Source organism: Salmo salar, chromosome ssa03 (assembly GCF_905237065.1).
Source record: "Salmo salar chromosome ssa03, Ssal_v3.1, whole genome shotgun sequence".
Taxonomy (NCBI): domain Eukaryota; kingdom Metazoa; phylum Chordata; class Actinopteri; order Salmoniformes; family Salmonidae; genus Salmo; species Salmo salar.
The window spans coordinates 65,839,969-65,979,010 of NC_059444.1; the positions used below are offsets into that span (position 1 = coordinate 65,839,969).

At 46.9% G+C, this 139,042-nt stretch overlaps 1 protein-coding gene across 2 annotated transcripts; it reads right to left on the minus strand.

Annotated features, from left to right (window-relative positions):
• Window positions 1–2,033: 2,033 nt before the first annotated feature.
• Window positions 2,034–117,932, minus strand: LOC106601248 (protein shisa-8). Of its 2 annotated transcripts, none has more exons than XM_014193306.2 (5): window positions 114,948–117,932; window positions 84,439–84,554; window positions 44,268–44,384; window positions 8,796–8,873; window positions 2,034–8,629 (listed from the first exon to the last, which is right to left on the minus strand). In XM_014193306.2, exons 1-5 carry the CDS (start codon window positions 115,487–115,489, stop codon window positions 8,088–8,090), a joined length of 1,395 nt encoding a protein of 464 aa, XP_014048781.2. In that variant the 5' UTR covers window positions 115,490–117,932; the 3' UTR covers window positions 2,034–8,087. The 2 variants fall into 2 exon arrangements, with proteins under 2 accessions (XP_014048781.2, XP_014048780.2); XM_014193305.2 differs by having other exon boundaries at window positions 2,034–8,632.
• Window positions 117,933–139,042: the final 21,110 nt, after the last annotated feature.

A 139,042-nucleotide genomic window follows, 5' to 3' on the forward strand; every position in this document is an offset into this window, starting at 1 on the left:
GCCCAGTTGAGGTAGTATGTACATGAATGTATAGTTAAAGTGACTATGCATATAAGATAAACAGAGAGTAGCAGCAGCGTAAAAGAGGGGTTGGGGGGGGGCACACAATGCAGATAGTCCGGGTAGCCATTTGATTACCTGTTCAGGAGTCTTATGGCTTGGGGGTAAAAACTGTTGAGAAGCCTTTTTGTCCTAGACTTGGCACTCCGGTACTGCTTGCCATGCGGTAGTAGAGAGAACAGTCTATGACTGGGGTGGCTGGGGTCTTTGACAATTTTTAGGGCCTTCCTCTGAAACCGCCTGGTGTAGAGGTCCTGGATGGCAGGCGGTTTAGCCCCAGTGATGTACTGGGCCCTACGCACTACCCTCTGTAGTGCCTTGCGGTCAGAGGCCGAGCAATTGCAGTGATGCAACCAGTCAGGATGCTCTCGATGTTGCAGCTGTAGAACCTTTTGAGGATCTCAGGACCCATGCCAAATCTTTTTCGTTTCCTGAGGGGGAATAGGCTTTGTCGTGCCCTCTTCACGACTGTCTTGGTGTGTTTGGACCATTCTAGTTTGTTGTTGATGTGGACACCAAGGAACTTGAAGCTCTCAACCTGCTCCACTACAGCCCCGTCGATGAGAATGGGGGCGTGCTCGGTCCTCCTTTTCCTGTAGTCCACAATCATCTCCTTTGTCTTGGTTACGTTGAGGGATAGGTTGTTATTCTGGCACCACCCGGCCAGGTCTCTGACCTCCTCCCTATAGGCTGTCTGGTCGTTGTCGGTGATCAGGCCTACCACTGTTGTGTCGTATTTAAACTTAATGATGGTGTTGGAGTCGTACCTGGCCATGCAATTGTGGGTGAACAGGGAGTACAGGAGGGGACTGAGCACACACCCCTGGGGAGCTCCAGTGTTGAGGATCAGTGTGGCAGATGTGTTGCTACCTATCCTCACCACCTGGGGGCGGCCCGTCAGGAAGTCCAGGATCCAGTTGCAGAGAGAGGTGTTTAGTCCCAGGGTCCTTAGCTTAGTGATGAGCTTTGAGGGGACTATGGTGTTGAACGCTGAGCTGTAGTCAGTGAATAGCATTCTCACATAAGTGTTCCTTTTGTCCAGGTGGAAAAGGGCAGTGTGGAGTGCAATAGAGATTGCATCATCTGTGGATATGTTTGGGCGGTATGCAAATTGGAGTGGGTCTAGGGTTTCTGGGATAATGGTGTTGATGTGAGCCATTACCAACCTTTCAAAGCACTTCATGGCTACGGACGTGTGTGCTACGGGTCTGTAGTCATTTAGGCAGGTTGCCTTTGTGTTCTTGGGCACAGGGACTATGGTGGTCTGCTTCAAACATGTTGGTATTACAGACTCAATCAGGGACATGTTGAAAATGTCAGTGAAGACACCTGCCAGTTGGTCAGTAACATATCATACATTTTTCAAATTTGTAACATATTGTACATTTTTCAAATTCGTAATATATTTTATATTTTTCAAATTCGGAACATATTGTAATTTGTAACATATCATACAGATTGTAATTCATAACATTTCATATGAAATGGATGATGGACATCCACAAATGAATACGGTGTGTCTCGGGTTAACGCACAGAATAATATGAAATGCTCCGAGACCAGGTTGGTCTACACCATGTCAGCTGCTAGTAAAACTTTTTGAGAGCATTAAGCTACTATGTGTAACAGTATAGCTTCCGTCCCTCTCCTCGCCCCTACCTGGGCTCGAACCAGGGACCCTCTGCACACATCGACAACAGCCACCCTCGAAGCATCATTACCCATCGCTCCACAAAAGCTGCGGCCCTTGCAGAGCAAGGGGAACAACTACTTCAAGGTCTCAGAGCGAGTGACGTCACCGATTGAAACGCTATAAGCGCGCACCCCACTAACTAGCTAGCCATTTCACATCGGTTACATATGTACCGTTTGGACTATACCACAATATTGGTTTAGGAATAGCTATAAGAAGGCCTCTTTCTCTCTTTTTTTACTCCCTGTCTGACAGACACACTCACACAAACATGCCCAGACACAAGGTTTCTCTGACCATTTTAATTTTTTATCAAGTTCATACAAAGAACACTTAGTAAGGTTTCCTCTAAAAAGAGATGGTTAAAAAGCCAGACAATAAGTTTGACCTTAACTCTTCCTCAAAAATGATTGTAATTAGTGCTGTAAAAACGGAAACAATCTTCATCATAATCGTCGTCATCATCAATGATAACCTCTTTTAAAATGTAAGTAAACAGCTAGGGAATGAAAGGACCCTATTGATGCTATGACGGTGTCTTTGAGACCGGTTGAATCTGCATAGAACTGAAGCGTTAAGGTTGGGTGGGAGGGGTTTTTAATTTCCCTCATATCAATGTCTTCTGTCTTTGGAAGGAGCTCATTGGAACAATCCTATCAACTGATCTGCTTCCCAAATGCAACATCCTGTAAACCTTTAGTGTAGTTATATTAATGCTCTATAACAGGAGTATGCTGCTATGTATTTCAGTCTTTTAACCTGAACATTTAACATTCCTAATTCAGGACATTGCTTCAGGTTGTCCACTACTGCAGTGGGAGGTTGCGAGAGAGGGATGTGGTTTGTGGCGTTTGGCTCTTTGCTCTCTCAGATGGAGTCAGTCCAGACCCTGGAGACATATAAATGAAGTCAAACATCAGTGACAGCTGGCCTGGGTCTCTGTGGCGATGTGGTGGCAGAACAAAACAAATGCAGGGCACTAGGAGAGAGGGATGCCCAGATAAATGCTGAACTCATGGAGTACATGCCCAGACCAAAGGGTTGGACTTCAATTTTTTTTCTTCTGTTGACAGTGCCTGTCTTCCTTATCCAATGTGAATGATAGCCACCAAATTAACATAAAATATGCTTTTCATTTGTCTTGCCTGTTCTTCTGGAATTGTATTTACTGTGTCAGTGTGTACTGTACTGAATGCATGTGTGTTCGTGTGTACACATTTATTCACATCAGGTAGGCCTACATGTTTTTCTAAACATTAAATATACATTTTTAGCTCCATTTCTCGTGGCCTTAAACTATGAATAAAGAACTGCATAATCAAAACCACATGTAAACAGAGAACATAAGAACACCTGCAACAACAAGGATTATTTTTAGATGTCAGGGCAGTATAATTAGTACAGGCCCGTCAGCTAAATTAATATCATTTCTGGTCAAAACATGCAATGTTCCAGCACCTTAATTACCTTGTATCTCCATTCTATCTAGACAGCATGGGCATATTAAGAGGTGTCCAAACCAATTTTTGGATTCATTTAAAAGCCATGGACCTTGAATATAAATCAAATTAGATGACAATTTCATTTATAATTGGGCTATTTTATTGACCAAGTCTACAGGCATCGCAACGGTACTTGATAGATGCTTGGTTAAGGACGTCAATTAAAATCCTCCCTATGTTTTCTTCCTTGTCGAAAGAGTTTACGCACCCACTGATACTGTTTCATGATGCTGAGGAAGAGGTTGGTATGGCGGCTTAATGGTAATGAAATCTTGCTGATACTGGGCCCCCTCGTAAGGTTAAGATTAAAAAGAGTACCAGTATTTGCCCTGCTTTACGGAGTGGAGTAGGGGGAAGGGGGGACTTTTAGCTGATACAACAAGGAGTAGGCCTTCGCTCCTTAGCCTCGCATATTTTCAGATTACTTCACATAATCCAGGGGTCTGAAACGCTACTGCCAGCTAACAACCCAGAGAAAAAGACTCAGCCAAATCAGAGATGTCAGAAAAAATGAATTTGGACACCGCAATCTGGGTGACCCAAACACTGGTAGCTCTCCACTCAACGCAAAACAAGAGAAAGATGTGTTTTTCTTGTTTAAGTCTATAAAAAGCCCTTATATGAACCAAGTATTTAACCATTTTTAAAGCAGACAAGTGGTACAATATATATACACAAGTACAGAGCAATCAAAGGTAGTCTACTACCAAAAGTATGGAACAACACATGATTTGCAGATATAAGCTGCACAGGAATCAAAATCTTCAATCGTCATTGTTAACTAATGTGTTGCCAAAGCACATGAATACATGAGTGCATGTACCATACATAGTATCTGAAAAAGCACAAGCTTCAAACACAGGACGTTTTCTGTTGGGAAGAAGTGCGTGGCCAGTTCTGAATCTGAAAGCACTTCATCTCTCATCAGTCAAACGCTACTTTTTTGATAGAACTTCCAATCCGAATACAGTACCAAAAAAATCATACACAATATATTGCTAAGGATGAAACCCAAGTATGTCTACCAGGTTGCATTCAGATAACCTGTTGTAGAATAGTTGCGTTTAAGGAAGTTTTACAAAGAACAGTCATTCAGCTCTTTTAGGGTGCCGTATATACAGTGTAATCAGTAGAGATTGAGTATGCACACTAAGCTGATGGTCCACAGTCTGACATTCCCACTGTGTGCTATCAGTTACGTGTACTCAATTTCTCCTGATAACAATTGTTTTGGTCCAGCACCTACAACCACAGAATGGGCGACTGTGAGATATACATGGCTCCTCTGTCCTGCTGTGGTGTATTATTTACATCGTCCAGTGTTGAGAAACTGAGGCAAAACTTTGGGCCAGTAAGCCTTCGACAGCTTTAATTCACTTTTGACTGTCCAACACAGACTGAGGCAATCCAAAACCAGTGGGCTTACTGTGACAGTATTGGTGTAGGATTCACTGTACGGAGGCCTGCGGCAAAAAGACTCTGGCATACCTGTGGGCCAAAAAGGCCCTTCACCGGGTAAATGATACTCACGGAGGGTGTCACTATTTAGAACAGTCAGCAGTGTTTGTCTCCCATGAGTCAGATATACCTGCTTGTCAACATTTGCTCAGCACTAGGATGGGAAGAAGAGGGATATTAAGGTGGAATCTCAGCCAATTACAGTGCTTCATTCCACTATAGGAGGCAAGCCAAGGCGCTAGCCTGGCGACATCCTGGTGCCTCGCTAGCTGTCAGCTTGGCCCCAGGCTGTGTTTGTCCTTGAAGCCTCAGAGAGGCTCACCCTCCTCATGGAGATTCCCTGGAGCCTGAAGGATCCATGTGTTACAACGTCAGCATCGTTCAGCTAGCATTAGCAACACTATCCTAGTGCCTGCAGCCTGTAGAGCTCAGATGGGGTTTCAGAGGTGTCCACTCTTGCAGGCCAGCCCTGATAACTGCTTGTAGGTTTGTGTTTTCTTTAGTATGGCCTTGCTGGAATTGTGTCTGTAAAATAACATTTGAATCCGTCCAATAGTAAAAGGTCATGGAGAGCTAATCAAGCTTTTTTTTCTGAGTGGATAGGGTTCTCAAGAGTTCTGATTCGCTAATGCAACTTCCTCTGCCGGAGAAGCGCAGGAGGAGAGAGAAGAGAGAATTTAAAAAAAGCTCTGTGAAAAGCTCAGTGGTCTGGTTTCTGAGAAAATAGTCCTAAATATCTTTCAGAAGAGCCTGAGATTGCAACAACAACAAAAAATCTGGGTCTATGCAGCTCTGCTTCCACCTCAGCTCCCCACATTTAAAGGACTCATGGATAGCGGATAGATGGGTACTTATTGCTTTGCAGACAGAACATATTGCTTGTTACTTGCACACATCCATTGCTTGTTCACAACCACTAATGCATCCTGAATGATAAAGGAGAGAGTCCATAGAATACTTTATATGGCTGGGCTGTTAAGCTAAGAATCATTGTGTTTAACCCCCCCCCTCGTTTACGAACTGAAGTTGGAGAAAGCTAAATGGTGACCGTGCATGCTGCATATGGTAGCTATGAGTGCAGATGGGCATGATGCATATTTATACATGTACTGTGCATATCCCAACACTTCTCTATTTCTGATTTACTTTTATTCAACCATATCATAAAAACAACAACAACTCCAAGTGGGTCTTATGTAGATTACATAACAGCTTTAAAGTATGAACCGTGGACAGATAAATCAAATCCCCAATGAAATGTAACATAAGCATAAACCCATAAATGTAATTGTCTCCAACAGCCAATTCCAACATGAATGACTCCACCGGCTGCACGTAGTTTAAATCAATTCAAATGTATTATATTCCATATCGTGCTGCTACAAAGGCTACAGTGAAACCACTTGGTGTCTGTCCGTAACACAGAATGGCTTGACAATAGCAGCCGAATGAATCTCCAAATCATTTAACACTGTGAAAGCCCTGCTCCATTCCATGCATGCCTAGTGTGTGAGAGTGTGTGAGGGCTGCCATGCTGGGGATTGGGTATCATTAGTTATGGCTGCACCCCCTGTGAGGAGGCAGGGTGTCCCCTGGCTGGGAACAGCTTGGAAGACCATGCAGGGGTTGGATGCTGGAGGCTCCCACCATAAGTCAACCCCACTGGGGAAAGGGAGAGCAGAGGAAAGGGGGTCTGGTGGAGCTCAGGAACAGGCTGGAAGCTGGTTGGTGGGGAGGAGCTAGCAGCAAATGGTGAATGACTCTAGTAAACACGACTGACTGGCTGCCATTCGTTGATACGGTTCCACCTGTCTGGAATACGCTGGGCGTAGGTATGCACTGCGGCGTAACCTGTTTACTTAAGATAATACATTAAGCTTGAGGCTTGGGCTAAATTGCAGGAGAGTCCACTGAAAATGTACGGTGAAGGACGGTGCTTATGTGAACTTAGACATATCAGATTTCCATGCAAATATTGTACCTTGCGGTCAAGTGTAAAATGATAACGAGCCAAGAGGAGTTGCTTGCTCTCCTGTAGCTTGACTATTGGAAATAATCCTTGTGGTTGGGAAAGACTTACTGTAATGTCTATGTTTAGCCACTAGCTTCAACCCAGCTGCATTTAAAGTGACTTATTATACATATAGATGAACCATACACCTGCATTCAACAAAATAATCATATTAAAGCCTATTTTAATATTACAATAATATATGCATGCATCACATGAATTGCTGCCAGTCTGGAAGACATACTTGAATAAAATACTCTGTGTATGATTTTTCTTCCTTCCTGACTTTTGTGCATTCATGTTTGGATAAATTCTTCAACAGCAAGCCAAAGCTAAGATAAAATAAAAAAGCAATGACCTTTACTTCACACCTACAACTTCCCACCCTTTCCACCCTTGCATTGCCTTTGGCACCATATTACCCGGGACAGACACGGTGACCTGTCCTGCCCTCTTGCAGGCGCCTATTGTCCCTTGCGATTTGCGTCTGGCCTCCGCTGAAGCTTCACTAACACAGACGGTACCATTTAACACGACTGTGGTGACCTTGCTGATACCTGTGCTGTTTGCCCTTTCCGATGCATGCGTCACCGATTAAGACAACAACAAACAACACATCGCTGAGAGACGTGGACGCTGATGATCCCTAGGGAGTCTCCAGACACAACCACTGTGTGAGATTCCCCAGTTTTAACGACCAGGGGGTCTGACGCTTCAGGGCTCTTCTCCAGCAGGTGACGAACAGGAGGTGCCTGCCGCACCAAACCTCTGTCCGGCTTAGTTCCTCATCCCTTACATTCAGGATGAATAAACAAGCACCTCCTTTCCCGCTGTTTCTCTCTCTTCCTCTCCCTCTCTCTCGCTGGTACAGATTTCCCAGAATGGTATCTCACTCTGTTCTGGATGGAGGGTGATGGGAGCTGACAAGACAATGGCATTGTCACTGCTGTTGTTCAGGGTCCTGGGGGTGCTTTACCCATGTGTACCACTCTGACAGGCTGCAAACAGTAGGAGAGTGTGTAAGTGTGTGGGGGGGTAGGGATTTGTAGAGTAGTGGTGCCAGGGGGAGCAAAGAGGAGATTGACCAAAACAAAACAGGGAGGACGCTGGGACAGAGAATTTAGGGGAACCAGGTCTAGAGAGAGCGAGTCACTTCATGTGATCGTTACCTTCCGTTTTGGGTGTTACATTATCAATAACGAAGAAAACCAGCAATTAAAATAGCAAAAGAAGATTGCTTGTTCCTGTTCGTCCCCCCAGCCATCAACACGACATTGATTCGTACAAAAAGCTCTCGTTCCCAGGCTTTACTCCCAGTCCTATAGACTCTTTTCTTGCTCTCCTGCTCTCCAAACGTTCATGCTCAGACTGTGACCTCTGTCTTGCTGTTGGTGGGCAGCCCCTTGTTTTTGGGGTGCATGTGGGGCGACTGTCCATAGCCCAGGGGCTGGGAGAAGAGTTCCGGGAGCGTCTCAATGCTGAACTTCCGCTTGTTGGAGTAGGCCTGCCGGCGGCTGTTGGGCTGTTGATGTAACTGCTGTTGATGCTGTTGATGTTGTTGATGTTGCGGATGTTGCGGATGCTGCGGATGCTGCGGATGCTGCGGATGCTGCTGCAGTGCCTGCCCGATGTGGGAGGCTGTTGGATGCTGGACATGGCCCTTACTGGGGTCCCAGACTTTGAAGGCCGAGCTGGAGGTAAGCGGGTGGGTGTTAGTCTTGGAGATCTTGGGCTTGGGGAGCTGGGCGGTGTTGATGGTTATGGCCAGTGGGGCGTGGATGTCTGGAGGGGGCAGGAAGGGCTTGTCCTTGTGAAAGGCGATGGGCTGGAAGGTGGGGGGCGAGGAGTGATGGCGGGAGTAGTCCACCATGGGGTAGCCCTTGTAGTAGTCTCTTGCTGCCGTATCTGCTGCGAGAAAGGGGAGGAGACAAAGGTGGGGTAGAGAGAGAGAAGAATGTGGTTAGTGGTATAGAGGTCAAAATACCTTACAAATACCTTTAATCTTTTCCTTTGACATGGTATGCACTCAACCTGTGGGTCCACAATGAGTTAAATGGATCGGAATATCTACCTGGTACCCCCAGAGACCTCAACAATGTCCTCCTTTGTTCAGATACAGTAAGAGCTCTGTTATCCAGTGGCCAAACCCCTAAACCAAGTTAAAACAAACAAAACAACAACAATGAAAATCTGTAAGGACCTGCTGCACAAGCATCTCCTCCCTACTTAATCATGCTGTAAAGACAAGTGAGATTCCAGGTAATTACATTGTACACATTGTAATAGCAGTGTAATAGACTCCATCATAATGTGGCTGTAAAATATGCTGGAATAGAAGAGCACAGATTAATAAAATTCACTGAGTTACCCCACTCATATCACCTCCATAGCTTTGAACCTCACCCAACCTCTCTGTTTTAATTAAATGTACGCATTTAGGCAAGTTATACAAGACATTGTGTCCCTTTCTGGAGTCACTTGTATGCTATTCTGCTGCCAAGGGACGAATTAAGGTGAGACACCTCTCCCCCTGTGTTAATCCCTGTGCCGTTGGCTGTGTATTATATACCATGAAAGGAACCAGTAGCTTTAACAGCATCATCCCTAAACCAGCCAACCTGTCAGGTAAACCTACAATGACATGGAGGTAGAGCTGCACAGAGTGTACAGCATCTTACACCCACAGGGGCTTGGTTCTGTGTGTGCGTGTGTGTGTGTGTGTGTGTGTGTGTGTGTGTGTGTGTGTGCGTGCGTGCGTGCGTGCGTGCGTGCGTGCGTGCGTGCGTGTGTGCGCGTGTGTGTGTGTGTGAGAGTAAGAGGGGGGTTAAAAAGCCTGAAGCCCCGTACCGTTAACGTTGAATGAAAACAAATAAGAAAAAAAAGCAACAGCAACTGGCGGATGAGCTGGAGATTTGAGGGGAGTAAAAATAGAGCTGGTTTAGAGTGTCATGTCGTATTAGTGAGGGAGCCCTGAGTGCTGCTTCGTGAGGTCACAGCGGCCAACCCCTCAGCCCTCAGACACTAACAACCTTGTTCGCCTCACTGTTGTGTCATTTTGGTTTTTCTTCCCCTATTTTGTTGGAAAAAATGATCCTGGTTGTTGTTGTTTCTTTCCCCCCTCCCCCTCAGCCTCTGTGTGTGTGTGTGTGTGTGTGTGTGTGTGTGTGTGTGTGTGTGTGTGTGTGTGTGTGTGTGTGTGTGTGTGTGTGTGTGTGTGTGTGTGTGTGTGTGTGTGTGTGTGTGTGTGTGTGTGTGTGTGTGCGTGCATGCGTGTCTGCCTGCACCATCACAGATACAAATGTACATACGAATGTAGATACTGGTAGAGGGTATGCCCTGGAAGTTATAGCATACGCAGACAAGCGACTAGAGTTGAGTTTTATCTGCAGTAATTTAGCTTTTGGTATTTTATTAGGATCCCCATTAGCTGTTGTAAAATCAGCAGCTACTCTTCCTGGGGTCCACACAAAACATGAAACATAATACAGAATTACATACAAATTGAGCATGAATGAATGCATTTGACTATTGGTTACTCAGAGTACAGTATGTAGATGTAATCCAAAAATGGGGTCATTCAGTTGCGTGCTGTGCATGAAACATTCTCTATTTCATCACTGTGAAAGCTCCTTGCAGTTTCTGTGCACTGGAAACTGTTGAATCAGTTTTATTTAGATTAGCAATAATGTTGCACTGAAAATGACCTCAAATTCTACACATTTGAGCCTTTGTATCAACTATGATGTGCGAATGTATTCAAATCAACAATTGCCATTCAGCATACATTGGCTGTATTAGAAGTCAGAACAGCCAATATAAGTACTTTTGTAGTGCGCTAGCTAGCATACTATGCTACAAGTAACTGCCAAAGTAAAGGAAACACTTGAGTAAATGACGGTTACGAAGTATATTGAAAGTAGATTCTTCCTGAGTTAATTAGGTGTGGTTCCTGAGTTAATTAAGCAATTTAAACATTCCATCATGCTTTGAGCCATGCGTAAAAATACCCAGTTGCTCATTATTTTGGTTATCATGGCTAGAAGAAGAGATCACAGTGCCTTTAAAAGAGGGGTCTCAAAGCAACAAAGGGGGTTTAAAGGGTGTGTGGCTGTGGCCGAAATCTGGCTTGCCTACTATTTACTTAAACTGCATACCGTGTACTAATTACACTACATACAATTTAGCACATACTGTATTGTAAAAATGAAGTATGTCATGGCCGAAACATATTACTTTTGGTACTTTCAAGACAACTGGGAATTCGGAAACAAAATGAGCTCACACTGGGAAAAATCATGACTTTGTGATCTTCAGGTTGGAGAAGTCAGAGCTCTAGGATGACACCCGAGTTTCTGACTTGTAATTCTGAGTTGGCTGACCATTCAAAACTATTTTTCTCAGTCGGAGCAATTTTTTTGTTTGTTGAGTTCCCTGTTGTCTTCAATGCACCATCAGTTATGGCTTCACATATGAACCGGAAAGGATAGCCTGTAAGCCCTCACTCTCCATCTTTGGAGGATGCATGCACTCAAAGACTTGGTCTCTATTGGTTGATCTAGCCAGCTATAGATGAGTAGCTATAGATAGGCTACTCATGATGATGTATTGCCTGTTTGTTTTTTGCTTTTGATGCACTTTGAGATACTATAAAATTGTTTTTTTTTAAATACTCAAACGGCCTACTATTTCGGACGCAAGTATGAGTATTCGGACACGGCCTGTGTGTGTGTGTGTGTGTCTCAGTCACCAGATCTCAACCCAATTGCACGCTGGAGCAGCGCCTGAGTCAGCATTTTCCGCCACCATCAACAAAACACCAAATGATGGAATTTCTCATGGAAGAATGCTGTTGCATCCCACCAATCAAGTTCCAGACACTTCTAGAATCTATGCATATTGAAGCTGTTCTGGAAGCTGGTGGTGGTCCAAAGCCCTATTAGGTTCTTTATTTTGGCAGTTACTTGTATATTGGTCCTGAAACTCAATATCATCAAACCACAGACCAGTCTGGATAAAATCTGGATTTCTTGAAGATCATAAAACATTCATTACCTTGAAAAAACTATCAAAAGAGGGAAATTGTTCTTCAGTACAGAACATTATAACACATACTCTGTTTTGTTAAGGAAAGTTCTCACTTCTTCCAAAGGAGAAGAACTACAGATGTCTAAAGCTGCTTTAAATGGCCAAATCACTTATTTTAACACGAGGCATTAAACAGCTATTATGCTGATAATGACAGTGCTCTTAAAAGGCCTGCTTTCATGTTGTGGCATGTGCCATATTTGGCAAGTCATGGGAGGATTAAATGGCTATGTTGCCAACGCAACTGTAAACAGGTATGTTTATACATTCTAAATATTCTAAAAGGATAAGCAGCTTGATTCCAGCCGACCATGTGACAGTGTAAACCCTGTCACATGGCTTCTCTAAAGAATAGCAGTCTAACAGGTGCCAAGTCATTCATGCTGAAGACTTCCATTGATCCCCACACCACAGCCATTTTGAGGCCAAGTAGGGGTGTGCTGTAACTGGCACCAGACTAGACTGACATTTTAGCTCATTATCCTTACTAGTGATGCTCGAAACCCATGCTACCCAACTACTTCTCTTTATCCTTACTAGTGATGCTCGAAACCCATGCTACCCAACTACTTCTCTTTATCCTTACTAGTGATGCTCGAAACCCATGCTACCCAACTACTACGATGCTTGCTAAGAAAGATTTGCACGAAAGTGACCTCGGGGTTGCAGCAGCATGCGTTTTGTCACGGGGAATCACTGACGTTCTCGGCCGACTGCACGGGAAGTGCACGGTGAGAGAGCATATGCGCTGAATGCGGGGGACCGGCAACGAGGCCTTGCTGCCCTCTCCGTCCATTTCTCGCCTTCTCCATCACTTTTTTGCACTACCCCTTTGTGCCCTAGCAGAAATTCTCAGGTCGTTAGTGTTTAATTAAGATACAGGGCTACAACTACATCCTGGTCCAAGGACCTGCTGCTACACCTGGCAGAAGTTGGCTGACACCTGAGCCAAAGCCTTCTGAACTACACTCTGTCCTCTCAATGACTTTGCCAACACAGCGAGTGGTGACGTGCCGTGTTGTTTATTGGCTTGCTGGGGGTTAGAATCACGTGTGAAGAGATGAGAGGGCTAAGCCTATATCCCAAATGAGCTGCTATGTTTGCCCTTATGAGTGGGTCTGTGTGTGCCCTTATGAGTGTGTCTGTGTGTGCCCTTGTGAGTGTGTCTGTGTGTGCCCTTGTGAGTGTGTCTGTGTGTGCCCTTGTGAGTGTGTCTGTGTGTGCCCTTGTGAGTGTGTCTGTGTGTGCCCTTGAGAGTGTGTCTGTGTGTGCCCTTGAGAGTGTGTCTGTGTGTGCCCTTGAGAGTGTGTCTGTGTGTGCGCTTGTGAGTGTGTCTGTGTGTGCGCTTGTGAGTGTGTCTGTGTGTGCCCTTGAGAGTGTGTCTGTGTGTGCCCTTGTGAGTGTGTCTGTGTGTGTGCTTGTGAGTGTGTCTGTGTGTGAGCTTGTGAGTGTGTCTGTGTGCGCCCTTGTGAGTGTGTCTGTGTGTGCCCTTGAGAGTGTGTCTCTGTGTGCCCTTGTGAGTGTGTCTGTGTGTGACATTGTGAGTGTGTCTGTGTGTGCGCTTGTGAGTGTGTCTGTGTGTACCCTTGAGAGTGTGTCTGTGTGTGCCCTTGAGAGTGTGTCTGTGTGTGCCCTTGTGAGTGTGTCTGTGTGTGCCCTTGTGAGTGTGTCTGTGTGTGCCCTTGTGAGTGTGTCTGTGTGTGCCCTTGTGAGTGTGTCTGTGTGTGCCCTTGAGAGTGTGTCTGTGTGTGCGCTTGTGAGTGTGTCTGTGTGTGCGCTTGTGAGTGTGTCTGTGTGTGCGCTTGTGAGTGTGTCTGTGTGTGCCCTTGAGAGTGTGTCTGTGTGTGCCCTTGTGAGTGTGTCTGTGTGTGTGCTTGTGAGTGTGTCTGTGTGTGAGCTTGTGAGTGTGTCTGTGTGCGCCCTTGTGAGTGTGTCTGTGTGTGCCCTTATGAGTGTGTCTGTGTGTGACCTTATGAGTGTGTCTGTGTGTGTGCTTTGAGTGTGTCTGTGTGTGCCCTTATGAGTGTGTCTGTGTGTGCCCTTGTGAGTGTGTCTGTGTGTGCCCTTGTGAGTGTATCTGTGTGTGCCCTTATGAGTGTGTCTGTGTGTGCCCTTGTGAGTGTGTCTGTGTGTGCCCTTGTGAGTGTGTCTGTGTGTGCCCTTGTGAGTGTGTCTGTGTGTGCCCTTGTGAGTGTGTCTGTGTGTGTGCGCTTGTGTGTCTGCGTGTGCGCTTATGAGTGTGTCTGTGTGCCCGTGTGAGTGTGTCTGTGTGTGACCTTGTGTGTCTGTGTGTGCCCTTGTGAGTGTGTCTGTGTGTGCGCTTGTGAGTGTGTCTGTGTGTGAGCTTGAGAGTGTGTCTGTGTGTGCCCTTGTGAGTGTGTCTGTGTGTGACCTTATGTGTGTGTCTGTGTGTGTGCTTTGAGTGTGTCTGTGTGTGCCCTTATGATTGTGTCTGTGGGTGCCCTTGTGAGTGTGTCTGTGTGTGAGCATGTGAGTGTGTCTGTGTGTACCCTTGAGAGTGTGTCTGTGTGTGCCCTTGAGAGTGTGTCTGTGTGTGCCCTTGAGAGTGTGTCTCTGTGTGCCCTTGTGAGTGTGTCTGTGTGTGACATTGTGAGTGTGTCTGTGTGTGTGCTTGTGAGTGTGTCTGTGTGTACCCTTGAGAGTGTGTCTGTGTGTGCCCTTGAGAGTGTGTCTGTGTGTGCCCTTGTGAGTGTGTCTGTGTGTGACATTGTGAGTGTGTCTGTGTGTGCGCTTGTGAGTGTGTCTGTGTGTACCCTTGTGAGTGTGTCTGTGTGTGCGCTTGTGAGTGTGTCTGTGTGTGAGCTTGAGAGTGTGTCTGTGTGTGCCCTTGTGAGTGTGTCTGTGTGTGACCTTATGTGTGTGTCTGTGTGTGTGCTTTGAGTGTGTCTGTGTGTGCCCTTATGAGTGTGTCTGTGGGTGCCCTTGTGAGTGTGTCTGTGTGTGCCCTTGAGAGTGTGTCTGTGTGTGCCCTTGAGAGTGTGTCTCTGTGTGCCCTTGTGAGTGTGTCTGTGTGTGACATTGTGAGTGTGTCTGTGTGTGCGCTTGTGAGTGTGTCTGTGTGTACCCTTGAGAGTGTGTCTGTGTGTGCCCTTGAGAGTGTGTCTGTGTGTGCCCTTGTGAGTGTGTCTGTGTGTGACATTGTGAGTGTATCTGTGTGTGCGCTTGTGAGTGTGTCTGTGTGTACCCTTGTGAGTGTGTCTGTGTGTGCGCTTGTGAGTGTGTCTGTGTGTGTGCTTGTGTGTCTGTGTGTGCCCTTATGAGTGTGTCTGTGTGTGCCCTTGTGAGTGTGTCTGTGTTTGTGCGCTTGTGAGTGTGTCTGTGTGTGCGCTTGTGAGTGTGTCTGTGTGTGTGCTTGTGTGTCTGTGTGTGCCCTTATGAGTGTGTCTGTGTGTGCCCTTGTGAGTATGTCTGTGTGTGTCCTTGTGAGTGTGTCTGTGTGTGCCCTTGCGAGTGTGTCTGTGTGTGTGATTGTGAGTGTGTCTGTGTGTTCGCTTGTGAGTGTGTCTGTTTGTGCCCTTGTGAGTGTGTCTGTGTGTGCGCTTGTGAGTGTGTCTGTGTGTGTGCTTGTGTGTCTGTGTGTGCCCTTATGAGTGTGTCTGTATGTGCGCTTGTGAGTGTGTCTGTGTGTGCCCTTGTGAGTGTGTCTGTGTGTGCCCTTGTGAGTGTGTCTGTGTGAGTGTGTATGTGTGCCCTTATGAGTGTGTCTATGTGTGTGTGTATGTGTCTGTGTGTGCCGTTATGAGTGTGTCTGTGTGTGCGCTTGTGAGTGTGACTGTGTGTGCGCTTGTGAGTGTGTCTGTGTGTGCCCCTATGAGTGTGTCTGTGTGTGTGCTTGTGTGTCTGTGTGTGCCCTTATGAGTGTGTCTGTGTGTGCCCTTGTGAGTGTGTCTGTGTGTGCGCTTGTGAGTGTGTCTGTGTGTGCCCTTGTGAGTGTATCTGTGTGTGCCCTTATGAGTGTGTCTGTGTGTGCGCTTGTGAGAGTGTCTGTATGTGCCCTTGTGAGTGTGTCTGTGTGTGCCCTTGTGAGTGTGTCTGTGTGTGCCCTTGTGAGTGTGTCTGTGTGTTCGCTTGTGAGTGTGTCTGTGTGTGTGCTTGTGTGTCTGTGTGTGCCCTTGTGTGTCTGTGTGTGCCCTTGTGAGTGTGTCTGTGTGTGCCCTTGTGAGTATTTATGTGTGTGTGCTTGTGAGTGTGTCTGTGTGTGCCCTTGTGAGTGTGTCAGTGTGTGCGCTTGTGAGTGTGTCTGTGTGTGCGCTTGTGAGTGTGTCTGTGTGTGCGCTTGTGAGTGTGTCTGTGTGTGCGCTTGTGAGTGTGTCTGTGTGTGCCCTTGAGAGTGTGTCTGTGTGTGCGCTTGTGAGTGTGTCTGTGTGTGCGCTTGTGAGTGTTTCTGTGTGTGCGCTGGTGAGTGTGTCTGTGTGTGCGCTCGTGAGTGTGTCTGTGTGTGCGCTTGTGAGTGTGTGTGTGCCCTTATGAGTGTGTCTGTGTGTGCCCTTGTGAGTGTGTCTGTGTGTGCGCTTGTGAGTATGTCTGTGTGTGCGCTTGTGAGTGTGTCTGTGTGTGTGCTTGTGTGTCTGTGTGTGCCCTTATGAGTGTGTCTGTGTGTGCCCTTGTGAGTATGTCTGTGTGTGTCCTTGTGAGTGTGTCTGTGTGTGCCCTTTTGAGTGTGTCTGTGTGTGTGATTGTGAGTGTGTCTGTGTGTTCGCTTGTGAGTGTGTCTGTTTGTGCCCTTGTGAGTGTGTCTGTGTGTGCGCTTGTGAGTGTGTCTGTGTGTGTGCTTGTGTGTCTGTGTGTGCCCTTATGAGTGTGTCTGTATGTGCGCTTGTGAGTGTGTCTGTGTGTGCCCTTGTGAGTGTGTCTGTGTGTGCCCTTGTGAGTGTGTCTGTGTAAGTGTGTATGTGTGCCCTTATGAGTGTGTCTATGTGTGTGTGTGTATGTGTCTGTGTGTGCCCTTATGAGTGTGTCTGTGTGTGCGCTTGTGAGTGTGACTGTGTGTGCGCTTGTGAGTGTGTCTGTGTGTGCCCCTATGAGTGTGTCTGTGTGTGTGCTTGTGTGTCTGTGTGTGCCCTTATGAGTGTGTCTGTGTGTGCCCTTGTGAGTGTGTCTGTGTGTGCGCTTGTGAGTGTGTCTGTGTGTGCACTTGTGAGTGTATCTGTGTGTGTCCTTATGAGTGTGTCTGTGTGTGCGCTTGTGAGAGTGTCTGTGTGTGCCCTTGTGAGTGTGTCTGTGTGTGCCCTTGTGAGTGTGTCTGTGTGTTCGCTTGTGAGTGTGTCTGTGTGTGTGCTTGTGTGTCTGTGTGTGCCCTTGTGTGTCTGTGTGTGCCCTTGTGAGTGTGTCTGTGTGTGCCCTTGTGAGTATTTATGTGTGTGTGCTTGTGAGTGTGTCTGTGTGTGCCCTTGTGAGTGTGTCTGTGTGTGCGCTTGTGAGTGTGTCTGTGTGTGCGCTTGTGAGTGTGTCTGTGTGTGCGCTTGTGAGTGTGTCTGTGTGTGCGCTTGTGAGTGTGTCTGTGTGTGCCCTTGAGAGTGTGTCTGTGTGTGCGCTTGTGAGTGTGTCTGTGTGTGCGCTTGTGAGTGTTTCTGTGTGTGCGCTGGTGAGTGTGTCTGTGTGTGCGCTGGTGAGTGTGTCTGTGTGTGCGCTTGTGAGTGTGTGTGTGCCCTTATGAGTGTGTCTGTGTGTGCCCTTGTGAGTGTGTCTGTGTGTGCGCTTGTGAGTGTGTCTGTGTGTGCGCTTGTGAGTGTGTCTGTGTGTGTGCTTGTGTGTCTGTGTGTGCCCTTATGAGTGTGTCTGTGTGTGCTCTTGTGAGTATGTCTGTGTGTGTCCTTGTGAGTGTGTCTGGGTGTGCCCTTGTGAGTGTGTCTGTGTGTGTGATTGTGAGTGTGTCTGTGTGTTCGCTTGTGAGTGTGTCTGTTTGTGCCCTTGTGAGTGTGTCTGTGTGTGCGCTTGTGAGTGTGTCTGTGTGTGTGCTTGTGTGTCTGTGTGTGCCCTTATGAGTGTGTCTGTATGTGCGCTTGTGAGTGTGTCTGTGTGTGCCCTTGTGAGTGTGTCTGTGTGTGCCCTTGTGAGTGTGTCTGTGTGAGTGTGTAAGTGTGCCCTTATGAGTGTGTCTATGTGTGTGTGTATGTGTCTGTGTGTGCCCCTATGAGTGTATCTGTGTGTGTGCTTGTGTGTCTGTGTGTGCCCTTATGAGTGTGTCTGTGTGTGCCCTTGTGAGTGTGTCTGTGTGTGCGCTTGTGAGTGTGTCTGTGTGTGCCCTTGTGAGTGTATCTGTGTGTGCCCTTATGAGTGTGTCTGTGTGTGCGCTTGTGAGAGTGTCTGTGTGTGCCCTTGTGAGTGTGTCTGTGTGTGCCCTTGTGAGTGTGTCTGTGTCTGCGCTTGTGAGTGTGTCTGTGTATGCCCTTGTGAGTGTGTCTGTGTGTGCGCTTGTGAGTGTGTCTGTGTGTGCGCTTGTGAGTGTGTCTGTGTGTGCGCTTGTGAGTGTGTCTGTGTGTGCGCTTGTGAGTGTGTCTGTGTGTGCCCTTGTGAGTGTGTCTGTGTGTGCGCTGATGAATGTGTCTGTGTGTGCGCTGGTGAGTGTGTCTGTGTGTGCGCTGGTGAATGTGTCTGTGTGTGCGCTTGTGAGTGTGTCTGTGTGTGCGCTTGTGAGTGTGTCTGTGTGTGCGCTTGTGAGTGTGTCTGTGTGTGCCCTTGTGAGTGTGTCTGTGTGTGCGCTTGTGAGTGTGTCTGTGTGTGCGCTTGTGAGTGTGTCTGTGTGTGCCCTTGTGAGTGTGTCTGTGTGTGCGCTGATGAATGTGTCTGTGTGTGCGCTGGTGAGTGTGTCTGTGTGTGCGCTGGTGAATGTGTCTGTGTGTGCGCTTGTGAGTGTGTCTGTGTGTGCGCTTGTGAGTGTGTCTGTGTGTGCGCTTGTGAGTGTGTCTGTGTGTGCCCTTGTGAGTGTGTCTTTGTGAGTGCCCTTGTGAGTGTATCTGTATGTGCCCTTATGAGTGTGTCTGTGTGTGTGCTTGTGAGAGTGTCTGTGTGTGCCCTTGTGAGTATGTCTGTGTGTGCCCTTGTGAGTGTGTCTGTGTGTGCGCTTGTGAGTGTGTCTGTGTGTGCGCTTGTGAGTGTGTCTGTGTGTGCGCTTGTCAGTGTTTCTGTGTGTGCGCTGGTGAGTGTGTCTGTGTGTGCGCTGGTGAGTGTGTCTGTGTGTGCGCTGGTGAGTGTGTCTGTGTGTGCGCTTGTGAGTGTGTCTGTGTGTGTGCTTGTGAGTGTGTCTGTGTGTGCCCTTGTGAGTGTGTCTGTGTGTGCGCTTGTGAGTGTGTCTGTGTGTGCGCTTGTGAGTGTGTCTGTGTGTGCGCTGGTGAGTGTGTCTGTGTGTGCGCTTGTGAATGTGTCTGTGTGTGCGCTTGTGAGTGTGTCTGTGTGTGCCCTTGTGAGTGTGTCTTTGTGAGTGCGTGTGTGCGCTTGTGAGTGTGTATGTGTGCCCTTATGAGTGTGTCTATGTGTGTGCGTGTGTGTCTGTGTGTGCCCTTATGAGTGTGTCTGTGTGTGCGCTTGTGAGTGTTTCTGTGTGTGCGCTGGTGAGTGTGTCTGTGTGTGCGCTGGTGAGTGTGTCTGTGTGTGCGCTTGTGAGTGTGTCTGTGTGTGCGCTGGTGAGTGTGTCTGTGTGTGCGCTTGTGAGTGTGTCTGTGTGTGCCCTTGTGAGTGTGTCTTTGTGAGTGCGTGTGTGTGCGCTTGTGAGTGTGTATGTGTGCCCTTATGAGTGTGTCTATGTGTGTGCGTGTGTGTCTGTGTGTGCCCTTATGAGTGTGTCTGTGTGTGCGCTTGTGAGTGTGTCTGTGTGTGCCCTTGTGACTGTAGCTGTGTGTGCCCTTGTGAGTGTGTCTGTGTGTGCCCTTGTGAGTTTATCTGTGTGTGCCCTTGTGACTGTATCTGTGTGTGCCCTTATGAGTGTGTCTGTGTGTGCCCTTGTGAGTGTGTCTGTGTGTGCCCTTGTGAGTGTGTCTGTGTCTGCACTTGTGAGTGTGTCTGTGTATGCCCTTGTGAGTGTGTCTGTGTGTGCGCTTGTGAGTGTGTCTGTGTGTGCGCTTGTGAGTGTGTCTGTGTGTGCGCTTGTGAGTGTGTCTGTGTGTGCGCTTGTGAGTGTGTCTGTGTGTGCCCTTGTGAGTGTGTCTGTGTGTGCGCTTGTGAGTGTGTCTGTGTGTGCGCTTGTCAGTGTTTCTGTGTGTGCGCTGGTGAGTGTGTCTGTGTGTGCGCTGGTGAGTGTGTCTGTGTGTGCGCTGGTGAGTGTGTCTGTGTGTGCGCTTGTGAGTGTGTCTGTGTGTGCGCTTGTGAGTGTGTCTGTGTGTGCCCTTGTGAGTGTGTCTGTGTGTGCGCTTGTGAGTGTGTCTGTGTGTGCGCTGGTGAGTGTGTCTGTGTGTGCCCTTGTGAGTGTGTCTGTGTGTGCGCTTGTGAGTGTGTCTGTGTGTGCCCTTGTGAGTGTGTCTTTGTGAGTGCGTGTGTGCGCTTGTGAGTGTGTATGTGTGCCCTTATGAGTGTGTCTATGTGTGTGCGTGTGTGTCTGTGTGTGCCCTTATGAGTGTGTCTGTGTGTGCGCTTGTGAGTGTTTCTGTGTGTGCGCTGGTGAGTGTGTCTGTGTGTGCGCTGGTGAGTGTGTCTGTGTGTGCGCTTGTGAGTGTGTCTGTGTGTGCGCTGGTGAGTGTGTCTGTGTGTGCGCTTGTGAGTGTGTCTGTGTGCCCTTATGAGTGTGTCTATGTGTGTGCGTGTGTGTCTGTGTGTGCCCTTATGAGTGTGTCTGTGTGTGCGCTTGTGAGTGTGTCTGTGTGTGCCCTTGTGAGTGTGTCTGTGTGTGCCCTTGTGAGTGTGTCTGTGTGTGCCCTTGTGAGTGTGTCTGTGTGTGCGCTTGTGAGTGTGTCTGTGTGTGTGCTTGTGTGTCTGTGTGTGCCCTTGTGTGTCTGTGTGTGCCCTTGTGAGTGTGTCTGTGTGTGCCCTTGTGAGTGTGTCTGTGTGTGTGCTTGTGAGTGTGTCTGTGTGTGCGCTGGTGAGTGTGTCTGTGTGTGCGCTTGTGAGTGTGTCTGTGTGTGCACTTGTGAGTGTGTCTGTGTGTGCGCTTGTGAGTGTTTCTGTGTGTGCGCTGGTGAGTGTGTCTGTGTGTGCGCTGGTGAGTGTGTCTGTGTGTGCGCTGGTGAGTGTGTCTGTGTGTGCGCTTGTGAGTGTGTCTGTGTGTGCACTTGTGAGTGTGTCTGTGTGTGCGCTTGTGAGTGTGTCTGTGTGTGCGCTTGTGAGTGTGTCTGTGTGTGCGCTGGTGAGTGTGTCTGTGTGTGCGCTGGTGAGTGTGTCTGTGTGTGCGCTTGTGAGTGTGTCTGTGTGTGTGCTTGTGAGTGTGTCTGTGTGTGCCCTTGTGAGTGTGTCTTTGTGAGTGCGTGTGTGCGCTTGTGAGTGTGTATGTGTGCCCTTATGAGTGTGTCTATGTGTGTGCTTGTGTGTCTGTGTGTGCCCTTATGAGTGTGTCTGTGTGTGCGCTTGTGAGTGTTTCTGTGTGTGCGCTGGTGAGTGTGTCTGTGTGTGCGCTGGTGAGTGTGTCTGTGTGTGCTCTTGTGAGTGTGTCTGTGTGTGCGCTGGTGAGTGTGTCTGTGTGTGCGCTTGTGAGTGTGTCTGTGTGTGCCCTTGTGAGTGTGTCTTTGTGAGTGCGTGTGTGTGCGCTTGTGAGTGTGTATGTGTGCCCTTATGAGTGTGTCTATGTGTGTGCGTGTGTGTCTGTGTGTGCCCTTATGAGTGTGTCTGTGTGTGCGCTTGTGAGTGTGTCTGTGTGTGCGCTTGTGAGTGTGTCTGTGTGTGCGCTTGTGAGTGTGTCTGTGTGTGCGCTTGTGTGTGTGTCTGTGTGTGCGCTTGTGAGTGTGTCTGTGTGTGCGCTTGTGAGTGTGTCTGTGTGTGCCCTTGTGAGTGTGTCTGTGTGTGCGCTTGTGAGTGTGTCTGTGTGTGCGCTTGTCAGTGTTTCTGTGTGTGCGCTGGTGAGTGTGTCTGTGTGTGCGCTGGTGAGTGTGTCTGTGTGTGCGCTTGTGAGTGTGTCTGTGTGTGCGCTGGTGAGTGTGTCTGTGTGTGCGCTTGTGAGTGTGTCTGTGTGTGCCATTGTGAGTGTGTCTTTGTGAGTGCGTGTGTGTGCGCTTGTGAGTGTGTATGTGTGCCCTTATGAGTGTGTCTATGTGTGTGCGTGTGTGTCTGTGTGTGCCCTTATGAGTGTGTCTGTGTGTGCGCTTGTGAGTGTGTCTGTGTGTGCGCTTGTGAGTGTGTCTGTGTGTGCGCTTGTGAGTGTGTCTGTGTGTGCGCTTGTGAGTGTGTCTGTGTGTGCGCTTGTAAGTGTGTCTGTGTGTGCGCTTGTGAGTGTGTCTGTGTGTGCGCTTGTGAGTGTGTCTGTGTGTGCGCTTGTCAGTGTTTCTGTGTGTGCGCTGGTGAGTGTGTCTGTGTGTGCGCTGGTGAGTGTGTCTGTGTGTGCGCTGGTGAGTGTGTGTGTGCGCTTGTGAGTGTGTCTGTGTGTGCGCTTGTGAGTGTGTCTGTGTGTGCCCTTGTGAGTGTGTCTGTGTGTGCGCTTGTGAGTGTGTCTGTGTGTGCCCTTGTGAGTGTGTCTTTGTGAGTGCGTGTGTGTGCGCTTGTGAGTGTGTATGTGTGCCCTTATGAGTGTGTCTATGTGTGTGCGTGTGTGTCTGTGTGTGCTCTTGTGAGTGTGTCTGTCTGTGTGTTTGTGTGTCTGTGTGTGCCCTTGTGTGTCTGTGTGTGCCCTTGTGAGTGTGTCTGTGTGTGCCCTTGTGAGTGTGTCTGTGTGTGCGCTTGTGAGTGTGTCTGTGTGTGCGCTTGTGAGTGTGTCTGTGTGTGCGCTGGTGAGTGTGTCTGTGTGTGCGCTGGTGAGTGTGTCTGTGTGTGCGCTGGTGAGTGTGTCTGTGTTTGCGCTTGTGAGTGTGTCTGTGTGTGCGCTTGTGAGTGTGTATGTGTGTGCCCTTGTGAGTGTGTCTGTGTGTGCGCTTGTGAGTGTGTCTGTGTGTGCGCTTGTGAGTGTGTCTGTGTGTGCGCTGGTGAGTGTGTCTGTGTGTGCGCTTGTGAGTGTGTCTGTGTGTGCGCTTGTGAGTGTGTCTGTGTGTGCCCTTGTGAGTGTGTCTTTGTGAGTGCATGTGTGCGCTTGTGAGTGTGTATGTGTGCCCTTATGAGTGTGTCTATGTGTGTGCTTGTGTGTCTGTGTGTGCCCTTATGAGTGTGTCTGTGTGTGCGCTTGTGAGTGTTTCTGTGTGTGCGCTGGTGAGTGTGTCTGTGTGTGCGCTGGTGAGTGTGTCTGTGTGTGCGCTTGTGAGTGTGTCTGTGTGTGCGCTGGTGAGTGTGTCTGTGTGTGCGCTTGTGAGTGTGTCTGTGTGTGCCCTTGTGAGTGTGTCTTTGTGAGTGCGTGTGTGTGCGCTTGTGAATGTGTATGTGTGCCCTTATGAGTGTGTCTATGTGTGTGCGTGTGTGTCTGTGTGTGCCCTTATGAGTGTGTCTGTGTGTGCGCTTGTGAGTGTGTCTGTGTGTGCGCTTGTGAGTGTGTCTGTGTGTGCGCTTGTGAGTGTGTCTGTGTGTGCGCTTGTGAGTGTGTCTGTGTGTGCGCTTGTGAGTGTGTCTGTGTGTGCCCTTGTGAGTGTGTCTGTGTGTGCACTTGTGAGTGTGTCTGTGTGTGCGCTTGTCAGTGTTTCTGTGTGTGCGCTGGTGAGTGTGTCTGTGTGTGCGCTGGTGAGTGTGTCTGTGTGTGCGCTGGTGAGTGTGTCTGTGTGTGCGCTGGTGAGTGTGTCTGTGTGTGCGCTTGTGAGTGTGTCTGTGTGTGCGCTTGTGAGTGTGTCTGTGTGTGCCCCTTGTGAGTGTGTCTGTGTGTGCGCTTGTGAGTGTGTCTGTGTGTGCGCTGGTGAGTGTGTCTGTGTGTGCGCTTGTGAGTGTGTCTGTGTGTGCGCTTGTGAGTGTGTCTGTGTGTGCCCTTGTGAGTGTGTCTTTGTGAGTGCGTGTGTGCGCTTGTGAGTGTGAATGTGTGCCCTTATGAGTGTGTCTATATGTTTGCGTGTGTGTCTGTGTGTGCCCTTATGAGTGTGTCTGTGTGTGCGCTTGTGAGTGTTTCTGTGTGTGCGCTGGTGAGTGTGTCTGTGTGTGCGCTGGTGAGTGTGTCTGTGTGTGTGCTTGTGAGTGTGTCTGTGTGTGCGCTGGTGAGTGTGTCTGTGTGTGTGCTTGTGAGTGTGTCTGTGTGTGCCCTTGTGAGTGTGTCTTTGTGAGTGCGTGTGTGTGCGCTTGTGAGTGTGTATGTGTGCCCTTATGAGTGTGTCTATGTGTGTGCGTGTGTGTCTGTGTGTGCCCTTATGAGTGTGTCTGTGTGTGCGCTTGTGAGTGTGTCTGTGTGTGCCCTTGTGAGTGTGTCTGTGTGTGCGCTTGTGAGTGTGTCTGTGTGTGTGCTTGTGTGTCTGTGTGTGCCCTTGTGTGTCTGTGTGTGCCCTTGTGAGTGTGTCTGTGTGTGCCCTTGTGAGTGTGTCTGTGTCTGCTCTTGTGAGTGTGTCTGTGTGTGCACTGGTGAGTGTGTCTGTGTGTGCGCTTGTGAGTGTGTCTGTGTGTGCCCTTGTGAGTGTGTCTTTGTGAGTGCGTGTGTGCGCTTGTGAGTGTGTATGTGTGCCCTTATGAGTGTGTCTATGTGTGTGCGTGTGTGTCTGTGTGTGCCCTTATGAGTGTGTCTGTGTGTGCGCTTGTGAGTGTGTCTGTGTGTGCGCTTGTGAGTGTGTCTATGTGTGCCCTTATGAGTGTGTCTGTGTGTGTGCTTGTGTGTGTGTGTGTGCCCTTATGAGTGTGTCTGTGTGTGCCCTTGTGAGTGTGTCTGTGTGTGCGCTTGTGAGTGTGTCTGTGTGTTCCCTTGTGAGTGTGTCTGTGTGTGCGCTTGTGAGTGTGTCTGTGTGTGCCCTTGTGAGTGTATCTGTGTGTGCGCTTGTGAGTGTGTCTGTGTGTGCGCTTGTGAGAGTGTCTGTGTGTGCCCTTGTGAGTGTGTCTGTGTGTGCCCTTGCGAGTGTGTCTGTGTGTGCGCTTGTGAGTGTGTCTGTGTGTGCCCTTGTGAGTGTATCTGTGTGTGCGCTTATGAGTGTGTCTGTGTGTGCCCTTGTGAGTGTGTCTGTGTGTGCGCTTGTCAGTGTGTCTGTGTGTGCACTTGTGAGTGTGTCTGTGTGTGCCCTTATGAGTGTGTCTGTGTGTGCCCTTGTGAGTGTGTCTGTGTGTGCGCTTGTCAGTGTGTCTGTGTGTGCGCTTGTGAGTGTGTCTGTGTGTGCCCTTATGAGTGTGTCTGTGTGTGCCCTTGTGAGTATGTCTGTGTGTGCGCTTGTGAGTGTGTCTGTGTGTGCCCTTGTGAGTGTATCTGTGTGTGCGCTTGTGAGTGTGTCTGTGTGTGCCCTTGTGAGTGTGTCTGTGTGTGTGCTTGTGTGTCTGTGTGTGCCCTTATGAGTGTGTCTGTGTGTGCCCTTGTGAGTGTGTCTGTGTGTGTGCTTGTGAGTGTGTCTGTGTGTGTGCTTGTGTGTCTGTGTGTGCCCTTATGAGTGTGTTTGTGTGTGCCCTTGTGAGTGTGTCTGTCTGTGCGCTTGTGAGTGTGTCTGTGTGTGCCCTCATGAGTGTGTCTGTGTGTGCCCTTATGAGTGTGTCTGTGTGTGCCCTTGTTAGTGTGTCTGTGTGTGCGCTTGTGATTTTTTCTGTGTGTGCCCTTGTGAGTGTGTCTGTGTGTGCGCTTGTGAGTGTTTCTGTGTGTGCCCTTGTGAGTGTGTCTGTGTGTGCGCTGGTGAGTGTGTCTGTGTGTGTGCTTGTGTGTCTGTGTGTGCCCTTATGAGTGTGTCTGTGTGTGCCCTTGTGAGTGTGTCTGTGTGTGTGCTTGTGAGTGTGTCTGTGTGTGTGCTTGTGTGTCTGTGTGTGCCCTTATGAGTGTGTTTGTGTGTGCCCTTGTGAGTGTGTCTGTGTGTGCGCTTGTGAGTGTGTCTGTGTGTGCCCTCATGAGTGTGTCTGTGTGTGCCCTTATGAGTGTGTCTGTGTGTGCCCTTGTTAGTGTGTCTGTGTGTGCGCTTGTGATTTTTTCTGTGTGTGCCCTTGTGAGTGTGTCTGTGTGTGCGCTTGTGAGTGTTTCTGTGTGTGCGCTGGTGAGTGTGTCTGTGTGTGCGCTGGTGAGTGTGTCTGTGTGTGCGCTTGTGAGTGTGTCTGTGTGTGCGTTTGTGTGTGTGCCCTTGTGAGTGTGTCTGTGTGTGCGCTTGTGAGTGTGTCTGTGTGTGCCCTCATGAGTGTGTCTGTGTGTGCCCTTATGAGTGTGTCTGTGTGTGCCCTTGTTAGTGTGTCTGTGTGTGCGCTTGTGATTTTTTCTGTGTGTGCCCTTGTGAGTGTGTCTGTGTGTGCGCTTGTGAGTGTGTCTGTGTGTGCCCTCATGAGTGTGTCTGTGTATGCCCTTATGAGTGTGTCTGTGTGTGCCCTTGTTAGTGTGTCTGTGTGTGCGCTTGTGATTTTTTCTGTGTGTGCCCTTGTGAGTGTGTCTGTGTGTGCGCTTGTGAGTGTTTCTGTGTGTGCCCTTGTGAGTGTGTCTGTGTGTGCCCTTGTGAGTGTGTCTGTGTGTGCGCTTGTGAGTGTGTCTGTGTGTGTGCTTGTGTGTCTGTGTGTGCCCTTGTGTGTCTGTGTGTGCCCTTGTGTGTCTGTGTGTGCCCTTGTGAGTGTGTCTGTGTGTGCGCTTGTGAGTGTGTCTGTGTGTGCGCTTGTCAGTGTTTCTGTGTGTGCGCTGGTGAGTGTGTCTGTGTGTGCGCTGGTGAGTGTGTCTGTGTGTGCGCTGGTGAGTGTGTCTGTGTGTGCGCTTGTGAGTGTGTCTGTGTGTGTGCTTGTGAGTGTGTCTGTGTGTGCCCTTGTGAGTGTGTCTGTGTGTGCGCTTGTGAGTGTGTCTGTGTGTGCGCTTGTGAGTGTGTCTGTGTGTGCGCTGGTGAGTGTGTCTGTGTGTGCGCTTGTGAGTGTGTCTGTGTGTGCGCTTGTGAGTGTGTCTGTGTGTGCCCTTGTGAGTGTGTCTTTGTGAGTGCGTGTGTGCGCTTGTGAGTGTGTATGTGTGCCCTTATGAGTGTGTCTATGTGTGTGCTTGTGTGTCTGTGTGTGCCCTTATGAGTGTGTCTGTGTGTGCGCTTCTGAGTGTTTCTGTGTGTGCGCTGGTGAGTGTGTCTGTGTGTGCGCTGGTGAGTGTGTCTGTGTGTGCGCTTGTGAGTGTGTCTGTGTGTGCGCTGGTGAGTGTGTCTGTGTGTGCGCTTGTGAGTGTGTCTGTGTGTGCCCTTGTGAGTGTGTCTTTGTGAGTGCGTGTGTGTGCGCTTGCGAGTGTGTATGTGTGCCCTTATGAGTGTGTCTATGTGTGTGCGTGTGTGTCTGTGTGTGCCCTTATGAGTGTGTCTGTGTGTGCGCTTGTGAGTGTGTCTGTGTGTGCGCTTGTGAGTGTGTCTGTGTGTGCGCTTGTGAGTGTGTCTGTGTGTGCGCTTGTGAGTGTTTCTGTGTGTGCGCTTGTGAGTGTGTCTGTGTGTGCGCTTGTGAGTGTGTCTGTGTGTGCCCCTTGTGAGTGTGTCTGTGTGTGCGCTTGTGAGTGTGTCTGTGTGTGCGCTTGTCAGTGTTTCTGTGTGTGCGCTGGTGAGTGTGTCTGTGTGTGCGCTGGTGAGTGTGTCTGTGTGTGCGCTGGTGAGTGTGTCTGTGTGTGCGCTTGTGAGTGTGTCTGTGTGTGCGCTTGTGAGTGTGTCTGTGTGTGCCCTTGTGAGTGTGTCTGTGTGTGCGCTTGTGAGTGTGTCTGTGTGTGCGCTGGTGAGTGTGTCTGTGTGTGCGCTTGTGAGTGTGTCTGTGTGTGCGCTTGTGAGTGTGTCTGTGTGTGCCCTTGTGAGTGTGTCTTTGTGAGTGCGTGTGTGCGCTTGTGAGTGTGAATGTGTGCCCTTATGAGTGTGTCTATGTGTGTGCGTGTGTGTCTGTGTGTGCCCTTATGAGTGTGTCTGTGTGTGCGCTTGTGAGTGTTTCTGTGTGTGCGCTGGTGAGTGTGTCTGTGTGTGCGCTGGTGAGTGTGTCTGTGTGTGCGCTTGTGAGTGTGTCTGTGTGTGCCTGGTGAGTGTGTCTGTGTGTGCGCTTGTGAGTGTGTCTGTGTGTGCCCTTGTGAGTGTGTCTTTGTGAGTGCGTGTGTGTGCGCTTGTGAGTGTGTATGTGTGCCCTTATGAGTGTGTCTATGTGTGTGCGTGTGTGTCTGTGTGTGCCCTTATGAGTGTGTCTGTGTGTGCGCTTGTGAGTGTGTCTGTGTGTGCCCTTGTGAGTGTGTCTGTGTGTGCGCTTGTGAGTGTGTCTGTGTGTGTGCTTGTGTGTCTGTGTGTGCCCTTGTGTGTCTGTGTGTGCCCCTTGTGAGTGTGTCTGTGTGTGCCCTTGTGAGTGTGTCTGTGTCTGCTCTTGTGAGTGTGTCTGTGTGTGCACTGGTGAGTGTGTCTGTGTGTGCGCTTGTGAGTGTGTCTGTGTGTGCCCTTGTGAGTGTGTCTTTGTGAGTGCGTGTGTGTGCTTGTGAGTGTGTATGTGTGCCCTTATGAGTGTGTCTATGTGTGTGCGTGTGTGTCTGTGTGTGCCCTTATGAGTGTGTCTGTGTGTGTGCTTGTGTGTGTGTGTGTGTGCCCTTATGAGTGTGTCTGTGTGTGCCCCTTGTGAGTGTGTCTGTGTGTGCGCTTGGAGTGTGTCTGTGTGTGCCCTTGTGAGTGTATCTGTGTGTGCGCTTGTGAGTGTGTCTGTGTGTGCGCTTGTGAGAGTGTCTGTGTGTGCCCTTGTGACTGTGTCTGTGTGTGCCCTTGCGAGTGTGTCTGTGTGTGCGCTTGTCAGTGTGTCTGTGTGTGCACTTGTGAGTGTGTCTGTGTGTGCCCTTATGAGTGTGTCTGTGTGTGCCCTTGTGAGTGTGTCTGTGTGCGCTTGTCAGTGTGTCTGTGTGTGCGCTTGTGAGTGGGTCTGTGTGTGCCCTTATGAGTGTGTCTGTGTGTGCCCTTGTGAGTATGTCTGTGTGTGCGCTTGTGAGTGTGTCTGTGTGTGCCCTTGTGAGTGTATCTGTGTGTGTGCTTGTGAGTGTGTCTGTGTGTGCCCTTGTGAGTGTGTCTGTGTGTGTGCTTGTGATTTTTTCTGTGTGTGCCCTTGTGAGTTTGTCTGTGTGTGCGCTTGTGAGTGTTTCTGTGTGTGCGCTGGTGAATGTGTCTGTGTGTGCGCTGGTGTGTGTGTCTGTGTGTGTGCTTGTGTGTCTGTGTGTGCCCTTATGAGTGTGTCTGTGTGTGCCCTTGTGAGTGTGTCTGTGTGTGTGCTTGTCAGTGTGTCTGTGTGTGTGCTTGTGTGTCTGTGTGTGCCCTTATGAGTGTGTTTGTGTGTGCCCTTGTGAGTGTGTCTGTGTGTGCGCTTGTGAGTGTGTCTGTGTGTGCCCTCATGAGTGTGTCTGTGTGTGCCCTTATGAGTGTGTCTGTGTGTGCCCTTGTTAGTGTGTCTGTGTGTGCGCTTGTGATTTTTTTCTGTGTGTGCCCTTGTGAGTGTGTCTGTGTGTGCGCTTGTGAGTGTTTCTGTGTGTGCGCTGGTGAGTGTGTCTGTGTGTGCGCTGGTGAGTGTGTCTGTGTGTGCCCTTGTTAGTGTGTCTGTGTGTGCGCTTGTGATTTTTTCTGTGTGTGCCCTTGTGAGTGTGTCTGTGTGTGCGCTTGTGAGTGTTTCTGTGTGTGCGCTGGTGAATGTGTCTGTGTGTGCGCTGGTGAGTGTGTCTGTGTGTGTGCTTGTGTGTCTGTGTGTGCCCTTATGAGTGTGTCTGTGTGTGCCCCTTGTGAGTGTGTCTGTGTGTGTGCTTGTGAGTGTGTCTGTGTGTGTGCTTGTGTGTCTGTGTGTGCCCTTATGAGTGTGTTCGTGTGTGCCCTTGTGAGTGTGTCTGTGTGTGCGCTTGTGAGTGTGTCTGTGTGTGCCCTCATGAGTGTGTCTGTGTGTGCCCTTATGAGTGTGTCTGTGTGTGCCCTTGTTAGTGTGTCTGTGTGTGCGCTTGTGATTTTTTCTGTGTGTGCCCTTGTGAGTGTGTCTGTGTGTGCGCTTGTGAGTGTTTCTGTGTGTGCGCTGGTGAGTGTGTCTGTGTGTGCGCTGGTGAGTGTGTCTGTGTGTGCGCTTGTGAGTGTGTCTGTGTGTGCGCTTGTGAGTGTGTCTGTGTGTGCGCTGGTGAGTGTGTCTGTGTGTGCGCTTGTGAGTGTGTCTGTGTGTGCGCTTGTGAGTGTGTCTGTGTGTGCCCTTGTGAGTGTGTCTTTGTGAGTGCGTGTGTGCGCTTGTGAGTGTGTATGTGTGCCCTTATGAGTGTGTCTATGTGTGTGCTTGTGTGTCTGTGTGTGCCCTTATGAGTGTGTCTGTGTGTGCGCTTGTGAGTGTTTCTGTGTGTGCGCTGGTGAGTGTGTCTGTGTGTGCGCTGGTGAGTGTGTCTGTGTGTGCGCTGGTGAGTGTGTCTGTGTGTGCGCTGGTGAGTGTGTCTGTGTGTGCGCGCTTGTGAGTGTGTCTGTGTGTGCCCTTGTGAGTGTGTCTTTGTGAGTGCGTGTGTGTGCGCTTGCGAGTGTGTATGTGTGCCCTTATGAGTGTGTCTATGTGTGTGCGTGTGTGTCTGTGTGTGCCCTTATGAGTGTGTCTGTGTGTGCGCTTGTGAGTGTGTCTGTGTGTGCGCTTGTGAGTGTGTCTGTGTGTGCGCTTGTGAGTGTGTCTGTGTGTGCGCTTGTGAGTGTGTCTGTGTGTGCGCTTGTCAGTGTTTCTGTGTGTGCGCTGGTGAGTGTGTCTGTGTGTGCGCTGGTGAGTGTGTCTGTGTGTGCGCTGGTGAGTGTGTCTGTGTGTGCGCTTGTGAGTGTGTCTGTGTGTGCGCTTGTGAGTGTGTCTGTGTGTGCCCTTGTGAGTGTGTCTGTGTGTGCGCTTGTGAGTGTGTCTGTGTGTGCGCTGGTGAGTGTGTCTGTGTGTGCGCTTGTGAGTGTGTCTGTGTGTGCGCTTGTGAGTGTGTCTGTGTGTGCCCTTGTGAGTGTGTCTGTGTGTGCGCTTGTGAGTGTGTCTGTGTGTGCCCTTGTGAGTGTGTCTTTGTGAGTGCGTGTGTGTGCTTGTGAGTGTGTATGTGTGCCCTTATGAGTGTGTCTATGTGTGTGCGTGTGTGTCTGTGTGTGCCCTTATGAGTGTGTCTGTGTGTGTGCTTGTGTGTGTGTGTGTGTGCCCTTATGAGTGTGTCTGTGTGTGCCCTTGTGAGTGTGTCTGTGTGTGCGCTTGTGAGTGTGTCTGTGTGTGCCCTTGAGTGTATCTGTGTGTGCGCTTGTGAGTGTGTCTGTGTGTGCGCTTGTGAGAGTGTCTGTGTGTGCCCTTGTGACTGTGTCTGTGTGTGCCCTTGCGAGTGTGTCTGTGTGTGCGCTTGTCAGTGTGTCTGTGTGTGCACTTGTGAGTGTGTCTGTGTGTGCCCTTATGAGTGTGTCTGTGTGTGCCCTTGTGAGTGTGTCTGTGTGCGCTTGTCAGTGTGTCTGTGTGTGCGCTTGTGAGTGGGTCTGTGTGTGCCCTTATGAGTGTGTCTGTGTGTGCCCTTGTGAGTATGTCTGTGTGTGCGCTTGTGAGTGTATCTGTGTGTGCCCTTGTGAGTGTATCTGTGTGTGTGCTTGTGAGTGTGTCTGTGTGTGCCCTTGTGAGTGTGTCTGTGTGTGTGCTTGTGTGTCTGTGTGTGCCCTTATGAGTGTGTTTGTGTGTGCCCTTGTGAGTGTGTCTGTGTGTGCGCTTGTGAGTGTGTCTGTGTGTGCCCTCATGAGTGTGTCTGTGTGTGCCCTTATGAGTGTGTCTGTGTGCCCTTGTTAGTGTGTCTGTGTGTGCGCTTGTGATTTTTTCTGTGTGTGCCCTTGTGAGTGTGTCTGTGTGTGCGCTTGTGAGTGTTTCTGTGTGTGCGCTGGTGAGTGTGTCTGTGTGTGCGCTGGTGAGTGTGTCTGTGTGTGCGCTTGTGAGTGTGTCTGTGTGTGCGTTTGTGTGTGTGCCCTTGTGAGTGTGTCTGTGTGTGCGCTTGTGAGTGTGTCTGTGTGTGCCCTCATGAGTGTGTCTGTGTGTGCCCTTATGAGTGTGTCTGTGTGTGCCCTTGTTAGTGTGTCTGTGTGTGCGCTTGTGATTTTTTCTGTGTGTGCCCTTGTGAGTGTGTCTGTGTGTGCGCTTGTGAGTGTGTCTGTGTGTGCCCTCATGAGTGTGTCTGTGTATGCCCTTATGAGTGTGTCTGTGTGTGCCCTTGTTAGTGTGTCTGTGTGTGCGCTTGTGATTTTTTCTGTGTGTGCCCTTGTGAGTGTGTCTGTGTGTGCGCTTGTGAGTGTTTCTGTGTGTGCCCTTGTGAGTGTGTCTGTGTGTGCCCTTGTGAGTGTGTCTGTGTGTGCGCTTGTGAGTGTGTCTGTGTGTGTGCTTGTGTGTCTGTGTGTGCCCTTGTGTGTCTGTGTGTGCCCTTGTGTGTCTGTGTGTGCCCTTGTGAGTGTGTCTGTGTGTGCGCTTGTGAGTGTCTGTGTGTGCGCTTGTCAGTGTTTCTGTGTGTGCGCTGGTGAGTGTGTCTGTGTGTGCGCTGGTGAGTGTGTCTGTGTGTGCGCTGGTGAGTGTGTCTGTGTGTGCGCTTGTGAGTGTGTCTGTGTGTGTGCTTGTGAGTGTGTCTGTGTGTGCCCTTGTGAGTGTGTCTGTGTGTGCGCTTGTGAGTGTGTCTGTGTGTGCGCTTGTGAGTGTGTCTGTGTGTGCGCTGGTGAGTGTGTCTGTGTGTGCGCTTGTGAGTGTGTCTGTGTGTGCGCTTGTGAGTGTGTCTGTGTGTGCCCTTGTGAGTGTGTCTTTGTGAGTGCGTGTGTGCGCTTGTGAGTGTGTATGTGTGCCCTTATGAGTGTGTCTATGTGTGTGCTTGTGTGTCTGTGTGTGCCCCTTATGAGTGTGTCTGTGTGTGCGCTTGTGAGTGTTTCTGTGTGTGCGCTGGTGAGTGTGTCTGTGTGTGCGCTGGTGAGTGTGTCTGTGTGTGCGCTTGTGAGTGTGTCTGTGTGTGCGCTGGTGAGTGTGTCTGTGTGTGCGCTTGTGAGTGTGTCTGTGTGTGCCCTTGTGAGTGTGTCTTTGTGAGTGCGTGTGTGTGCGCTTGCGAGTGTGTATGTGTGCCCTTATGAGTGTGTCTATGTGTGTGCGTGTGTGTCTGTGTGTGCCCTTATGAGTGTGTCTGTGTGTGCGCTTGTGAGTGTGTCTGTGTGTGCGCTTGTGAGTGTGTCTGTGTGTGCGCTTGTGAGTGTGTCTGTGTGTGCGCTTGTGAGTGTTTCTGTGTGTGCGCTTGTGAGTGTGTCTGTGTGTGCGCTTGTGAGTGTGTCTGTGTGTGCCCTTGTGAGTGTGTCTGTGTGTGCCCTTGTGAGTGTGTCTGTGTGTGCGCTTGTCAGTGTTTCTGTGTGTGCGCTGGTGAGTGTGTCTGTGTGTGCGCTGGTGAGTGTGTCTATGTGTGTGCGTGTGTGTCTGTGTGTGCCCTTATGAGTGTGTCTGTGTGTGCGCTTGTGAGTGTTTCTGTGTGTGCGCTGGTGAGTGTGTCTGTGTGTGCGCTGGTGAGTGTGTCTGTGTGTGCGCTTGTGAGTGTGTCTGTGTGTGCGCTGGTGAGTGTGTCTGTGTGTGCGCTTGTGAGTGTGTCTGTGTGTGCCCTTGTGAGTGTGTCTTTGTGAGTGCGTGTGTGTGCGCTTGTGAGTGTGTATGTGTGCCCTTATGAGTGTGTCTATGTGTGTGCGTGTGTGTCTGTGTGTGCCCTTATGAGTGTGTCTGTGTGTGCGCTTGTGAGTGTGTCTGTGTGTGCCCTTGTGAGTGTGTCTGTGTGTGCGCTTGTGAGTGTGTCTGTGTGTGTGCTTGTGTGTCTGTGTGTGCCCTTGTGTGTCTGTGTGTGCCCTTGTGAGTGTGTCTGTGTGTGCCCTTGTGAGTGTGTCTGTGTCTGCTCTTGTGAGTGTGTCTGTGTGTGCACTGGTGAGTGTGTCTGTGTGTGCGCTTGTGAGTGTGTCTGTGTGTGCCCTTGTGAGTGTGTCTGTGTGTGCGCTTGTGAGTGTGTCTGTGTGTGTGCTTGTGTGTCTGTGTGTGCCCTTGTGTGTCTGTGTGTGCCCTTGTGTGTCTGTGTGTGCCCTTGTGAGTGTGTCTGTGTGTGCGCTTGTGAGTGTGTCTGTGTGTGCGCTTGTCAGTGTTTCTGTGTGTGCGCTGGTGAGTGTGTCTGTGTGTGCGCTGGTGAGTGTGTCTGTGTGTGCGCTGGTGAGTGTGTCTGTGTGTGCGCTTGTGAGTGTGTCTGTGTGTGTGCTTGTGAGTGTGTCTGTGTGTGCCCTTGTGAGTGTGTCTGTGTGTGCGCTTGTGAGTGTGTCTGTGTGTGCGCTTGTGAGTGTGTCTGTGTGTGCGCTGGTGAGTGTGTCTGTGTGTGCGCTTGTGAGTGTGTCTGTGTGTGCGCTTGTGAGTGTGTCTGTGTGTGCCCTTGTGAGTGTGTCTTTGTGAGTGCGTGTGTGCGCTTGTGAGTGTGTATGTGTGCCCTTATGAGTGTGTCTATGTGTGTGCTTGTGTGTCTGTGTGTGCCCTTATGAGTGTGTCTGTGTGTGCGCTTGTGAGTGTTTCTGTGTGTGCGCTGGTGAGTGTGTCTGTGTGTGCGCTGGTGAGTGTGTCTGTGTGTGCGCTTGTGAGTGTGTCTGTGTGTGCGCTGGTGAGTGTGTCTGTGTGTGCGCTTGTGAGTGTGTCTGTGTGTGCCCTTGTGAGTGTGTCTTTGTGAGTGCGTGTGTGTGCGCTTGCGAGTGTGTATGTGTGCCCTTATGAGTGTGTCTATGTGTGTGCGTGTGTGTCTGTGTGTGCGCTTGTGAGTGTGTCTGTGTGTGCGCTTGTGAGTGTGTCTGTGTGTGCGCTTGTGAGTGTGTCTGTGTGTGCGCTTGTGAGTGTGTCTGTGTGTGCGCTTGTGAGTGTGTCTGTGTGTGCCCTTGTGAGTGTGTCTGTGTGTGCGCTTGTGAGTGTGTCTGTGTGTGCGCTTGTCAGTGTTTCTGTGTGTGCGCTGGTGAGTGTGTCTGTGTGTGCGCTGGTGAGTGTGTCTGTGTGTGCGCTGGTGAGTGTGTCTGTGTGTGCGCTTGTGAGTGTGTCTGTGTGTGCGCTTGTGAGTGTGTCTGTGTGTGCGCTTGTGAGTGTGTCTGTGTGTGCGCTTGTGAGTGTGTCTGTGTGTGCGCTGGTGAGTGTGTCTGTGTGTGCGCTTGTGAGTGTGTCTGTGTGTGCGCTTGTGAGTGTGTCTGTGTGTGCCCTTGTGAGTGTGTCTTTGTGAGTGCGTGTGTGCGCTTGTGAGTGTGAATGTGTGCCCTTATGAGTGTGTCTATGTGTGTGCGTGTGTGTCTGTGTGTGCCCTTATGAGTGTGTCTGTGTGTGCGCTTGTGAGTGTTTCTGTGTGTGCGCTGGTGAGTGTGTCTGTGTGTGCGCTGGTGAGTGTGTCTGTGTGTGCGCTTGTGAGTGTGTCTGTGTGTGCGCTGGTGAGTGTGTCTGTGTGTGCGCTTGTGAGTGTGTCTGTGTGTGCCCTTGTGAGTGTGTCTTTGTGAGTGCGTGTGTGTGCGCTTGTGAGTGTGTATGTGTGCCCTTATGAGTGTGTCTATGTGTGTGCGTGTGTGTCTGTGTGTGCCCTTATGAGTGTGTCTGTGTGTGCGCTTGTGAGTGTGTCTGTGTGTGCCCTTGTGAGTGTGTCTGTGTGTGCGCTTGTGAGTGTGTCTGTGTGTGTGCTTGTGTGTCTGTGTGTGCCCTTGTGTGTCTGTGTGTGCCCTTGTGAGTGTGTCTGTGTGTGCCCTTGTGAGTGTGTCTGTGTCTGCTCTTGTGAGTGTGTCTGTGTGTGCACTGGTGAGTGTGTCTGTGTGTGCGCTTGTGAGTGTGTCTGTGTGTGCCCCTTGTGAGTGTGTCTTTGTGAGTGCGTGTGTGTGCTTGTGAGTGTGTATGTGTGCCCTTATGAGTGTGTCTATGTGTGTGCGTGTGTGTCTGTGTGTGCCCTTATGAGTGTGTCTGTGTGTGTGCTTGTGTGTGTGTGTGTGTGCCCTTATGAGTGTGTCTGTGTGTGCCCTTGTGAGTGTGTCTGTGTGTGCGCTTGTGAGTGTGTCTGTGTGTGCCCTTGTGAGTGTATCTGTGTGTGCGCTTGTGAGTGTGTCTGTGTGTGCGCTTGTGAGAGTGTCTGTGTGTGCCCTTGTGACTGTGTCTGTGTGTGCCCTTGCGAGTGTGTCTGTGTGTGCGCTTGTCAGTGTGTCTGTGTGTGCACTTGTGAGTGTGTCTGTGTGTGCCCTTATGAGTGTGTCTGTGTGTGCCCTTGTGAGTGTGTCTGTGTGCGCTTGTCAGTGTGTCTGTGTGTGCGCTTGTGAGTGGGTCTGTGTGTGCCCTTATGAGTGTGTCTGTGTGTGCCCTTGTGAGTATGTCTGTGTGTGCGCTTGTGAGTGTGTCTGTGTGTGCCCTTGTGAGTGTATCTGTGTGTGTGCTTGTGAGTGTGTCTGTGTGTGCCCTTGTGAGTGTGTCTGTGTGTGTGCTTGTGTGTCTGTGTGTGCCCTTATGAGTGTGTTTGTGTGTGCCCTTGTGAGTGTGTCTGTGTGTGCGATTGTGAGTGTGTCTGTGTGTGCCCTCATGAGTGTGTCTGTGTGTGCCCTTATGAGTGTGTCTGTGTGTGCCCTTGTTAGTGTGTCTGTGTGTGCGCTTGTGATTTTTTCTGTGTGTGCCCTTGTGAGTGTGTCTGTGTGTGCGCTTGTGAGTGTTTCTGTGTGTGCGCTGGTGAATGTGTCTGTGTGTGCGCTGGTGAGTGTGTCTGTGTGTGTGCTTGTGTGTCTGTGTGTGCCCTTATGAGTGTGTCTGTGTGTGCCCTTGTGAGTGTGTCTGTGTGTGTGCTTGTGAGTGTGTCTGTGTGTGTGCTTGTGTGTCTGTGTGTGCCCTTATGAGTGTGTTTGTGTGTGCCCTTGTGAGTGTGTCTGTGTGTGCGCTTGTGAGTGTGTCTGTGTGTGCCCTCATGAGTGTGTCTGTGTGTGCCCCTTATGAGTGTGTCTGTGTGTGCCCTTGTTAGTGTGTCTGTGTGTGCGCTTGTGATTTTTTCTGTGTGTGCCCTTGTGAGTGTGTCTGTGTGTGCGCTTGTGAGTGTTTCTGTGTGTGCGCTGGTGAGTGTGTCTGTGTGTGCGCTGGTGAGTGTGTCTGTGTGTGCCCCTTGTTAGTGTGTCTGTGTGTGCGCTTGTGATTTTTTCTGTGTGTGCCCTTGTGAGTGTGTCTGTGTGTGCGCTTGTGAGTGTTTCTGTGTGTGCGCTGGTGAATGTGTCTGTGTGTGCGCTGGTGAGTGTGTCTGTGTGTGTGCTTGTGTGTCTGTGTGTGCCCTTATGAGTGTGTCTGTGTGTGCCCTTGTGAGTGTGTCTGTGTGTGTGCTTGTGAGTGTGTCTGTGTGTGTGCTTGTGTGTCTGTGTGTGCCCTTATGAGTGTGTTCGTGTGTGCCCTTGTGAGTGTGTCTGTGTGTGCGCTTGTGAGTGTGTCTGTGTGTGCCCTCATGAGTGTGTCTGTGTGTGCCCTTATGAGTGTGTCTGTGTGTGCCCTTGTTAGTGTGTCTGTGTGTGCGCTTGTGATTTTTTCTGTGTGTGCCCTTGTGAGTGTGTCTGTGTGTGCGCTTGTGAGTGTTTCTGTGTGTGCGCTGGTGAGTGTGTCTGTGTGTGCGCTGGTGAGTGTGTCTGTGTGTGCGCTTGTGAGTGTGTCTGTGTGTGCGCTTGTGAGTGTGTCTGTGTGTGCGCTGGTGAGTGTGTCTGAGTGTGCGCTTGTGAGTGTGTCTGTGTGTGCGCTTGTGAGTGTGTCTGTGTGTGCCCTTGTGAGTGTGTCTTTGTGAGTGCGTGTGTGCGCTTGTGAGTGTGTATGTGTGCCCTTATGAGTGTGTCTATGTGTGTGCTTGTGTGTCTGTGTGTGCCCTTATGAGTGTGTCTGTGTGTGCGCTTGTGAGTGTTTCTGTGTGTGCGCTGGTGAGTGTGTCTGTGTGTGCGCTGGTGAGTGTGTCTGTGTGTGCGCTTGTGAGTGTGTCTGTGTGTGCGCTGGTGAGTGTGTCTGTGTGTGCGCGCTTGTGAGTGTGTCTGTGTGTGCCCTTGTGAGTGTGTCTTTGTGAGTGCGTTTGTGTGCGCTTGCGAGTGTGTATGTGTGCCCTTATGAGTGTGTCTATGTGTGTGCGTGTGTGTCTGTGTGTGCCCTTATGAGTGTGTCTGTGTGTGCGCTTGTGAGTGTGTCTGTGTGTGCGCTTGTGAGTGTGTCTGTGTGTGCGCTTGTGAGTGTGTCTGTGTGTGCGCTTGTGAGTGTTTCTGTGTGTGCGCTTGTGAGTGTGTCTGTGTGTGCGCTTGTGAGTGTGTCTGTGTGTGCCCTTGTGAGTGTGTCTGTGTGTGCGCTTGTGAGTGTGTCTGTGTGTGCGCTTGTCAGTGTTTCTGTGTGTGCGCTGGTGAGTGTGTCTGTGTGTGCGCTGGTGAGTGTGTCTGTGTGTGCGCTGGTGAGTGTGTCTGTGTGTGCGCTTGTGAGTGTGTCTGTGTGTGCGCTTGTGAGTGTGTCTGTGTGTGCCCTTGTGAGTGTGTCTGTGTGTGCGCTTGTGAGTGTGTCTGTGTGTGCGCTGGTGAGTGTGTCTGTGTGTGCGCTTGTGAGTGTGTCTGTGTGTGCGCTTGTGAGTGTGTCTGTGTGTGCCCTTGTGAGTGTGTCTTTGTGAGTGCGTGTGTGCGCTTGTGAGTGTGAATGTGTGCCCTTATGAGTGTGTCTATGTGTGTGCGTGTGTGTCTGTGTGTGCCCTTATGAGTGTGTCTGTGTGTGCGCTTGTGAGTGTTTCTGTGTGTGCGCTGGTGAGTGTGTCTGTGTGTGCGCTGGTGAGTGTGTCTGTGTGTGCGCTTGTGAGTGTGTCTGTGTGTGCGCTGGTGAGTGTGTCTGTGTGTGCGCTTGTGAGTGTGTCTGTGTGTGCCCCTTGTGAGTGTGTCTTTGTGAGTGCGTGTGTGTGCGCTTGTGAGTGTGTATGTGTGCCCTTATGAGTGTGTCTATGTGTGTGCGTGTGTGTCTGTGTGTGCCCTTATGAGTGTGTCTGTGTGTGCGCTTGTGAGTGTGTCTGTGTGTGCCCTTGTGAGTGTGTCTGTGTGTGCGCTTGTGAGTGTGTCTGTGTGTGTGCTTGTGTGTCTGTGTGTGCCCTTGTGTGTCTGTGTGTGCCCTTGTGAGTGTGTCTGTGTGTGCCCTTGTGAGTGTGTCTGTGTCTGCTCTTGTGAGTGTGTCTGTGTGTGCACTGGTGAGTGTGTCTGTGTGTGCGCTTGTGAGTGTGTCTGTGTGTGCCCTTGTGAGTGTGTCTTTGTGAGTGCGTGTGTGTGCTTGTGAGTGTGTATGTGTGCCCTTATGAGTGTGTCTATGTGTGTGCGTGTGTGTCTGTGTGTGCCCTTATGAGTGTGTCTGTGTGTGTGCTTGTGTGTGTGTGTGTGTGCCCTTATGAGTGTGTCTGTGTGTGCCCTTGTGAGTGTGTCTGTGTGTGCGCTTGTGAGTGTGTCTGTGTGTGCCCTTGTGAGTGTATCTGTGTGTGCGCTTGTGAGTGTGTCTGTGTGTGCGCTTGTGAGAGTGTCTGTGTGTGCCCTTGTGACTGTGTCTGTGTGTGCCCCTTGCGAGTGTGTCTGTGTGTGCGCTTGTCAGTGTGTCTGTGTGTGCACTTGTGAGTGTGTCTGTGTGTGCCCTTATGAGTGTGTCTGTGTGTGCCCTTGTGAGTGTGTCTGTGTGCGCTTGTCAGTGTGTCTGTGTGTGCGCTTGTGAGTGGGTCTGTGTGTGCCCTTATGAGTGTGTCTGTGTGTGCCCTTGTGAGTATGTCTGTGTGTGCGCTTGTGAGTGTGTCTGTGTGTGCCCTTGTGAGTGTATCTGTGTGTGTGCTTGTGAGTGTGTCTGTGTGTGCCCTTGTGAGTGTGTCTGTGTGTGTGCTTGTGTGTCTGTGTGTGCCCTTATGAGTGTGTTTGTGTGTGCCCTTGTGAGTGTGTCTGTGTGTGCGCTTGTGAGTGTGTCTGTGTGTGCCCTCATGAGTGTGTCTGTGTGTGCCCCTTATGAGTGTGTCTGTGTGTGCCCCTTGTTAGTGTGTCTGTGTGTGCGCTTGTGATTTTTTCTGTGTGTGCCCTTGTGAGTGTGTCTGTGTGTGCGCTTGTGAGTGTTTCTGTGTGTGCGCTGGTGAATGTGTCTGTGTGTGCGCTGGTGAGTGTGTCTGTGTGTGTGCTTGTTTGTCTGTGTGTGCCCTTATGAGTGTGTCTGTGTGTGCCCTTGTGAGTGTGTCTGTGTGTGTGCTTGTGAGTGTGTCTGTGTGTGTGCTTGTGTGTCTGTGTGTGCCCTTATGAGTGTGTTTGTGTGTGCCCTTGTGAGTGTGTCTGTGTGTGCGCTTGTGAGTGTGTCTGTGTGTGCCCTCATGAGTGTGTCTGTGTGTGCCCTTATGAGTGTGTCTGTGTGTGCCCTTGTTAGTGTGTCTGTGTGTGCGCTTGTGATTTTTTCTGTGTGTGCCCTTGTGAGTGTGTCTGTGTGTGCGCTTGTGAGTGTTTCTGTGTGTGCGCTGGTGAGTGTGTCTGTGTGTGCGCTGGTGAGTGTGTCTGTGTGTGCCCTTGTTAGTGTGTCTGTGTGTGCGCTTGTGATTTTTTCTGTGTGTGCCCTTGTGAGTGTGTCTGTGTGTGCGCTTGTGAGTGTTTCTGTGTGTGCGCTGGTGAATGTGTCTGTGTGTGCGCTGGTGAGTGTGTCTGTGTGTGTGCTTGTGTGTCTGTGTGTGCCCTTATGAGTGTGTCTGTGTGTGCCCTTGTGAGTGTGTCTGTGTGTGTGCTTGTGAGTGTGTCTGTGTGTGTGCTTGTGTGTCTGTGTGTGCCCTTATGAGTGTGTTCGTGTGTGCCCTTGTGAGTGTGTCTGTGTGTGCGCTTGTGAGTGTGTCTGTGTGTGCCCTCATGAGTGTGTCTGTGTGTGCCCTTATGAGTGTGTCTGTGTGTGCCCTTGTTAGTGTGTCTGTGTGTGCGCTTGTGATTTTTTCTGTGTGTGCCCTTGTGAGTGTGTCTGTGTGTGCGCTTGTGAGTGTGTCTGTGTGTGCGCTGGTGAGTGTGTCTGTGTGTGCGCTGGTGAGTGTGTCTGTGTGTGCGCTTGTGAGTGTGTCTGTGTGTGCGTTTGTGAGTGTGCCTGTGTGAGTGTTTGTGAGTGTGTCTGTGTGAATGTTTGTGAGTGTATGTCTGTGAGCGCTTGTGAGTGTGTCTGTGAGCGTTTGTGAGTGTGTCTGTGTGAACGTTTGTGAGTGTGTATGTGTGAGCGTTTGTGAGTGTGTATGTGTCAGCGTTTGTGAGTGTATCTGTGTGAGCGTTTGTGAGTGTGTATGTGTGAGCGTTTGTGAGTGTGTATGTGTGAGCGTTTGTGAGTGTATCTATGTGAGCGTTTGTGAGTGTGTATGTGTGCTTTTCTGCTTTTGCGGCCATCTGCAAGCATTTGTGTGTGTGTGTGTGTGTGTGTGTGTGTGTGTGTGTGTATTTGTGTGTGTGTGTCCGCAGGACCATACGGCTGTCTGCTCCATTCATGAGGAAATAATAAGTGAAATACCCTAGAGGTGTAGAGAGACTCCTCTCTCTTAAGATCAATGGATTCAAATGAGATGCAGATATGTAAATACAAAGCAACTGCTCGTGGTAATGCACCAGCCGTGAGGTGGGCCCTTGTCAAGGGCCCGATGAGCCGGCATGCCAACCTGCTGTGCCACAGGACCCGTGCCCCGGCTGGCACCACGGATGGCGGCACCACGGATGGCGGCACCACGGATGGCAGCCACGCCATTGTCTGTACAACCTACAGCTATGTGTGTGTGTGTGAGTGTATGTAGAGTGTGTGTGTGTGTGTGGTGTGTATAGTGTCTGTGTGGTGTGTAGAGTAGCTCTAAAAAATGAATGCAGTTTAAAAGTGACTACATTAAAGAGCGGACCAAGTCATCCACTTACGTATTCGGTTTAGGGTCCTCCTGGTGACAGGGTTGGGGATTATAAAATGTGTTTTCATCAAACAGAAAGGAATATGACCACGTATGAAGAAAAAGAGTGTTCAGATGAAAATGTTAATTTAAGTATTTTACTGCAAATGTCAATGACAACGTCATATGAATCTATTGGCTTTTCTATTGATGGTGCTTTGGTGCAATCACACTTATTTACTCAGTGAGCAGCATAATGACGTAGACTCCTCCATCTCTGCCATTAGTGGTTTTAGAATAGGAAGGGCTAGTGAGCAGTTCTCTCATGGCGCAAGCATGTATGTGTCGTGCTGTCTTTCCAAATAAGCATCTGTCTGTCCTTGTCTTTCCAGAGTGATCAGATACAATCACGTATGGTTGTGTGTGTGTGTGTGTGTGTGTGTGTGTGTGTGTGTGTGTGTGTGTGTGTGTGTGTGTGTGTGTGTGTGTGTGTGTGTGTGTGTTGGGGTCAGTGTACTGTAAGTATGTGTGAGTGTGTGCTTTTGTGTGTGAGGCCATGGGGCCAGCCAAAGGGGACGGCTCTGACCCATCCAGACACATACTCTCAGTCACTCAACAGGGAGTCTTGTCACTATCCTGACTGCCTGAGCTTGACCTACAGGCAGGTTGACTGCACCATGTGTCTGTGTTCCACATGTGTCTGTGTTCCACATGTGTTGGTGTTCCACATGTGTCTTGGGGGATATGTAGTAGCATCAGTATGTGTGTTAATGAGTTAGTCATGATAGAGTAGGGCAGTGGACTTTGTGTGGGAGTAACATCATTGTTGTTCATATACAATATTCACCCTCTACTTCAGGGCTGCCCAACCCTCTTCCTGGAGATCTACTGTCCTGTAGGTTGGACTGAAGACCCACAGGACGGTAGATCTCCAGGAATAGGATTGGACTGAAGACCCACAGGACGGTAGATCTCCAGGAAGAGGGTTGGACTGAAGACCCACAGGACGATAGATCTCCAGGAAGAGGGTTGGACTGAAGACCCACAGGACGGTAGATCTCCAGGAAGAGGATTGGACTGAAGACCCACAGGACGGTAGATCTCCAGGAAGAGGATTGGACTGAAGACCCACAGGACGGTAGATCTCCAGGAAGAGGATTGGACTGAAGACCCACAGGACGGTAGATCTCCAGGAAGAGGATTGGACTGAAGACCCACAGGACGGTAGATCTCCAGGAAGAGGGTTGGACTGAAGACCTCACAGGACGGTAGATCTCCAGGAAGAGGGTTGGACTGAAGACCCACAGGATGGGAGATCTCCAGGAAGAGGGTTGGGCAGCCCTGCTCTACTTGATTACTCACACATGTTTTTCTCACGTTTCACACAGTCACACATGTTTTTTAGAGCAAAGTATAGGCATTAAGCAATAAGGCCCAAGGGGGTGTGGTATATGTCCAATATACCACGGCTAAGGGCTGTTCTTATGCACGACGCAACTCAGAGTGCCTGGATACAGCCCTTAGCCGTGGTATATTGGCCATATACCACAAAACCCTGAGGTGCGTTACTGCGATTATAAACTGGTTACCAACGTAATTAGAAGAGTAAAAATAAATGTTTTGTCATACCCGTGGCCAATCAGCAAGTGTTTTGTTTATGTGTGTGCATGCGTGTGTATGTGTGTGTATTTGTGCATACGCATGTGTGTGTCCGCAGGACCATACGGCTGTCTGCTCCATTTATGAGAAAATAATAAGTGAAATACTCTAGAGGCTTATAGGGCACCAACTACACAGTTTATGATATACATTAACATACATTAACATTATATAACATATAACACTCTGTTCAATACTGCAGCTATGGAACCCTGACCTGTTCACCGGATGTGCTACCTGTCCCAGACCTGCTGTTTTCAACTCTCTAGAGACAGCAGGAGCGGTAGAGATACTCTGAATGATCGGCTATGAAAAGTCAACTGACATTTACTCCTGAGGTGCTGACCTGTTGCACCCTCGACAACCACTGTGATTATTATTATTTGACCCTGCTGGTCATCTATGAACATTTGAACATCTTGGCCATGTTCTGTTATAATCTCCACCCGGCACAGCCAGAAGAGGACTGGCCACCCCTCATAGCCTGGTTCCTCTATAGGTTTCTTCCTAGGTTTTGGCCTTTCTAGGGAGTTTTTCCTAGCCACCGTGCTTCTACACCTGCATTGCTTGCTGTTTGGGGTTTTAGGCTGGGTTTCTGTACAGCACTTTGAGACATCAGCTAAAGTAAGAAGGGCTTTATAAATACAATTGATTGATTGATTGAGTATGACAGGCACTGTGTCTCACGTAATAAGGACAGCAGTTCTTCAAATGCACATATGTAGAAATATACAAATAAAAAATGCATAAAATATGTCTATATTATTTATGTTTGCATGAGTGGATAAGTTTTAGTGTATTTCTGTCTATGTGAACTGGTCTGTTGATAGACAGTGTATGTGAAAGGATGTGTGTAGTGAGCAATGCGTTGCTTACCCACAGCCTTGAGGGAGGCGCACTTGTTAAAGCCCAGACCAAGGTTGTTGTGAGGGTGGGAGAGCGCCATCGCTGGACCCAGGGGTGAGAGGGCAGCGTTATTCAGGTGGTTGTGATCTGAAAGACAGTGAGATGGAGAGAGAGAGAGAGAAAGAAAGAAAGGAAGAGAAGAAGAGAGAATGAGCACCTTTACACTCTAATTAGTCCCAACACTTGGGATTGAAGATACACAGTTGACAGAAATTGACAGAGACCATGTGTACCACCGTGTGTACCACCATGTGTACCTTCATGTGTACCACCATGTGTACCTTCATGTGTACCACCATGTGTACCTTCATGTCTACCACCATGTGTACCACCATGTGTACCACCATGTGTACCATCATGTGTACCACCATGTGTACCATCATGTGTACCACCATGTGTACCTTCATGTGTACCACCATGTGTACCATCATGTGTACCACCATGTGTACCATCATGTGTACCACCGTGTGTACCATCATGTGTACCACTGTGTGTACCTTCATGTGTACCACCATGTGTACCTTCATGTGTACCACCATGTGTACCTTCATGTGTACCTTCATGTGTACCACCGTGTGTACCACCGTGTGTACCACCGTGTGTACCATCGTGTGTACCACCATGTGTACCACCATGTGTACCTTCATGTGTACCACCGTGTGTACCACCGTGTGTACCATTGTGTGTACCACCGTGTGTACCACCATGTGTACCACCTTGTGTACCATCGTGTGTACCACCGTGTGTACCTTTGTGTGTACCACCGTGTGTACCACCGTGTGTACCATCGTGTGTACCACCGTGTGTACCATCGTGTGTACCACCGTGTACCATCATGTGTACCATCATGTGTACCACCATGTGTACTACCATGTGTACCATCATGTGTACCATCATGTGTACCACCATGTGTACCACCATGTGTACCATCATGTGTACCACCATGTGTACCATCATGTGTACCACCATGTGTACCACGATGTGTACCATGATGTGTACCATCATGTGTACCACCATGTGTACCACAATGTGTACCATCATGTGTACCTTCATGTGTACCTTCATGTGTACCACCATGTGTGAGTAATGCTTAATGACCTGTATATTTATGTGTCTACTCTGTGCATAGTGGGGGCTGGTGAAGATAAGGATGCATGCTGAGAAAAACATGTGACCACACTGTCCTTTGTATTATTGAGGCGGTCAAATATCCTCCCCTACACTAGAAAAAAAGGTGCTATCTATAACTTAAATGGTTCTTCGGCTGTTCCCATAGGAGAACCCTTTGAAGAACCACTTTTGGTTCCAGGTAGAACTCTTTTGGGTTCCATGTAGAACCCGTTCCACAGAGGGTTCTACGTGGAACACAAAAGGGTTCTACCTGGAACCAAAAATGGTTATCCTATGGGGACAGCTGAAGAACCCTTTTGGAACCCTTTTTTCTAAGTGTGTATTGGGGGCATAATGGCTAAAATCCCATCTTCCGGACATCAAATAGTCTATTTCCCAAAGGTGATTTGACAGGCACTACAATCACAACACAACACAACCACAACCACACAACAAGCCCACTGTGCAGTACTAGCTATAACTATACCGTGTCAAGATTGTTGTGACCCGACATTAACCCTCATTCAACCAGACCCCCACAGTGGTGCCCCCTGGGTCACAGTGAATGGGGGGTTAAGGATGCTAATGTGGCCCAGTGGTTGCAGTCACGGATGAGGCGTTCATTGTCGTGCATGAGCACCGCCTCTCTATCTGCCCCGTGGCGGTGTGAGGCCGGATGGTTTGTTGTGGTACACACATGCAGAGCATCGACATGCAGATGGAAACTCTGCCCAGAGCCATTCATTTAGAGAGTTATGCTTTTAGAATTTTGAATATTGTTATAATTCATGACATTCAGTTACAAAGCATTGTTTAAATATTCCCTATGGTATATTTAGATTGTACATATTTTTTTGTTTTTGTTTTTAATAACTTGTTGATAGATTAACTGTAATATCTGGTGGTGACCCACGGAGTTGCAGGACTGATTATGTCACGTCTAGCTAGCTTGCTATCATGATTTGAATGATGCAGCAACACCAGATCAACACCGTCTTACTGGCGCTTTTACAGTCGCTGAAGCATCACCCAGGTGGGTGCTACATTTCAGTATTGGACGATCTAGTCTATCTACGGAGGAGGAGCTGTGACTATCGAAGACGACTAGGTTCCAGATGAAGAGCTCTGTGGCCTGTCTGTTAGATGTCTCTACCTCCCTGCCTGGCTGTACCATCTATGTTCCCTCCACTTAAGATACTTCCTTTTCCAAACTGCCTTTCATCTAAAGCTATGGAAGACAATTTGATTTATGTATTTATTTAATGTAATATCTTCTTGTCTATTATTTACGGTGGGAAATACACATGCGGAGATCATCCGTTCACCCACACCACGTCTCACAAAGACAGCGGTTGGATCCAAAAATCTCAAATTTGGACTCTAGACCAAAGGACAAATTTCCATCGTCTCTTCTTATTATTGGTGTCCTTTAGTGGTAGTTTCTTTGCAGCAATTCGACCATGAAGGCCTAATTCACACATTCTCCTCTGAACAGTTGATGTTGAAATGTGTCTGTTACTTGAACTCCGTGAAGCATTTATTTGGGCTGCAATTTCTGAGGCTGGTAACTCTAATGAACTTATCCTCTGCAGTAACTCTGGGTCTTCCTTTCCAGTGGCGGTCCTCATGAGAGCCAGTTTTATCATAGCGCTTCATGGTTAATGCTACTGCACTAGAAGAAACTTTCAAAGTTCTTGAAATGTTCCGTATTGACTGACCTTCATGTCTTAAAGTAATGATGGACTGTACTTTCTCTTTGCTTATTGAGCTTCTTGACCCAATATGGACTTGGACTTTTACCAAATTGGGTCTATCTTCTGTATACCACGCCTACCTTGTCACAACACAACTGATTGGCTCAAACGCATTAAGAAGGAAAGAAATTCCACAAATTAACTTAAGGCACACCTGTTAATTGAAATGCACTCCAGGTGACTATCTCATGAAGCTGGTTGAGAGAATGCCAAGAGTGTGCAAAGCTGTCATCAAGGCAAAGGGGGGCTATTTGAAGAATCTCAAATATAACATATTTTGAATTGTTTAACACTTTTTTTGTTACTACATGATTCCATATGTGTTATTTCATAGTTTTGATGTCTTCACTATTATTCTACAATGTAGAAAATAGTAAAACTAAAGAAAAACCAATGAATGAGTAGATGTTCTAAAACTTTTGACCGATAGTGTACACTGAACAAATGTGACAGTCAGAGGCTTGTTCACTCTGGCCCTCTCCTATTTTCACAGCACTGAAATGGAACCCCGCAGTCCTCAAGTTCTAGCAGGCTCACCAATCCAGTGAGGTGATGCTGGTGTTCAGGCCAATGACAAGAGAGGAAGCTAGCTAGCATGACAACAACAGCAACCTGACCTGAGATGACTGGCAGTTGCCCAAATATAAGCACCAGAGGATGACAAAAGGTTAAATGTTTGTGCCGCTTCAGATGCATCGTTGCAACTCAGAATATAATTGATTCACACATTTTTGTCAGAGTCTCTGAAAGGTTACTAGTCATTGGATGCTCATTTAAGTTATATAAAGCTATATAGCTACTGTACATGGCTGTTGTGTGTGACCCTGGTGAGGACATTTTAAAATAGTCACGATGTCACGGTTATCGTCGGTGAAGGAGGACCAAAATGCAGCAGGACTGTGTTTGTTCATTTTGAACATTCATTAAATCAAAATGAACACAAAAACAACAAACAAGAGAACGAATGATCCACAGACTGTTCTGTGTTTAGCCTTGTGCCTTGCCAGACTATCTCCCACAAACACACAGACAAACACACACAACTAATATAGGACTTCCAATCAAAGGCAACACCACACAGCTGCCTTCAATTGGAAGTCCACCCCAATTAACTCTACATAGAAACACACTTACTAGACTACACATAGAAATACATAAACATAGACCATAAACCAAAAACCCGGAAATACTAAATCAAACACCCTTTTACCAAAACACCACCCCGGACCACATAAAACAAATATCCTCTGCCACGTCCTGACCAAACTACAATAACAATTAACCCTTATACTGGCCAGGACGTGACAGTCCCCCCCCCCCTTAAAGGTGCTAACCCCGGAAGCACCTTAAAAAAAACAACAACCCCAAACAACAAAAACTAAAATTCCCCCCTACTAAAGGGAGGGAAGGGAGGGTGGCTGCCGTCAACGACGGCACTGTGCTACACCCCCCCTCCCCAACCCACCTATATCTGGAGGTGGCTCCGGTTCTGGCCGTTCCAGGCAGTCGGGCCACTCTGGCAGCTCGGGGCAGTCTGGCCAGTCTGGCAGCTCGGGGCAGTCCGGCAGCTCGGGGCAGTCCGGCAGCTCCGGCAGCTCGGGGCAGTCCGGCAGCTCGGGGCAGTCCGGCCGCTCCGTCAGCTCGGGGCAGTCCGGCCGCTCCGGCAGCTCGGGGCAGTCCGGCAGCTCGGGGCAGTCCGGCCGCTCCGGCAGCTCGGGGCGACTGTTGACTGGCGGGCAGTCCGGCGACTGTTGACTGGCGGGCAGTCCGGCGACTGTTGACTGGCGGGCAGTCCGGCGACTGTTGACTGGCGGGCAGTCCGGCGACTGTTGACTGGCGGGCAGCTCTAGCGACTGTTGACTGGCGGGCAGCTCTGGCGACTGTTGACTGGCGGGCAGCTCTGGCGACTGTTGACTGGCGGGCAGCTCTGGCGACTGTTGACTGGCGGGCAGCTCTGGCGACTGTTGACTGGCGAGGCTGGGTTTACGCACTTGAAGCCTGGTGCGTGGTGCTGGTACTGGGCGTACCAGATTGTGAACACGCACCTCCAGGCTAGTGCGGGGAGCGGGAACAGGACGAGTCGGACTGGGTTGACGCACTTCCAGGTCCGCACGAGAGACAGGAGCTGGAAACCCAGGGCTATGGAGGCGCACAGTCGGTCTTGATCTTACCTCCTGCACAACCCGTCTTGGCTGGATGGAACTAGTAGCCCTGTACAAGCGGGGTGCTTGTACAGGGCCGACTGGGCTGTGCAGGGGCCTGATGGTAGCCGTGCGTAGAGCGGGAGTTGGGTAGCCTGGTCCTCGGAGGCGTACCGGCGACCAGATGCGCTGCGCAGGCATCCTCCTACCAGGCTGGATGCCCGCTCTAGCACGGCACCTGCGAGGGGCTGGAATAACGCGCACCGGACTGTGCGTGCGTATGGGTGAAAGTGCGCTCCTCAGCGAAACATGGCGCTCTCCACCTCATACGCTCCTCCATATAACCACGGGTAGCTGGCTTCCGGCTCTTCCAATGCCTAGCCAAACTACCCGTGTGCCCCCCCAATTTTTTTTATTGGGGGTGCCTCTCGTGCTTCAACGCCAGTCGTGTTCCTCGGAAACGTTCCCGGTCCATACCAGCCTTTCGCCTTTCCTCTCTCTCTCTTACCACCTGTCCCCATGGAAGGCGATCTTTTCCTGATTGGATCTCCTCCCAAGTGTAGGAGCCTTCTCCCTTCAAGATCTCCTCCCAAGTCCATCTCTCACCATAGTCCAACTCAAAATCCCACTGCTCCTTCCTCTGCTGCTTGGTCCTGGTTTGGTGGAAGATTCTGTCACGGTTATCGTCGGTGAAGGAGGACCAAAATGCAGCAGGACTGTGTTTGTTCATTTTGAACATTTATTAAATCAAAATGAACACAAAAACAACAAACAAGAGAACGAACGATCCACAGACTGTTCTGTGTTTAGCCTTGTGCCTTGCCAGACTATCTCCCACAACCACACAGACAAACACACCCAACTAATATAGGACTTCCAATCAAAGGCAACACCACACAGCTGCCTTCAATTGGAAGTCCACCCCAATTAACTCTACATAGAAACACACTTACTAGACTACACATAGAAATACATAAACATAGACCATAAACCAAAAACCCGGAAATACTAAATCAAACACCCTTTTACCAAAACACCACCCCGGACCACATAAAACAAATATCCTCTGCCACGTCCTGACCAAACTACAATAACAATTAACCCTTATACTGGCCAGGACGTGACACACGAAATATGTTTCACATTTCAATTAATAGATAGAATGATAACTTTTTGTAAAATAACCATGTGTGCTTCAAGGGTCATTATGTAACATAATGTACAAAATGTTTGGAAGGCATTGTTATGCCTAGGTCACTTAGTGGCACAAAAAGTTACCAAACACAGAGCAATACCGTAGCCCTGGATGGGGTCCGAATCGTCCGAGCCATGTTATGTATCGCATCAATGGAAACCATGCAAGGAGATGAAAGGAGCGGTGAAAAGAGCGGCGAGGGAAGGATGACACTGAAGTTGACTGATTGAATTAGAAATGAATCTTCACGTCTCCGTGTAATTGATATGTGATTATGACACACGCTGAGTGAGCCGTGCGGAAAATTAACTGTCTTTCGTGCCACACTGCACCACTGCTCTATACTCCACCCCAAGGAGAATAGTGAGACTGGCGCCAGCCACCAAGGCTTACTCGCTCCCTGGCTGATGAGCTGTGAAGTGTTTGATTCTGGCGAGCAGGACATTTCCCACCAGTTCTCCCTCTCAAGAGGGGTCCGTCTCTCTGCAATCCCAGCGGTCATCTGAGCTGGCACCCCTAATGAGCTCTGTCTCTCACAAAAATTCCCTCGGAATCCCTTTCCCCTCCGACTGAGAACTCCGGAATGCACTTTGACTGTCTGTCTGGTCAGAGCTATTCCCCACTCGGAGTCTTCCCCACTTGGTGCTTGCTAAATCCAACTATTTTTCAGTATTCTTTTGTTTGTATCTTTTTTTTTTTTTTTTTACAGATTAAAACTACATTTACATTGTAATACTACTGACAGCTAACTTTCTAACTCCACCCATAACTTTAGGACTTTAGAGCATTCACAGAAGGCATGGATTATTGAGTCACCCTTAGTTTTACACTTAAGACATGACTCTGCCGTTATGCTGTTAAATCCAACTCTAACTGACTAATCAGCAGTGGAAAGAGGAGAGGCCAAGAGAGAGAGGGGAAGAGAGATACAACTAGAGAGAAAAAAATCTACTAATTGCATTGATGAAAAAAATCCTTGGCTTCTGTCCAGTTTGACCACAGGGTTATGTGCTGGTGACATGGGGTGGTGGGTGGTGGTGGTGGTAGTCATGGTGTGGATGGAGCTGGACACTGTGTCCACACTGTGTGTGATGGCCATCTGTGCTGCAATGATGGGATTGAATATTCACGGATATGAGAGCGTTTTTATTTTTTTTACGAAGTTTGTGCGTAGGTTCCTTGAGTCTGTGCGCACAGAACAAGGTTTAAAGAGAGTGTACGTTTTGAAGTGGGTATGAGTGTGAGTGTCTCTGCGAATAAGGATTTGTATGTTGATATGAATTTCAAATTGTGTGTGTGTTTGTGTGTGTGAGAGAGAGAGCAAGAAGGAGAGAGAGAAAAATAAAGAGAGAGAGAGAGAGAGGGGAGAGAGAAAAGACAGAGAGAGAGTGCAAGGGAGAGATTTGGATTTGTGTGTGTGTGTGTGTGTGTGTACACATTGTGAATGAGTCGGAGCTGGTGTACAGTACACTGCTGGGCGATGGCCTAATTCAGCAGGGCTGAACTTCAAAGGGCCCTAGTGCTGCAAGGGCTTCAGCAGAGCTGCCACTGATATGGCTCTAAAACACAGAGACAGAGTGGGGGCGAGAGACTACACCATCAATAGATTAAATACTGATATCTCAGAGCAAGAGGCATTTTTCACTTGATGAGAAAAGATGAGAGAGTGAGCAGGCAAGCAAGTGAAAGGGAGAGCGTGAGAGAGAGAGCATGAGAGGGAGAGCATGAGAGAGAGGGCCATAGAGAGAGAGTGAGAGAGAAAGAGAGAATGGAGAACTCCACAGGGAGGATGTTAAAAAGACAGAGAAAGTGGCGGTAAGAGAGACATCTGTCACTGGCAGTCTGTTCTGCCATGTTGCAGCAACCCCGCCACCCCCCCCCCCCCTCCAATAAACAGAAAATATGCTTCACTTAATTTAAACACATCCCTCTCTCTCTCCTCCTCAGTCTACCCCACTCTCCATCTCTCTCTTCCTCTACCCCACTCGCCATCTCTCCCTATCTTTCTTTTCATCTACCCCCTCTATATCTCTCCATCTCTCTCTCTCACTCCCTGCCTCTCTTGTTCAGCTTCACAGATCTCTTTCCCCATATAGCTCTCCCTCTAGTGCAGTTTGGTGCAGTAAGCTGATTAGCCCTGAAAAGCGTTCCTATGCCCTTACACTGCAAATTAAGACACCTAGCCGTGAACTCCTGTGCTGTGACAAAATGACCCTGCCTCTCCTCTCAACTACATCTGGGGCACTGAAATCACAGTTGCTCATACTCACATGTGTGTGCACACTCACATACATACTGCACACACTTTGTCTCTCTCTCTCTCTCTCTCACACAGACACATTCTCTTTCTCTCAAGCACACACACACACACACACACACACGCCTAGTTCTCTAATCTTACAACTAAAACTTAAGTAATGAAATCACTCTCTTTCTCACACAGACATATGTTACTATCATTAGACTCTCCCTTTCTGTATACTGAAATTACTCAATTTAAAATCACACAAATGTGGCTTGGGTTTGGCAGCTGAAGTAAGCCCTCCCTATTTAAACATGAGAAGATTCTAATTTCCAGAGCGCTAAGTACCCTGCCTGCCTGTACTTGTGATGGAGCGTGCATTGGCCATCTGTTGTGCTCACGTGAAAAGCTTTAAAGGGATGTGTTTGGGAGATCAGCCATTCCTTTCGGCTGCTCATTCTCACTCTTTCACTCTCTAGCTCTTTCCACATCACACGGTCTCATCCCACTCATTTCCAACCCCCCCCTATCTTTTTGTGGTAAATATATATACTCACATACCCACACAAATATATATATATATATATATATATATATAAAACATTCATACATACATACATACATACATACATACATACAGTACATACATACATACATACATACATACATACATACATACATACATACATACATACATACATACATACATACATACATACATACATACATACATACATACATACCCACACAAATATACAGTTGAAGTCGGAAGTTTACATACACCTCAGCCAAATACATTTAAACTCAGTTTTTCACAATTTCTGACATTTAATCCTAGTAAAAAATCCCTGTCTTAGATCAGTTAGGATCACCACTTTATTTTAAGAATGTGAAATGTCAGAATAATAGTAGATTCCACAAGCTTCCCACAAAAAGTTGGGTGAATTTTGGCCCATTCCTCCTGACAGAGCTGGTGTAACTGAGTCAGGTTTGTAGGCCTCCTTGCTCGCACACACTTTTTCAGTTCTGCCCACAAATGTTCATAGGATTGAGGTCAGGGCTTTGTGACGGCCACTCCAATACCTTGACTTTGTTGTCCTTAAGCCATTTTGCCACAACTTTGGAAGTATGCTTGTGGTCATTGTCCATTTGGAAGACCCATTTGCGACCAAGCTTTAACTTCCTGACTGATGTCTTGAGATGTTGCTTCAATATATCCACATATTTTTCCTCCCTCATGATGCCATCTATTTTGTGAAGTGCACCAGTCCCTCCTGCAGCAAAGCACCCCCACAACATGATGCTGCCACCCCAGTGCTTCACGGTTGGGATGGTGTTCTTCAGCTTGCAAGCCTCCCCCTTTTTCCTCCAAACATAACGATGTTCATTATGGCCAAACAGTTCTACTTTTGTTTCATCAGACCAGAGGACATTTCTCCAAAAAGTACAATCTTCATATCACAGTTTATTTGTCACGTGCGCTGAATACAACAGGTGTAGAAATGCTTACTTACAGGCTCTAACCAATAGTGCAAAAAAGGTATTAGGTGAACAATAGGTAAGTAAAGAAATAAAACAACAGTAAAAAGACAGGCTATATACAGTAGCGAGGCTATAAAAGTAGCGAGGCTACATACAGACACCGGTTAGTCAGCCCAATTGAGGTAGTATGTACATGAATGTATAGTTAAAGTGACTATGCATATATTATAAACAGAGAGTAGCAGCAGCGTAAAAGAGGGGTTGGGGGGGAAACACAATCCAAATAGTCCGGGAAGCCATTTGATTACCTGTTCATGAGTCTTATAGCTTGGGGATAAAAACTGTTGAGAAGCCTTTTTGTCCTAGACTTGGTGCTCCGGTACTGCTTGCCATGCGGTAGTAGAGAGAACCGTCTATGACTAGGGTGGCTGGGGTCTTTGCCAATTTTTAGGGCCTTCCTCTGACACCGCCTGGTGTAGAGGTCCTGGATGGCAGGCAGCTTAGCCCCAGTGATGTACTGGGCCGTACGCATTACCCTCTGTAGAGGGGACTGAGCACGCACCCCTGGGGAGCTCCAGTGTTGAGGATCAGCGTGGCAGATGTGTTGGTACCTACCCTCACCACCTGGGGGCAGCCCATCAGGAAGTCCAGGATCCAGTTGCAGAGGGAGGTGTTTAGTCCCAGGATCCTTAGCTTAGTGATGAGCTTTGAGGGTACTATGGTGTTGAATGCTGAACTGTAGTCAATGAATAGCATTCTCACATAAGTGTTCCTTTTGTCCAGGTGGGAAAGGGCAGTGTGGAGTGCAATAGAGATTGCATCATCTGTGGATCTGTTTGGGCAGTATGCAAATTGGAGTGGGTCTAGGGTTTCTGGGATAATGGTGTTGATGTGAGCCATTACCAACCTTTCAAAGCACTTCATGGCTATGGATGTGAGTGCTACGGGTCTGTAGTAATTTAGCAAGAAATGGCAGCAGTTTAATGGGCGCCCAACCAATTGTGCTTATTATGTGGGTTTTTTTCGCATTATTTGTAACTTATTTTGTACATAATGTTTCTGCAACCATATCTTAAGGCAAAACAGAGCTTCTGGATATCAGGACAGCAATCACTCACCTCGGATTAGACAAAGATTCTTTCTACAAGGACGCACTGGACATTCTCCAAACACCCAACAGGGCCGACATCCCTGTTATTTGCAAGAGGAAGCGACGCAGGTACAGAGGACAAAGAGCCGGATGCCTTGTCAGGACCCGGAGAAGGCGAGTGGGAAAGCTGCCGTTACCATCAATACTACTCGCCAACGTGCAATCATTGGACAATAAATTACACGAGGTACGATAATGAATATCCTACCAATGGGACATCAAAAACTGTAATATCCTATGTTTCACAGAATCATGGCTGAATGACGACATGGATATTCAGCTAGCGGGATATACGCTGCACCGGCAAGATAGAACAGCACACTCCGGTAAGATGAGGGGGGGCGGTCTGTGCATATTTGTAAACAACAGCTGGTGCACGAAATCTAAGGAAGTCTCTAGATTTTGCTCGCCTGAAGTAGAGTATATTGTGAGAAATTGCGGGCCACACTACTTGCCTGGAGAGTTTTCAGCTATACTTTTTGTGGCTGTTTATTTACCACCACAGACAGATGCTGGCACTAAGACCGCACTCAGTCAACTGTATAAGGAAATAAGCAAACAAGAAACCACTCACCCAGAGGCGGCGCTCCTAGTGGCCGGAGACTTTAATGCAGGGAAATTTAAATCAGTTCTACCAAATTTCTATCAACATGTTAAAGGTGCAACCAGAGGGAAAAAAATTCTACATCACCTGTACTCCACACACAGAGACGCGTACAAAGCTCTCCCTCACCCTCCATTTGGTAAATCCGACCACAACTCTATCCTCCTGATTCCTGCTTACAAGCAAAAATTAAAGCAGGAAGCACCAGTAACTCGGTCTATACAAAAGTGGTCAGATGAAGCAGATGCTAAACTGCAGGACTGTTTTGCTATCATAGACTGGAACATGTTCCGGGATTCTTCCAATGGCATTGAGGAGTACACCACATCAGTCACTGGCTTTATCAATAAGTGCATCTAGGACGTCTTTCCCACAGATGACTGTACATACATACCCCAACCAGAAGCCATGGATTACAGGCAACATTCGCACTGAGCTAAATGGTAGAGCTGCCGCTTTCAAGGTGCGGGACTCTAACCCGGAAGCTTACAAGAAATCCTGCTATGCCCTGCGACGAACCATCAAACAGGCAAAGCGTCAAATACAGGGCTAAGATTGAATCATACTACACCAGCTCCAAAGCTCGTCTTATGTGGCAGGGCTTGCAAACTATTACAGACTACAAAGGGAAGCACAGCTGTGAGCTGCCAAGTGACACGAGCCTACCAGACGAGTTAAATCACTTTTATGCTCGCTTCGAGGCAAGCAACACTGAGGCATGCATGAGAGCATCTTTGTCCCCATGTGCAGTTGCAAACCATAGTTTGGCTTTTTTTATGGCGGTTTTGGAGCAGTGGCTTCTTTCTTGCTGAGCAGCCTTTCAGGTTATGTCGATATAGGACTCGTTTTACTGTGGATATAGATGCTTTTGTGCCTGTTTCCTCCAGCATCTTCACAAGGTCCTTTGCTGTTGTTCTGGGATTGATTTGCACTTTTCGCACCAAAGTACGTTCATCTCTAGGAAACAGAACATGTCTCCTTCCTGAGCAGTATGATGGCTGCGTGGTCCCATGGTGTTTACACTTGTGTACTATTGTTTGTACAGATGAACGTGGTACCTTCAGGCGTTTCAGAACTGCTCCCAAGGATGAACCAGACTTGTGGAGGTCTACAATTTGTTTTCTGAGGTCTTGGCTGATTTCTTTTGATTTTCCCATGATCTCAAGCAAAGAGGCACTGAGTTTGAAGGTAGGCCTTGAAATACATCCACAGGTACACCTACAATTGACTCAAATTATGTCAATTAGCCTATCAGAAGCTTCTAAATCCATGACATAATTTTCTGGAATTTTTCAAGCTGTTTAAAGGCACAGTCAACTTAGTGTATGTAAACCTCTGACCCACTGGAATTGTGATACAGTGAATTATTGTCACGACACCGACGGATGGTGGCACCCCCCCTTGACCGGGCGGGGCTCGGCGGTCGTCATCGCCGGCCTACTAGCTGCCATCGATCCTTTTTGTTTCACTTTCTGTTGGTTAGGTCTAGGTAGACACGCACCTGTTTTGTGGGGGTTATTTAGTTTAGCGTAGTATGTCTGTGTTTGTTGCGTGATTTCTGTCAAGGCTGGCTCAAGAAAGCAGGAGAGGTAGAGTCAGGCGCAGGAGACAGTGAATTCTTGAACACACTTTAATTCAAGAAAACTGTTATGGTCGTCAGAAAATAGGGACGCAGCCCTTAAATACTTCTGCGGTGGTAAAACACAAAAAAACAACCACAGGCAGAGGGGAGAAAAACACACGTTCCTCACGCACACCAACCGGACAAGGAACATAATCACGCACAAACAGAGACATACTACGCTAAACTAAATAACCCCCCCTACTAATAACTAACACAAAACAGGTGCGTGCCTACCTAGACCTAACCAACAGAAAGTGAAACAAAAAAGATCGATGGCAGCTAGTAGGCCGGCGACGACGACCGCCGAGCCCCGCTCGCACCCACAGCACCCAGTACCAGTGGGGTGAAACTCGCTCCCCCCAGGGAGTACGATGGGACGGCCGCTGGGTGTAAGGGCTTCTTACTCCAGTTGGAGTTATACCTGGCGACCGTTCGTCCCTCTCCCTCGGGGGAGGAGAGTGTCAGCGTCCTCGTCTCCTGCCTCACGGGTAGGGCCCTGGACTGGGCAAACGCCGTGTGGGACAGTCCGGACTCAGCCAGGGACAACTACCCAGAGTTCACCTGCCGTTTTCGGGCAGTGTTCGATCATCCCCCGGAGGGGAGAGCGGCGGGTGAGCGGCTGTTTCACCTGAGACAGGAGACGAGGAGCGCGCAGGATTTTGCTCTCGAGTTCCGGACCCTGGCCGCGGGAGCAGGATGGAATGAGAGGGCCCTTATAGATCACTACCGATGTAGTTTGAGGGAGGACGTCCGCCGGGAATTAGCCTGTCGGGACACGACCATCACCCTGGACCAACTGGTGGCCCTGTCCATCCGACTGGACAATCTGCTGGCCGCCCGCGGACGTCCGATCCGGGCCCTGCTCATTCCACCCTCCAGCCCTCCTGCTCCCACGCCTATGGAGATAGGGGGGGCAGCAGCCAGGAAGACTGGAGGGGGAGTTCGCTCCTGCACCTCATGTGGTCGCAGAGGGCACACTGTGGACCGGTGCTGGAGAGACTCACCTGGGAGTCCAGAAGGCAGGCAGAGCGCTCCTTTGACACCTCAGGTGAGTCAGCACCAGCCTCACCCAGAGCCCCCTGTCCGTCACATGTATGTGTCAGTGTCTTTGCCTTGTTTCTCCCCTCACTCCTGGTTTAAGGCGCTAGTCGATTCAGGCGCGGCTGGGAGTTTTATGGACCGTGGGGTCGCGGCTAAGTTAGGGATTCCCCTGGTCCAGTCGGACCAACCCTTCCCCGTGCACGCCCTAGATAGTCGACCGCTAGGGTCAGGGCTGGTCAGGGAGGTCACTGTGCCACTGGTCATGGTAATGCGGGGGGGTCATGAGGAGCGGATTAGTCTTTTCCTCATTGATTCCCCAGCGTTTCCAGTGGTTCTAGGGATTCCCTGGCTAGCCACTCACAACCCTAAGATTTCGTGGGGACAGAGGGCTCTTAAGGGGTGGTCAAATGAGTGCTCGGGCAGGTGCATAGGAGTTTCCATCGGTGCGACTACGGTGGAGAGTCCAGACCAAGTCTCCACCGTGCACATTCCCTCAGAGTATGCCGATTTGGCTATCGCCTTCAGTAAAACGAAGGCGACCCAATTACCACCTCATCGACGAGGAGACTGTGCGATAAACCTCCAGGTGGGCGCTGCACTTCCTCGTAGTCACGTTTATCCCCTGTCTCAGGAAGAAACAGCGGCTATGGAAACATACGTCACTGAGTTTTTGAGGCAGGGATACATTCGGCCATCTAACTCACCCGTCTCCTCGAGCTTCTTTTTTGTGAAGAAGAAGGAGGGAGGTCTACGCCCGTGCATTGACTATAGAGGTCTAAATGCCATCACAGTGGGTTTCAGTTACCCACTACCTCTCATCACATCGGCGATAGAGTCATTTCACGGGGCGCGCTTCTTCATAAAATTGGATCTCAGGAGTGCATATAATCTGGTGCGTATCCGAGGAGGGGACGAGTGGAAAACTGCATTTAGTACCACATCTGGCCATTATGAGTACCTCGTCATGCCGTATAGGTTAAAGAATGCTCCCGCAGTCTTCCAATCCTTTGTGGACGAGATTCTCCGGGACCTGCTCGGTCAGGGTGTAGTGGTGTATATCGATGACATTCTGGTCTACTCCGCTACACGCGCCGAGCATGTGTCTCTGGTGCGTAAAGTGCTTGGGCGACTGATGGAGCATGACCTATACGTCAAGGCTGAGAAATGTGAGTTTTCCAAACCAGCCGTCTCTTTCCTGGGGTATCGCATTTCCACATCAGGGTAGTGATGGAATGTGACCGCATCTCAGCCGTGCGTAATTGGCCGACTCCCACCACGGTGAAGGAGGTGCAGCGGTTTTTGGGATTTGCCAATTACTACCGGAGGTTTATCCGGGGCTTTGGGCAGGTGGCGGCTCCCATTACCTCACTGATGAAGGGGGGCCCGGTGCGGTTTTGCTTTGGTCCGCGGAGGCGGCCAGGGCTTTTAGTCGTCTGAAGGTTTTGTTCACCGACGCTCCGGTGTTGGCGCATCCGGACCCCTCTTTGCCCTTCATAGTGGAGGTGGATGCGTCCGAGGCTGGGGTAGGAGCCGTGCTATCCCAGCGCTCTGGCACCCCCCCCAAGCTCCGCCCCTGTGCCTTCTTCTCTAGGAAGTTGAGTCCGGCGGAGCGTAACTATGATGTGGGGGACAGGGAGTTGTTGGCTGTGGTCAGAGCCCTGAAGGTGTGGAGACATTGGCTTGAGGGGGCGCGTCACCCTTTTCTCATCTGGACTGACCACCGCAATCTGGAGTACATGCGAGCGGCGAGGAGACTGAACCCGCGTCAAGCCAGGTGGGCGATGTTCTTTACTAGATTTCAGTTTAACATCTCGTATATCCCAGGTTCCCGGAACACTAAGGCCGACGCACTGTCTCGTCTCCATGACGCCGAGGAACGGTCCACCGATCCCACTCCCATACTTCCAGCCTCCTGCCTGGTGGCACCGGTGGTCTGGGAGGTGGACGCGGACATCGAGCGGGCGTTACGGACGGAGCCTACTCCTCCGCAGTGTCCAGTGGGTCGTAAGTACGTTCCGCTCGGTGTTCGCGATCGTTTGATTCGGTGGGCGCACACGCTTCCCTCCTCGGGTCACCCAGGGGTTGAGCGGACAGTGTGTGGTCTTAGTGGGAGATACTGGTGGCCCACCTTGGTGAGGGACGTGAGGCACTATGTCTCCTCCTGTTCGGTGTGTGCTCAGAGTAAGGCTCCCAGGCACCTGCCTAGAGGTAAATTACAGCCCCTCCCTGTTCCACAGCGACCATGGTCCCACCTGGCGGTGGATTTCCTGACCGATCTCCCGCCGTCTCAGGGCAACACTACGATCCTGGTCGTTGTGGACCGGTTCTCTAAGTCCTGCCGTCTGCTTCCTTTACCCGGTCTTCCTATGGCCCTGCAGACCGCGGAGGCCTTATTCACCCACGTCTTCCGGCACTACGGGGTGCCCGAGGATATCGTCTCAGATCGAGGCCCCCAGTTCACGTCCCGAGTGTGGCGGGCGTTTATGGAGCGACTGGGGGTTTCGGTCAGTTTGACCTCAGGGTTTCACCCCGAAAGTAATGGGCAGGTAGAAAGGGTAACCAGGAGGTGGGCAGGTTTCTGCGGTCCTACTGCCAGGACCGGCCAGGGGAGTGGGCAAGGTTCGTGCCATGGGCTGAAATGGCTCAGAACTCTTTGCGCCACTCCTCTACCAACATGTCGCCATTCCAATGTGTGTTGGGTTATCAGCCGGTCCTGGGGCCATGGCATCAGAGCCAGACGGAGGCCCCTGCGGTGGAGGAATGGGTTCAGTGCTCAAGGGAGACCTGGGACGCTGTGCAGGAATCCCTGGAACGAGCCAGGGAGCGACAAAAGGCGAGCGCTGACCGGCGCTGCAGCGAGGCCCCCGTGTTCACCCCAGGGGAGAGAGTCTGGCTCTCGACCCGGAACCTGCCCCTCCGCCTGCCCTGCCGGAAGCTGGGTCCGCAGTTTGTGGGGCCATTTAAAGTCCTGAGGAGAATAAACGAGGTGTGTTACAGATTACAACTTCCTTCTTATTATCGTATTAACCCCTCGTTTCATGTGTCTCTCCTCAGGCCGGTGGTAGCTGGTCCGCTGCAGGAAGATGAGGTGCTGGAGGTCCCTCCACCCCCCCTGGACATTGGGGGGCCCCCGGCGTACACAGTCCGGTCCATCTTGGACTCCAGACGCCGGGCGAGGGGCCTGCAGTACCTCGTGGACTGGGAGGGGTACGGCCCGGAGGAGAGGTGCTGGGTCCCGGTGGAGGACATATTGGACCCAGCGCTCATCCGGGAGTTCCACAGCCTCCATCCGGATCGCCCTGCGCCTCGCCCTCCGGGGCGTCCTCGAGGCCGGAGTCGGCGCGCTGCGGGAGCCGCGCGTCAGGGGGGGAGTACTGTCACGACACCGACGGATGGTGGCACCCCCCCTCGACCGGGCGGGGCTCGGCGGTCGTCGTCGCCGGCCTACTAGCTGCCATCGATCCTTTTTGTTTCACTTTCTGTTGGTTAGGTCTAGGTAGACACGCACCTGTTTTGTGTTAGTTATTAGTAGGGGGGGTTATTTAGTTTAGCGTAGTATGTCTGTGTTTGTGCGTGATTATGTTCCTTGTCGGGTTGGTGTGCTTGAGGAACGTGTGTTTTTTTCCCCTCTGCCTGTGGTTGGTTTTTTTGTGTTTTACCACCGCAGAAGTATTTAAGGGCTGCGTCCCTATTTTCTGACGACCATAACAGTTTTCTTGAATTAAAGTGTGTTCAAGAATTCACTGTCTCCTGTGCCTGACTCTACCTCTCCTGCTTTCTTGAGCCAGCCTTGACAATTATAAGTGAAATAATCTGTCTGTAAACAATTGTTGGAAAAATTACTTGTGTCATGCACAAAGTAGATGTCCTAACCGACTTGCCAAAACTATAGTTTGTCAACAAGAAATGTGTGGAGTGGTTGAAAAACGAGTTTTAATGACTCCAACATAAGTGTATGTAAACTTCCGACTTCAACTGTATATATACATATACACACTTTTTTATATACCTTCATTTATTATTCCCTCCAAACCCTACCACCCGGCAAGTATCCTAGTGGTTACAGCATTGGGCCAGTAACCAAAAGGTTGCTGGATCAAATCCCTAATGTAAGAATCTGTCATTTTGCCCCTGAACCAGGCAGTTAACCCAGTGTTCTCTGGTACGCCGTCATTGTAAATAAGAATTTGTTCCTAACTGACTTGCCTTGTCAAATAAAGGTTAAAAAAAGAAAACTAATAAACAATAAAACTTAGTCTCCTACTTCCAGCTTATACACATTTTACAGACACAATATATTTTATAATATACTGCTCAAAAAAATAAAGGGAACACTTAAACAACACATCATAGATCTGAATGAAAGAAATAATCTTATTAAATACTTTTTCCTTTACATAGTTGAATGTGCTGACAACAAAATCACACAAAAATAGTCAATGGAAATCCAATTTATCAACCCATGGAGGTCTGGATTTGGAGTCACACTCAAAATTAAAGTGGAAAACCACACTACAGGCTGATCCAACTTTGATGTAATGTCCTTAAAACAAGTCAAAATGAGGCTCAGTAGTGTGTGTGGCCTCCACGTGCCTGTATGACCTCCCTACAACGCCTGGGCATGCTCCTGATGAGGTGGCGGATGGTCTCCTGAGGGATCTCCTCCCAGACCTGCATCCGCCAACTCCTGGACAGTCTGTGGTGCAACGTGGCGTTGGTGGATGGAGCGAGACATGATGTCCCAGATGTGCTCAATTGGATTCAGGTCTGGGGAACGGGCAGGCCAGTCCATAGCATCAATGCCTTCCTCTTGCAGGAACTGCTGACACACTCCAGCCACATGAGGTCTAGCATTGTCTTGCATTAGGAGGAACCCAGGACCAACCGCACCAGCATATGGTCTCACAAGGGGTCTGAGGATCTCATCTCGGTACCTAATGGCAGTCAGGCTACCTCTGGCGAGCACATGGAGGGCTGTGCGGCCCCCCAAAGAAATGCCACCCCCCACCATGACTGCCCCACCGCCAAACCGGTCATGCTGGAGGATGTTGCAGGCAGCAGAACGTTCTCCACGGCATCTCCAGACTGTCACGTCTGTCACATGTGCTCAGTGTGAACCTGCTTTCATCTGTGAAGAGCACAGGGCGCCAGTGGCGAATTTGCCAATCTTGGTGTTCTCTGGCAAATGCCAAACATCCTGCACGGTGTTGGGCTGTAAGCACAATCCCCACCTGTGGACGTCGGGCCCTCATACCACCCTCATGGAGTCTGTTTCTGACCGTTTGAGCAGACACATGCACATTTGTGGCCTGCTGGAGGTCATTTTGCAGGGCTCTGGCAGTGCTTCTCCTGCTCCTCCTTGCACAACGGCGGAGGTAGCGGTCCTGCTGCTGGGTTGTTGCCCTCCTACGGCCTCCTCCACATCTCCTGATGTACTGGCCTGTCTCCTGGTAGCGCCTCCCATGCTCTGGACACTACGCTGACAGACACAGCAAACCTTCTTGCCACAGCTCGCATTGATGTGCCACCCTGGATGAGCTGCACTACCTGAGCCACTTGTGTGGGTTGTAGACTCTGTCTCATGCTACCACTAGAGTGAAAGCACCGCCAGCATTCAAAAGTTACCAAAACATCAGCCAGGAAGCATAGGAACTGAGAAGTGGTCTGTGGTCCCCACCTGCAAAACCACTCCTTTATTGGGGGTGTCTTGCTAATTGCCTATAATTTCCACCTGTTGTCTATTCCATTTGCACAACAGCATGTGAAATTTATTGTCAATCAGTGTTGCTTCCTAAGTGGACAGTTTGATTTCACAGAAGTGTGATTGACTTGGAGTTACATTGTGTTGTTTAAGTGTTCCCTTAATTTTTTTGAGCAGTGTAGTTATATTTGGTTTGTTTTTAGTCCTAGCCTTCCTCTATTTTTGATGTCCATCCAGTTTGATTTCTAGTTGCAACTGTGCTATTTCACAAAAGTTCTGAACCTATATACATTTTACAGACCTCGTATGTTTTACATTGGTTATCTTGTTGTTATTCTATTTGCCATATATTTGCCACTTCCTTCTCTTTATCTTACTCTATATCTCTTCTTTCTCTCAGTTCCTTTCTGTCTCTCCATCTGAGAGAAGGACTGAATTGACGGCTTAGCCAGGACAATGGGTTTGCTGCGGTCAGCACAGTCCAGCCCAGCTTAGTGATTTAAAAGGCCCCTCTACTTATCTTGTCTCGTGTACACACAAACACACGCCTTGCTGAATTATGGTCCATTAAAGTAAATTCCCCCTCAGTGCGCCATCGTGAGTCAAAAGTTATCAGTGTTGGGCTGTGCTGAGATATCTTTCTGTACTACAGTTAACAATGTATACAACACACACACATATAGTTGCAAGGCTATTCTCATGTGTAGACCTACAAAGCAACCAATTTATTTTACACTGGTACATCTGATACATACATTCCGTTTATTATGTACAACACCCTGTTCATGAAAATAGTTCGCTCCTGAAGACAGTGAGTCACGTGGCCATGGTTTGCTATAAAAAGCAGGCAGACAGGCATTCAGTTACTGTTTGATTGAACGTTAGAATGGGCAAAACCAGTGACCTAAGCGACATTGAGCACGGTATGATCGTCGGTGCCAGGCGCACCAGTTCCAGTATCTCAGAAACGGCCGGCCTCCTGGGCTTTTCACACAAGACAGTGTCTAGGGTTTACAGAGAAAGGTGCAACAAAAAAACGTGCAGTCAGCGGCAGTCCTGTGGGCGAAAACAGCTCGTTAATGAGAGATCGAAGGAGAATGGCAAGAATCGTCCGATCTAACAGGTGGGTCACAAACAGGCAAATAACGTCACAGTACAACTGTGGTGTTCAGAGTGACATCTCGGAACGCACAACTTGTCGGTCCTTGTCCCGGATGGGCTATTGCAGCAGACGACCACACGGGTTCCACTCCTATCAGCTAAAAACAAGAAGAAGTGTCTCCAGTGGGCACGTGATCACCAACAACAAAAAACATTGCCTGGTCCAACAAATCCCAGTTCCTGTTGTGTCATGCTGATGGCAGAGTCAGGTTTAGCATGAGTCCTTGTCCCCATCCTGCCTGGTGTCAACGGTACAGGCTGGTAGCAGTGGTGTAATGGTTGTCAGCTAATGTGAATTCAACATGAAATCAGCAAAACATTTCTCTATGACATTGGAGTTAGGTTAAAAGTTGGGTGAAAAAATACTAAATTCCCTTACTTTGATGACTTTTTGCAAATCCAATCAGTTTTCCAAGTTGATTCAACATCATCACATAGATATTTGTTGTTGAAATGATGCGGAAACACAGTTGATTCAACCAGACTTTCCAGTGAATCTCTCCCACGCCCTGTGATTTGGGTGGGCATTCTATGTCCCTTTTTCTATGTGTTTGCCTTTCTTTGTTTTGGCCGGGTGTGGTTCTCAATCAGGGACAGCTGTCTATCGTTGTCTCTGATTGGGAGCCATACTTAGGCAGCCTGATTTTCCGTTGGGGTTTGTGGGTAGTTATTTTCCTGTTTAGTTCTTGATAACATAACATAACTGTTGCGAGTTGTTTTTGTTTATTTTGTAAAGTGTCCATTCTTTCTATTAAAAGTCAAGAAGAATACATTCTCCGCTGCACCTTGGTCCCATCCTTTCAACGGCTGTTACACCCAGATAGAATTTCCTTTGTATCAAGTGAGTCTGCCCTCTATCTATCTATCTCTCCGTTGTGATGCATAATTCACCCTGAAAGTAACAACACACCGAACCTCCGGGTGCTCCCTTTTAAGTTCAAAAGACTTAATAATTTAAAATAACTAATTGAATTGCACAATCATTTCAAGCTTCACTTACAGACAGTTTATACAGCGAAGAACTTGAAACCCCAGTTACGCAACAACCTGTTATTAGGTTCCCATCTTTTGGCTGGATAAATATTTTATGGAAATTTTAGAAACACCTTTTCATTTTGGGATTAATTGGCAAGAGATGCCAAAGAGGGCCTAGTATTGTTATTTTAATGTTTTAGCCTTTCAATGTATTTTTTGACAATTATTCCAACAGCAACAGGGACTTCATTTAGGGATTGCCAGAAGTAGCCCAGGCTATACGTTACAATATGTAAGATCCTTAAGAGTCTATTGACGCACCTGTGCTTCAATCTGAGTAAAAACATTTTTTTAAATCCCCATCAAAATCCGTCCGTTTAATTTTGAGATCTTTTTTGTTGTTGTATGGGTTGCATCTCAACCCACCACATCCACCTATGTCGACTATCCACATCTGCGGTGGAAGGTGGCCGAGCTACAGTGGTGCTTGTCAGACCATGAGACATCCCAAAAATCGGTCTTCTCACAAAAACATCTATAGCGTCCGAACGGTTTGGCCTAAAAGCTATTATTCTACTTTATGGAAAGGGGAGACTCTCAAAAACACAATGAAAAAACATGAAAAATATGTGTACTGTCTTAATAAAACACAATTTTCCACCACGATGCTAGAGTGGCTTATGCTACTTTCTGATGTTCAGCCAATCAGGTAGAAGCAGTCTGTTGTTTACCACCGGCTGAACACCATGTGCAACATCAGGAAGTAGCATTAGCCACTCTAAAGTTAGTATGATGGTGGCAAATAGTTATTTTGTTTTAGTACTCATATTTGTCCAGATAGTTAAGGAGGAAACTGATGCCCTGCGAACCTGAATGGAGGATGTTTTATGTACGAGTCGGTCGCCGGGGGACATGAGTGTATAGCCGTGTACATTCCTGTTGGACGCAGATGACAAACGACGTAAAAGGAATAATAGCGCCATCTGCTGGCCGTTTAGTCTACGCAGGATGTATGTCGCAAGGCCAAGGCAGGTAGGTAACTGCAGGGTATTAATCAATTATTGATGAAGGACTTTCATGGGACCTAGAGTGCAAAATGTCCTACGCCCTTGGGCTAACCCTGTTTACACCAACAAGTAGGCTAGCTAGCCTAAGTAGCACAGTGTCCTGAGGGTAACGCAGTTAGTTTCAGACAGAAATAATCTATCTTTTTAGATGAATGTCAAATGTCTACTTGATGTCATGCCAACATCATTTGGCGACAGATACTTTAATAGAGGATAATGAGAGAGTCATTTCAGGGCAAAAAGACTCAGAGGACATGCTTCCTCCTAATCTTCTAGAAGTTCTACAAGCAAGAAACATTGAGCTGTTAATTCATTATTCATGGGTTCACACAAGACGGAAGAGCAGTCAGTATGTATATTAATGTTTATATTAAATATTACTAGCCAGACCTTTGAAGGCAAAGGAAAGTACTCAGGGTGGGGAGGTGTAAAGTGGATTATAGAGAGTTTTGCAGTACCCTAAGTAGGGCCTACTACACAACTTGTTGGTGGTGATGTTGGTTTTCTAGTCCACGAATTGTTCAAATGGGCTGTCTAGTGTTCACAGTGTAAATTGTGAACGTGGTATATTGTTATATAAGAGCTGTCAGCTCTCCTTTGCCTTTTGGCTCGTCTCATTGGCGGTGAGTTGGAAAGGTTTTGTTGTGATGTAATTTGATGCTTAATGGTAGATGACAGTGATATGTGGTGTCTGTGTATAGGGTATCCCTCAGTCGAGTAGTTTTTGTTTCCTCCTATTGCCCCCTGCTTGTTAGTGAGGGCCTTTCCCCCTACTGGCAATTGCTTCTCCATAGTAACAATTATGTCACTGTCACACACATCCAGCCTCTCATAGCCACATTCACACACACAACACCACAGAGAAAGAATACACACACAAACACACACATCTAAAAAGAATGACACAGTGTCATGGTTTCCGGAAGATCACTAGATCTCACAAAGTCTGTACAACAAATCAAACTCATTTATGTAGAATACAATTTGACAGTCATAGATGAAGCTATGTTTGTTTGCTGAACAAAATAGATACGCCTAATATTACATTTAGTAATACAATTGTTGACAATGTCATGCCACTACCACTTGTAATTCTGGTGGTAAGGGCAGGTAACAACACAACACATCCGCCACGCTGATCCTCAACACAGGGGCCCCTCAGGGGTGCGTGCTCAGCCCCCTCCTGTACTCCCTGTTCACTCATGACTGCACGGCTAGGCACAACTCCAACACCATCTTTTAAATTTGCTGATGACACAACAGTGGTAGGCCTGATCACCGACAACAACGAGACAGCCTATAAGGAGAAGGTCAGAGACCTGGCCATGTGGTGCCAGGACAACAACCTCTCCCTCAATGTGATCAAGACAAAGGAGATTAATGTGGACTACAGGAAAAAGAGGACCGAGCACGCCCCCATTCTCATCGACGGGGCTGCAGTGGAGCAGGTTGAGAGCTTCAAGTTCCTTGGTGTCCACATCACCAACAAACTAACATGGTCCAAGCACACCATGACAGTCGTGAAGCGGGCACGACAAAACCTATTCCCCTTCAGGAGACTGAAAAGATTTGGCATGGGTCCTCAGATCCTCAAAAGGTTCTACAGCTGCACCACCGAGAGCATCCTGACTGGTTGCATCAGTGCCTGGTATGACAACTGCTCGGCCTCCAACCGCAAGGCACTACAGAGGGTAGTGCGAACAGCCCAGTACATCACTGGGGCCAAGCTTCCTGCCATCCAGGACCTCTATACCAGGCGGTATCAGAGGAAGACCCTGAAAATTGTCAAAGACTCCAGCCACCCTAGTCATAGACTGTTCTCTCTGCTACCACATGGCAAGCAGTACCAGAGCGCCAAGTCTAGGTCCAAAAGACTTCTAAACAGCTTCTACCCCCAAGCCATAAGACTCCATAAGACTCCTGGCTACCCAGACTATTCACATTGCCCCCCTCTCCACACCACTGCCACTCTCTGTTGTAATTTATGCATAGTCACTTTAATTAACTCTACCTACATGTACATACTACCTCAACTAACCGGTGCCCCCGCACATTGACTCTGTACTGGCAACCCCCTGTATATATTGTTATTTTTTACTGCTCCTCTTTAATTACTTGTTACTTTTATCTCTTTTTCTTATCTCTGTTTTTTGAAACTGCACTGTCGGTTAGGGTCTTGTAAGTAAGCATTTCACTGTAAGGTCTACACCTGTTGTATTTGGCGCATGTGACTAATACAATTTGATTTGATTTGTAATTCTCATACAGTCCCTGGTGAAATGATGCCATGTGTCCATGTCTCTGTGTGTCATGTATGCATGGGAGCGTCTGTCTATGTAAGGTCATGGATGTTTGATAGTGCCGTTGTTAACCTTTCATGCTGTCGCCGTGACTGGAACATGCAACCGTACTTTGAGCTGTGAGCTAATTGTAGACCTGATATGGGAGTGTGGGCAAATGTGCAGAGCTAAAGCTACAGATGAGGCGGAAGACACAAGCTCTCCATCATGCTATCCCCCAGAGTGTGTATGTGTGTCGCCAGAGCCCTTTAGAGGATTAGCTCATCCGTATTAGCTCAATCTGACGCCATCATGCATTAATTATACTGAAGTAAAATATAAACGCAACATGCAACAATTTCAAAGATTTTACTGAGTTACCATTCATATCAGGAAATCAGTCAATTGAAATAAATTCATTAGGCACTATTCTATGGATTTCACTTGACTGGGAATACAGATATGCATCTGTGGGTCACAGATACCTTAAATAAAGGTAGGGCCGTGCCTCAGAAAACCAGTTAGTATCTGGTGTGACCACCATTTGCCTCGTGCAGCGCGACACATCTCCTTCGCATAGAGTTGATCAGGCTGTTGATTGTGGCCTGTGGAATGTTGTCCCACTCTTTAATGGCTGTGTGAAGTTACTGGATATTGGTAGAAACTGGAACACGCTGTTGTACACGTCGATCCAGAGCATCCCAAACATACTCAATGGGTGACGTCTGGTGAGCATGCAGGCCATGGAAGAACTGGGACATTTTCAGCTTCCAGGAATTGTGTACAGATCCTTGGGAAATGGGGCCTTGCAATATCATGCTGAAACATGAGGTGATGGTGTCGGATGAATGGCACGACAATGGGCCTCAGGATCTCATCACAGTATCTCTGTGCATTCAAATTTCCATTGATAAAATGCAATTGTGTTCATTGTATGTAGCTTATGCCTGCCCATACCATAACCCCACCGCCACCATGGGATGGGGCACTCTGTTCACAATGTTGACATCAGAAAACCACTCGACCAAGCCATTCACGTCGTCTGTGGTTGTGAAGCCGGTAGGATGTACTGCCAAATTCTCTAAAAAAAGGTGGCTTATGGTAGAGAAATTAACATTAAATTCTCTGGAAACAACTCAGATAGACATTCCTGCAGTCAGCATGCCAATTACAGGCTCCCTCAAAAGTTGAGACATCTGTGGCATTGAGTTGTGTGACAAAACTGCACATTTTAGAGGGGCCTTCTTTTGTTCCCAGCACAAGGTGCACCTGTGTAATGATCATGCTGTTTAATCAGCTTCTTGATATGCCACACTTGTCAGTTGGATGGATTATCTTGGCAAAGGAGAAAAGCTTTGTCAATTTGTAAACAAATTAGTGCACAAAATTTGAGAGAAATAAGCTTTTTGTGCTTTTGGAAAATTTCTGGGATCTTTTATTTCAGCTCATGAAACATGGGACCAACACTTATATTTTTGTTCAGTATACATCAGCTCTTTTAAAACTGCCCATTAAAGAATGGTACAAAAGAATGGTACGAGAGTAGGTGTTCAAACCCATCCTGTGTTAACCAGTAGATTCAACATTGGGACTTTTCTTTGTTCTATATTGCAACACACACACACACACACACACACACACACACACACACACACACACACACACACACAGAGTCTGATTTGAGGCAAAGCCCTCAAGCATGTGCAAGGCGTGTGCACTCTGTCTGCACGACCACCCACCATTGCAAACTGTGATTGATGTACTGCAGACGCATTAACAGACAGCCCTGTCTTTTGACCTTCAATTCACCTACCTCGCTACCCCCCCATTTCTGTTCCTGACTTGGTATGTTCTGGCTAGAACCTGATTTGTGTGATGTCGGAATGGGTCACTGAGCTGGGGGGCTTGGGGGCTGGGGTGGGGGTTGGGGTTTAACAAGCCCCCATGCAGATTATATACCACACTGTACATTCTGCTAGTGTCTGTGAGGAGAGAGGGAAAGGGTGAGAGGCTCATTGTGAGAGAACGGCAGAATAGCACAAGGCATAAAAATGTGTACTGGGAGAGGGACACTACATGGAAAAAGGGAGAGCAGATGGCTAACGGAGATATTTAAAAAGAGAGGAAAACAGAGCGAAATGTATATCACAGCGTCCAGCTGCTCTCTTGTCACTGAGAATAACGATCACTCTCTTTTCATGTTTTTCCCCTTGTTGTAATGGTTCCCTTCTCATACCTTGCTTCTATCTCCCTCTCCCTCTCTCTCTCTGTCTGGTGTATGCTCAACCTGTCTCTATTTCTATCATGTTTCCTCCTGGACTTACATGTCTCTCTCTTTTGACCTTTCTCCATCTTTCACATTTTGTTCTGTTCTATTCCTCTCTCTCTCTCTCTCTCTCTCTCTTCTCTCTCTGTTTCCCACTCTCCCTTAAAGAACCAGTGCAGTCAGCCATGATTTTCCTTGTTTTTTAAAATATTTTCACACTATGACACTGGAATAATATTGTGAAAATTATGATAATGCCCTTAAGTGTAAGAGGTGTTTGAATAGACCAATAAGAAAGAGAGTTCCAAACATCTCTACCAATAACAGCTAGTTTTCAGTTTCCCACTCCACACACCACTCCCAGACAATCCTAGCTAAATTCTTGCTTGAGAAATTGCTCTTTGCTAAGAAGCTATTTTTGTTTCTCTTTGACCATTTTAATTGAAAGCAATCCCCAGCAGGGTACTTAATTGTTACCCAGAAATGATTTGATATGGTGATTAAAAACAGCTGCATTGAGCCTTTAAGGCTCTGATTTGTGGATTCTGTCACATTCCAACAGCTGGAATCGCTGCTCCATCTCATCGTGAGGCTTGGGACACAGGCTCTGTGCACTGCATAGTAATTATGTGTGTTTAATGTCTCTAATCAGATCACTGTACATTGTGCAACTGTTGTCTTCCTAACATAACATTTGTATTTATTATTATGCATCCTTGATAATAAAAAGTAGAATGAAGCACGCAATTAAGATAAACAAACCTTCATATCATAAAAAGCAGCATTAATATTAATGGGACTTGTTTTTACAACATTATCCTTATTTAATTCCTACAGATGCTATAATAGCACTAGTTTTCTGACTTCATATGCCAAGGTCATGCCCGTGACATTTTTAATCAGTGATTCAGCTCCCTTTTGACCAAAGCAGATGAAGTGTACAGCTGCAGGGTTTATTACAAAACATAGGCCTACACATGTCTCCAGTAAAGACTCCCTTGGAACCTTATATTGCCTATCCACATGCTCTCACACACAGAATGATACTAACGTACATAGATAGAATACTAAATGAATCCACACTTAATTAAACACTCCTTGCATGTGGCAAATACATGCACTCTCACCAACTAACATGCACACACATGGCACACACAATGACACACAGGCACGCCACCCTTTACCATGCTTGACATTTCACCCATTTTGCACCCACCACATGTAAGCTGTCCAATGACATTTAAGCAGCACTGCAGCAGAGAGCAAGGACAGAGAGAGCGAGGGACAGTGGGGAGAGGGGGGTCGAAGGGGTTTCCAGGGGTCTCTTTTCCAGAACACTGACCAATGGCTCTATAAATTCTGTCCCCCTCATTTCCCTAAATGTTCCATGCCTCCCTCTCCTAACCCTCCTGCATGGTCTTCCATACCAGTTTCTATTACCTCTGCCACTCTTCATTCTTCGCTCTTTATTTCTATTTTCTTTCCAATTTTACTCCCTCAGTCCCTCTTTGTTTCTCACCTTCTTCTGCCACCTCACAAACCCTCCCCCCTCCATCTCTTTGTCTCCCCATTTCCCTCCTGTCAGAGCAACGTTTCTCCATCTCTTTATGTTGATCTCACTTTCTTTGTTCCCTCTCTCTCATCCTCCGCTCTCTCCCTATCTGTCTCCCCACCCTCCTCTGTGTTCGGATGAATGATTGAGAGGCTCCATTCGATGACAGCCGCGGGATTGGAGCGTCAGTCAACAGGAAATTCTCACTCCTCCCTTGCTGTCGTCAGATCACTGGGAGGCCAGGGCCTCTTTGATCCCCCATAATGCTGCCTGATCGTGGTGTCAGCTCCGACTCTCTGCAAACACCTCTCTAGGCACTGTGTGCTAAGATCAATACCACTTCCACGAGGGGGCTTCTCTCCCTGCACCAACTCCTCCGAGCGCTTGCATGGCTCAGAGATTTGACATCTGAAAATCCACTCTCTGTACACCCTTATCAAAACAGTGGAAGTCTGAGTAAGCACACTCTGTAGTTTAACACTGTGCCAAGTGACTGTGTTTGATACTGGCTCCGTGTGTCACCAATGACTCTTGCTGTTCTGTCCCATGTGTTTTGACAGGTAGCCCCTCTTAATCACCTTCACCTTGGACAAGACTGTCTGGCAAATACAATCATGGCAATGAATGTACTGTAACACACCATTCCTAGGGGAGTCTAAGCACAAGGGCAAGCATGGGCACTACCCTTCCGGTTGTGGTTTTGGAGACCTCTCCATCCTCTTCTCTTGACTTAAACCTGGCTTGTCCACAGGCACTTCCTTTGTTCCAGAGCTCTAGTGCTGTAGCAGAGGCTTGTTGACAAATGATGTCTGTCTCTCACACAGCAGTGCACCTGCAGCACTTTGATGGACTCCCTCTGCATGGATTCTGGAGCAAGCCCTTCCTGTCACTCTCCAGTGATGGGTCCTGGACCGTGATGCTGTACGCTCCAATCACTCTTCCTATAACTGGTACTGGGATCGATCATTCTGGGCCTCAGGCACTGAACTATAACCTCCCTGGTGGTGACTGTAGGTACATCATGAAACAGAGAAACAGATGCCCTGTCACAGTTAGAGGTTGTTTTTTTTTAACCTTTATTTAACTAATAAGAACAAATTCTTATTTTCAATGACAGCCAGGGAACAGTGGGTTAACTGCCTGTTCAGGGGCAGAATGACAGATTTGTACCTTGTCAGCTCGGGGATTTGAACTTGCAACCTTCCAGTTCCTAGTCCAACGCTCTAACCACTAGGCTACCCTGCAGTTTCTTTCATTCCCCCATGTGGCCTCCACACAAGTTCACCATATTTTCAATGGGCACAAGAGGAGCATCAGCTGTCGTGACAGACATTTCTGCTTTTTTTCTCTTACAACTTGGTTGCACAATCTTTACCCATGATTAAGTCTAAAGGGTCTCTGATCCGGTCAGACGTCGTAATTAGGGGATGCCAGCTATGACGCATCGTAAGCAGTGTGCACTGGCTTTTAGCTATGGGGTTGCTTCCAATCAGAAATGTTTCAGCTACAGAGATGAACACAGCAGGAGAGTAGATCTATTAAAGCACACAGTGTGAGTGACCTTCAATGAAACAACGGAATACATTATCAGATCATCTTGGTTCTTCACTAAGTTCTGCTCTCATGTTGAGCCATTAACTGGTCTCACTTTCTCTTACAATGGGTAACATTATGCCTGATAATGACTCTCAGGCTGGACATGACTCTGTCTAACACAGAGCAATTTGTGGTGTTTATTTCGTGAAAATGTTGTGACCTTCAAATATACACTGAGTGTACAAAACATTAGGAACACCTGCTCTTTCCATGACATAGACTGACCAGGTGAATCCAGGTGAAAGCTATGATCCCTTATTGACGTCACTTGTTAAATCCACTTCAATCAGTGTAGATGAAGGGCAGGAGACATATTAAAAAGTGATTTTTAAGCATGGCAACAATTGAGACATGGATTGTGTATGTGTGCCATTCAGAGGGTGAACGGGCCAGACAAAAGATTTAAGTGCCTTTGAACAGGGTATGGCAGTAGGTGCCGGGCACACTGGTTTGTGTCAAGAACTGCAACAGTTTCCTGTGTGTATCAAGAATGGTCCACCACCCAAAAGACATCCAGCCAACTTGACACAACTGTGGGAAGCGTTGGAGTCAACATGGGCCAGCATCCCTGTGGAATGCTTTGTAGAGTCCATGCCCTGACGAATTGAGGCTGTTCTGAGGGAAAAGGAGGGGTGAGGGGTTCAACTCAATTTGAGTAAGGTGTTCTTAATGTTTTGTACACTCAGTGTATGTTGAGGATTCTACCACTTGATCTTCAGCACACATCCAATCGGAAACACATCACCCCAATGGTAATGATGGGCTTGAGACTTGCAGGGGTTAGGTGGAAACTGTAGACTCCTTTTGGCTCCGGAGGCTCATCTATGAGAGGGTTAGGTCTCATTATGACGGAATAACAGAGCCAGAATGGAGCCACATCCCCACTCAACCGCCCGGAAGCCATAATATCAGTACGTCAGCAGCTTGGCTTATCCCGGTAGTTTCATGTATAGCCATGCACATCTCTGAGGGGCTCAGCTTCCCTCCTATCAGCTACACACAGACACACTGGATCGACGAAAAGCCTGCTTCAGCCCAATCACCATTACAGCCCTTTTAAGGTCAAGCTAAAACTGTGTCAATCCATAACTGTTGGAGCCCAAAGCTACAGTGGAGAGTGGGGAGGAGGCGATAAGGTTACGAGCATGTCCATACTGTGCCCATAGCCCCATATCCATAATTTGTCTATATTGCATCACTTAAGACTCTACAGTGTCATCCGTAGCCCGTAGTGTGAGGTGTCCTTGAGATGACAGAGTGAAAGGACCCCGGGCGCTGGATCTACGCGATGCAAATCCCCTCAACCACAGCTCAGCGGCAGTGCATTACTTTCAGTCCAAATCCTCAACAGGGCACTGAGAGACAACCCAGCACTGGTCCAGGACCTGCTGCTCCATGCTAATCTACACCTCATTGGCTGAGAGGATATCCAAATAGAACTGACTTAGGGGCACTGTCTGTCTTAGCTGCACTCCGAGCCCTGTGCACTCTTCATTATCATCCTATTCCCCTCTCCAACCCTCCTTAAATTGCACAGTCTAACCTGTTGAGATGTAGCAGAAGCAACCAGCAGTTATAGCCTGCAGACGCCCCTGGGCAGGACTGAAGGGGGAGGAAGGGGGGAGAGATTGAGGGGGAGAGTAGGAGGTCTGTGGCTTTGTAAAGACAGCTGGAGGGGTCAGAAGAAGAGCGCCAGAGGCGTTGGAGAGAAGCTGTGCTGTGATCAAACACATCTGCCTCGTTTGACACATACGAGAACACACACATGAACACAGCCAGGCAGCCAGTACATCAACTCACAAACACAGCAATGGAAGTTGAGGCTTCCGTCATACAAACACTAACAGACACACTCAGACAGAACAAACACTAACAGACACACTCTGACAGAACAAACACTAACAGACACACTCTGACAGAACAAACACTAACAGACACACTCTGACAGAACAAACACTAACAGACACACTCTGACAGAACAAACACTAACAGACACACTCTGACAGAACAAACACTAACAGACACACTCAGACAGAACAAACACTAACAGACACACTCTGACAGAACAACACTAACAGACACACTCTGACAGAACAAACACTAACAGACACACTCTGACAGAACAAACACTAACAGACACACTCTGACAGAACAAACACTAACAGACACACTCTGACAGAACAAACACTAACAGACACACTCTGACAGAACAAACACTAACAGACACACTCTGACAGAACAAACACTAACAGACACACTCTGACAGAACAAACACTAACAGACACACTCTGACAGAACAAACACTAACAGACACACTCTGACAGAACAACACTAACAGACACACTCTGACAGAACAAACACTAACAGACACACTCTGACAGAACAAACACTAACAGACACACTCTGACAGAACAAACACTAACAGACACACTCTGACAGAACAAACACTAACAGACACACTCTGACAGAACAAACACTAACAGACACACTCTGACAGAACAAACACTAACAGACACACTCTGACAGAACAAACACTAACAGACACACTCTGACAGAACAACACTAACAGACACACTCTGACAGAACAAACACTAACAGACACACTCTGACAGAACAAACACTAACAGACACACTCTGACAGAACAAACACTAACAGACACACTCTGACAGAACAAACACTAACAGACACACTCTGACAGAACAAACACTAACAGACACACTCTGACAGAACAAACACTAACAGACACACTCTGACAGAACAAACACTAACAGACACATTCTGACAGAACAAACACTAAGACACACACACACACTCCGACACAACACTAACAGACACACTCTGACAGAACAAACACTAAGGGGGCTTTTACATCAAATTGATTTGGATTGGGTCCCCCCCACTTATTTGGGTTTGTCTGTAGTGGTGTGAACACTATCCACACTAGGGAGCGCACTAAACAATGCACAGTGGCTCACTCAAAAAGGATGGTCTCAGTCCTATTTCATTCCTAGTGTGGTGCGGTTCGCTACAGGTGAGAAGGCAGTCTGGACCAAACACAGGAAATGAACCAGAGGTGAGCGGTATTATTGGTTGTTTGACTGAGAGCATTTGATGAAATGCACACAGTACCAGCTGTGGCTGCATAAAACATTCTGTGAATAGCAGCGCATTTATGAGCACATATGATGCAGGTTAGGGGAGACTGGAGCTGAGTATAGCCTATTCACATAGCAGTTAGAGCGGCTATTCCGCTGTTTCCTCCCGCATGTTGTTCGAAGACCAAAGCGAAAGTAATATGAAGTTTGGGACACAAGTTATTCTTCCTGATAATCAGAGATGGAGTTAACGTGAGCATTTGTGCCCAATAAACAAATGACATGCATGAACACATGGTTTTGTTTTGGCATTTTAGTTTGTTTGACATTTGGCAATGTGAAAACAACCGGACCAAATGAAAAAAATTACAATGTAACAAATAATCAAACCCTGATTCGAACTATAGCTCAGAACTAACAAACACACTCTGACAGAACAAACACTAAAAAACAATGATAGAATCACAAACATGCCAGCATGCAGGTAGGTTGACTCAAGTACACACAAATGCACAAACACTGTACATACAGTGCATTTGGACAAAATTCAGACCCCTTGACTTTTTTCACATTTTGTTACATTACAGCCTTATTCTAAAATGTATTAAATTGTTTTTTTCTAATCAATCTACACACAATACCCCATAATGATTTTTTTGCAAATGTATAGAAAATAAAAAACTTTAATATCACGTTTTCATAAGTATTCAGACACTTTACTCAGTACTTCGTTGAAGCATCTTTAGCAGTGATTACATCCTCAAGTCTTTTTGGGTATGACACTAGAAGCTTGGCACGCTTGTATTTGGGGAGTTTCTCCTATTCTTCTCTCAAGCTCTGTCAGGTTGGATGGGGAGTGTCGCTGCACAGCTATTTTCAGGTCTCTCCAGATGTTCGATCGGGTTCAAGTCCAGTCTCTGGCAGGGCCACTCAAGGACATTCAGCGACTTGTCCTGAAGCCACTCCTGCATTGTCTTGGCTGTGTGCTTAGGGTCGTTGTCCTGTTGGAAGGTGAACCTTTGCCCCAGTCTGAGGTCCTGAGTGCTCTGGAGCAGGTTTTCATAAAGGATCTCTCTGTACTTTGCTCCGTACATCTTTACCTCGATCCTGACTATGAGGCTCCAGAGTGGCGCAGTGGTCTAATACATTGCATCACAGTGCAAAAGGTGTCACTGCAGTATCTGGTTCAAATCCAGGCTGCATCACATCCAGCCGTGATTGGGAGTCCCTTAGGGTCGGCGCCGTCCAGGTTTGGCCAGGGTAGGCCGTCATTGTAAATAAGAATTTGTTCTTAACTGACTTGCCTAGTTAAATAAAGGTTAAATAAAAAAGTCTCTTAGTCCCTGCCACTGAAAAACATCCCCACAGCATGATGCTGCCACCACCATGCTTCATCTTAGGGATGATTCCAGGTTTCCTCCAGATGTGACGCTTGGCATTCAGGCCAAAGTGTTCAATCTTGGTTTCATCAGACCAGAGAATCTTGTTTCTCATGGTCAGAGAGTCCTTTAGGTGCCTTTTGGCAAACTCCAAGCGGGCTGTCATGTGCCTTTTACTGAGGAGTGGCTTCCGTCTGACCACTCTACCATAAAGGCCTGATTGGTGGAGTGCTGCAAAGATGGTTGTCCTTCTGGAAAGTTCTCCCATCTCCACAGAGGAACTCTGGAGTTCTGTCAGAGTAACCATCGGGTTCATGGTCACCTCCCTGACCAAGGCCCTTTTCCCCCAATCGCTCAGTTTGGCCGGGCGGCAAGCTCTAGGAAGAGTCTTGGTGGTTCCGAACTTCTTCCATTTAAGAATGATGGAGGCCGTTGTGTTCTTGGGGACCTTCAATGCTGCAGACATTTTTTGGTACCCTTCCCCAGATCTGTGCCTCGACACAATTCTGTCTCGGAGCTCTACAGACAATTTCTTCAATTTCGAGTCTCATAGCAAATAGTCTGAATAGTTATGTAAATAAGTTATTTTTGTTTTATATTTTTAATACATTTGAACATTTTTTACAAAAAAACTGTTTTCCCTTTGTCATTATGGGGTATTGTGTGTAGATTGATGAGAAAAAAATATTTAATACATTTTAAAATAAGGCTGTAACGTAACAAAATGTGGAAAATGTCAAGGGGTCTGAATACATAACGAATACACTGTATCTACAGTACACAACATAGCTCAAAGCACACACACACACACAGATTACAGAGGAAACATGCATGAGCATGTATGTGGTGCAGTGTGACTGTTATTCCCAACGCATCCTCTCTGTTTCTCAGAGTATCATTACCACAGCGTCATATGTTGACTGGTAGGCAAGCACAGTACGTATGTAATTGGCACTGGTCCCATGTGGATTTTAATCACAGTGAATATACATAGAAATTAACATACATATTCAACCCCCCCCCCCTTTTCACTTAACACTCCCTCCGCCCGTCCCAATTCCCTCATTTCCTTGTTTTGATTTCAATGTCACACTGATGCTATCGCTCTCCCCCTCACAGACTGCCTCTGCAACATGCAAATTACACACGCTCCACAAATGCAGATCCCCCTTATCTACAAAGAGAGCAGGAACAGTGCCAATATAAAACTTGTACACAGTCCGCCCAGCCAAGATTATTCAACGCAGGGGTATTTTCCTCTGAACGTGTTTGTTTAGATAGTGGTTAGCCACTGTATGAGCAGGATCAACTTCGTCATCACTGCAGTATCAGCGTCATCAACAACAACAGGGACATCGTCTTCATCGTGTTCAATAACAGTAGTGTAATTGTCGTTATTGCCAAAACATTAACAAATGATGAATGTTGAGATCGGTCTGTTCAAGCATATCGTAAAGCTTAAATAATTCATGGTGCAGTTCTAAGGGGTTTAGACCAGTCAGTCTCCTGCATTGTAATGAACCATTAGCTCTGTCCATGGTGCTCAAACACAGCTCACAGACAGCAGAAACAAGTGGGATTAGGATAGGCTAGCCCTTGTGCTTTGTGCTCTCTCAATCATTCTCTTTCCATCTGTTAGTCTCTCACTTCCTGTTTTCAGTCCCTCTGTTTCTGTCCTTACCCAATTTCCTCTCATTCTCTTCATGTTCTCGTCTTTCTCTCCCTTTCTCTCTATTCCCCAAAATCGATATAAAATGTCCTCAGTCTCTTTATTTGTCATTCTGTCTCTATCTCTTTCGCTCCGTTGTTTCACAGAGGAGCACGCATGGCCTGTTCACTGGGAGCTGTTTGACCCTCAGGGCAGCTCTCCACACAGAGCAGCTCTGTCCAGCTGTCCCACTCACTGCCATGAGAATGCTCTCATACAACACACACACACACACACACACACACACACACACACACACACACACACACACACACACACACACACACACACACACACACACACACACACACACACACACACACACACACACACTCACACTCACATTCACATAGGCCTATAGTACATAAAATACATGCCAAACACACTCTAACATAGACACCCTCACACTCACAGGAACACACAATTCCAAAAGGAACACTCAATTCCATCACAACTCATGTAGATACTTATACACTGTAATTACCAGCGTATAGCCACTCACTGACAAGAATAATACACACATGCACAAACGTTATAATTCTCAACCAGCATTGGCCTCACGTATGGTACATACTGTCTCAACACTCAACACAGTCTCAACACTCTGCACAGTATATTCAATTATTATTGCAAAGGCACTAGAACACAGTTGCACACACTTACACACACACATGCTGAACACACACACACACACCCCTCTCTGCCGGGATTGTCCCCTAACCCCACCCTCACACTCTCAGACACTGATCTAGATGCAGCCTTAACCAGATCATGTCAGATAAAGCACTGAGATTACAGGGCAGAGCAGTATGGGGTGGAATAGCAATAATGAAAACATGTGCAGAGCCAGCGTTTTACACTCTCATCCACCTCAGTAGACTAGGCAGCACCTGTAAGTCCTCTCTTTAACCTCTCTTGGGTAGGGGGCAGTATTTTGACGTCCGGATGAAAAGCGTGCCCAAAGTAAACTGCCTGTTACTCAGGCCCAGAAGCTAGGATATGCATATGCATGGTAGTATTGGATAGAAAACACAATGTCACACCCCAGTCAATGTCCTTCTTTCATCTGTTATTATTTGATTCGTTTTTTGACCCATATCTTTCTGGGAATTCCTCAATGGATATGTCACCCCATCATTACTGTCTCTCTCTCATCTTTTTAGATGTCTGCATTTTTTTTACCCTTATCTATTACAATCCCTATGTTCCCTCATTTCAATCCCATTCTTTCACCTTGTCATTTCTTTCTTGCCCTCTCCTTTGATATTTGTTCCAGAAATCCATCTCCCCTTCTTATCTCTCTGCCAAACTCCTCCTTCCCTTTCTTCTACCTCTTCCTTTTCCATCCTCTGCACTCCATCTTTCCACTTCTACCTGCCCCCCTTTCTCACACACATGCTCTCTGTCCCCATCCATCTCTTTCTCTCTCTCTCAAATGAGCCCCTTCTCTCATCTTGCTCCATCTCCCCCTCTCTCCCCCTCCCCCTCCCTCTCTCTCTCTGGTCTGTGGTTCTTAATGAAGGTCATGCGGGTGGTGGCAGGTTGTGGTTGTGTGGCCAGCGGACACACCATGCTGAGAGCTGGGGGGGGGGGACAGAGGGCACACAGACGGGTCTCTCTGGCCTCCACGTCCCATTGTATCAGCCCTCCACAGATAATGACCACTTAATTAAAGACTCATTTAACGGTCAACGCTAGTCAGAGACAGGAGAAAGGAAGGAGAAATGGGGACTGAGTGTTGTTTGGCAAAATAATAAAGAGGAGTAGAGATGAAGGGAAGGTGGAGACTGATGGGTGTAGGTTGGCATGAACGGGATGGAGAAAGGAATTGTTGCAATAGAGTGAAGATGAAAGCAAAGCAAGTGTGAGTGATTGTGTGCGTACGTGCGCACGTGCGTGCGTACGTGCATGAGTGCGTGCGTGCGTGCGCGTGCTGGAGGGGAATGGGGTTCAGAGGGATTTGAGGGGATCTAATTAGTAAACAGATTAACTGCTTGGTGCTATATCAACAGGTCCCGGACCAGAACAAAGATAATTACACCTTCATTAAAGATGACCAGCCTGTCCCTGCACTTCCGCTCAGCCATGGAGGGAGACAGCAGGGGCTGCTATGGAATTAAAGATGACCAGCCTGTCCCTGCACTTCTGCTCAGCCATGGAGGGAGACAGCAGGGGCTGCTATGGAATTAAAGATGACCAGCCTGTCCCTGCACTTCTGCTCAGCCATGGAGGGAGACAGCAGGGGCTGCTATGGAATTAAAGATGACCAGCCTGTCCCTGCACTTCCGCTCAGCCATGGAGGGAGACAGCAGGGGCTGCTATGGAATTAAAGATGACCAGCCTGTCCCTGCACTTCTGCTCAGCCATGGAGGGAGACAGCAGGGGCTGCTATGGAATTAAAGATGACCAGCCTGTCCCTGCACTTCTGCTCAGCCATGGAGGGAGACAGCAGGGGCTGCTATGGAATTAAAGATGACCAGCCTGTCCCTGCACTTCTGCTCAGCCATGGAGGGAAACAGCAGGGGCTGCTATGGAATTAAAGATGACCAGCCTGTCCCTGCACTTCTGCTCAGCCATGGAGGGAGACAGCAGGGGCTGCTATGGAATTAAAGATGACCAGCCTGTCCCTGCACTTCCGCTCAGCCATGGAGGGAGACAGCAGGGGCTGCTATGGAATTGAGCCTTCCTCCTAGCTCAATAACAAGTGTCTGCATGCGTGCGCGTCAAATACATTTTGATTTGTTACATGCTTCGTATACAACAGGTATAGACCAACAGTGAAACATTTACTTACAGGCTCTTCTCAATAATGCAGAGCAAAAATTGAAAAATGCCAGAGTCTGAAATAGTCTGTTGTACCCTATTCAGAGTTAGTAGTGTCCTCATTAGTATTGAGCACTAAAAGAGCCCTCCTGAGAGTGCTTGCAAAGCGTTGCTGGATCAGTATCCGATATGCTTAATTACACTGAGAGACATCTCCTGTAATAACCCCTGTCGCTCCCAGAGAAACAGGTTTACCGTTGTTGCTGCGCGGTGACCTGCCAGAGATCCCATTGGTCCCTATGGGGTGGTGACCCCCGGTCCCGTCCACTCCACCCACCTCTCCGGGCTGCTTCAACAACTCTGTCAAGGCCCTGCAGAGAGAAATACAAGTGTTAGGTTCAAGATCACCCATCAGTAAGACGAGAGAACATTGTGTTAAATCGATTGAGATCACCATAGAATAAACTCCTACAACATCAAATCAAATGGAAGTGTGCTGCCATAATTCCCTAATCTGTGTGATTTGATCACAATAAAAGCCCTCTTATATGTGATGTCCATTGGTGTGTAAAACAAACGCTTTAATCATAGTGTAGTATAGTACTGACAGCTGGAATTTTCAAAGAAATCGGTTGAATTTAAATGGTACATGCCTGCTGACAGCTTAGCTGGCTAGACATGAGCACCGGACAGTAGGTCAGTAGTGTTGTGATAGGAAAGAGGGTTAATATGTAGATCATGCTGACAGACTGAATGACAGCAGGGATAGACAAGGACTAAGTCTCGAGGCCATGCTGAAATACTGTCCCTCTGTTTTTCGTGCTTTTCTTTTCACTTGTTGGGTTTCTCTCTAAAATGCCATACAGTCACCCATTCAGCAGTACACAAACAAACACTCTACTCCTTAACTCATTACCACCAGTTAGTTTCTGTCTTTCTGGCTAGTTTCTGTCTTTCTCACTCATTCCCTCTGTTTCATGCGTCTCCTACTTGGCTAAAGCATTTCTCTCTCTTTTTCATCCTCTCTCTGTTTTCTTTCTCTCGGGCATTGCTGAGGGTGCTGTTATTGTGGAGTTGTAACGCGGGTCGTCTAAAGGAGACCAAGGTGCGGCGTGTGAAGTGCTCATATTTACTTTTAATGAATATACTTAAACAAAACAACGACTGACAACAGTTCCGTCAGGTGACATACACTAAACAGAAAACAACTACCCACAAAACCCAGGAAGAAAAACCCCTACTTAAATATGATCTCCAATCAGAGGCAACGAGGATCAGCTGCCTCCAATTAGAGATCAACCCCAACATAGAAAAACTAGAACTTAAACATAGAAATAGAAAACATAGAACAACCCAAACCACCTCCTGTCACGCCCTGACCTACTCTACTATAGAAAATTACATCTCACTAGGGTCAGGATGTGACAGTACCCCCCCCCAAAGGTGCAGACTCCGAATGCAACATAATCAAAACCCAACAAAACAACCACAAAACACAAAGGGAGGGTAGGGAGGGTGACAAATGTCTATGGCGGCTCAAATGCAGTCCACATAACCTTAACCTCCAGCATAGGAGGCGGCTCCGGTTCTGGGCGTCCTCCCCGCTCCACCCGCTGATCCTTCTGCTTTATTACCACCTGACCGTGGATCGTCGTCGAAGGAACCGGACTGTAGATCATTGCTGGAGGTTCCGGGCTGCGGGCCGCCGCTGGAGGTTCCGGGCTGCGGGCCGCCGCTGGAGGCTCCGGGCTGCGGGCCGCCGCTGGAGACTCCGGGCTGCGGGCCGCCGCTGGAGACTCCGGGCTGCGGGCCGCCGCTGGAGACTCCGGCTGGGGAGCGCCGCTGGAGACTCCGGGCTGCGGGCCGCTGCTGGAGACTCCGGGCTGCGGGCCGCCGCTGGAGACTCCGGGCTGGGGAGCGCCGCTGGAGACTCCGGGCTGCGGGCCGCCGCTGGAGACTCCGGGCTGCGGGCCGCCGCTGGAGACTCCGGGCTGGGGAGCGCCGCTGGAGACTCCGGACTGGGGAGCGCCGCTGGAGACTCCGGACTGGGGAGCGCCGCTGGAGACTCCGGACTGGGGAGCGCCGCTGGAGGCTCCGGACTGGGGAGCGCCGCTGGAGGCTCCGGACTGGGGAGCGCCGCTGGAGGCTCCGGACTGGGGAGTGCCGCCGGAGGCTCAAGGACGGAAAAGCGTCGCCGGAGGCTCCGGACTGGGAGGCGTCATAATAGGTTCCGGACTAGTGACTATTGTTGCTGGCTCCATGACATGGATCATCTCTACAGGTTCCGTGCCAAGGATCATCACTGGAGGCTTCTTACCATGGATTATCTCTACAGGTGCCAGGCCATGGATTTTTCCTACAGGCTTTGTACCATGATTTATCCCTACAGGCTCCGGACCATTTATAATCCCTCCAGGCTTCTTGCCAAGGATTATTTCTTCAGGTTCCGGGCCATGGATTACCTCTTCAGGCTTCGTGCCATGGAATATCCCTACAGGCTCCGGGCCATGGATCATCACTAGAGGCTTAGTGCCATGGATCATCTCTACAGGCGTCGGACCATCGGTTATCACTGGAGGCTTTGTACGTGGAGCAGGAACCGGTCTTACCGGACTGGGGAGACACACTGAGGACCGAGTGCTCAAAGCAGGCACCGGCCGTACTGGGTTATGGATGCGCACTGGAGGGAGAGTGCGAGAGGCAGGCACATGCTTACCACAAAAAAGCACGGGGAATTGGCTCAGGTCACAGTCCTGGCCCAGCCAAACTACCCATGTGCCCCCAAAAAAAGTTTTTGGGGGCTGCCTCTCGTTCTTCCCAGGTAGGCGCCGATATCGTTCGATTACCTGGCCCCAAGTCCAGTCTCTCCTCTCAATCCAATCCTAATGTGACCAGGTGTCCATTTCTGCCCGGGCACGCCGCTTGATCTAATCATGGTGGGTAGTTCTGTAACGCGGGTCGTCTAAAGGAGACCAAGGTGCGGCGTGTGAAGTGCTCATATTTACTTTTAATGAATATACTTAAACAAAACAACAAAACGACTGACAACAGTTCCGTCAGGTGACATACACTAAACCGAAAACAACTACCCACAAAACCCAAAAAGAAAAACCCCTACTTAAATATATCTCCAATCAGAGGCAACGAGGATCAGCTGCCTCCAATTAGAGATCAACCCCAACATAAAAATAGAAAAACTAGAACTTAAACATAGAAACAGAAAACATAGAACAACCCAAAACAACCCCCTGTCACACCCTGACCTACTCTACTACAGAAAATGACATCTTACAAGGGTCAGGACGTGACAGGAGTGCTGGTTGTTCCACCTTCTCAACACAGCTGTCAGCTCTCTGAACCTGTATTCTAACCCCCCAGGACTGTCACATCTCCTAGCTAACGTAAAGATGTAAAGGGATGATGTGATTTGATGTGAGAACAGTGCAACACTTTTCAGAAAAATTCCCAGAGCCCTCTCTTAGGCTCAGATATTACAAGGGCAAGGAAATGTTTAAACCACGATGGCAGCCAAATGCCCTGGCGAATCCCATGCACAGATACATTCCCATGCACAGACAATCGGGATCTGTCTCTTTTATCATAAGAACCTGGGAAAAGGGTTTGGTTGGATGAGCCAGTGTTCCTCAAACACAATTCTCGGGGCTGACAGAACTATTTCCCTGGGTGTTGTTTCAAACATTACGTTCTCTCTGACAGAATGTTACAAAGGAAATTATGTTAGATGGCTCTGCCAATCCTACTGCAGTGGTCAGATGTCAACTACTTAGAAAAAGCTCAGATTTTATGGCTTTGTACATTTCAAAAAGCCCTTGTAGTTTGTCACTGAAGATGTTCATTGAGGAATTAGTCTGTTTAGTCTCTCTCTCTGTCTCTTTTTCTCTCCCTCTCTCTTTCTCTCTCTCTCTCCCTTTCTCTTTCTCTCTCTCACACACATTGTGCCACTTTGTTAAGAGAGGGGGCAACATTGTTTTCCAGATTCTATACATTACAGGGGTTATCTTGAGGTTGCGTCAGATATGGCCACAGATGAGATTCATTTGCAGTTTAATTACTTAAAATGGATTGTGTGCTGTAATACAAGAAAGGAAATGAATCGATTAATGAATTAAAGATAACCATAAAGTTTTGTGCACCCTCATCAGCAGTAGTGTGTCAGCAGAAAGGAGAAAAGTTAAGGTGGGAAAGTTTAAGTTCGACCTGAGGGGCTTTACTGTATGAGGCAAGATCCCGGAAATTCTTGAGGCATATCGTTGCTATTTCCTCCATATGCTGGTTGGTCGGTCCTGATGATGATGACTTCTGTAGTACTGCAGTGTCTGACGTTTCCACAGGGTTGACTTGTCAGTTGCTTTGAGTGACATTTGAAGGGAACGAACATGTGAAGAAATTGACAGGTGGAAACTCAGCACTTACTGGGCTGGTAAAATTCATAATGGTTACAAATTGAAAGAGTTTAAAGCCTCTGTGCAAATGTGTTTTTTGGCACACCAATTAAATATGGATGGTAATTACATCAAATTGATTTCACAATCTATCCATCATCTTCTCAACCAAGCGCAAATCTTGGCTGTGCGCAATCATTGATTATTCAGTGGTTAATAGAAAAATATTATCTTAAATCATGTTCACACAGCATGTCAACTTAAAGGGAAACATGTTGCCCTTAATTAAACCATCACAATTCAGTAAAGTAATTATTACGATTGTCTTGAATTATTTAGAGATGTATAAGCCTGGAACCAGCCTTTTGAAAGTCCCCCAACTAGGTCCTCACGCTACATGAAGCTAATTAACCTGTCTGTGCTGTCCTCATGTAGAGGGAGCACTACAGAAGCACCTAGAGGTCATGTGACGTGTGAAAACGTCTCCAATCATTGAAACACAGCTATTCTAGGAGAGGTGAGGCAAGGACTTGTTTACGCCACAAACAACTAGATTGAATGATTGAACAAAGGACATAGGCTCAATTATTTAGAACGATTTTTCACTGAGTTAGGTTTGTGAGTTGCTTCACTCATTGATGGATGCTACAGTGTAGTGCATGCAGGTTTACAGAGTAAAATTAATTAGACTGTAATAATGTCTGATACTCAAAGCTGGATTCCTCTGGTATTGTTCAAGCATGAATCAAATTATGCTAATGTTAACTTCTGTTGTGATTTCAACCATCTGTAGCTAATTGTTGAGTTTCTTGCTGATGCACTACACAAGAACAAAGGCATGAGGCAACGCTACATCCATTCCTTTTCTTAGATCAATTATATTCAATTATAAACGGCTCTGGGATCGGCATGAAGGTCCTGTTACTCTGAGATTTTTACCATCACCCTAGTGGAGGCAGTGGGGGTTCAGGTTGGAGTTGAAGCCTGCCTATCTCCTCCGCACTCCCTGTGGGTGGTAAGGGTGAGGCCTGCCTATCTCCTCCGCACTCCCTGTGGGTGGTAAGGGTGAGGCCTGCCTATCTCCTCCGCACTCCCTGTGGGTGGTAAGGGTGAGGCCTCTCTATCTCCTCTGTACTCCCTGTGGGTGGGAAGGGTGAGGCCTGCCTATCTCCTCCGCACTCCATGTGGGTGGTAAGGGTGAGGCCTGCCTATCTCCTCCACACTCCCTGTGGGTGGTAAGGGTGAGGCCTCTCTATCTCCTCTGTACTCCCTGTGGGTGGTAAGGGTAAGGCCTGCCTATCTCCTCCGCACTCCCTGTGGGTGGTAAGGGTGAGGCCTGCCTATCTCCTCTGTACTCCCTGTGGGTGGTAAGGGTGAGGCCTGCCTATCTCCTCCACACTCCCTGTGGGTGGTAAGGGTGAGGCCTGCCTATCTCCTCCACACTCCCTGTGGGTGGTAAGGGTGAGGCCTGCCTATCTCCTCCGCACTCCCTGTGGGTGGTAAGGGTGAGGCCTGCCTATCTCCTCTGTACTCCCTGTGGGTGGTAAGGGTGAGGCCTGCCTATCTCCTCCACACTCCCTGTGGGTGGTAAGGGTGAGGCCTGCCTATCTCCTCCGCACTCCCTGTGGGTGGTAAGGGTGAGGCCTGCCTATCTCCTCTGTACTCCCCTGTGGGTGGTAAGGGTGAGGCCTGCCTATCTCCTCCACACTCCCTGTGGGTGGTAAGGGTGAGGCCTGCCTATCTCCTCCACACTCCCTGTGGGTGGTAAGGGTGAGGCCTGCCTATCTCCTCCGCACTCCCCATGTGTGGTAAGGGTGAGGCCTGCCTATCTCCTCTGTACTCCCTGTGGGTGGTAAGGGTGAGGCCTGCCTATCTCCTCCACACTCCCTGTGGGTGGTAAGGGTGAGGCCTGACTATCTCCTCTGTACTCCCTGTGGGTGGTAAGGGTGAGGCCTCTCTATCTCCTCTGTACTCCCTGTGGGTGGTAAGGGTGAGGCCTGCCTATCTCCTCCACACTCCCTGTGGGTGGTAAGGGTGAGGCCTGACTATCTCCTCCGCACTCCCCATGTGTGGTAAGGGTGAGGCCTCTCTATCTCCTCTGTACTCCCTGTGGGTGGTAAGGGTGAGGCCTGCCTATCTCCTCTCCACTGCCCATGGGTGGTAAGGGTGAGGCCTCTCTGTCTCCTCCACTCCCTGTGGGTGGTAAGGTCACAATCAAAGTGAGTGTATTAGTTCATTACCAGCAGACAGCTGGAGCCCACTGAGCAGAAGAGGCCTGCTGTGACCCCCTGCAGTCTCAGCCAGGAGCCAGGGTGTCTCACTGTTTACCTCCAGCTGCTGTCCACTACTGCACAGTACAGTAAAATAGAATAGAATTCAGATTTAATCATTTTGTTTATTGTCCTTTCAAGGCAGAAATTGCAGAACACTTCTGCATGTTTATATCACCTTTACTGTCCACTGCTCTGGGGTATGTTTGAAACCCTTTATTCTTGACACTGTAGTGTCTGAATCACCACCACTGTCACACCAGGTTAGTGTGTTTTTACTTGCCTCTACCATCCACCACTAGCTATAGTGTTTGTTAATACACTTTGTCTTATTTCTATGTGGGGTTTTATCTGTGGCACCCCACCTCGTGTTCAGTCCACCGGGGTTATTATGAGGACACCCCACTGAGTCACCCCCAAATCCCACTGAGGGTGTGCTGCCGAGGCTAAGTGTGGGTGGGGAACTTGAGCTACCAGAAAGGTTTCCCAAACAAAAAGATAAAATAAACCCTCCAGCGCAGAAAACTAATTCTGGACTGCATGGTGCGACAATGGCTTGGTTCACATTATTTCACTCCCTAAGTGATTTGATTTGATTTGAAATGCCATCATAGCGCTCAACAGCCAGCTTCACTCACCAGGCGTGAAAGTTTAGTCATTTTGTACACATTCCTCATCTGTAGCTCTGCTCTTTCTTTGTCTTGGTGTTCTAGGCTGACAGAACCAACAGCTCTCCCTAAACCCTGTCTCCCTTGATCAATAATGTAGGCTGTGTCTCCCTGGTGCTCGCTAAGGGAGGGATGTAGTAGCAGAATTGACACCCTGTGTTTTGGGTACTGAGTCTCCCACCCCGCGGTGCTCAGAGCCGAGTTCCCTCTCAAACAGGGAGGCTGACGCTGTAGCTACCACTGCCAGATAGTGAGCCCCAGCAGTGTTAGTGCCTGCAGCTGCCTGCCACTGTCTCCCCTACTTTGGTATTGGACGTGACAGCTGCCAAATAGTGCCTCTTAGCATGGCTGTGTGACTATGCCAGGGTATGTTTATGTTTGTATGTGGGTGGGCATGACTGTGCTGTCTGCAGTGGCCTAGTTCCCTTCTATAGTTGCTGAAGCTACTTCTCCAAAACACACACACACACACCATTTGTTACACCCTTCATCATTCCTTGGATGAAAAGTAATTCCAGCACCTCATTCACATTCAACCATTGGATAGGCTGGACTCTGGAGGAGCACCTCTTAGATCAAGCTAGGCTTTGGGCAAAGATGTCATGGGAGCTAGGGTTGAATATTTTCCCTGTATTTTACAAATGTCCCATTCCGAGAATAAATCACTTTTCTCCCGGGTAACCCGATATTTTCCGCCAAAACCGAAAGTGTTATTCAAAAGCATTATAAAGCATATAAATAGGCCTGTGTCTGGATTTGATTAGAGTTTGATAGAAAATTCAAGCCTGATGCTACCTGAGCCTGATGAGCCAGACATTAAATACATTTTATGAGCGCTACATTAACAACATTTAATGAGCCCAAAGTTTAAAAAAAATCGCAAATGATTGTGCCATTAACCAATACATAGACCTATATGAAATAGACTACTGCTCATTATGCACGACAAAAAAACAGAAAAGCCCATAGATAGCTTGTCATTGCATTTCAGAAATGCTTAATGCGACCATGGTTGTCAATGTTAAGTGCCCAATGAGCTGTGCTTTTGAAGTTCTATTCAGGTACAAAACAATTGTTTACTTTCAGTTAGGCTAATGCTTGAAATTATTCAAATTTGAACATTGTCAGTAACAACTCCATGTACGATTAAATGTTCCCTAATTTGTTTCGCTCTGTTGTACCCTCTTGGGTAAATACAGGAAACTAGCTCCAGTAGGCTAATCTTTCTGAGTGTGAACTGTATTACTGTACTGTATTGTATTATACTGTATTATATGGACTGGAATTACACACCTCGTTCAAACCATAATAAAGTTGGGAGAGAACATACAATTCTGGTGCAGCACATCTGGCCTACGAAGTTACAATTATAGGCTAGCGAAAAGGATTTAAATGTCTAAATATATTAGGGCCTATTTGTATAATTAGTAGGCTGACGCATATATACCATTCATAATATTTCCCCTAATGTTATTATCCTACTTCCTCTTTCTCTCTCTATTGTTACATCATTCCTTCATCGCTTTCAACAGTTGAATGAAATATGTTTTGTTGTCCTTATCGTCATCATTCTAATGACATGCTTGAATAATATGGGACTAGAATTAAATGCAGAAGGCTTTCACTTCTATTCACAAAGATTGAATGGTTAGCTGCAAAACATAAAAAAATAAAACATCTTTACAGTAGAAAAATAAGGAGACCCCATAAGCCAGCAGGAGATGGGTAAATTAGATGCTGCGGCAAATGAAGGCCTACCTGTCACAAGAAGAAAAGTGACCATGATGAGGTGATAGGTCTACATGCATTGTGAATTGCTGTCAATACTGAGCGTCCCCACCCTGAGCGTTGATTCATCATGCAGAGGCCGTAGAGAAGCCAGATTTAGACATCACATATAATTCAAGTTCCATTTCACGCATGCTTTTCATATAAATAATTTATTATAATTGACCTGTTTCTCGCAGTTATTTATCCCAGGAAAAGGGAGTGGTTTTGGGCAGTAAATCATGGTAACTGGGTTTCCGCCACTCAACCCTAATGGGAGATCATTTATTTCAACCACTGACTCCTACTTAAATGAATGTTGGGTCTTTAGGACACACCTACCCTCTCCCAGGAATACAGTCATCCCATGAGGACACACTAAGGTCCACATGGCCCTAATACTGTCTCTATCTAAGTGACGCCAAAGACTGGCCATCGTCTGACCATCATCCCCATGACAACCTGCCCCAGCACACATAGCCTTATCGCTTCATGACCCATCATCAGCTCTATCACACACAGGCCATCCATCTCCACTGAATGGACAAGCGATCAATGCCGCCCTTGACATTTTCCTATGGAACTGTTCCAGTCCCATACTGGCCGTGTCATGCGTAAGATGTCACTGTATATTACCGACCTGTCACGGGCTCAGGGTTTTGATGACTTAACAATAGCATTGTTCCAGTCGCCATGTCAATGTAATGGCCCTGTAATAGCCTGGCTAACGGACCTGTTTTTGACCGCAGGGACACATGGCGTAGTGGCCATGTGCTCTGCTGAGTGCTGTGGCTGTTTCCCTTCCCTGTGTCCGGCCCGCTTGGTCCATCCCCATTTCGTCAAGCCCATTTAAAGCTGATTGTTATCAGTATCCTGCATGGTATCAGGGGGATGTTTTGTCCCGCCGCGTATCCTAATGAATTTTGGGAGAGCAAATAGCAGTGTTCCAAAATGCTCTGTGGTGATTGATTAGGCCTCCCACAGGGGAATCTCACGTATATAATTAGTCATACCCTCCTGCCATCAACACACAAACACATTCAAAATCCTATTTTCCATAACCCCTTAACCTAACCCTAACCTTAACCCTAATGTTAACCCCTAACCCTAAGTCTTAAACCTATTGTTAACCCTAAGCCTAACTTTAACCCCAACCCTAAACCTAACAACAGCATATGAAAAAATTCAGGACATGGAAAAAAGTCCTGACTTTTAAAAAAGGTTATTGTTTTCCTACCTTGCCAGGACATTCTGGTGACTTGTCAGGACATTGTAGTCCTAATAATGCAGTAAAACATGTACACACACACACACACACACACACACACACACACACACACACACACACACACACACACAGGTCACTCTACATAAGCTCATAGCTTGCACACACACACACAGATGGGTATACCTCTCTCAATACATAAGATCAAAGTATTCCCATGCATGTACAGAGTTAGGATACTCTCAGAATACAGAATGTCACAATGTTTATTCAAATACACCCACCCATATGAGTACACTTTCCTCTAAGCACTTCAAATAAACACTTCAATGCTTTTTCACGAGCAAGAAAATAACCTCCTCCCGCAGTGCAGAGTGAAATCAAATGATGTAGGAGCCCACACATTCAGCCTAGCTGAGTGAAGGATGACTCCAACTTTCCACCATTATTAATGCATGGTGGCCTGAATGGAGCCATGCGTCGTCTGCAGCTGGCCTTGTTGTCCCTTGGGACTGAGGCCACTGTCCGTCACTTCATGTCAGTCACTGCGCACTGAGTGTACTTTGGTGTTCGATAACGCTCTATTGGAAAATATGAGACCTTAGACAGTGTTTCACTGACAGCCAGGAGCAGGTCTGATTTGTGGATCTACTCAGTGAGCAACAGCAAACCAACAGAGACAGTGAAGGGTTGAAATATTGTTTCTTGGGGACATACACTGTCATCCATCTTTTGAGGCTTGAATACAGAAACTCTACAGAGGAATCCATGCGAGGGCACAGCCATTATGGCTCTGGTGTGGACACTGTACTCATAGATGCCAACAGGTGAACGACTTTTAAGGCCTCAATGCAGAAACTGGGTTTAAGCATGGACGCAGGTGCAAATCCATAATGGTTCCAGTGTGGAGCAGTCATGCACAATCTTCTATTTACCTTCTGTGGACACCCACCTGCTCACACATGCACACACAAACACACATGTTCATAATAATTGATTCTGTGTGCACTTCACACAAACATTGGCAATGTACCACTTACAAAAATACACCATCCGTAGACCTACGAAGTCATGGTTGCTAATGAGTATGCATACACACACACACACACACACACACACACACACACACACACACACACACACACACACACACACACACACACACACACACACACACAGGTCACTCTACATAAGCTCATAGCTCACATACACACACAGATGGGTATACCTCTCACAATACATAAGATCAAAGTATTCCCATGCATGTACAGAGTTAGGATACTCTCAGAATACAGAGTGTCACAATGTTTATTCAAATACACCCACCCAAATACCAATATGAGGGGAAGAAATAATGTAAGCATACTCTGACAATGCAAGACAATATCCTATTGCATATTACACTCACATCAAATTGTTGCTTCTCATTTTTCCTAATAGCAAAAACATGCCTTATCTGTACTACTCTTTCTACATGAGTGAATGTGTATCTACTGGGTGGGTCACATCAATGACTGTAATTTATCAACCTGTCCAACCTTCTCTCTCTCTCTCTCTCTCTCTCTCTCTCTCTTCCCCACACTCTGGTCTTCCATGCAGTCCTTGAGCTATGTTCACTGACTGTATCGGTATGCTATAGTCATTCAGCAATTAAATTGAGTATCCGTCCTCTGTGTGACTCCATTCCCCTCATAGTGACTGATTGGCATGACAACAATATTCATGCCTTGACAAATGAGTTTAAAGAGACAATAACACAACGCCACAGGAGAGAAAATGTAGCCATGAAAAATGAACATCCACCAGTAACCTCTGATAACATGCCAATTAACCTATATCTCCTTCTATAGTTAATCTCCACTTTCCCACAGACCCTCCCTCTCTCATGCGCACTCTCTCCCTCCTTCCCTGTTACGTGTGCTGTTTAGCTGCGCTCAGCTTCACCTGTCAGCTTGGATCAGGGCTCTGGAGCAGCAACATGACAAACTGGCCTCTGATTCACACACACACACACACACACACACACACACACACACTGGACATTATTGGGCAAACCTCACTCACAGACAAACACACACTCACAGATTTGGCCTTTTACACACAGAAACATACACTGGCTTAAAAGGTTGTCCATTTCTACAGAGGCACACAGAGACATAGTTTTAGACAGATGTGGAGGCAAACTGTAGCATCTTTAAAGAGTTAGACATACGCATACCTGCATTCCTACATTTTGCACACATATTTTGTGTACTGGCATCTACTGTATACTGTAAAACATGCATTTAACAAGCAACGCTTAAAGTCAAGATGTGTGAAGGCAGCCGGTACATTTTGTTCTATGGCAGGCATGGCCACTCACAGCCAGGAGATCATAAAGCAATCACGTTAGTGCTTTAAAATGCTAATATATGCAATATCCTGCTAAAGGGGCTGAACCAGCTTTGCCGTACTCCCCCACTCACTCTATATCTATCTCTCTCTCTCGCACACTCTCTCTCTCTCCTTCTCTCTCTCTCTGCCATTCCCTTTTCATCTCCTTGTCCCTCACTCCATCTCTTTCATATTATCCCTCGTTCTTTCATTTCTTATCTTTCTCTTTCCTTCCTTTCTCTCTGCCTCTCTTCCTCTAAGTGATGACTGTCCCACCTGCTAAGCTGTTGATAATGTATCCCGTCATTAAGGGGATTTATGGCTAGTCCCTCCCGCAGCATGCTGACATCTCCCACTCACAATCAATACTCCTTTATGCAGTCTTCTCGCAGGGCTGTCCCGCTGTTTACCCAAACACAACTCTGCGTAGCCAGGGTCAGCTCACACATCCTCTCACACCCACACCCAAATATTCAACCAAACGCACCGAAACACACTTACAGACAGCTAAAGCAAACTGGGCCGAGGCCAGTCCAGCCAAGCCAGACAGAGTCATTTGGACCAACGGTCCCCAAGCTCATAAAGAGGTGGCCAGCCCAGCGTGTCACGGCGGCCCAGACAGCACATACACAGTTGTCAAGTGCTCTGCGTCACATGGAGTGAGGGATCACGTTTAGAACAGTGGTTGAATAAAACAGCGCCGCTGGCAGAGGGGCAGTTCATATGCTTGGTCTAGTGACCTGTTGTAATGCAGAGCATCCATCTGTTTCCTGAGGTGTCCTGGTGTATTTGTATTTTTGCTTTGTGTGTGTGTGTGTGTGTGTGTGTGCGTGCGTGCACTTTAATAATATGCGCGTGACGACTGTGTACGTAAGTTGTGTGCATGTTAATTTGCATGCAGGTGCTGTATTTGTCCAGTGATTTAGTGTTGTGTATTTTTCTTCCTGCGTGTTTTTGTGTTTGCCCCCGTGTCAAACTAAGTGAGCACATCATACACTCATCAGTCTTCAGGGCTGCAGACGTCAGAAAGAGTTTTGGGAGAAAGCAAAGAGACACGCTACATCAGACAAGAGAGGGGAAAAAGAACCACTCAAAATGGGAGGGGAAGGAGGGACTTGTTGTTTTTACACGTGCCACAGTATTGTCTGTTCATGTTTGTGGTGGTGAGGGTATTTGGAGCAGATGGAATGCACTAGGATGAGAGAAGAAAACAATAATGTCTGTCGAGCCACACAACAGACACTTCCTGTTTTTGTACAGTCTTTGCGCCTGCCAAAAACCGAGGATTGGTTTTGAATTGAAGGCTGCTGCATCTAGAGGAGGACGGCTCTCAGAAGTGTGTGAAAAGGGTGGTGTGGAAGACAGAGGGCTTTTTTGAAAAGTCTCCCACTGCCAGAGAAAGAGACAGAGCAGTCCTCCTCATGGTTTATCATTATATTTTCTGCGGAGGGCAGATCTATGTGCTCCGAATGCGAATGCCCCCCAACACATGTCAGGGTGACTCACATTCTTTTTGATGCATTGTGAACGTAAGGGGGATGTGGGTAGAAAGGGGGTGAGTTCAGGAGGGGGTGAGGTCGGTGGAGGAGAGAAGGGGGTTAGTCACATTGAGAGCCGGCAGCAAAGGACACAAGACGCACAACTCCTCTTTGGTAATCAAAAAGCATGTGCTTTAGCTCTGCCAAAGAGAGGGAGGAAGAGGAAGAGGAGGAGAGGGAGGAGGCGTCCTCTGGGCTTGATCTCTCATACAGATGTAGGATCTTAATTTGAGCCAGTTTGTTACAGCAGGAAAACAATCCTGCAGTTGCAGGAAATGTGAATTATTATGTGGATTATAATGAATGGACATTTTTGTAGAGGTTAATACATTCTTCGTAAGGGGAGAATCAAGTCTGAAATTGCAAAGTGGAAATTACAAACTTCAGAAGCCTTTTTAAACCTCAAATACACTACAAGTTTGACATGTTCTCCTGCAACAGAGTGATCAAATTAAAAGTCCTGTCATCTCTCCGATGGTGCTCTCCCTCTCTCTCGTTCTATTCCCTTCTCTCTCTGTCACGACTTCCACCGAAGTCGGCTCCTCTCCTTGTTCGGGCGGCGTTCGGCGATCGACGTCACTGGCTTTCTAGCCATCGCCGCTCTATTTTTCATATGTCCATTTGTTTTGTCTTGTTCCATACACACCTGGTTTTCGTTCCCCAATCAATCTACATGTATTTAGTCCTCTGTTCCCCATCATGTCTTTGTGTGTAATTGTTCATTGTTAATGGTGTATGTTCAGGCGCGATACTTTTATAGTTTATGTTCTGTGGTTTTGGGCACTTATGTCATTTTTTTGCCTATTGTTGAACGGAATAAAAGTGCGCCTGTTTACTCTACTCTGCTCTCCTGCACCTGACTTCGCCTCCCTTACACAGCCTTAACACTATCTAGTCCTCTCTCTTCTTCTCACTGAAGCCAAGTCCCATGTTATATAACACAGTATCTCTATGCGCTCTTCCATTTAAGGATCAAACAGCAGCATATGCACAATGGGGTTGGCCATGGTGCTGTTGGGGTGGGGGGCATGTGGTCGTTGCTGTAGTTGTACTTGGTCATCTACTCCACATGCAGAATCTTAGTTTTCATGTCACTTCTCATTGACTTCTTAGTTTTCATTGGGCCAATGGGAGTATTGTATTGTGTTCTGTGTCTAGCTCAAGGGCACATTTTCTCTCTCTCTCTTTCTTTCTTGTTCTCTCTCTCGTTCTCTCTCTCTCTCTCTCTCTCTCTCTCACTCTCGCTCTCTCTCTCACACTCATACACATACAGTAGCTATCAGTGTGGGAACCCTCTGTCACTGATCTGACTGTTGCGTCATTGTGACACTTTGTCATTGGCTACATTGATACGGCCGCAGAGTAATTAGTATGCATAACAGTATTGACAGTACCACTTTTGCTGAACGTCACTGTGTGTACAATGCACTTCTGGAGTTGGAAAGCAGTATTGTTTATGACGTGTGAAGGGCAGTGTTTACATAGTATTTTGAATGAAAAGAGTCGAGATAGTAGTTAGTATTATAATGACATATCATTAAAGTGAAAAGGGATGTACTTCTAGTAAATATCTTGCAGGTGTATTAGAATAATTTGATTAAAAATACATTCCTGAACACTGCTGAAACCCATGGCACCTGGGGTTTTGAGTTGACCCGTGCATCACTATCGAGGAGGTGCTTAAGGATTTAGGTGCAGTGGTGTACAGTGTATTTAATCATTATCACACTAAGGAAGTCTTAATCGTCATTAAGAGCCCTGAAACAGACGAAAGGAGTGATTAAGATCAGAGAGATAGTGTTTCGACCCCTTAACTACATTGAAGCTCTAAGAAGTGTATCAAGTTCCTTTTAAATTGAATCCACAGAAACAGATGCCTCCGTCCGCCATTCACAGATCTTATAAGATACACCATTGGATGGAACTGAGTGCTATTTTTAACCACTTGGATCCCCCATCCTAACGCTTGATTGTCCAGACCTCCTCCATAAGATATAGGAGATATTAGAGATATAACCTACCTCAAACATAAGTGCCCCCTGGGTGACAAGGGGCCATCTCTGGGAGCGTCTCCAGACCGGCTGGAGAGACTATGATTAACCAGGGTTGTCTGCACCAGCCGTGGGTTTGCCTGGCCATCAATCACAGTGCACCAAAGCCTCAGCAAACGTTGGAGTGAGATCGTGAGGGAAATCTAGTCCAGTCAAGATGAATGACTGCAGCTTTCCAGCAAAAAAGTGAGAAACTGCCGGAGTGATTATACCAGACAGACGGGCATTACTCTTCAAGGCCTTTTGAGAGTGGACATCCGCATTCAGGTGAGGCTTTAGGCCTTGAAAGAGAGATTTTGTTGAAGCCTATATATTGAAGCCTAATATTTCTCAATGTGTGCTTTACAGCCCATGCTCTTCTTTCATTCTGTACATTTAGCTTGAAATGAGAACACGGTACAATGGACAAAAGATAAATCAGTACCAGTGTACAGATCTAGCCATGGCCGGTCCTACCCCGGGGTCATTATTCCCTGCAGTGGGGTCAGTCAGTCTCTGGTCTCCCTCCACCGCAGCAAATTAACCCTAACGGGTCTGTCACTGCGACCATTTACACGGCATTTGGTCTCACAAAGGCCTTCAGTCACACTGCCGACCCTAACACCACCAAAGAGTTCAGGATGAATGAGCAGTGGAGGAGCGGAGGGAACGAGGGGGAACGAGGGGAAGGGAAGGGAGGGAGAAATAGATGAAAGGAAAATAAAGAAGCACGCTGCTTTGCCCGGTTCCCCCTCGAGGCCCGAGCAGAGTTTCACTGATACTCATCTCTCTCTCGTTTTTTCTTGTGTCTGCTGTGTTTTTTAGGCTCTAGCCGATGGTGTGAACGATAAGGGCCTAGGTGATTACTGAGAGGATGGAGAGAGGGTTGAGGATGGATGGGAGGGTAAACTGATGGGTTTGGGGTTTGCTGGTCCGATAAAGACTGAGGCTCCGATAGTGCTTGGTACTGAGTCCGCTCCAACAAATCGCTACAAGTTAGCTGTTGATGTTCTGTCACTGTAGCTTGGGCACTGTGTCAATCCTCCCTGGTCTTGCCCATTACCCGGCCCAGTCGAGTGAAAACAGGACCCGGGCTGTACTGCATGTCCCAGCCGCCGGTATACACAATCATATGCGCTCTCTACACACACACACAGACACACACACACATACACACACATAGCGGCAGTTTGTAGTCCTCACTATTTGCAAAGCCTACACTGAATTTTTACTGTAGTGTTATGTGTTACTATGCACATGTCCAATCTACTCAAACGGCTTGTCTCACAACGAAAAATACAGTATTTTAACAGTTAGTCTCTAGTTACGTAAACAAAAAGCCTACTATCAAGAGTTATCTACTGACATTAAAATTGAAGTCAAAACCACGCTGTAGTACAGTTTTAGTAAATGTCATGTCTTGTTTGTGCCGATATCTATGCTGTGTTAGTTTGCCTTTAGGATAAAGTGTGTGAGAGGTAGCTTTGGGATAATGCAGCAGCGGTCCTCAGTATTCTGCAGCTCTCACTGTGAGGCTCTGCACTGGGGTGTGGTGTGGCCTTCTAAGTGATGTCACTCCCACAAAGCCTGGGATGTGTGGTTGTAAGATAAAACGTTCTGGGGTTGTTTCTGTATAAAATCTCGGTGTAGTAAAACTGGGAGCATATAACAGTGTTTAGCAGTATAGGCTGCTTAGAGGAGAACAGCTCATAATAAAGGTCCGGAACGGAGCAAATGGAATGATACCATTCCACCTATTCCACTCCAGTCATTACCACAAGCCTGTTCTCCTCAATTAAGGTGCCACCACCCTCCTGTGGTGTCTTGGTGTTCTAGGGATTATTACTGCTAGCAGACAGTTTGAGTTTGGTTTTATTGGACTACAACACATTTTGTTTGTATTGTATGTTCACGTGCGCGCGTGTGTGTGTGTGTGTGTATGTGTGGAAAAGACTGTAACTAATGTCGTGCACATAGCACATCTGAGCGTCCCTGCCTGCACTCTGGAGGTGGTCCCAGTTCCACCATATCCAGGACACACCAAATGCAAAATCCACTTTGGAGCAGCAGCCTCTCCCATCTCTCCTGACTGCTTTATGGACCGCTCCCCCGACCTGATCTGGAGCGACAGACAGCGCACAGGGGGCCACCAGAAAGGGGTGGGAGAGTAAAGGATAGAGACATTGGATGAAGGGAGTGAAGGGACAGGACAGTTTGAAGTGAGGAGTGATACACTGGAAAAGGCTAAAGGAAATGCCTGGGGACCACCTGCTGTCAAAAGTGTTTTATCTGTGTGTGTGTGTGTGTGTGTGTGTGTGTGTGTGTGTGTGTGTGTGTGTGTGTGTGTGTGTGTGTGTGTGTGTGTGTGTGTGTGTGTAGGCATATGAGTTTGTGTGCATACATCAGGGCTTGACATGACATTTTTTAGTAGGACAGATTTTTTACTTGTTCAAAAGGCCAAGTAAAAAAAATTGTCTAACACCACTTGTACATCATTGTATGATGCTAGGAACCACTTTACAAAATAAAATGCGTTGCTATCTTCCTTACCATAGAGAATCAGACAAAATGTAGGCTACACTGTCTTTTGGCTTCTTTGCATATTGAAGCCTGTCTCAAAATACAACACTGTCCCTTTAAGGCTCTCCTGGAGGATGGTTGGCCACACTTGGAAGCCTATAAAATATTGCAACATTATGATTACAACCAGGGTTCGAAATTAAGGGCATTCCGTCATCCCTGGACGATAAAAATATATGTCTACGGTTCAGACTCTGGGACAGTTTTGGGATGACAGATCCAAAATTCATACAACCACTGCACATTAAGAAAAAATGTAAAAACTATGAGGCTGATGCAACAGATCAGACCGTTTAGCTTAAAATGTTGATAAAGTTGTATTTCTTCATTTTATACGCTCAACAATGCACACATGACTGTAGGCTACGTGTGAGTGTTCCAAAATGCAATCAGGAAAACACTGTTCTCAAAAGCGCATGTGACAGAGATGAAAATATCCATTCAAAATTAAGAAAGAGGGGTGCTCTAAAGATGCATCAACTAGCATGGGTTAGGGTAGCTTGGGGGAAAATGCCCCCCTAAAGGAAAGGTTCACCCATTTTGAATATTATATTGTTTTTGTTCATCTCTGAGCGATGTTCTATCGATTTCCTGGGTCATTTCATGTTTTCATGTATATTGGCGTTCAAGCATGCAGGAATCTGTCCGGTATGACATAGCACTGTGATAAGGTTGCTCTCACTACACTGGAAGTTAATAGGAATACGACTTTTAGATCGTGAAAACGTCTATCATACATGTCAGATTTCAATGCTGGCCAATATCATAACTCGGGAGGAAGTCTTCTCTCGAATAAGCCATTGATCATATTTTTGCGATATTCCTACCTCGAGAAATTAGTAATTTTTCCTAATTGTCTGCCTCTTTAGTCTAGGGTGCATAGAAAGGAGATAGGAATCCAATGTATAGCGCCCCACCCAGCAGATTGTCGACCAATCGCGTTCATGTTGTCATGCTGCGTCATGTGGTTGCTAAACTAATCGCCGTGCCTATTTTCCTCGAAAGTACATAATATCACAATTCCAAAGCTATACGATATTACATATAGCAAGTTAATTATCTCACATAAATTATCTCAGAAAATATTGGTAATGTTCTACCTCTTGTTGACGAAATTCGTGCTAATGTTGGATTTTTGAGCTAGTGCCCAATAGGCTCCCATTCACTCCTTGTCCCAGAATCACACAGAATGCATTGACGTAGCATGGTCAACGTTTCCCTCCTCAAAAGTATATCTGCTGTTGCGAATGTCAGACTCCACTCTGTGAAGCACATCGATCTGCAGGTTGAACACGGTGAGATTGTAGACTCGTAAATTGATAGTGCAGTTTGTTTAGGTGACTTTACAGCTAACCAGCTACTTTACATGCTGATATTGTCTTTGGTATTATTGTGTGTAGCTACGTTCGCTAGCTAGCTACCTACTTAGCTAGGTAGCCAACCATCCAATAGAGTATTGCATTTTGGATTTTGTAGTCAACTTGAGCTGCAACAGATTTCCACAATGATTTTCCATGTTGCTACCGACCTTATTATAATGCCAAAATTAAACATTTGTTCACCAAAAAACATTGCTCTCATGTATGAGTGTTATTTAACACTGTAAATTAGAAGGAGTGGTTTTGGGTGAATTTATTTCTTTAAGGGAAATGTCTATTTTCTGACTGAAAAAAAAGCAAAGTTTGGTAAGATGTAGATATGTGTATACTGGCTATCCTTAGGCACACATTTTGAAAGGAAATAAGTAGGCAGATTTTGTTTGTTATTCAATAAAAACTGAAACTTTTAGAAAGGGGGCATTTTGCCCCACTATCGGGGCAAAACGCCCCCTGAAAACTAGTGTATTAACATCTATTTTACAAGCTTCATTTTGGATTTTTTTTGTAATTGACTCTTAAAAGTTAAGTCTAGGTATCTTATTTTAATGAAATAAATAAAATATTGGAACAAAATGACATTGCACGTCTCACTATTAATATCCTCACTATTATGAGTTTTTATTTGATTATTTTTGCTCTTCCTGTCCAAATCATCCTGAAGTATCTCAAAATTGATTGTGTAACTCAAGTAAGTAACTTATGATTTGGAAAATGCTAGTATACGTGCCATTGACTTGTATTGATTGCCCTGGGGATATTTTTCTAAATGACAAAATATTAGTTGTACCTCAATAGTTTTGTAGGAGTGAATTAAAAAGTTGAGATGAAACAGATTACATTTTTAGTTGAGCAAGACTAGTGGCATCCAATGAAAGTGTTCAAAAAAACATTTAGTGACAAAGTGTTTTTTTGTGAGAATTATAGGGGGGTGGGGGGATGTTTCATTCCAAGCCACCCTACTAATGTGACTAGGAATATGCCTTTTGACAATAACATCACCTTCATTTGAAAACCAATGGAATATGAGAAAAATGCTGATTTCAATGGCATATTAAGTAAATGTTTATAAAATAATTCCCTCAACAATTCTAGGCTAGGCTACTTTGAAACAAGGTAAGGCATGCATCATAAAATGACACATAACCTCCAGGTTTTAAACAATTACATTTATGGTTAAATAGTTTCAAAATGCAAATGCCTCTGCTCAGAATCAAGGTGGGTGATGTGCGGTGCGCCACAGGCATTGTCCTTCACTTTCTGGTCTTGTGACCAATTGATCTGAATGGACCGTGCCTCGAGTATGTCGACAGAATCAAGCCTTTAGAAGTTCATTATTTGTTAAACATGCCTACCGTTTAGCCTATAATTTTTATCTAATTAAAAGTCTCATTAAAGTTTGGCTACATTTTCTGGCGTCTCCATCATGGCAGTATTGGTTTGGACTTGAGGCTGTAGCCAATAAACTATGGATATCACCTACACTTTGACATGTATGCTTTTTTTATTTGTATATCAATCAATCAAATGTACAGTCGTGGCCAAAAGTTTTGAGAATGACACAAATATTAATTTTCACAATGTCTGCTGCCTCAGTGTCTAGATATTTTTGTCAGATGCTACTATGGAATATTGAAGTATAATTACAAGCATTTCATAAGTGTCAAAGGCTTTTATTGACAATTACATGAAGTTGATGCAAAGACTCAATATTTGCAGTGTTGACCCTTCTTTTTCAAGACCTCTCCAATCCACCCTGGTATGCTGTCAATTAACTTCTGGGCCACATCCTGACTGATGACAGACCATTATTGCATAATCAATGCTTGGAGTTTGTCAGAATTTGTGGGTTTTTGTTTGTCCACCCGCCTCTTGAGGATTGACCACAAGTTCTCAATGGGATTAAGGTCTGGGGAGTTTCCTGGCCATGGACCCAAATATCAATGTTTTGTTTTCCGAGCCACTTAGTTATCACTTTTGCCTTATGGCAAGTTGCTCCATCATGCTGGAAAAGGCATTGTTCGTCACCAAACTGTTCCTGGTTGGTTGGGAGAAGTTTCTCTCGGAGGATGTGTTGGTACCATTCTTTATTCATGGCTGTGTTCTTAGGCAAAATTGTGAGTAAGCACACTCCACTGGCTGAGAAGCAACCCCACACATGAATGGTCTCAGGATGCTTTACTGTTGGCATGACACAGGACTGATGGTAGAGCTCACCTTGTCTTCTCCGGACAAGCTTTTTTTCCAGATGCCCCAAACAATCGGAAAAGGGATTCATCAGAGAAAATGACTTTACCCCAGTCCTCAGCAGTCCAATCCCTGTACCTTTTGCAGAATATCAGTCTGTCCCTGATGTTTTTCCTGGAGAGAAGTGGCTTCTTTGCTGCCCTTCTTGATACCAGGCCATCCTCCAAAAGTCTTCGCCTCACTGTGCGTGCAGATGCACTCACCTGCCTGCTGCCATTCCTGAGTAAGCTCTGTACTGGTGTTGCACTGATCCCGCAGCTGAATCAACTTTAGGAGACAGTACTGGCGCTTGCTGGACTTTCTTGGGCGCCCATGGAGCCTTCTTCACAACCATTGAACCGCTCTCCTTGAAGTTGATGATCTGATAAATGGTTGATTTAGGTGCAATCTTACTGGCAGCAATATCCTTGCCTGTGAAGCCCTTTTTGTGCAAAACAATGATGACGGAACGTGTTTCCTTGCAGGTAACCATGGTTGACAGAGGAAGAACAATGATTCCAAGCACCACCCTCCTATTGAAGCTTCCAGTCTGTTATTCGAACTCAATCAGCATGACAGAGTGATCTCCAGCCTTGTCCTCGTCAACACTCACACCTGTGTTAACTAGAGAATTACTGACATGATGTCAGCTGGTCCTTTTGTGGCAGGGCTGAAATGCAGTGGAAATGTTTTTTGGGGATTCAGTTCATTTGCATGGCAAAGAGGGACTTTGCAGTTAATTGCAATTCATCTGATCACTCTTCATAACATTTTGGAGTATATGCAAATTGCCATCCTACAAACTGAGGCAGCAGACTTTGTGGAAATTAATATTTGTGTCATTCTCAAAACTTTTGGCCACGACTGTATTTATAAAGCCCTTCTTACATCAGCTGATGTCACAGTGCTATACAGAAACCCCGCCTAAAACCCCAAACAGCAAGCAATGCAGGTGTAGAGGCACGGTGGCTAGGAAAAACTCCCTAGAACATGAAAAAAATATTTGAATATTATTCCAATGTTGGCCTCTTATCCAATTCTAATTGGAGTAATTAATTGATTTTGTCCATTTGGACAAAACATTAAGAACACCTGCTCTTTCCATGAAATAGACTGACCAGGTGAATCTAGGTGAAAGCTATGATCCCTTATTGATGTCACTTGTTAAATACAATTAAATGTGTACCATTCAGAAGGTGAATGGGAAAGACAAAAGATTTAAGTGCCTTAGAACGAGGTATGGTAGTAGGTGCCAGGCATACCGGTTTTTGTCAAGAACTGTAATCCTGCTGGGTTTTTCACACTCAACAGTTTCCTGTATGTATCAAGAATGGTCCACCACCCAAAGGACATCCAGCCAACTTGACACAACTGTGGGAACCATTGGAGTCATCATGGGCACGCTTTCGACACCTTGTAGAGTCCATGCCCTGACGAATTGAGTCTGTTCTGAGGGCAAAAGGGGGTGAGGTGCAACACAGTATTAGGAAGGCGTTCTTAACGTTTTGTATAGGACAAGCGTTGAGCCCTGATACATGTTAGCAACCGTGTCTTTCTTCATAGGTCTACGGATGGTGTATTTTTGTAAGTGGTACATTGCCAATGTTTGCGTGAAGTGCACACAGAATCACTTATTATGAACACGTGTGTTTTTGTGTGTATGTGTGCATGTGTGAGCAGGTGGGTGTCCACAGAGGGTAAATAGAAGGCTGTGCATGACTGCTCCTCACGGGAACCAGTTTTTGCCCTCAAGCATTAAGTCGTTCACCTGTTGGCATCTCTGAGTACAGTGTCCACACCAGAGCCATAATGGCTGTGCCCTCGCATGTATTCCTCTGTAGAGTTTCTGTATTCTAGCCTCAAAAGATGGATGGCAGTGTATGTCCCCAAGAAACAATATTTCAACCCCTCACTGTCTCTGTTGGTTTGCTGTTGCTCACTGAGTAGATCCACAAATCAGATGAGCTCCTGGCTGTCAGTGAAACACTGTCTAAGGTCTCATATTTTCCAATAGAGCGTTATCGAACACCAAAGTACACTCAGTGCGCAGTGACTGACATGAAGTGACGGACAGTGGCCTCAGTCCCAAGGGACAACAAGGCCAGCTGCAGACGACGCATGGCTCCATACAAGCGCACTTGCATTATTAATTGGATAAAGTTTGATTCTTTCTTCGTGCAGCTACACCGACTGTGGGGGCTCATAAGATAAATAATTTGGTCTGACTCTGCATTGCGGGAGGGAGGTTATTTTGTTGTTCAAGAAAGCATCGGTGTTTATTTTGGTTTTTGTGTTAAGTGCGTAGTGGAAAATAATAGGGCATAGAATGTTGTTTTACATATGCATCAGGGACCTCTGTGGAGAAAGAGGTGATGATATTCATAATGTTAAATCCCCTGTTATACTGGAGGAATATACTTCACATCAATTGTTGCCCTTTTAATTTGTGAAGGCAACCACACATACATTTTTTTCTGTTTTCAATGCTGGCATTGGTTTTGCCTGATGACTCACCATGAATTTAATTCCACTGCTCTATCGATTACTACATACATTCAGTTTAAAATCTCCATCCTAAAGTCATTTGTGTGACTTCAAAATGAAGGGCCTTGTACAAAACAAATTCATCAGCGATTGGATCGTCTCTACCGGGTCTAACCAATCAGAGTATCAAATTTGATAATGTCATCGTGTAGGCCGGCTCTGGCCCAACCCATCGTTGTCTGGGACCAATCAAAGCGGTCAGAATTTTTTTGCATTCTAGAAATTGCCGGGGAGGGAGGCAAGTCCAGACTCATCGTGGAGAAGAAACATCAGTTGGGCGGAGCGATGTGGATGGGTAGCCAGGCAACCATTGGCTATGAATGATCAAGAGCAGTGGTGGGAATTGTTAGAATAGTATTCTAAGTATTGGCTGTTTAGATTCCTGGTGGGTCAGGCTGCTGCCGTGCCCTTGAGGATAACACTTCAGCTGAATTGCTCAAAATGAACATCCAGCTGCATTAATGGAATAGCCTATCTGAAGGATTTAAACAGGTGAGCCACTCACTGATAAGTAAAAGCATCTTGTAAGCACACAGAACATGAAATTACATTTTTTAAAGCTTGAGACAGAGCTGAAATATTTCACCCTTCAAACTATGAAATGTTTTGTCCTCGGTGAGGGACTAAGCCTGCTGTGCTGCACATACATGAGCAACCTGTTAGAAACGTCAGGAGCTAACGGCGTGGGCCATAAATCCCCTCCAGTTCGATATCTGAATCTGGAGGGAAACGCAAAGCACTCTCTCCCCGCTTATCCACATCAGACTAAGCCATGCACGAGATTAGCTGAGTTGAAGTTGGCTTGGCACATTAATAATTCTCTACCCGAGCCGGAATCAGCGCATTAAAGAACATGATGCATGTTTTATAGCTCTGTGCTGCATTTCACTCAATGTGTGCTGGAGACTATGAGGCTAGCTATGGTGGGGCAAACAAACACATGTACCCGCTTGGGAACCGTGGTACAGGGGAACCGTGGTACAGGGGAACAAGGTTGCACAGAGGCCTAGGCTGCGGTTGAAAGGCAGAGGGTTTGAATAAAAATGGTGATTATTGCTGAGGGTATGATGGGAACTGTGTATTGTAATCAAAGCAAGCAGTGGCACAGTGATAGTAAACTCTCACAAGCTGAGAGCTATCTCACACAAGTACAGTATCAGTCAAAAGTTTGGACACACCTACTCATTCAAGGGTTTTTCTTTATTTTTACTATTTTCTGCATAGTAGAATAATAGTGAAGACATCAAAACTATGAAATAACACATATGGAATCATATAGTAACCAAAAAAGTATTAAACAAATAAAAATGTATTTCATATTTGAGATTCTTCAAAGTAGCCACCCTTTGCCTTGATGACAGCTTTGCACTCTCTTGGCATTCTCTCAACCAGCTTAATGAGGTAGTCACCTGGAATGTATTTCAATTAAAAGGTGTGCCTTGTTAAAAGTTCATTTATGGAATTTCTTATCTTCGTAATGCATTTGAGCCAATCAGTTGTGTTGTGACAAGGTAGGCTTGGTATACAGAAGATAGACCCTATTTGGTAAAAGACCAAGTCCATATTATGGCAAGAACAGCTCAAAAAAGCAAAGAGAAACAACAGTCCATCATTACTTTAAGACATGAAGGTCAGTCAATGCGGAAAATGTCAAGAAGTTTGCTAAGTTTCTTCAAGTGCAGTTGCAAAAACCATCAAGCGCTATGATGAAATTGGCTCTCATGAGAACCACCACAGGAAAGGAAGACTCATAGTTACCTCTGCTGCAGAGGATACGTTCATTAGAGTTACTAGCCTCAGAAATTGCAGCCCAAATAAATGCTTCACAGAGTTCAAGTAACAGACACATCTCAACATCAACTGTTCAGAGGAGACTGCTTGAATCAGGCTTCATGGTTGAATTGCTGCAAAGAAACCAGTACTAAAGGACACCAATAATAACACGAGCAATGGACATTAGACTGGTGGAAATCAGTCCTTGGTCTGATGAGTCCAAATTGGAGATGTTTGGTTCCAACCACCGTGTCTTTGTGAGACGCAGAGTAGGTGAATGGATGATCTCCGCATTTGTGGTTCCCACCGTGAAGGACTGAGGAGGTGTTGTGATGGTTCTTTGCTGGTGACACTGTCAGTGATTTATTTAGAATTCAAGGCACACTTAACCAGCATGGCTACCACAGCATTCTGCAGCGATATGCCATCCCATCTGGTTTGTGCTTAGTGGGACTATCATTTGTTTTTCAACAGGGCAATGATCCAACACACCTCCAGGCTGTGTAAGGGCTATTTGACCAAGAAGGAGAGTGATGGAGTGCTGCATCAGATGACCTGGCCTCCACAATCACCTGACCTCAACCCAGTTGAGATGATTTGGGATGAGTTGAACCACAGAGTGGAGGAAAAGACTGTTGGAAAAGCATTCCAGGTGAAGCTGGTTGAAAGAATGCCAAGAGCAAAGCTGTCATCGAGGCAAAGGGTGGCTACTTTGAAGAATCTCAAATACAAATCAAAATATACTGCTCCAAAAAATAAAGGGAACACTTAAACAACACATCCTAGATCTGAATGAAAGAAATTATCTTATTAAATACTTTTTCCTTTACATAGTTGAATGTGCTTACAACAAAATCACACAAAAATAATCAATGGAAATCCAATTTATCAACCCATGGAGGTCTGGATTTGGAGTCACACTCAAAATTAAAGTGGAAAACCACACTACAGGCTGATCCAACTTTGATGTAATGTCCTTAAAACAAGTCAAAATGAGGCTCAGTAGTGTGTGTGGCCTCCACGTGCCTGTATGACCTCCCTACAACGCCTGGGCATGCTCCTGATGAGGTGGCGGATGGTCTCCTGAGGGATCTCCTCCCAGACCTGGACTAAAGCATCCGCCAACTCCTGGACAGTCTGTGGTGCAACGTGGCGTTGGTGGATGAAGCGAGACATGATGTCCCAGATGTGCTCAATTGGATTCAGGTCTGGGGAACGGGCGTAGCAGTTCATAGCATCAATGCCTTCCTCTTGCAGGAACTGCTGACACACTCCAGCCAGCATTGTCTTGCATTAGGAGGAACCCAGGGCCAACCGCACCAGCATATGGTCTCACAAGGGGTCTGAGGATCTCATCTCGGTACCTAATGGCAGTCAGGCTACCTCTGGCGAGCACATGGAGGGCTGTGCGGCCCCCCAAAGAAATGCCACCCCACACCATGACTGACCCACCGCCAAACCGGTCATGCTGGAGGATGTTGCAGGCAGCAGAACGTTCTCCACGGCGTCTCCAGACTCTGTCACGTCTGTCACGTGCTCAGTGTGAACCTGCTTTCATCTGTGAAGAGCACAGGCGCCAGTGGCGAATTTGCCAATCTTGGTGTTCTCTGGCAAATGCCAAACGTCCTGCACGGTGTTGGGCTGTCAGCTCAACCCCCACCTGTGGACGTCGGGCCCTCATACCACCCTCATGGAGTCTGTTTCTGACTGTTTGAGCAGACACATGGTCATTTTGCAGGGCTCTGGCAGTGCTTCTCCTGCTCCTCCTTGCACAAAGGCGGAGGTAGCGGTCCTGCTGCTGGGTTGTTGCCCTCCTACGGCTTCCTCCACGTCTCCTGATGTACTGGCCTGTCTCCTGGTAGCGCCTCAATGCTCTGGACACTACGCTGACAGACACAGCAAACATTCTTGCCACAGCTCGCATTGATGTGCCATCCTGGATGAGCTGCACTACCTGAGCCACTTGTGTGGGTTGTAGACTCCGTCTCATGCTACCACTAGAGTGAAAGCACCGCCAGCATTCAAAAGTGACCAAAACATCAACCAGGAAGCATAGGAACTGAGAAGTGGTCTGTGGTCCCCACCTGCAGAACCACTCCTTTATTGGGGGTGTCTTGCTAATTGCCTATAATTTCCACCTGTTGTCTATTCCATTTGCACAACAGCATTTGAAATGTATTGTCAATCAGTGTTGCTTCCAAAGTGGACAGTTTGATTTCACAGAAGTGTGATTGACTTGGAGTTACATTGTGTTGTTTAAGTGTTCCCTTTATTTTTTTGAGCAGTGTATATTTTATATAACACTTTTTTGTTACTACATGATTCCATATGTGTTATTTCATAGTTGTGATGTCTTCACTGTTATTCTACAATGTAGAAAATAATACAAATAAAGAAAATTCCTTGAATGCGTAAGTGTGTCCAAACTTCTGACTGGTACTGTACATACTGTATACATCACACTTACATTTTTTATCTTAGAAACATGTCCAATTTAGAACATTTGAATTATCAATTTCACAGGTAGTTTACTACACATTTAACAATAGAATATCTGATAACAGAAAGCTGTTATTAAAATGTGTGCTCATCTTACTCTAACTTCCATCCATACTGTGCTATAGTATACAGCATTCAATAACATTCAGCTGTTGAAAGGTATTTTGAAGGAATAAAATCAACTACTCCTTGAATGCACAACAAAACACCAGACATATTCTGTTACACTGTAAGAAAGCTTTACCGCAGGATGCACACACACACACACACACACACACACACACACACACACACACACACACACACACACACACACACACACACACTGTGAGAAGCAAATTCCAGATACTGTACCCCTGTGATGAGCCACAAGGCACAACTAAAGAGATTGGCCTTGATTGTAATTTTCCCACAGACAACTGTCTCCTTCCCTCTAATATATCACAGATCTAAAGGCCCTGTTTCATGTTCATGAAAACATTTGATTACTTTTCTCATACTAGTGATCATACCTTTTCTGATATCAAATCATATCAATCTATTCTCTTCAACTTAGACTCAAGAGATACATTCAGGAAAAGCTAAAACACTTTGGAAAGTCATAGTTTATTAAAGTATGTTTTTGTTCAAGTAACGTAATTAAAACTATCCCCAGGCATCTACAATGTTTGTGTGCGTGTTTTAGCCACCCACAACCTTGAAATTGGGGTCTCAGTGAATCAATGGGCCCAGTGACTGGGACAACTGGCTGACTGACCTGATTGGGTTTCTCCCTGCTGATCAATAAGATACCACCCTCTGCCCCTCTCTCTGTCCCCCTCCCCCCACTCCCCGCCCGTTGTAGGATGGCAGGACGCCTTCATCGAGGCTCGTAAAAACAACCCTGCGCACTACGGTAAATCAGGGGAAATTATGGCTGCCCAGCCTCGCGCTCCTGCCCAGCCTCGCGATTGCCCTTCCATTCCCCCCCGCCTTTGTCATTGGGCTCATCAATACAGCAGATGACTCGGGTATTGGAGGCTCATGTCTCTCTCTCTCACCCACTCAGCCCTGCAGCTTGTCTCCTCTGAGAAAACAGAACCTGCGAGGGTGTGACTGGGCCCTCTTTTCTCTCAATAATAATACTGGTGTGGTTGAAGTCCCCCTCCCCCCAATTGAGAGATCCGGTAATGACTTGTATTAACGCCATCCCCGTGGTCTCATTCTTAACAACCAATAGTACGGCCAGTCACACCCAGCCCTCCCTTCACTTTCGCTGAACTAGAATTAGCCCTTGGCACTACGCCAGCCAGCGCATGTCAATAGTCCACCAAAAAAAACAGCTCCGATTCCCTCACAGTGTACTAGAAGCCATAGTCTGGGCTCTCCACAAATAGCTTTACGCAAACACTCCATGGTCACACCTATTATCACTTGTAAGAGCACAACCACATCCACCCTGCCCCCCCAGCCACCCCGTCCCACTGGCCCATGACCCCTGCTACTCTCTTACCTAGAGTTGGTCATGTCTGTCTGGCCACCTCTGCTCTTCTCCAGGCCCAGCTTGGTGAAGATGCCCACCAGCACCATGATGGCCACCACGCCACAGATGATGTAGACGATCATGTGGGTGCGGTCTCGGTCGGGCTCCTCCTGCACCTCAGTGACGGGGGCCGCCGGCTTGCCGGTGTTGGCCCAGACGGGCGTGTCGTAGTTGGAGCAGGACTCCTGCTCCAGGCTGTGCACCTTGAACTGGCAGCAGAAGCGGTAAAAGCAGGAGCCGCAGCAGAACAGGTAGACGCCCGCGTTGCAGTTGAACGGTGGGTCCCATTGGCCCATGACGTCATAGTAGCCCCGGCAGCGGCTGCCTATCATTGGGATGGTCTGGTCCTCCGCCACCGGAGTGGCCAGCGTAGCCTCCGGAGAATCAGAGGTGGCTGCCGTCTGGTTGGTGGCCTGGGCATCGGCCCCAGCCTCTCTAGAGTTCTGGCCCAGTGAAGTGAAGCCCAGCAGAAAGCTGAAGGCGAGGCAGATGAGCACAGAATGGGCAGCCATGTTTGATACCTGTGGATGCTGCTTCTTTTCAGTTGCTGAAGTGTCTCAAAGCTGGTGCAGGCCAATAAACACCAACTTCAGAAATGCAGGCTTCTTACTGGCCCCAAAAAAACTGACATGGACAAATAGCCTTTTAGGTATTTCACACACTAGAGACTTGGAAAGGAGTTGAGCGCTTATGGATTAGTTTATATTCATAGCAACTGCCTGAAAGAATAAGAGCTTTCAATTACCTTGCTGAGAGTTATTACCGCACTCAGTAACAGGGGGCTCAGTGTAAAGTAATAAATTGCCATCAAGAAGGGGGATGAGCAAGTAAGTGAAACAAACTAACCCCGATTCTCAACCTGCTCCTCACGAATGAGTCCCCAGTGATTCAGTCCCAGACTCAGACACACAGTTCTGGCAGCGTTGCGAAAATACCGCCCTTTTCTGCCAAATGTCAATAGCAGATGTGATCTGAAATCTGGAGCACCTCGAGTTTAGGAGGTGTCACCCAGAAATGAACTGGCCCGTGGCATTTAAAAAAAATCTCCCCCCAATAAAGAAAGTGTTACCCGTAAATCAGAGAGATTTGGAATCCCAACAGCGCCAGCGGAAAAGCAGAGTCCTCAAGGATCCAAGCTCCTTTCTGTAAACGTCTTCATTTAGGAGAGGGACACACAGATTTTGATAATTGCCCTGCCAAGCGTTAATCAATACTGAAGTGGGGGAAACGGCAAGCACTGGAACTTCTAGATAATCCACTTGTCATAATCTATATATATGGGAGTTGTTGATATTCCCCTCTCAGATTATCTTGCCTCGAGCAACTGCCTGGTCTCCAACTGAATGTTCATTTGATTCTTTGTTATTTTTCTTGTAGACATTTTTAATCCCTTTGCTAAGTGGAACATAATGCTCTCATTCCTTTCCTTTAAAGATGTGCAATTCCAAAAAATGTATGTTGGTTTTTGTTTCCTCTTCCTCTAGCGAAAGCACAGCCTGCAGTTCTTCAATATTGTCCTATGAGATCTGAAATGATGATTTAGTCCAGATTTAAAGAGGTCCTCAGAACCTGAGGCAGGCAGCCTTTCTCACACACACTCACGCACACACACACACACACACTCTCACAGACACACACACACATTCAAATCCATAGGCGACAGCGCTCCGTCAGTGTCAGTTTGGCTTAATGGGTTTAGAGGGATGGGGGTCCAGTCACTCTGTTGTTGTGGGTTTCTCTTGGTGCTGTCGGATCGGCTCCACACCACACCTGAGAGGGATTCTAAAAAGATAGGGTCACCAATACAGCTCTGCTGCCAGACAACTAGAACCCCACAAGCGCTACCAAGCAGGGGATAGGGGAATGACAAGGGCAGCGTGCTGAAAAATCCCCCCAGCCTGTGGAGTCTAGTCCAGTCCTCCCTAGTCTAAATTTATGACAAGCTCACTTTTGAGCGAACATGCGGTGTAATTACATTTCTGCGTAGTGTCCCACTTCTTTACTGTAGTCAATCGTTAGTTGCTTAATTTGTTTTGGTCCCTTCCTTGTTTTCCCTGTCTTCGTTTATTTACCAAGACTCCATAATCCCTCTCTGCTGCTTTTTGTTGTTTCTTGCTCTCTGCTTTCTTCAGTTTTTTCCTCACTTACCTCTCCCTCTTTCAGACACAACTAAAGAGCAGGCTGTCTGCCGCGTTACTGCTGTGAATACAAGAAGGTATTACTGAGCCTGTGGAATGCGGTCCATGCATTCAACACACCCAAGCCTCAACTCCCCAGCCTGTTCCAAGGGCAAAATAACTGGAGAGGCGACAACAAAAGGTAACGCAAAATCCTGTTTTCAAGAAGCCTTCAAAAATGGGACTGCAGCAAAGCTGTTTGTGTTGTTTGTGGTCTTTTATCACGCTCATATGCAAAAGCATTAATATGCAACAGTTTTATCAAATGCTGCACATTAAAGCAGTGTTCCAATTGTTATGCAAGGGACCTCAACACAGTCCTTCCCCAAAAGCAGCTTCTGTGAAAACAGGCATAATTTGATATATATGTATAGGAATTTTAGATATATATCACATGTATGTGTTTTCTCTGTTTCTTTGCTTATGGAATTCTCCAACAGAAATTGGATAAAACAGGATAACCAACAGCAGTAGGATGCTTTTTTTCATTCCATCCCCTCTTTGTTTTTCTTCAGAAGTGTATTCCTCTGTTTTCCTTGTCCCTCGCTCAGAGCTTCTTTATCCCGTCTCCGTTGATGTTGCACTACTGTGCTCTGGCAGGACTAAATGCTCACACGCTCTCTCCCCCGCTCTCTCTCTCGCTATCTCTCACTCGCTCTCATGAGCGAATGAGCGCACCTCTCTTGGTGACTCCCCCCCCCTCTCTCTCTGTCACTGACACCCTCCTCCCTAGGCTGTGTCCCATGTTTTTTGTACTCTCTCCTTCCAAATCTCTTTACATCTTTCCCCGTCTCTCTTCCTTTCTCTCGTTCTCTTTTCTTTTTTATCCCCTCATTTATTTTACCTCCTGTCTAACCTTTTCTGTTTACCTTACCTCCATCCTCTATCCTTATCATTCCCCCCCCCCTCTCTTTTTAAACCCCCCTCGGTTCAACAGATGAGTGCAGTGGTGCTGACTGCATGTGTCCATGTGTGAGGGTGATTGTGCTAATGCCGATGCACCCCCCTGGTCTTTGTGTGAGCATGTCTCTAACATGTGCTGCAGGATTTGATTTAGTGAGGGAGTGAGTGAGTGAGTGAGGGAGTGAGAGAGGAGAGGGAGGGGGAGTGAGTGAGAGAGTGAGAACGAGAACGAGAGAGAGAGAGAACGAGAGAGAGAACGAGAGAGAGAACGAGAAAGAGAGAGAGAAAGAGAGAGAGAGAGCATAACGTAACAGGGACTGAAGAGCAGGGGAGAGGGGCGGGTGGCTTTGAAAGGGAAGGAATTATTAGACTGCAGGAGGGATGGATGGATGGCGATTAAGGAAAGGAGTAGGAATAGATGGAGAGTGAGAGGGAGCAAGCCAGGTAGTAAAGGAAGGGGAAGATAGATAACAGGTGAAAGAGTGAGAGACAAGGTGGCGTGGGGGATGAGAGAAAGGGAGATAATTGAAGGCTAGGAAAAGGATATTCTGCAGGAAAGGCAGAGAGCAAGGCCTGAGAGATTAGGATGAAAAGAGAGAGACAAAGAAAAGAGAGAGAGATGCAAAATTGTATGAATTTGGAATAATCCCTGATTTAATGTTGTACATGAACTAGATTTGGTAGAAGAAGTGCTGTTGGGCCTTCTTTGTGCGTTCTAGGCGAATATGCATCCTCATCAGAATACACTGCAAAATAGCGAAGGGATGCTGCTAAATATTTTATTATGTTTCAAAGCTGTTGACATTATACTCCTTTTGAATATTCATATTTTCTCTTATTTTGTTTAATTTCACTGCCCCCGTCTTCTTCTCTCTCTCTCTGTATATCTGCATCTCTCCATCTATTTCTTTCTCTCTTTGAGCCACTGTTGTTTCGCCTACCCATCACTATTCCCTGCACAGCATCCCCTTCTGTCTAACCCTTACCAACCCTCTTTCCCAAATTCACTTAGGAATTTTGGCAGAGCGCATACAGACATGCACACACTAAGGCACTCTGGCACACACACACACACACACACAACATGCAGTCATATACCCTCTTTCTCCAAGTTTCACATCTCCTCCATCTCATCGCCCCTCATCAATATTTGTTTTCTTCTCTGACTTCCTCCCTAACTGCAGGTCTAGTATGGAATTGCCTGCAGTAAGAAAGTATGCTGTTGATAAAGATGTCAGGCAATGTTGCTGTTCTGTGAAATATTGCACTCATGTATACGGCTGCCTACAATTATCTATTGAGATGGAGGGGGAGAAGGAGTGAGGGAGGAGTGGAGAGAGGGAAAGAAAGATGAGATGGATGGAGCGGCAGAAAGAGGGTCTGATAGCACCCCTGTGGCACTCATATTTCTTTTAGTCTGGTTTTACCTTTGCAGCACACATTGTACCTATCTGCTCCCATCAAAAAACCCTCCTAAACAGAGAGTGGAGAGCTGTTCCTGTTGCATGCTGGATCTCCCCCTGTCATCCCTCTAAATAAAAGATGAACGTCAATATATATTACATGTCATCATCATTTCTTTATCCATCCCTCTCTATTCATCTCGCTCCCTCCACCCGCTGTCCCCTATGTCCACTATACGGTACCTCTTAATCCTCCCCATCCTCTCTCTCTCTCTTTCTCTCTCCCCTTCTCTCTCCCCTCTCTCCCTCTGTTTCTGTCACTCTCCCTCCCTCTCTCTCTGTCGCTCTCCCTCTGCCTGTCTCTCATTCTCTCTCTCTCTCTCTATCCAGGGACAAAACATCAGTCCTATAGTCAGTAACTGTCACTCACTATAGATTTGTTTTGGTTCTGGTCTCTTGGATGTTGGGTGTGAGAGGAAGAGATGGCGGGAAACAGATAGATAAAAAACTAAGAGAGACGGGGAGATGGACAGGTGGAGAAAATTGAGAAAAAGAGGTGGGCTGAACCCAACTCTAATGACAACTCTGCCTACAGTCTAGACAAAGAGAGAGAGGAGCATATTGTCTGGTTCAGAGGCCTTAGCTGCCAGGCCGAGTTCGGGGAGGAAACAGTGGGAGTTTATTGCCTAAAATACTGTTACGTCTGGACGCTGATTGATGTATTCGGCTATTCTATCATTTTTCCTGATCGCTCTGATACTGCAAGCACCGATGTGAGCGAGTAACCCCCCGACACCCACGCCTTTGACTGCAGGGATAGACATTGCACACCCAGCATTGATCTGATCCACTCCAGACATTCATATCTTATTTGTTTTTTGAAGGAGGTTGTGTCCCTCCTAGGATGATTGGAAGGAGGGGTTGAAAGTTAGAGGTGACATGGATATAGTAGATGGAGATTGTGAATAGCTTACCGTTACGTTCAGAGCACTTCCAGTATTTGTTCATTCCTGTGCATGCAAGAAAAAGTGTTTGCGTGTAAACGTATGGTGTGTACATACCTTTGTGTGTTAGTTTAAAGACACTGATTTGCCCTATCGTTAGGAGTGTTTGTTCTTATAAACAAGAGAGCTTTGCCAATGGCCGAGAAACGCTCTCATGGTAGTGAATGGAGATTTTTTTCCAAAGGGAATGACTGGGCTTTGGAAACTGCCCAGAAACCCAATCTGTTGTGAAAGGTGAGTGAATTTATTCAGGTTGTAAGATAATGTGGGACAAAAATCTATTGTACATCTGGCATTTTTGACCAATAACCTTGAAGAAGTTGTTAGTTTTATTTGTGGTTGTTATTATACTTCAAGCTAATTGTGTGTAATTAACCTTTTGTTTTGTAGCAATTCTTGTGTAAAAGAGTATGTTATTAAATGTCTTCCTTCAAAACTCCCATCACTTCCTGACATCTCATCATCATTGACCCTTTGCATGTTCACTCTCTCTGTCCTCCCTTTTCTCCGTATTTCAACCAACCATTAATCCGTTTTATCCTGCTCGTCCCCTCCCTCCCTCCCCAGCTCAATGAGAACAGTGCAGTGCTAATGTATTGCAGTATTGATGCACCTCGCCAGCCAGTCAGTCAGTCAGTCTCTCGTCACTTATAGAGTGGACTTACCTCTTAGCCAGGCCATGAGATCTGTCTGTATCTGTCTCTCTCCTTGTGGTCTTAATGCCCCCGCAAAGCTGTCTTACTACCCCTGCATGGCTGGCCCCATCAACGGTGTTGGCCCCAGTAACCCAATCAGCCAAAAAGAGATGGGATCTTTCACCAGCCTCCCCACACACAGAGAAGAATGGTCGGAGAGGGCGAAAAGAGAGGCCTAAAGTGGCAGTGGAGATAGGGAGGAACACACAGGGAGATGGATACAGAGAACAGCAAGGGAGCAAGAGGAGTTCGAGGCAGAGAGAGGAAGCTGAGAAAGTGAAAGAGAAAGAGAGATCAATAAAGTGAGATGGTTATTTTAGAGATATAAGTCTGTGCCTATAGCAGCTCCATCAAGATGGGCTCTCAAGCCCTGCGGCCAGAATAGCACTGCTACTGAAGCGCTTTGACACAGCATGGGGTCATGACACAATGTAACCCTATGTTTGCCACAGGACAACACCAGATCTGGGTGTCTGCCTCTGCCACCCTGGCACCATTTAAATACTCTGTGTCTGCAGATTGTATCTGCAATACGGCAAACGTATCTTATCAATATGCATATTATTCGTCTAGAACTTTTTGAATATGTGTTTTTATAATTGCTATTTTCTTTTTTCAGTTGATGTTTTATATGATTTATTTTGACATGCATCACTAGCCTGTTTATGGGCATGATGTTTGTGTTTGTGCGTTACTGGATTAGTCTATTTGAGTCAGATTTCTTGTTTTAGTCCTTGTGTCTTAAGCTGGTTGATGACTCATACATCTCTGACAGTGCTGTGGCTGGTGACATCACATATATTTTCCCACTGCTGCTGTAGGCTGTTTATTTTTCTTTGCTAATTACAGTACAATAACTGTTTCATGAACTATAATAACTGGTGGTTATAGATGAGTAATCAAACATTTCAAGGGTCAGTCTGTGTTACCAGTTAAAGGGGGGAAAAGATTAGTCCTCACAAACACATTATAGTATGAGAGAAATGTATATAAGTCAAGGTGTAAAATATTGAAAATGGAATTTCAGGGGTATTTTGTTTTTGATTCGCCATAGTTTCTGAAATGTCAAGTAACAAACTCTTTCCTTCTCTCACATAAGCCAGTCCTTATACCACTCTCTCACATAAGCCAGTCCTTATACCACTCTCTCACATAAGCCAGTCCTTATACCACTCTCTCACATAAGCCAGTCCTTATACCACTCTCTCACATAAACCAGTCCTTATACCACTCTCTCACATAAGCCAGTCCTTATACCACTCTCTCACATAAGCCGGTCCTTATACCACTCTCTCACATAAGCCAGTCCTTATACCACTCTCTCACATAAGCCAGTCCTTATACCACTCTCTCACATAAGCCAGTCCTTATACCACTCTCTCACATAAACCAGTCCTTATACCACTCTCTCACATAAGCCGGTCCTTATACCACTCTCTCACATAAGCCGGTCCTTATAACACTCTCTCACATAAGCCGGTCCTTATACCACTCTCTCACATAAGCCAGTCCTTATACCACTCTCTCACATAAACCAGTCCTTATACCACTCTCTCACATAAGCCAGTCCTTATACCACTCTCTCACATAAACCAGTCCTTATACCACTCTCTCACATAAGCCGGTCCTTATACCACTCTCTCACATAAGCCAGTCCTTATACCACTCTCTCACATAAGCCGGTCCTTATACCACTCTCTCACATAAGCCAGTCCTTATACCACTCTCTCACATAAGCCAGTCCTTATACCACTCTCTCACATAAGCCAGTCCTTATACCACTCTCTCACATAAGCCGTTCCAGCATTTCTTGAACTTTAGAAAAAAACATCTTAATCTAATTTGGGATTCCTAGGGAAGTCCAACAGTTTTTATCTAATGGTTCACTTTTCACTTTGAAATATTCAAAATTAGGCCAAATAATGAATTCAGTCTATTGAAATATTTATTCCAAATTGAAAACTTCCATTCATAATTCACATGGATAGCCATGTTTTGGTTGAAAAATATGTGCAATAAGTTGTGATGGTAAATTAAAATCATACACTTTGTATATGGTATGTGGTGTCAGCATAGGGAGTGAGGGCATCTTTGCACTAAGCTAGTTAGCAATGCTGTACCCGAAGCACGCTAAGATAGCACTAACGCTAGTTAGTATTAACTGACTTGCGAAACTGCCTCTAACTTCTTTCGTACTGGACACAGAGTCATAAAAATGGTATCCACGAGTTTATCTGACTCCAGGGAACTATCCCTGTAATATACTCACTCCCTATGCTGACACCACATACATAGAAAAGCTTGCAAAGTATATAATTGTATCTTACCATCACAACTTACTGCACACATTTTTCAACCAAAACATGGTAAACCATTTGAATTATGAATGGAAGTTTCTAACTTGGAACGCATATTTCAACTAATATGAACACTTAAAATTAGTTTTGGAGAAAATGTTTACCTTCTGTAAGTTTAAGGAATACTGGCTCATGCCTTGTTAATTCTGTTACCAGAAACCCACATACACTACATGATCAAAAGTATGTGGACACCTGCTCGTCTCACTTCTCATTCCAAAATCATGGGCATTAATATGGAGTTGGTTCCCTCTTTGCTGCTATAACAGCCTCCACTCTTATGGGAAGGCTTTCCACTAGATGTTGGAACATTGCTGCGGGGACTATCTTCCATTCAGCCACAAAAGCATTAGTGAGGTCGGGAACTGATAGTTGGGGATTAGGCCTGGCTTGGTGCACGGGAGCATTGTCATGCTGAAACAGGAAAGGGCCTTCCCCAAACTGTTGCCACAAAGTTGGAAGCATAGAATCGTCTAGAATGTCATTGTATGCTGTACGTTAAGATTTCTCTTCACTGGAACTAAGGGGCCTAGACCAAACCATGAAAAACAGCCCCAGACCATTATTCCTCCTCCACCAAACCTTACGGTTGGCACTATGCATTGGGGCAGGTAGCATTTTCTTGGCATCCGCCAAATCCAGATTTGTCCGTCGGACTGCCAAATGGTGAAGCGTGATTCATCACTCCAGAGAACGCGTTTCCACTTCTCCAGAGTTCAATGACGGCTAGCTTTACACCATTCCAGCACATTGTGATCTTAGGCTTGTGTGTGACTGCTCGGCCATGGAAACCCATTTCATGAAGCTCCAGATGAACAGTTCTTGTGCTGTCGGTAGTGAGTGTTGCAACCGAGGACAGATGATTTTTACACACTATGCGCTTCAGCACTTGGCGGTCCCGTTCTGTGAGTTGACTTGTTGTAAAAGTGCCATCCTATGATTGTGCCACATTGAAAGTCACTGAGCTCTTCGGTAAGGCCATTCTACATGGCGGTGTGCTCAGTGTTATACACCTATCAGCAACGGGTGTGGCTGAAATAGCCAAATCCACTAATTTGAAGGGGTGTCCACATACTATTGTATATCATTTCTCATTTCTCTCCCTATTGAGGAGGGAGAATAATGAAAGTTCACCGAAGTAACAAGTAATGGTAGACCTACCAATCAGTTAATGTGATTTGTGTGTTTATTAGTTAAATGATTAAAAGTCGTAATTAAGTGATTAAAAATCGTAATTACATTACCAAAAATTCATTAACGGAATTACTGCAACTGAATTGGCTACAATGGGAAATCATAATAGTCTCAAACCACAGTTGGGTCACCTGCTACTGTCCTCCCTTCCACTGGTATACTGTTATGTTCAGCAACCCCTCCCTCTCTCTATCTGCCTCTGTCTCTCTCTGCCTCACTCTCTCACTCTCCAGTTCATCTCACCTCCCACAGCTCTTACTGATGCCTACCCACGAGCCCCCTCTCATTGCCAAAATCCTGAACTATCCCTTTAAGACTAAACGATATCTTACTCAAGAGACTTGGTTAACAGGACAGATTCCAAATATATACATTTGATCTGTCTCCTAAACCAAGGAAGTCTTATCGAAAAATGCATACGTTAGGTTTAACAAAGCATTCATGTTGAATTCAAATGTTACTATTTACTGTCAGTAATAGCTGACCTATACAGCTAGCCAAGCAACCCCACAGTTACACCTCCTACCTTAAGTCTTGAGTTTCAGTTTCATTTCCACATTGAGGCTGAGGACAGGTTTGGTCCTCCTGTCATGGTGACTGCCGTGTCAGCAGAAAGCTGTTGATCAAAAATGATATCCCTCCATAGATGACAGACTTTGTCACACATGTCACTACTCCACTTAATTTTAAAAGGAGCCAGTCCAGTGGTCCACGTGTTCGACGAGCTGCTCTCGGGTGTTCAGTGTGTCTGGTTACAGTGGCATGAATATCATGACCACCCTCATGAATATCATGACCACCCTCATGAATATCATGACCACCCTCATGAATGTCATGACCCTCCTCATGAATATCATGCCCCCCCCCATGAATATCTTGCCCCCCCCCTCATGAATATCATGGCCCCCTCATGAATATCATGACCCCCCCCTCATGAATATCATGGCCCCCTCATGAATATCATGACCCACCCCCATGAATATCACGGCCCCCTCATGAATAGCATGACCCCCTCATGAATATCATGCCCGCCCTCATGAATATCATTGCCCCCTCATGAATATCATGACCCCCCCTCATGAATATCATGACCCCCTCCCCCCTCATGAATATCATGACCCCCCCTCATGAATATCATGGCCCCCTCATGAATATCATGACCCCCCCCTCATGAATATCATGGCCCCCTCATGAATATCATGACCCACCCCCATGAATATCACGGCCCCCTCATGAATAGCATGACCCCCTCATGAATATCATGCCCGCCCTCATGAATATCATTGCCCCCTCATGAATATTATGACCCCCCCTCATGAATATCATGCCCCCCTCATGAATATCATTGCCCCCTCATGAATATCATGACCCCCCCTCATGAATATCATGACCCCCCCATGAATATCTTGGCCCCCCTCATGAATATCATGCCCCCCCTCATGAATATCACGGCCCCCTCATGAATAGCGTGGCCCCCCTCATGAATATCATGCCCGCCCTCATGAATATCATGACCCCCCCTCATGAATATCATGCCCACCTCATGAATATCACGGCCCCCTCATGAATATCACGGCCCCCTCATGAATAGCATGACCCCCTCATGAATATCATGATCCCCATCATGAATATCTTGGCCCCCCTCATGAATATCATGGCCCCCCCTCATGAATATCATGCCCCCCCTCATGAATATCACGGCCCCCTCATGAATAGCGTGCCCCCCTCATGAATATCATGCCCGCCCTCATGAATATCATGACCCCCCCTCATGAATATCACGGCCCCCCTCATGAATATCACGGCCCCCTCATGAATATCACGGCCCCCTCATGAATAGCATGACCCCCTCATGAATATCATGACCCCCATCATGAATATCATGGCCCCCCTCATGAATATCATGACCCCCCTCATGAATATCATGACCCCCCCTCATGAATATCACGACCCCCCCCTCATGAATATCATGCCCCCCCTCATGAATAGCATTGCCCCCTCATGAATATCACAACCCCCCTCATGAATTTGATGCCCCCCTCATGAATATCAGGGCCCCCCTCATAAATATCATGGCCCCCCTCATAAATATCATGGCCCCCCTCATGAATAGCATTGCCCCCTCATGAATATCACAACCCCCCTCATGAATTTGATGCCCCCCTCATGAATATCAGGGCCCCCTCATGAATATCAGGGCCCCCCTCATAAATATCATGGCCCCCCTCATAAATATCATGGCCCCCCTCATGAATATAATGACCCCTCCTCATGAATATCATGCCCCCCCTCATGAATATCACGACCCGCCTCATGAATATCATGGCCCCCTTATGAATATCATGGCCCCCCTCATAATTATCATGGCACCCCTCATAATTATCATGGCCCCCCTCATGAATATCACGGCCCCCCTCAAGAATATCATGGCCCCCTCAGGGATGTCATCTCATCCTGAAAGTGAACAGGAATGTAGCCAGCCAACATGTGTCCATGGATACAACCAGTAATTGAATGTGGAATATAGATGTAGCATGATTAGAAGTGATGAGTGTTGTGTATAGTGCTATTTGGAATTTAATATTGACACATTAAACACTGAGAGCAAATGCATCTATCTTGTGAATATCAGCGTATTATTCATTCGATCTATGATTTGGTATAACCTACCTACAGACTATGTACATACAAAGTCTGAATACTCAATAATCAATTGCAGGAACAAAACCTACCTACCTACCTACCTACCTACCTACCTACCTACCTACCTACCTACCTACCTACCTACCTACCTATACACAGACACACAGACACACACACTACCATTACTTGACTGGTCCAAACAAAACACAATACTATATCTTGTATTCCGACTCAGTCTTCCCTGGCTGTATGGATCAGGGTTAAATAAGCAGTAAGCATGTGTGTAGCTTACTTCATCTGGTTAACCCCCTCAGGTCAAACCCTTACTGACTCTCCTAAGTTCTGTAAGAAATGTTATTATATCAATACATTACAATTCTACCCGTGATTACAAAAGTACAATGATTCATGTTTTGCTTTCGTTTGAGATTAAGAATCAGTGATAGACCTTGCAAGTGCATGAAAAGGTTAACTGTACAAAGTCAGATGTCTGTGTGTTGAAACTATACTTTGGGTAACAGATGGATAAAGGGAACCAAGAGTTCCTGTTGTTGCTATGTTCCAGTCTTACTTCTGCTAGCACATGATAGCAATAAGGGGAAAGGTGATTGGGAAACAAACTGCCAACAACACAATAAGCTGAACTCCGCCTAGCAGAGACATCTTTGTATTAGCAACTGATAATTATGAGCTTATATGGTATTAAAGTTAAGGGACATCATCCTGGGCGGGGTGAACCATAGTAGGGGATAAAAAGGGAAAACACCATCTTTTGTGCTGAGTGTGTTACTTGCAAATTACTGTAAGTGTATACTCCGGGTTGCAATCCTTATTAAACAAACTAACCTCTGATCATAGTAGTTTCCTGTGGTCTCTTGTATGAACATTGGGTAGAAATCCCTTACAGGTCAAACAGTGTGTCTCCAGCCTCCCCTCCCTGTCTGACTGTTACCTCTCTAAACTTAGTAGTCAAACATACACCATCCATCAATGGAGAACTGTTGTTTTTTCACCACTACATCCCTGATGAAGATGATGTCTGTGGAATTCATTTACGACGTGATTAGAATGTATTAATATAGTCAATACAGTATTATTTTTCATTATCATTCATACTAGTATTGTAATGGAAGCCCACTGGGCACACACTGGTTTAATCAATGTTGTTTCCACGTCATTTCAATGAAATTACGTTGAACCAATGTGGAATAGGCTTTGAATTGACGTCTGTGTCAAGTGGGAGAAGTCATTATCAATATTGACGTAAGTGACTGGTGATTTAAAGCAAAAAACAAGTACTGATTTTCAAGACTATTTTCTCCAAGAGCCTCCACTTCCAAGAGTGCCCAATTATATGGATGAGCAAGCTGCTGGCATTTTACTCAGAGGATGAATGTGTGTCTCTTGGTTGAATGACCCCTCTGCCTATAAAATGTAGCTGCTATGTGTGTGCTATGTACTTAGCCCCAGCTTTGTATTGATGTAGACCTTGGCTAAATGTACATGTCATGTGTTTCTATGACAGAGCTGTCAGATAGGGTCAGCAGAGCAGTCTGCCCCTCGGCACCTACCCTACACTTGAACCAACTCTGTTTCCCCAGGAACGTCATTTTTTGATGAATCAGTTTGTTGCATCAAATGAACTAGTAAACCATTCACCAGGCACGGCATAGTATTTTTTATAGTATTTCCTATGCTACAGTAGATGCAAACATAATACTGTAACAGTGTCTCTCTTAGCCTTGGACACTCACAAATGCATAGCAGTGGGATTGGATGTGATTCTATTTGACATTTGTTTAAAAGCTCCTTGTAGGAAACCGTTTAAGTGAACAAATACCAGGGTATTGTACATTTAGCTTGGGGAAAGCTAAACGATGAGATCAGTTGTCTGCTACACCAGCGCTAGGGAACAAGTTACTGAGTTTGTCATCTAAATTGTTCAGGCGAGTGAGACAAAAACAAAGAAAGATAGAAAGAGAGGGGGGCCTGAATGGAAGGTGCCTCTGTTTAATTAGTGGTGGCAAATGAATTAGAGCCAGAATAGGAATTAATTAGCAGTGAAAAGCGTTATAAAGGAAGTGCCATAAGGAGTGACTGGATGTCCCAGCACACACTGGCTGTGAATGAATGTGATCCCATTATTTTGCAATTCAATGTATTTTCCTTTCTGCATCGCTCAACTTTGTGCAATTAGTCAAAATATCTTTTAAGTAGCCACTGTTGTTTTTTCGTAGTCTTTGACTTGATCTACTCCAGTCAACGTTGTGTGTGTGGCTCTAAAATTCTCCATCATTTTTGTGTTTTGTTGTTGTATTTTTGCACTTGCAATAAAAAAGCTACATTTGAAAAAGCAGATGTTTTGAATGCCCCAACTAAAGGTTGGGAAGAGGGTTATGGGTGGAAATCATTTTTTAAGGTCTTACGGATTTGAATGGTCTTTTAAAGCTATTTAGTGCCTTACCCAGTGCTAAAATCGGTCTAATTTGTGGATAGTTTTATAACCACTATATTCGTAAAACAGGTTGTGAGTAGTGAAGTGAATAAGCTTCAGTCACAGGCCCGCTGCTCAGCTCTGTCACTGGGGATCTGGACCTCATGGTTACAAGTACAGTTCCTCAAGCACAACACACCATACCACTGACCATAACATCATAATGGGTCAATGACTTCATTCAGGGCAGGTGGGGCAGAGTTTTGAGCCCCACCTGTTTAGTCAAATAAAAATATATTCAATTAAATGATATATATATGTTTGCCTGTTTTGCATGTTATTTTGGCATTCATTGTTGTTTGTTTAATTAGTGACAGAATAGGAATTAATTAGCAGTAAAAAAGCGATATAAAGAAAGTGCCATAAGGAGTGACTGGATGTCCCAGCACACACTGGGGTTTTGTCACAGTGAGTGAACGTGATCCCATTATTTTGCAATTAAATATATTTTCCATTTATGCAACGCTCAACTTAGTGCAGTTAGTGTACACTCCACCACCTTCCTTCAAATAGCTGTGAAGTAGTGACTGTTGTTTTACGTAGTCCTCAACTTGATTTACTCCAGTCAAGGTTATGTGTGTGGCTCTAAATTATTCCAGAATTTTGTGGTCTGTTGTTGTTTTTGTTTTATTTGTGCAATCACCATGCCCCTGAGGCGCACTTCCAATAAAAAGGCTACATTGGGAAATTCTGATGTTTTGAAAAGGGAGGGGGGACGGGTGGTCATTTTAAGGTCTCGCAGATTATAATGGTTTTTAATAGCTATTTAGTGCCCAGTGCTCAAACCTGTCATCATTTCTGGATAGTTTTATACCCATTATATTCGTCCAACAGGTTTTGTGTAGTGAAGTGAATAAGCTTCAGTCACAGGCCCACTGCTCAGCTCTGTCACTGGGGATCTGGACCTGATGGTAACAAGTACAGTTCCTCAAGCACAACACACCATACCACTGACCATAACATCATAACGGGTCAATAACTTGGGCCTACCCACACCTTTTTATTGGTGTTCTTGACAGAAGCAGTGGACGACTGTACCGTCTGCCCTTCACAGTGTCACGTGATTGGTAGTGGCCCTGGTAACTGTGGAGTTGTCACCATGGAGACCAGGAAGAGGTGGTAGGAACAGGGTTAAGCCACAGAGTATTTACCCAGCCAGCGGGGAAAGAGGAGGAGAGGAGAGGAGAAGAGATGTAAAGAGAAAAGAGGAGAGAAGAGAGGTAAAAAGAGTGGAGGAAAGAGAACAGAGCTGAAGAGAGTAGAAGCAAGACAAGAAGAAAATAGGAGAAGAGGTAAGATTGTGGCACAGGGAGCCAAACCTGGGGTCAACCCTGATTACGTAACATGGTGGATAGGCATCGATTCTTCCAGCAGCCTGTGTGGAGTCATGCGCGCTTCTCATCCCATCCATCGACCCCATCCATCGACCGGACAGGCCCAATCAATGCTAATGACAGTGAACGTCCAGCACACAACATATTTTGACACAAACTTCTGATCATAATCCCATACTGTGAGATGAAATGTGATGGGAGTTGGGTTGCAAAGGGTCGGAAACTTTCGGTTAATTTCCAGAATTTTTCCATGGGAATACATTTTTTTATTTCTATTGGAAGGATTTAATCATTTGCAATTGTCTACTTATGATAAGGTAAAATGTTTATGTTTCTGTCTCCATATGATATGGTAAATATATCCAGTGCAAAAAACATCTACATTTAAATGGTATTAATAGTAATTTTCATATATTTCCATTAATTCCCATATATTCCCGTTAATTCCCACAGAAAATTTCCACCGCTGAATATTCCCCAAAATGTGCAACCCTAGATGGGAGGTTGTGTTGTAAGCATCAACTAGCAAATAGGCCTGTGACTCATTAACACAACGTTGCAGGTTGACTTCCCAATTTGGATTCCCCAGATTACCTGTGTAGATGATCTGTGTAAACTCCTGTGTGTGCTTGATCAAGGTACTTTTTGGGAATGGCCATGGTTAACATTCAACAGTAAACTATCACAAACCACTTTGCCTTGGAGAAAGGTGCTGCCAGCCAAACAGCGAGTGGATAATAATAGAGTATATCATAGAGAATATATTTGCACCCATACGTCCCCGTGAGATAAGGTCGTCTGCTAAGCGTCTGAATAATGATCATAATAATGCGATGCGCTGCGGCTGTTTTTGAAGCTTAAAAGCCAAGAGAGGAGCACAGTCTAGTGGGGGATAGGAGGGGGGGGATATGATCCGTTGGATAGCTTTACCGTCTGCTCAGAGCTGCAAAATGCTGGTTCGCCAACATCCACCCCCCCCACCCGCCAATCCCCTCCAACCTGAAAACAATAGCACCGCTGCTAAATTTAGAGCCCCTGTGTTTTGTCTCCTCTCTTCTAAGACACATTTCAGTTGAATGCATTCAGTTGTACAATGGACTAGGTATCCCCCTTTCCCTTTCTCACATTCCCCCTTTCTTCTCTCGCTCCCCTTTTTCTCTATACCTTCTTCTCTCTCACCTCAGATCACACTTGTTTCTCTCTTCCTACCTTCTCTGACTATCTGTTACGGAGCTCTTGTTGTTATTGTTGTCTTCGTACTATTTGCCGGCAGCAAGGCTGTTTTGGGGTCGTGTGTGAATGCAAATTGTGATGATTAGTGTTTTTGATCCTCCACTCATTCACTGTCCTGTTATTATGCTTCCCGTGTCTTTGTGTGCATTAGCATTTTCACTGTGTGTGCTGCTGTGATAGGATTTGATAGGCTGTGATAGGATGTGTTAGGCTGTGATAGGATTTGATAGGCTGTGATAGGATGTGATAGGCTGTGATAGGATGTGATAGGTTGTGATAGGATGTGATAGGCTGTGATAGGATTTGATAGGCTGTGATAGGATGTGATAGGCTGTGATAGGATGTGATAGGATTTGATATGATGTGATAGGCTGTGATAGTGTGTGTGTGTGTGCGTGCGTGTGTGCGTGCGTGCATGTGTGTGTGCGTGTGTGTGTGTGTGTTTGTTTGTTGCTGGATAGCTGTCAATGTACATTGATTTTTGGGCCATGTCATTAGCATTTTGTTTGTCTGCATGAGAGCAGGAGTCAAATAATTGTATGTTCTTAAATGTTATATATGGTTCTTGGCTATGTTGGTTCTCCACAACACCACCATCTCCTACCCGTATATCTTCTTTTGTGACCTTCAATTCCACAATACAAAGACACCCCACTCTTCATCTCCTTCCCCACCAAACCACCCTTGCTCCTTCACCCAACAAACCACCCTTGCTCCTTCACCCAACAAACCACCCTTGCTCCTTCACCCAACAAACCACCCTTGCTCCTTCAACCACCAAATCACCCTGGCTCCTTCACCCACCAAACCACCCTTGCTCCTTCACCCACCAAACCACCCTTGCTCCTTCACCCACCAAACCACCCTTGCTCCTTCAACCACCAAACCACCCTTGCTCCTTCAACCACCAAACCATCCTTGCTCCTTCACCCACCAAACCACCCTTGCTCCTTCAACCACCAAACCACCCTTGCTCCTTCACCCACCAAACCACCCTTGCTCCTTCACCCACCAAACCACCCTTGCTCCTTCACCCACCAAACCACCCTTGCTCCTTCACCCACCAAACCACCCTTGCTCCTTCAACCACCAAACCATCCTTGCTCCTTCACCCACCAAACCATCCTGCTTAAAATACCAAAGCTGCAGTTTAGCATGTTTTGATGCTATGGTAATAATCAGAATAACAAGCGTGGTGATAGCTGAGTCTGAGCCGCCAGTGTTTCTGACTTCAAACGGCCTGCGCCGTGAGAGAGACGCATGGAAAACGGGCGTCTTATCGCCGCCAGGGGGCTGCTGGAAAGGGAACCCACTGCTCCACTCACACAAGGATCAGAGGACCGAAAGTCAGAATGTTCAACTCTGATCAATGTTCTGTTCTGTTCTCCACACAACATGTACATGGGTTGGATTGTTGGTTCATACTTTGGCAGGCTGGGACTGGGGATGTGTTATTTCTGGTTTCCTGTGTGCTCTGGGGAACACTCATTAACTGCTTATAAATGAGTTTGAAATCGTTTATTAACCATAACATAACTGTTTACCATTAGTATCTACACTGAGTATACAAAACATTAGGAACACCTGCTCTTTCCATGACATAGACTGACCAGGTGAATTCAGGTGAAAGTTATGATCCCTTATTGATGTCACCTGTTAAATCCACTTCAATTAGTGTAAATGAATGGGGGAAAAGACAGGTTAAAGAAGGATGTTTAAGCCTTGAGACAATTGAGACATGGATTGCGTGTGTGTACCATTCAGAGGGTGAATGGGCAAGACAAAAGATTGAAGTGCCTTTGAACGGGGGATTGATAGTAGTAAGAACTACAACACTGCTGGGTTTTTCACACTCAATAGTTTCCCGTGTGTATCAAGAATGGTCCACCACCCAAAGGACATCCAGCCAACTTGACACAACTGTGGTAAGCATTGGAGTCAACATGGGCCAGCATCCCTGTCGAATGCTTTTGACACCTTCTGGAGTTCATGCCACTGCTGTTCTGAGGGCAAACTCAATATTAAGAAGGTGTTTTTAATGTTTTGTACACTCAGTGTATGTGTATTTTGTTTACGTATTATGTTTGACTCATTAGTGCATTAATTCTCTAAATGTAATGGCTGTAGATTGCTGGTGTATATTGATTCAGTGTGCAGTAACCATGCCTTTCTATCTTCTAAAGGCATGGTCAGTAGAACACCTGCACACCAGTATCCATGGCTGCATGTTTTGTGTACTGATTGGTTGGCATATGTGTTTACTTGTTGTGGACAGCCAGTACCAGTGAGTTGGCACAAAGAGCCTGGTCTGCTGACGCATATATTGGAAATCAATTCTGTGCATGCAAGCCACCGACAGCCTCAATCAATTCTGTGCATGCAAGCCACCGACAGCCTCAATCATTTCTGTGCATGCAAGCCACTGACAGCCTCAATCAATTCTGTGCATGCAAGCCACCGACAGCCTCAATCAATTCTGTGCATGCAAGCCACCGACAGCCTCAATCAATTCTGTGCATGCAAGCCACCGACAGCCTCAATCAATTCTGTGCATGCAAGCCACCGACAGCCTCAATCAATTCTGTGCATGCAAGCCACCGACAGCCTCAATCAATTCTGTGCATGCAAGCCACCCCTTCCTCAATCAATTCTGTGCATGCAAGCCACCGACAGCCTCAATCAATTCTGTGCATGCAAGCCACCGACAGCCTCAATCAATTCTGTGCATGCAAGCCACCGACAGCCTCTGTAATATGTTACTGCAACTCCCTGGAAAGGAAAATGCATGATTAGCATGCAGATATTAGTCATTATCGTTTTACCTAAACATGTTTGACCAATGACCCTACTTATCTTGTGACCTCTTGAGGGTTATTCTGAAAATTTTGCTGACATGAAATTGGCTCAGTGTTTTTCAATATAAAGTTAATTGACATTGAATGAATGGCCTGCCCACGTTCAGGATGCTCTCCAATGGGTTTAGTCAAGTAATTAGCTTTTTCCATGACTTGATCAAAACAACGAGTACGCTTCCTGTAATATAAAGATGTAATGAAATACTCCCTGTGGTTTAGGTTGTTGTTTTAATAATGTCTCATTCAATCTGTTGATAAGCGATTCCACTCCGCCATGCTCAGTCTTAACATTAGCTATGGCGAAGACGTAACACTTCCCGTCCCATTTGGGTACTGTGAGACTAAGACTGCTGATGCTCTTCCCGCTAAAATGAACTTCTCTCACAGAGCTTCCTTTCTTATCTCTATGCAAAGTGGAAGGATTTAAAGGGGCCTTTCGTCTTTTGTCTGTGACGACGGTCATATCTATGATGTCAGATGGGATTCAGTGCTATTGTTGAAGAGGGATTTGATAATGCCAGTGTAACACATAAGAAATCGTTCAAATGTCATTTCCACCTTAAAAGAGTGTTAGCAGTCACACAATTGTAACAAGATCAACGGTTCCTGTGTCTAATTGAGATCATTTATTTTCACGCAACGAGTTACTGCTTCGTAATGCAACCGCAACCACCTGTATCTTAAAAATATATTATATCCACTAGGGCTGAGAAATGCCAGGGTCCTCACGAAAATATATTATCATGATACTTAGGTTCCAATTCTATATGTAATTGCGATTCGATGTTCCAAACATATTGCTCACCATATGTCTGCTGCAGAGGGACAAGAGAGAGCCATGAGAAGGCAAGTTTGATCAGTCATGGAAATAAAAGTGCTGAAAACGAATTTGCTCCATATTTAAAAAGAAGATGGAGAAAGCTACAGTATTAAGGAAAAATACTGGAGTTTTTGTGCAGTTACAGCCAACTAGCCCAAATATAATATTTTGATACTGTCAAAACAATACGATATGAAATATCGTCAACAATAATATTGTTAACTGTATCTATTTTTCCCCCATCACCAATATCCACAATTATTGATTTCAATTAGCTCATGCTAGTGCCCAGAGCTGCCTTAGTTAGATACAGTATCAAAACCCTGACAGTGCTGCAACATTTACAATCAAGCTTTGAATTCTAGTTGTGTTTTTCAGTTCCGTCATACCATGAAAGGATTTGCTGAGCTGTGAGAGATGAGCTTTTGGAGGACACCGGGCCCCCCATCGGCCCTCCCGGTTGGGATGTCTCCCCAATTACTGTGGTGCTGGTGAGGACGGCCTACACCTGGCTGGTGTCTCAGCGAGTTCTCCCTAGTCTTTATCATCGGTACCCTGAGTACATTAGAGGTGGTGAGAGGCTAGCAGGGCGGAGGTGGAGGGTTGGAGTGAAGCGGTTTTAGAGCCGCACTGTGCCACTCCACACGGGGCCTCTCTCTCTCTCGCACACAGACTGGCAGGTGATAGAAACACAACAATAAAGCCCTGTGCCATGTTAGTCCTGAGAACGCATGTCATGGCCTCCCCATGTAGACATAATAATAATAATAATAATAATAATAATAATAATAATAATAATGATGATAATAATGATAATAATAACAGTAATAATAAATGTTAAGAGTTCCAGAGCTGGGGCGCTGTACTGCTAAAAGCCTGTTTTCCCATGGAGCGGAGCCTGGTAGGAGAGATGGTGAGAAGGCCAGTGTCAGAGGAGCGCAGTGAACAGTTGGGAGTGTAGGGGTGCATGAGGTCAGTAAGGTATGAGGGCGCAAGTCCATTGAGTGCTTTGTAGGTGAGAATGAGTAATTTGAAGATGATTCTGTATTGAACTGGGAGCCAGTGGAGTTTGACAAGAGTGGGGGTGATGTGGTCCAAGGTCTGGTGTGTGTGAGTATTCGTGCAGTTGAATTTTGAGTATGTACCCAGTGTTTTGGCGGGGAGTCCGTAGAGAACGACGTTGCAGTAGTCCAGGCATGATAAAACAAAGGCATGAATGAGGGTTTCAGCGGTGGGGTCAGTGAGAGAGGGTCTGCTGACTCTGGGATGTTCCGGATGTGGGGTTCTAATGAGAGTGGCTGTGTAGTTGGAGTGTGGATGCTGCAGCCATCGATTGTCATGTTGACTTGACCCAGTTTTTGATGAGAGAGTTGGGGACCATGAGCATGATCTCTGTTTTGTTGTTGTTTAGTTTTAAAAAGTTCTAAATAACATGTCTTTTATCACTCTGTATCTCTCGCTCACTCCCTATACTGTATGTCACTCACTTTTCTAGGCTTCCTCCGACTGTCCCCTCTCCTTCCATCTTACTATTAATACCGCTCTCTTTACCCATTTCTATTTGTCTTCCTATAACTGTCTTTCCCTCCATCTTTGTTTGCTCTCTGGCAATAGGTGTGCTGTGTGCTGTGTGCTGTGCCAGTCTCTGAGACTGAGGGATTTTGCTGTGTGTGTGAGCCTGCCTCCAGTGCCTTGGAGCGAGTGCATCTGTTGTGCTCCGGAACTATAAAGAGAATAATGGATACATTAAGGGAGATGGAGAGAGAAAAAACAAGGGCGTGTTAATTGTGTTGGACGGGTTGGGGGGTGCTGTCAATGGAGGGGGTGTGGAGGGGGAGAAAATAGATGGAGAGGAAAAGAAGGGTAGAAAGAAGGTGGAGAGAGAAGAGCTGGAGAGAGAAGAGGTGGAGAGAGAAGAGGTGGAGAGAGAAGAGGTGTGAGTCCAATCATGACAGAGGGAGAGGATAGTGAAATGGGTGAAGTGGAAAGGATCATTGCGGTAGTGATTTCCTGTGCGTGTTCGGCAGCAGGCATCACTACTCAGTCACATTGTCTCTTATCTTTTGGCAACACTTGAGAGGCTCCTCTCTGGCCTGTGAAAAAAATATTTGAATTTGAAATTGGGGTTCTGAGAGGAAAAGGTTCTGAGAGGAAAAGGGGGGAAATGAAGGAATGTGTAGAAGGAGTGAGAAAGGACCTCCCATATATCCCCCAACCCCCTCCCTCCCACCCAACACACACACAGAGTGAGGTCCACACGTTTCCACATATAGCCAGACAGTACACACCATACCTTGTACATACACTGTATAAGTTCCTGTTATTGTGTATCTAGACAGGCAGACATGACCAATCATTTACTACTTCTGCTTCTCTGAAAACTGTACGTGGATCTTTAACTCCCGACTCAACGTGTTTTAGAGGAGGGTCCAAAATCTGATTGACAGTAATCTGCATTCTCTGTTCCACATTCAGCTTTAATAAGTCTCAACAAGAGCTTGTTGTTGCCCAGAGTGGAATATTTGCTTTAAAAAATTGGGACGGTATGCAAACAGGGAGCCATCTTAAAAGCATTTCGCTGTTGAACATCAGTGCTTCCACACTTGACAATGCTGTCATGTTGTAGGGTTTCAGTTAGCCGTGGTCTGAGTTCAACTGAAGGAGCGCCCTACTAAAGTAAAGAGCTGGAGGGAGCACAGCTTCTAGCAGTACTTCACATGTCAAGTGGGACTTCCGCTTCCCGCGCCATCACTAATCCCACAGCCCTCTGCCAGGATCCTATGGGAGCCAGAGTGGACATCAGTTATCTGGCTGAGTGGAGGTACACCTGGATTGTCTATGACGTCACATGACTTAATGAGGGGTCTCTAGCATGATTCTCACTGGAAAGAGATTTCATGGAATGAAAAGGATTAGCATTATTCCACATCAAACACTTACTGTAGGAGTCCAA

Coding starts and splice junctions, on each gene's coding strand:
- LOC106601248 (XM_014193305.2), bottom strand. CDS start 115,489: ATGGCTGCCCATTCTGTGCTCATCTGCCTCGCCTTCAGCTTTCTGCTG. Junction 44,385..84,438: donor GTCACCGCGCAGCAACAACG/GTAAACCTGTTT, acceptor ACTGTCTTTCAG/ATCACAACCACCTGAATAAC. Junction 8,633..8,795: donor GAGGTCTCTGGGGGTACCAG/GTAGATATTCCG, acceptor CCTTTCTCGCAG/CAGATACGGCAGCAAGAGAC.